The sequence below is a fragment of the Acipenser ruthenus genome, chromosome 12 (genome assembly GCF_902713425.1).
Source record: "Acipenser ruthenus chromosome 12, fAciRut3.2 maternal haplotype, whole genome shotgun sequence".
In the NCBI taxonomy this organism is placed as follows: domain Eukaryota; kingdom Metazoa; phylum Chordata; class Actinopteri; order Acipenseriformes; family Acipenseridae; genus Acipenser; species Acipenser ruthenus.
Genome location: NC_081200.1, coordinates 39,055,473 through 39,177,368, shown reverse-complemented (window position 1 = coordinate 39,177,368; position 121,896 = coordinate 39,055,473). Strand labels below are relative to the sequence as shown.

Sequence of the window (121,896 nt, the reverse complement as noted above, 5' to 3'; positions counted from 1 at the left end):
ATATATATATCATCTTGGAATGAGTCACACAATGGCCATTTCTGGTTTAAGTAATGAGACCACTCAAATTGTTTATCCCATTTTCAAGGCTGCTTGGGGGAAGCACATTGCCAACCATCAGGCTTTGAAGTTTGAAATGGAAGTCTGGGAGGGCCCAACATTCAGTGCAATTCCTGGAAGAGGCAAGACTGCTGCAGATTCAAACCTTTGAGACACTAGAAACTGAATGGCAGCTTCTTTAGGTTATTCCACAGCATATACAGTGATTCATTCATACAGCATATACAGCATATACAGTGATTCATTCATACAGCATATACAGCATATACAGTGATTCTATCATACAGCATATACAGCAATTCTATTATACAGTATATACAGTAATGCTATCATACTGTATATACAGTAATTCTATCATACTGTATATACAGTAATTCTATCATACTGTATATACAGTAATGCTATCATATATTATTTACATTAATGCTATCATTTTGCTGTGCAATAGAATTACTGTGCTTTCATGCTTTCCTGCAATAAACCAGCAAAAACTGTTATTTATAGGATTTTAAATAGGTTTCTATAGATAGATTTATAACTACTGGTATTTTTAGCTATGATGGTAAAACACCCATTTCAGCGTCAAAATGTCTATGCCTTTGTTCTATTATTACTTATTTATTTAATAACGCAGCACCCAATCAATAATGATGGCAGATGATCAAAGGTTCTCTTGACCATTTTTCCAAAACCTAGTTAGGAAAGGCTCAACTTTGGTTTGCAGAAGTACCTCCCCATCGTTCTCATTTTTAACTGCATTAAAACCATTTGCTCAAACACAAAGCGCAACCCTATTATATAATACTCTCACTCTATGGACCCTTAAGCACAAAAAAAACCCCAAAGCTAAACACAGTAATTTAACAAGAGACAGCGGAGACATTAATCACCGCTTCAACAATAAAGGATGTAGCAGCCCATACTGTTTCTATGACTACAGGTTTTATTTCAGGGTATCTGACCTATATTTTACAAGACAGACACATCCATTGTAAAATGCACAGCTCTATTAAATTCTGGTACACCGAGTACATTTCTTCGATAGTAACTGGTGATACTGTGGAGTGCCATGGTAAAAGGATTGCCAGGTGTAGTCAATCAATGTAAAAGCAGGCATGCAGGATAATTACTACGGGTAGAAGCATGTGAACAAGCATAGTAACAGAAGAATTTACTGTGGTAAACATGCACTAGAAATATCAATAGCTGTATATGAAACAAACAGTAACAGAATGCAGCCCTATCAACAGCAGTTAATACAACATGTCCTCTCAACCAGTCAACAGAACCCAGTGTGACACGATCTCCCTGCCATAAACCAGATCATACCAAGTTAACAATACAAACTCATACAAATCACGCTGCTTATCGCACCAAATCTTTGAAGATCATCTTAATGTTTTTCAATACCCCCACCCCCACCCAAACTAAGTGCAACTCCCTGGATAGCTTTCAAGAAATTGATGTTTGTTATAACTTGTCAAACAAATGCTTCCCTTAAGATTTATCTGATAAATATCACTGTCTGCATCAGAGTGCATACGTGCATGTTGGAGTGTTATTTATTGTCTAGATTGTTTTATTACTCTAGCAAAATAAGATGCTGTTGTTTTTAAAGTAATTACAAACTGGGAGCATGATGATCGGGGGAATTCACTCGGTTCTGGGCTTCCTGTTGAAAAGGACAGTACCAGGGTGGAGTGTTCTCAAAACACAGTACTTGTTGAAACTTGCCCTGAATTTGGCTTGTAAATAAACTCTGATCTCAAAGAGGCTTTCACAAAGGAAAACAGTTCTCGTTCTTTGTTAAGAAAGAAAAGCAGAAATAAAGGTCTTTCACATTTGTGACAGACATTCTTTGCAATGTCCCAAGTGTACATGGAAAAGAACACTGGCTGCTGGCTCTCAATAGCGTCACAGCTTTTTACAAAAGGCCTTATTTCCTGGTACTTTTTATGTAGATGAACATTGTGTATATCAACCACTTAGTATGTGCAGAATAACTTATGGCAATGAACATTGCATAGTGGTATTTAAGACCTAGATTTCAGAAGGTAAGGCAGGTTAGACATGGTAATGTATACTGAAATGACTGATTTACAGTATGTAGTGTGACATGCAGTACAGATGGAAAAAAATATGGATAGACAAAGCCACATATTCTGTAGTCAGAATCGAATACTCTTACTGACTTCTGCTAAATAATATTAATACCAAGTTGCATTACAGTTGTATAGGCGTTTTTCCAGATTCAGGACAGGACACACAGCTGCCTCCACTGTATACCTGAATCACTTCCTTAAACGCTCAAGTATTAGACTGTGGGTTTCCTTAGTTCAAACGAACAGCGAGAGTCACGATTCAGAACGTTCAGGAGCATGAACAGTCCTGCTGAAGAATCTCTCTTCTCTTTGAGACGTAATACTGCAGCGCCACGCCCCTTGCTCATTCGGCTGGCTAATAGGAGACCACAAATATAATGAATCGAAAGCTTTGACAAAGTTGTTCAAGCAGCAGGTGAGCCATATTCATTTTTTTTTTTTTTTTTTTTTTTTTTAGAAACAGAGGACAGCAGCAATACACTGGGGAATAATGCACAAAACACCTACAGTGAGACTAACCGGGTCAGAAAAGACTTAACTATAACACATGTTCCAATGCGTCTTACTCCTTTAATATCCTCTGTTGTGTTTTGCATGATTTTCAATGGGTTGCTTCTGACAAGACTCCTCTATTGCTGAAAGTGAGAAATGTTTGTTGACTTTTTTTTTTTTTTTTTTTTATCTACTGTATTGTACGTCATGTTGCTGTTTGACGGGGGGCATAACTAAGGCTTTAAAAATGAATTATCTTAATGAGCCTCAGTACTTGCTTTCACTGGCATCCTCGTCATTGTTAAACAGTAACTTTAACGTGGGAGCTGCTCTACATAAGAGAGGTGGTTTCTTCCCTACCCGTGAGATGCGATGGCTTGAATATGAAGGGATGTTTTTTTATATCCAGATCTGGATTAGTCAGGGGCGTGCTTCCGTTTCAGGTAGGCGCGTTGCAACACGTAGGACATCAAAAACCACACAGAAAAACAGTTCAACCCACAGTTTCGTCATCGTATTCCCAAGAAAAAACGCTGCAGCTAATCTTACATTGGTTTTAATCCGAGTAGCACCTAAGAATATTGAAAATCTAAACAGGTTAAGATAACAGAGTACAATAAATCCACTAATTGTCTGATCCCAAATTTATTAAAGTACTATAATTATATACATTGTGGGAAAAATGTTGAGTGCCATATATATATATATATATATATATATATATATATATATATATATATATATATATATATATATATATATATGCTTCAAACTGAATGACTATTACTGTATTCTGTAAGCACCACATTGCCCCCTGCTGGATTAAAGTGTAACTACTAGCCCTTGTTTACAGCCGTAGAAAGTGATCTTGCAAAATACTGTAACCTTTTAAAACCACTGGGGGGCTCCCTAACCTTTCAAATGGCTAAGATACACAGCTACTTTTTTTTGAAAACCATACGTTTTTTGTATAAAACATTTTCTATATAAGTTTAAGGGTAATTATTATTATTATTATTATTATTATTATTATTATTATTATTATTATTATTATTATTATTATTATTAGGGTTATGGGATAGGTGTCACTATATAGACCTGGTTTCAGGAGCAGCTCTTCTTGAGAGTTGCACATTGAAAAGAGTCTCTTGTATAATAAGACTCACACAGTGATGTTGGAACCTGGGGACCATGCACCCTGCAAGTGAGCTTCTTATCCACTACACAAATAAAAAGATCCAGGAATGGTTAGAGAGCTTTTAACCTGATCTCACCAAGAAGGGTCACATTCCGTAAAAACAGTAGATCACACAACACTGCTCCCAGCACACGGAATCAGATTTAATGTACCTCTAGAGCCATTGCATGGAAATGGTTAAGCAAACACAGGCTGCATTCAGTCTACTGGCTGCACAGGCAGCACTCTGCTGCTTTGTGGGGAGGGAGGTCTGTCAGAGGCGTGACAGCAATACTTGGAAGATGGGAAAGCAGGGGTGGGTGTGGCAGCTGATCTCAGTCTTTATTTAAACTTCTCTTCCTCTCCCTTCTCTTTGAACAGGAGAGCTCATCTAGAGAATAAAGTGATCAAGTGATTCTGAGCTTCCATAAAAGGAGAAATGTATACACCCTCAGGAAACGCAAGCATCTCACATCCCCAGAACAAAGACATCACATCCCCAGAACAAAGCGTGTCACTTTTAATTACATTCTGATAGGAAATCAGCAGACTGAAGAAGCAGTAGGAAAGTACTCAATCTGGGATATATTCATTAATTCACAAATTAATTTTGCCAATGCTTTGCTCAAACTGGCAAAATGGTACAGTATGTGTTCTTCCAGTTGCATTGTAAACTGAATGACAGTCTTAGACCTCCACATCACTGTCTGTGGTGAATTAGAATGTGGTCTCAGCTGTCTAATAAATTATTCATGAGACAGGACAGGCGGGGTTCACAGGAAGCCATAAAGCCGTAAACACACACACACACACACACACACACACACACACACACACACACAAGAACATAAGAACATAAGAAAGTTTACAAACGAGAGGAGGCCATTCAGCCCATTTTGCTCGTTTGGTTGTTAGTAGCTTATTGATCCCAGAATCTCATCAAGCAGCTTCTTGAAGGATCCCAGGGTGTCAGCTTCAACAACATTACTGGGGAGTTGGTTCCAGACCCTCACAATTCTCTGTGTAAAAAAGTGGCTCTTATTTTCTGTTCTGAATGGCCCTTTATCTAATCTCCATTTGTGACCCCTGGTCCTTGTTTCTTTTTTCATGTCAAAAAAGTCCCCTGGGTCGACATTGTCTATACCTTTTAGAATTTTGAATGCTTGAATCAGGTAACCACGTAGTCTTCTTTGTTCAAGACTGAATAGATTCAATTATTTTAGCCTGTCTGCATATGACATGCCTTTTAAACCCAGGATAATTCTGGTCGCTCTTTTTTGCACTCTTTTTAAGCAACAATATCCTTTTTGTAACGATGTGACCAGAACTGAACACAGTATTCTAGGTGAGGTCTTACTAACGCATTGTAAAGTTTTAACATTACTTCCCTTGATTTAAATTCAACACTTCTAACAATATATCCGAGCATCTTGTTGGCCTTTTTTATAGCTTCCCCACATTGTCTAGATGAAGACATTTCTGAGTCAACACACACACACCTACACTAAGTGTGAAAAAAGAATTGTCAAAAACATAAAAATACAATTTTAGTGAAGGTGCAGAGGCACCACGTCTGTTGCATGAAATTTCCTATTAACTTCTCCAAATATAGTTAAACAAGTACAATACGTACTGCTTTAGTCACAGCCCATCACAAGTACCAGTGTGCTTTTCTTGTAATCAATTTGGTAGCAGACAGACCTTTAAGAGTGGTTGGCTCCTGTTGGCTTGCTGCAAGAAACAAAGGGTTATCTTAATGTCCCATTTGCCTGATCAGCTTTGCCCCAGGAGACAGGCGTCCTACTCCTTGTTGTTTCCATTGGGTCAGTCGCAGGGAAGGGGGTAGAGTCACCTTCAGAGGCACTGCTTTGCACATTCCCCTGATTGTCGCTTCTTTCAGGCTTTGCTATCTGGCTGTACACCACAAAGGGAAGCAGAGAGCTGCATTGCATCCCAGGGTTTCAGGGTTTTTTTTTTTTGTTTGTTTTTGTAGGTTTGCAGTAGTTTTTCTGAATGTGGTATTCCCAGTTTCTTTGTGTCTGTTTGTATTTGCACAAGCTTCAGCCTCTGAAATGCTCCCGGAATCAATGGATGTTATTGTAAATGGCTGAACAACTGTGCACTGGTTGGCTACACATCGTTGCAGGTAAGGGAAGACTTTCGTTTTCTCATGCATTTAATTCTTTTTTTTTTTTTAAACCAGCATTGGCAGTACTGAAGAAAGAAACTGGGCTGAGGCACTAAAACGAGTACTCTGTATAGGAGGGGTCACATTACAATATAAGCCTACTTAAAAGGACAGCTGTGTTTTTAAAGTACACTTTAGTGAAAGGCTTACTCTAGAACTGTAATAGCCTTTGCTTTCAGGTATTATTGTGTTTGTATTTTTATCAAGAGATCTATGCTGCATCAGTTCCCTTTGTTAATTGAGGCCTACAATAGTTTTTATAAAGCATCATATTTGTAAGGGTGCCCTGCACCTTGTTCTGTAGGAGTTTTGGTGAATGCTGTATTGTGGGTGAGGAATAATTGAGGCCTGCCACCACCTGCCTCTCTGTCCTTAAATACTATTATCACACAATAGGAAGTCTTGAATTGGGTTGGAGCAGTAATGCACGAGTCGCGCAGCATCAAGTGTGTGTGTGTGTGTGTGTGTGTGTGTGTGTGTTTGTGAGTGTGTGCGTGTGTGTGGGTGAGCGTGTGAGTGTGTGCGTGTGCGTGTGTGTGCGTGTGTGACTGTGCGTGTGCGTATATATATTTATATAAAATCTTCTAATGGGTAAAAAAAGGTCATGTTCTTCTCATGTGAGTCGGCTGTTTTTCAGCCAGTTGTACTGTCCCCTGAGAAACACCCACTCAATTCACATCAGTTGCAATTGAAAATCCAATGAAACAATATCTACAGTAAGACGTGGCAAATGCACAAAATGTGTTTTGTTTGATTATCTATGGAGTCAGAATATATTCAAAATGAAAACAAAACTGACCCAAAGCAAATACACACTTTTTAATACGGCACCACCAGCAGTTACTGATTCAAACTGAATGTCCTACAGTGTTTATTTTAGTTTTGAGGAGTAAACCACTGCATGCACACCCAATCACATAATATTCCCATTGCACTTAAAAGTAATCAGTAACACCTCCAGAGGAGGGCAGTGTACTGTATATGCAGGATCAAGGCAAAGGACTGCTTTTCCTGGTGCACCCCTGGGTTTCAGATCAGCACTGTGATATACTGTATTACCAAGTCATCTTTTGATTCATTCCTCGAGTATAAATAACTTTGCATGCTCCATCAGAGTTCAGATGACTTAGCTTTCATCTTGGCATGCGCTATAGCAACAGGAAACTAGAATCCGGTAAGGGATTTTGTAATTAGGAGTTTGAAACCGTTGCTGCTTTAGCAAAGGTTTACTGAACAACAATCTGAGTGAGCCACAAACAAAGGAATGTATACATTGTCTGCCATGATAAAATGTAGACATGCACCAAATGGACATTTGAGTTCATTTCTAAGCATGTCAAAGGTCCCAGGAACCTACAGCATTTGGCCTTTGAAACCTAATGCCGTATGCAACTGACACCACTGTGGTTCAGCATTGCAGAGTAAACAAGGGAGCAGCTGAGCCAACATGGTGAAAGCAGGGATATGGTTTCATAACCTTCTCCAGTATAGAAACTTCATGTCCCACTGCTCAGCAGCAGGTATCAGGAGCTTGTTTGAGACGGTTACAACACAGACATGTCAAAGGCTGTATTAACAAGGAGAGAATAGCGCCCTCTAGGATTTGCAGGTACAATACTATTGGAATCAAAATATGTTCATACCAATAGCCACCAGATGGTGCTATATACAGTGTAACAGTCACTTATTTCTACATACACTTATTTCTAGGATCTACTGCAGTGTAAAGCAGCTGCAAGTTAACTGTTATTATACACACAAACTGCTTTACCACACATGACTGTTTAGACGTATCACTAAAAGTGGTATACACCATTTAAACCAGAATCATAGAGGTTATTAAAAAACAATGAACATAACAAGGAGGAGCACAGGTAGTGGCACCTGCAAACCTCTTGTACCAAAAACTGAAACCAAGGAGGTTTCATAACCACTTGCTACTTATTAAAACTGCTCAAAAACAAATACCTGTGATGGAGGGACACTCCGATTGTAACGATCCTGCTGGCAGGACTGTGTACATTTAAGAGTACATGCCCCAGCCCTCAAACTATAACCACTGGTACAGCACCCACAATTCCAAAGCTGGGTACAGGCATCAAAGCATAGTAAAACAATGTTCATTTGTACTTTGAAGTATTCTGACACATAGAAAAATACCCCCGTTTTCAGAATAGTGTCTCTTAGTGTGACAGATGATCAGTAAATACCTGACACAACAGCATCTGAGGCTCTAAACAAGAGGCAGGCAGGGAGCCCTAAAACAAGTCAGAATGACATCCAATGAGCACGCAGACTTATTCAATTTAAGTGCTTCTCCTTCAGTCTCAATCTTACCTCACCTGGCTGTATTTCAACAGAAAGCAAGATACATAAAGAATCAAGAAATCAACTTCCCTGCTATGCAAACTTCTCCTTCATTGTAGTCCAAGAGAAACAGCTCCTTAACTCCCACGGGTTTGAAAAGCAGTCCTTCACAAACACCCTTCCACGTGACACAAGGCTGGCAACCTTGGTATACTTTTCTTTCTTGTTCAGCCATGTAACCGAGTAGTGCACCTGATAATCGATGAATTAGTTCAGGTGCAACACAGCAGGACTTGTGTTCAATTAAAGGGACAGGTGCCTATTGCAATGTGTGCAGCAGTTTTCTGATGCAGATATTTCACTCCTCCAGCTGATCTGATCCTTGTGTTATCAGTCTCGTCAATGCGGTCTGGGAGCTGAATGTTTTGCTATATTGTATTACCAAGTCATCTTACCATGTTAGGGCAGCAGTGTGTAGTGGTTAGGGCTCTGGACTCTTGACCAGAGGGTCATGGGTTCAATCCCAGGTGGGGGACACTGCCGCTGTACCCTTGAGCAAGGTACTTTATCTAGATTGCTCCAGTAAAAACCCAACTGTATAAATGGGTAATTGTATGTAAAAAAATTATGTGACATCTGTATAATGTGATATCTTGTAACAATTGTAAGTTGCCCTGGATAAGGGCGTCTACTAAGAAATAAATAATAATAATATATTTAAAGTGTCAGGGTGCTGAACCAAACACCTGGGTCCTTGTCTGTGTGCTTAGCCACAAGCAAAACAGAACCCAGATCCACATTGCAGCAGGGCGGTCCAATCCCAGCCCTGGAGGGCCATTGCACTCCAGGTTTAACAGGTAAAATGAGAAAAATACTTCAGGGTCTGGATGGAGGGTTAATTGGTTCAATTACACAATTTAGAACAGGGTTGGAACAAAGGCCAGCTCTGGTAGGGCCAACTTTGGCAAACCCTGATTTGCAGAGTACGTCACTTCACATATCTTTGGTTGTTTTTTTTAAATTTTTGTAAATTGTATTTACTATTTTAATGTGTTTTGGGATTTTGTTTCAATATTCAGTCATCATAATTTGTACTAGCTAAAGACAGTTGTAGCAGTATACAGAGCTGAATAAAGGTTATGGTTTTGTGAACAGTGCCCATAGGTAAAAAGGTATTGCATTTGGACTTCAAAACATTGAAATAACTTTATTTAATTTTACTCAGTTGTTTAGACAACATAGAAATGGCATGCATACAGTTTATTTGTAGGTTATCACAAACGTATTTGTTTCATTTTTAAATACTAAGTAAAGTGCTAAGTCATGTTTCGTGTCTGTGGCACTGCATTTAGAACTGATCAGATAAGAGACCACGTGCTCCAACGTTACATAACAATTGAAGTTTTCCCAACCGGATGAATCCCTGGACAAAGGCTGTATCATTTCTGTCTTTCTCAGTGAATGGTCTTTATTTATGTTTGTTGAACCATGTTTCTTTTTTTGGAAACACTCTCCACCTCTGCGCCTGCCCTGTTAGTGCTGCGATTGTATCCGCAGCACATCCTAACTGATGGAGGATTAGGGAATTAGGCTTTATTTAGCAAATCCTCCCCATTCTGTTTTCGAAATCTCCCTACACTGGATAGCCGCACTCCAGAAGGCAGCTTGTCTGTACAGCTCTTACAGGCAAAGCATGCTGGGAACTGGCAATGGGCAGAAGGGAGGAGAGGGGCTGGGGGGGAGGAGCCAGCGACAACATCTGCTACAGAAGGGCTTTTCACATGGCTCGGAAGCATGACTGTTAAGACTGGCTCTTCGAGTCATATGCATGTGTATGGGAAGAGTGATCATCAGCAGTATATAGGGGCTGTGTAGATGTCAGCTTTTCAGAATTTGAAATAAGGGCTGCCTTTGAATTGCAGTGAATTATAGTGCCATCTTATTATTCTGGTATAATATTGAGAACGCATGTTTGTATCTCATTTTTCCACGCCTGTATTTCACTGTAAACAGTCTTCTCACATCCAGCACCTTCATTTACTTTCTATTTTTCTTCCAGCAAGAACCTCACTTTGATTGTCATCAAGATATAATAGCTATACATGCCTATTTTGTACCATGTTTGCTATGGTAATGAGTTTTATTGCTCTGATATCGAGTTTATGGATTTTTCCATAGTATCTCCTTTGCTAGATTAATGTTGAGTACCTAGGAATTATTATCCACCTTACTGTTGGCTTCACCTGCCCTGTAATATTGGTTAGTTGCAAGGTTGTGACATCACAAGACTTTATTATTATTTTATTATTTGTTTATTTAGCAGACTCCTTTATCCAAGGCGACTTACAGAGACTAGGGTGTGTGAACTATGCATCAGCTGCAGAGTCACTTACAACAACGTCTCACCCGAAAGACAGAGCACAAGGAGGTTAAGTGACTTGCTCAGGGACACACAATGAGTCAGTGGCTGAGGTGGGATTTGAACCGGGGACCTCCTGGTTACAAGCCCGTGTCTTTAACCACTGGACCACACAGCCTCCTATGAGTGTTTCTAAGTGTAGTGATGATTTCAAACGACTGTCAGTTCTTCCATTAATAATTACTTCTACAGATGTCTGTAGAAAAGCAGTGTCTTATTCCCATGTGCTGTTAGCAGTATTTGTGGTTCGTAGTTTTTAGTTGTTATTCACCCATGCTTGGGTACGATCTGTTTTCCAGCTGCATCCTTGCTTGTTCACAGCTCTGTAAGAACATAAGAAAGTTTACAAACGAGAGGAGGCCAATTGGCCCATGTTGCTTGTTTGATTGTTAGTAGCTTATTGATCCCAGAATCTCATCAAGCAGCTTCTTGAAGGATCCCAGTGTGTCAGCCTCAACAACATTACTTGGGAGTTGGTTCCAGACCCTCACTATTCTCTGTAAAAAAAATGCTTCCTATTTTCTGTTCTGAATGCCCCGTTATCTAATCTCCATTTGTGCCCCCTGGTCCTTGTTTCTTTTTTCAGGTTGAAAAAGTCCCTTGGGTCGACATTGTCGACATTTGTTCAAGACTGATTGTGTGGGAGTAGTGAGTTGCAATTAAATTACTTGCCTGTTACTATTGTACGAATATACTAGGGCTACCATATGACTCTATGTACACTGGGACAGTTTGGGACAGCTCACTCACATTGCAATGCATTCTGGTAAGTGTAGTCCTGCTGTGTAAGTACCTGGGGCAGGTTAAATGTACCAGAATGCATTGCGATGCGAGTTGAAAAGCCTGCACTGTCCCAAACTGTCCTAGTGCATGGAGTCACATGACAACCCTTACTAATACGCAGGTTGATGATTTGTCTGGTAAAAATGTTCTAGGCTCCAGGAGAATCTGCACAAACTTTACATCACTGAGGGTGCGGGCTCATACGTTTAATGTTTAGGTTGGTCTTCCATTGTTGCTGTAAGCCTTTGAATGGCGCAAGGGGTAGCATCCTGGGCTTTCACTGTCTAGTTTGGGAATATGAAGTTCAATTGCTGGTGTGATTGGCTTGTGTGCAGAAGTTGAAGGATCAGTGAATGTTCCCAGAGTTTTTCTCAACTAACACATGTTTTAAAATTATAGCTTCTTTTTTGACAGAGGTGTTTTTTCATCCAGGTTTCCAGTTTTTATACTGGAACGAGACTGAGTTTTACAGGCTGCTTTCATGATCCAGATAGACAGGTTATTAGTTGCCTCTGTTCTTATCACTTTGTTTGATTCATTGGACAGACTCACTACGGGCATTCAGAGTTTATTATGACCAGGCTGTTAGTGCTGTAAAAGACCTAGAACTGAAGATCTTTCAGAGACAATTCTCCCAGTAAAAGCATTAAGACGGGCTAAGGTGTCCTGACACAAAAGAAAAAAAAGAATTTTGTAGGGAAGAAAAAGTCACTTATAATTATTTAAAACAAAGGACTGACAATTAGAACAGTTACATCAAAAATTCAGTATCCTAGAAGTGTTTTATTCATACAGTATGTAATTACTGTTATTTATAAGAATCTGAGTTCTTTCAAAATAAAAAAACAGTAATTTGCTATTTACAGTTATCTAAATCACTTATATGAACCATCGTGACATAATACCATTTCCGAAAACAAAACCTTTTAATCAAAAAGATTTTTTACCGTGTTCCTAAAAAAGACCCCAATATTAAGAGTTAAAAAGGGGAGCCATAGCCAGCCTACCATCCTATATCTTGAATCCTAGCACACAAGTATTTTATGGGTTTTCATGCCAGATTATTATTGTCATAATCTGGTGTTATTATTTGCTGCCTCTTCTATGTGACTCCACCCTCAGCCACTCATTTCTGTTTGTTTCTCTCCTATTCGTGGTCATCCCTTGCCCTCTGGCTTTGGTGCAAAATGAATCTTTTCTATTTGTTTTTTTGCAAGGCACGCTGCATGGGCACAACAGCAGCGTCTCCACCAGCATCATCCTTGCTCTGGCACTAATTGTTTCTAATGTGATGTCACCCCGTATTGATTTGATCCCAAGTGGCTGGGGAAGGGTGTTGACTGGAGCATGCGCAGCCGCAGCAGCAGAAAGCAGCTGAGCTCCTGAAAAGCTCTCATCGGGGGAACAGGAGAGAAACACAGTCAGTGCCAGAGAGGCAGCCTGTCATTCAGAGATTAAGATTTTGAATTAGAAAGAAACAGATGTAGCACAGGCTACACACACTCACAAAGTCACACACACACACACACTCACACTCACACACATATTCACACATGCTCATAAAAAAGCACTATAGAGCTTGTGTGAGCATAACAGTTCCGAAATGACCATCTCTTACTAATCTGACACTGCCTGGTAATTCATCTTTTTCATCTCTGTGCTCCAATAGGATTGCAGAGCAGGGAAGTGCGTCACAAGGTATGAAAAGGGTTACATGTTCAGTGAAATCAGGGATAGGTTGGTTGCAAGGGGAGGCTTCTCTGATATTCTCAAGGGGTATAGTTTCAGGAGGTGCAGGCTGGAAAACCATGTGACGAGGTAAAGAGCTGGAGGGATTGGCTAGAGAACTAGCTAGTGTGAGAGCTCAGCAAGCCTCTCTCTCTCTCTCTCTCTCTCTCTCTCTCTCTCTCTCTCTCTCTCTCTCTCCCCCTCCCTTTCTCTCTCTCTTTTTGCTTGCTTTTTTTTCTCTCAGCATCCTTCTGTGATCCTGTAGATACAACTGCAGCAGAATCCATGGCCTAAACCACAGCTCCAGCCATTTCAGGCTACAGCAGCACCATTTTGCTCGTACTGCTGTATATACAGTACAGTAGTGTATCTGGATCTTAGGGGGGTGGTGGGGGGGTGGTACCAGTGGATCGGCTCGGTTCATTCTTCCTCAGCACCTGGTAACTAGGGTTCTCTTTTTCCCTGCTATCTTTTCAGGCTCCTTGGAGATTGAGGAATGCACTTCTGCCATCATGATGGAAGGTAGGCTATTTTTTTTCTCTTCCTCTCTTGCTGCGGTTTGCTTAGCTGTTATTAATACCATAAGCCTTCTAGCTATTTTTGTATTCCTGTGACTTGGATATCAAGAAAGGGCAGGCAGTTGTTCTTGTCTAATGCACAAATACAGCTGAGGTGCTAATGATTTTATTTAATGTTTTTAAAGGATTTCCTGTGTTGTGGGGTTAGCTGTGGTTCTGCTCCACTGTGTGCGTTCTCCTTGTAGAAATGTCCTACAGTTCAATAAGCATTGCATTTTGAAGGCACATGATCTGCTTTCATTTGCAAATGTTTAGCTGATGTATTTGACAAGCTGTATAGGGCAGGAATTGATGGCATCAGGTGATGTCAAACTGTGACCCTGGGAGACTACTGAAAGATGAAAATGAAATGGCCCCTTTGTGGATGTCCAGGGTAGAATCTAGTACTATATTTTCATGTCAAGCAAGTATTCCAGTAGTCTCATATTTCTCATGGCTTTTTCTTTTGTTTGTGCTTAATTATAATCTTCACTTTGTTAACAATTATGGCTGTCGCAAATGCTTTGCAACCTTTTTGCTATTCATCTGGATCGCTTGTGGAGTAACAGGATTATTCATAGCTAGTTATTTTATGCACAGTGAAGTAGTAGATTGGAAAGAAGAGAAAATGTCCTCGTGAAAGTTTGTTATTTTCCCCATTGCTTTTGTACTATTTTGACACACAGCCCTAGTCATGTGGATAGCAGCAGAATGGGTTGTCACCATCATTTACATCTACACATACCTGTGTTTACACATTCAATATTAATGCAGATCTCTATCTGTGTGTGCGTGTTTGTTTTGTAAAGGTCGATTGTCCTCTTTCCTTTAGTTGGGGGCTGTTATGTCAGCAAATAAGTTATTAAAATAACAATATAAAATAATAATACATATGAATTTGGATGATTTAACAGTAGCTTTGTTAAGTGCTTTTTTATTTCTTTATCCAAATGAGTTTTACATGACAATCCCCTGTGGGGATCTGCATGCAGAGTAGAGGAAACAAGCACAATATAGTTAATAAACTTACTGAAGTATCCCTTTTAACAGTGGTTTTATGAGAAAACAACAGTAAGATAATGTTTATGTTTTCTGATATATCATTGAATTTGTTAAGCTTTTGAAACAATGAGGGCATATTTGGAGAACATGCTCAAGTTTTTTTTTTTTTTTTTTTTTTTAATAAAATGGAGGCTTTTTAATTAAGAAAGCATTTGACAATAATGACACTCAGAGCTTGTTATATATTGCATCGATCCCAAATGAAACCCTGCAGCTTGGAGAGAATACAGTATTGAGTTTTGTGTTGTGACGAACAATGAAATGCATAACGTTTAAAACCTTCATTACACAAATGTGTATAAGACGGTACAGAGCAGGTACAGAAAATAATGAATTCTGTTTTTCCCAATTCTGATTGCCAGTGTCTCCATAGCTTCTTCCCCTTTAAATTATGGTTTACTGTGTTGAGTCTTTGTACTAATTATAAATAAAAATACTATTATTCCAGTCTCCTATTTAAAAGATATGAATGTACTTTTCAGTAAATGTATATGGGGATATAAGAAAGCAATGCTTAAAATCAGTAATCTATATAACAGTCATAATAGAGAAGGTGTGAATATCCCCAGTTCCTACTGGCATTATTTATCTTATCAATTTAGACCTCTTAGAGATTGGTTTGTAAACTCAAGCAATCCCCCAACTTGAGATATGCTGAAAATATTGCCTACCCCAATAGTTTAAAAGACTTATTGTTACATGACCCCCCCACCCGCTCAGAAGAATAACTTTATCTTTACATTTGCACTCAACATTTTCAAAAGATCAGCCCTTCTTTCATTTCAGTTTAGGACTCTGAACCAAAAAACATTTTGAATAATAAGAAACCTTTATTTAACCGCACTTGGATTAATGCCCAGATCAATAAGGTGGGAGATTTGTTTGAAGGAAATGTATTCCCTTCTTTGAGATCTCTAAAGGATAGTTGCCATATTCCAATTGTAGAAACTAGAATTTACAATCATATCAAAAAAACTTTAGCCAACCTAATCCCTCAACTTTGCTGTCCTAATCTGACTAAACTGGAGATGTCTGTATTAAATCCATTGAATTCCCATGGTTTTGTATCCAAGTTATACAAATTATTTAAAGAGAATTTGTCATACAGTAATATTAGTTGAAAGTCAAAAGTTGAAAGTCGCATCATCCTGGAATAATATCAACAACAATATTACATTTTCTTCACCCAATGCCAAATTAAGATCCATTCAGTATAAAATTGTAAATATAATTCATTATACTCCTGTTAGATTATTAAAATGCGGTTTGAAACAGGATGCTGGAGCTGGGACTCTGGTGAAGGATGTCTTTTCCATGTGTTATGTAGTTGTAGTAAGCTACATGATTACTGGACCACAATATTTCTAATGGCTTTCAAATACATATTACCTGCAGCCCTTTAGTTGCAATCTTAGGAGACATACCTACTCTCCAAGTTAGAAAACCACAGTCGAAATTACTGCTTACTCTATTCCTCATAGCTAAAAAAATGATACCTACTTCCTGGAAGGATACTGAACCCCCAGTCTGAGCACTTTGGAAGAACTCTGTACTGGATGTTATTAACTTGGAAAGAGTAATCTGCTTTTTCAGATAAGGACTTAATTTACTGAATAATGAAATAGAGCGTCCTCTTATTTTATGGATATGGATTGTAACTAAATGATATCTATATACTGTACCTATATGTATTTATATATGAGCTACCCAAAGCTATCGTATCCTTTTACTTATTTAATCATTATTTAATACCAGGAACATATTAGAGTTAAATATGTATCACTTTATTGTGACATTTGTGAAACATTGTGATATACTTTAATATGTATTGATGAACTGAAAAATGTATTGTTATTAGATTGTATATTAAAAAGCAATAAAATATGAATTATATAAATAAAATAAAAATACTATTTAACATGGCTGAAATTCAATTGCCAACACAATGTATATAGTAGCACATCATAATGTTTTTATAAGCCTGAGCCAGTAATTGTTGTTTCTACATGAAGCACTTTGACTTATGAGGCCGACAATCTAATGGGACCAAATGTTATACTGTACTGCATGCCCATTCTTCTTCCTTACCACTTGGGGTCCAAGTGAAATAGCTTCTGGTGTACACAGCCCAGACTCTTCAGAGATGAGAGTTATTTTATTCCAGACCACATTTGTCAATGTTGGCAACCTCTTTAGGCTTTCATCTCAGATCACTAAATGCTCTAAGAAAAAATAAACTAAAATTCAAGGTTGGAATGAGGATGTTAAACACTCAGGCTTCAGGCTGGGCTCTCATCGTACACCTAATTCAACACATTTTTATTCATTTTTTCCCAAAAGAAATACCCTGGAAGTTGCATGACATTCAAAAAATGACAGAATCAAAAACTATTGTCCTAATCATTTTTTTTTCCCCCTGGTTATCTTTGCAATTTGAGACAATACTTACCGAAAGCCATTGACATTTTTTTTGTCACATTTTGTGCTGTGCAAACCAGTTTACTGGATGTCTATCTTCATTCTTGGGTGTTACTATCATTATGCAAACCATACATGTTTTATTTTGCATCAGAATAAGTGAAGGAAGAGCGGTAACACAAGATTGAGAACATGTATCACTGTGTGTTCCGCACATGCTCATGACTGATTAAGAGCCACATTAGTCTTGTGAATATAGTTTTTCGATATGTACTGTACTGCACAGTGGAATTAGCAGTGTGCTGTACACAATCAAAAAAGGACTGAGCGAGTTTTCACTTCCCAGAAAAACTGCAAGCGGGGCAAAAAAAAAAAAAAAAGAAAATGGACTGTGTGAAATATTGGCTCAGAATTTCACCTGCCTGGCCTTGACTGAAACCGCGGCAGCTCGTTTTTGTAAGGGCTTCTTATTCAAACATCAGTGCCGGGTCACTCACCACTGAGCTTGATTGAGCGGCTGTAATTATATCTATAAAAACCAAAGATTTCTGACATGTTGCTGGAGTTTACCACAGCAATCACACTTCAGTTCAATTAACTATTAGAAAGATCTGCCCCATTTTAAAACAGCAGTTTACAGTTACAGTAAACAATGAACAAGAGAATGTCTCCTTTACAGAATGCATTGTTAATATCTACCCACAGCCATACCTGTGGGTAGATATGTAAGTCCAGGGCATTGCTACTGCTGTTTTGCTATGAGGAGACTGTGAAGACAACATCAGAGGAATATCTTGACCTGCAATGGTATAATATTGTGCCTCCTGTGTAAGATACCACTGCTCTTCGTACACCATCACGGAGTAGCCAGCAGGGTTCAAAGGGGGAACTACCTTGTAAAGAAAATGGCATAAAGTAAAAGGCACAACTAAAGTAAGATCCAGAATAGAGAAACCAAGGATCTACATGTTGGTGACAGAAAAGGATGAAAGCTGGAACAGTAAAAGGTGGGCAAATGGAGTTTAAAAAGCTGCAAGTGCACCTTTAATATTAAGCTTTAAACTATGACTAGTTCAACTGTTAAATTATGTCGCATTATTCTCGGTATCTAATGACAAATTTAGCATAATTAAATAACCAGAACTATAACCGGATCATTCGTGGGATACTTCTCCATTCAGGACACAACCTCTATGAAGTCTTGACTGGTGAATTAATCCATAGCAGTCATCAAAGTACATGTCACTAAACTTAAAATGCTGAAGGACATCACAATGTTGTGTTTGGAAGCAACAGCTAATCTTTCATTTCAGTAATGCCTGCGGTTTCCAGCATAGCCAATCAGCGAAGCAGCCTGGTGTTCAGATATCCATTTTTATTGCAGATACAGAAGGCTTGCAAGAACAGATGTCAACCATTAACCTGGAACAGCTTGTATGCGAGTGTTCCCTTATTCAGGGTTGGTCTGTCACAGAAGATTTCTTTATATATTGTGGCAGAGTAGGGGAAGAAAGGAGAACATTTGTAGTCCAAGGAGGGAGCTGCAGGACTACAACCCCCAGAATGCCATGGGACTACAGGGCTGCTGAGGAAGAGACAGTTATGTGTGCCAGGCTGACAGAGTAAAAGCCCAGCACAGAAGAGACCTGTGTGGTCTGATTTAAAAGGTACTGTGTGAACCTTCTGTTTGTGACAAAGTGTTTTGTTTTGCTGATAAACGGCTTAGCCGTCCAGCACGTAGTTAGGGACAAAGAAGAAAGGTCCAGTTTGTACTCTGAGAAGGAGTTGGGCTTTTGTTTTGATTTTTTCTCGTTTTGTTATTGTAAATAATAAAAGTGCAAATGTGTATTAAAAATACAGTTCTGTGTCAGTGTTTGGTGTGTAAAAAGGCCGAAAACAAACCTGAGCCGTAAGGCTCCGTTACAGTATTTCTGTATGTATTTATTTACCTGGAAGGCTTATTAACAATGAACAGTACTTTTTAAATCTTTTCTGTTAAAGCTGAGCTTCCTTATGGAATGGATCCTCACTCGGGACCGGAGTTGTCCACACCTACTTTATATCACCCTTATTTTTGTCTTCCCTGTTTACTGTGCATTGGTGGGTGGCCTGCACTACCTCCTGTAGGTTTTTTTCTGCTTAGATCATTAACTGTTATACATACTAAGTATTCCAGCAAAAATTGCTTCTGGGAAGATTCACGTGGAAGTGAGGTGTGGAGGCTGACTAGGGTTGCATTGTTCGATGAAGCCAGTTTTTGCTGGAATAGTTGGTAAGCATGGCAAATACTTATCTAAGGAGAAACACCTATAGAGAATCATACAGATCAGACATAATAATACCACAAGAGCAGGGACACTTGTTGGGAGAAATGTCCCTTGACATCTTGACATAATATATTCATAGAGTATTTTGTCAGGTAGATTCCAAGCCCTACTGTTGCTGACCCTTAAGCCTAAGTACAATATTAATTAACCCCCATATGACTAAGAGTTGGGGCCAATTTTCATAGCGTTTCCACCATCGTTTAATTAACTCCTATTTTTTAAAAGGAGAAAAAAAATCAAGTTAATGTTACCAAATGTAATACGAAACATATTGCGAATACTCACTTAATGTTGTTTGGTTTCAGTTTTGAAAAATGAACAGGTGTTTTACCTCTTTAAAAAAATAGGAGTGAATTAAAGACTGGATTAAATGCTTTGAAAATATGGCCCTTATAGTGCAAAAAAAAACAAAACGTGTCTGTAAAAATTAAGAAAGTATCTTTTTAAGTTCCAAATCCTCACAAAAACTGCAAACGGTCTTAAAATGTATGCTTTTTTTATGAGAACTATTGCAGTTATTTTTAATACTTTATATGGAGGGCTGACTCATGTCCATATGAGCTTTATTAGCCCACTTTGCTGATGATAGATTAGACATAAAAGGATGCAAATGGTAGATTCCGCTGAGGTAATTCTACAGGATTTCTAATTGGGAATTTAATTCAGTGTTATCTGACTCGGCTCATTTTTCTCAGAACTCAGAAACAAATCAGAAAGGCTACAACTGGGTGCTGGCATCCAAACCGGGAGAAATTATTGACTATTGAGGAGCACAATACTCCAAGCCTGTGTCATCTGTACCTGGTGCTGCAATAGGGAAAGGTGAAGGATAAATAAAGGTGATGCGTAACATTTATCAAAATATGATTATTATTATTATTATTATTATTATTATTATTATTATTATTATTATTATTATTATTATCATCATGGTTTACAGTGGATGCGCTCCAGCTTTGACTGGCAGTGAGTGACTCAGACTTCGTCTTCACTGTGAGCTGTGATTGAAGATCCAAGAGGGGATGCCAGTCATTCAGTCCAGGGGATTTAGGCATTAAAGCATGTTTGAGGATGTTGCACTTATGAAAATAGGCTTTGATTAATAACAACTGTGGACAGATGCTGTTCTCTTGCATTGGTGCTTACTGAAACGTAATGTATTGTCATATATTGCCATGTATTCAGTAATATATTGTAATGCATTTTAGATTAATTTAATTTAATTTCATAATATATATATTTTCATAATAGATGTAATTTTTTTTTCATAATGACATCTTCCTGTTATCTAACACAATGCCTTATCTTATCTTATGAGGCTTATCTTGATCCTTATCTTGATCTTGATCCTCAGGTTTCTCAGTACGTTGCTGTGTCTATCTATCACATTTAGACCTATCTATGTTAATAGGTGTTTAGGAGGCTTATGAATACTAGTAGTTTTCTGTTATTTTCATTGCAATTCACAACACATGTGTGTAACTCTTAGCCACAAAAGGCTCGTATTTGTAAAAACGTATCCTGTTTCCCCGCAAGGATTGGCATGATCTGTGGAACAGTGATGCAAAACAAATCTGATGCTGTCAAGTCAAAATCAGCAGTCCATAATATATGTGTGAAATGTATTCAGCCTCACACTTAAGACATCTCTTATTTATACGAGATTATATTAAAAGAGAGAAACTGAGGTATAAGGATATTCTTGAGATAGGGCCTGTAAGTGTACATTCATGACTGTAATAATCATCACGGCTTGCTCACTCCATTACTTTGGAATTTGCAATCCTTGTCTCTGAACTCACATTGAGGATTTTCCTTTCCAGTTCAGTTTAATTAACTGCTGCATGAAGACAATCCTAATATGTCTCAGGAATGTATAATACCTGAATCGGGACTCGTCTTCTTAACAAGCGATCACGACCAGTGTGACCCTGCTACACTGTGCCCATAACGCTCAGAGAGGCAGCAGTCCCCTCAACAGGGGGGTCCAGCCTTTGTAATGTTAATCACACACGTGCATGTCCTTGCTCTCTGAAATAGAAAGCTCTACTGTAGTGTCAGACAGCCCCGCTAAAGATACCATCTGCTGCTTCCCTTTTCAAGGGTGCGTTTAATGAAATGCAATTAAAATAACTCTGAAAATGAATTGTGCTGAGCTCTCTTTAAGCACCAAAATTCAACAACTGGTTTGCATCGTGTCCTGATGTGAGTTTGAGCAGATGAGAAACACATTTATTTTCTCTTAATCTTAAACATTAGGGGATAGTAACCCTCCCCCAGTATGGGCATGCTGTATACAAACACAGGGTTTTATTGAAGGGGTTTTATATGAATACTGCAATACACACATGTAGAGGTTTAAACATTACCTAAATATTTTCTACAAAATAAAGACATTACACTCATATAGTCAAATACTATAGATTAGATTATAGATGTTTAAGAATAAGACAGTGCCTATTCTCAAAGCTAGACGTGGTTAGAACGCATGTTTCTGTGTAGAACCATTTTTATGACATGCGCTCTGGTCTCATTGATATATGAAGGCATGGCAATGCTTTTATGTTCAATGCTGTAAAAACACTTGTGAGGATGGTTTTTCTTTTGCTTTTTGCTGATAGATTATTCTGTCATGCAGTGCGGTTTGTAATATGTCTCTTTAAAGCACTGTTCTCATGTGTTCTGACAGTATATATGTGCTGAGAGCAGAACTATAATGCAGGGCTTTGGCCTTAATGGATGACAGTGAACCATAAATGCTGCCCATTTTGAGCCATCTGTTCACCTTGAATTCTCTTTATTCAATGCTTGTATATTCTATCGTGTGATGTTTTTCTTTTCCTTCTTTCTGTGAATACTGGTTTTGAATTCATGAGTTTAATTTTTTTCTGATTTCAATTTACAATAACATGGATTATTGGGCTAGAAGCATTTGTTTAGTGTTAAAATATATATTTGTTTGATCATACATAACATTTGAATAATACAATCACTTTTACTTTAGTATAACAGTGTAAATCACTTGGGAGACTCAAAGTTATTTTCTGGAATAGTCTTGGTTGCACTTGTACTTAATTACTTAATTCAGTTTGAGGATAATTCACTTGCTGTAGATTTACTGTCTGTGTGGAAAAAATTAGGATCCTAGCTGACATCATTTAAAGTCCTACAACATCAAAAGTGAACAACATTTGAAAATCTACACAATCTCATTTTATAAGGAGACTTATTTTACTACCTGTAAAGAAAATGCTTTTTATAGCCCTGGTTATTCTAACGCATTTAAAACTACAGTCATCTAACCATGTATTCCCAATTGAATGCACTATGACTGATGGTTGCAGTTGGTTTTGAATATTGGCAATAAAGATGTTGCTTCTGCTCCCATTGCAGATCACATGGAAGGCTGTAGCAGGGACGTTTTCACTGCTAGCCATCGTTGCTTTCTGATTCAAGGATCGTTACCTGTGATCTCTTTTTAATTCTCTTCGACAGCGTGGCACTTGGTGTTTATCCTCTTTTTTCCTGCTGCGTGACATTAGCTACCAGTCTTGTCAGTGGATGTTGTTAAATATTAATGGTTCCACCGCGCATGTTTCATTAAAACACCTCTTTGAAACTGTTGATCGAAAATTCCTTGATTGAGGCCAGCAGAAAGAAGGTCGGTCACAGACTTTACCTGCCTCATGCCAAGAAACATCAGTAAAGTGCTGAGTCGATTTCCAATCATTTTCAACGGCAAGTTAACAAATGACCTAAACAAATAGAAGAGATATCCTGAACAGAATAAAAGCCAATTACAAAAGACATGAAATGAATATAAAAATGTATAACCTTTTTTCTCAATAATAACTTAAAAGGTATTTAATTTTAATTGCTCATTATTATCTGAAAGCGATGTGTCGCTCACTACAATGCACTGACAAGCTATCCTTGTGTATCCACTGGATAGACCTAATACAAACTTCTTAAATGTGTGACAGCAATCCTATTTACTGTTGAGGAAAGTGATCAGGCATCACACGTGTCACTTGTTCAATTCACAAGAGTCAATTAACAAGACTCCTGTTGCAGCATTGCGTTTTAACCCTGGGCTCGGTTGGGGCTGAGCTTCAATTCCAAGTCTTGTCAACTTGTATTCGCCCAGCTCGGGTCATTAGAAGAAGGATTAGCAGACTTGATGAGAGTGTATCTGAGCTTCTATAGCCCTGTAGTTCTGTTTTTTCCTGCCCACCCCCAAGGTCTATTTAGCAGAGTAGTGAATAATTTCTAGCTAATATCTTTCATTAAATGTGTCATTACAACATAAAACTATCAGTCTGTATTGGGTGTATATCGTGCACTATCCTGGGATGTAAATTAGGCTCAAACTGGACACTTCTTATCTTTGCCCTCTAAATAGAGAATGTGTCATTCATATTAAAACATGTCTGTTGTGAAGGTCCTACAGTGCTCCTTTTTGCAACTGCACCCTTTATAGTGAAGAACTGGTAGAAAAGGCCACTTGCGTAAGTCATTCTAAGTAAGAATTGGAACACATATTGTGGTGTCTTAACCATGGCTCCTGACTGCAGGTTTCAGCGTATTCCCAGCTTGGATGCCTGTGAAGTCTGTTTGTTTTGGATGGGAGGTGCTACCAGGCCCCCAACAAGGAGCTGCCATCTCCTCCTTGCCTCAAGGATCTACGGCTTGGTTCATTAGAGAGATGGAGAACGACTTTGTCGTTTTTGCCTGAAATGAATGCTTCGAGAGCAGTGATATCATAAAATGTGCTACAGACAGATTTCTCTTGTTGTCTGAGTCATCCTGCTATAATTACATGCTAATACGCAATGTGAATTTGGAAGGTTTCAACCTCAATTTTACAAACTGTTTTTTTTTTTTACGATGTTAATGGATTCAGCTTTTGAGTTAACTACCGTATCTCATATTTTTAATAGCATTTTATTTTTACTTACTGGGTACATTTTTATTTGAGTGAAACCTGCAAACCCACTCCCTCTTAGAAACCAGCATAGTAATTTAGACTGGCTAATGAACATGCATTGTTGATCTAACTACTTCTTTGCCTTATGACAAAGCAGTCAGGCCCTATTTTAGCAGCATGTTTAAAGTCAATGTTCTGAGAGGAAGAAATGTAACCTTCTTTTCATTGTCATGCTGTGACTTGTGTGAAGTGTAGACTGTACATGCATAGTGTATGTTTCTGTTTTGATACATCTCACATTCTTTTTGGGTTGTTTTTTGTTAGGACTATCATAGACTCCTTGCTTCTCCTGCTTGTGTGACTCGCAGCTGCATTGCTGAATAATTTATAAGCACAAGCACTTTAATCTTGTGCACGCTGTCTATTGCTTTAGCATACCATTGATGTCATTTTCAAACATGAATGCATTTGGGAACAAGCAGACTAGGAAACAGCACAAAACATGGTAAAGTCCTGGTATGAAATTATAATCCAATGTGTTGACAGTCACACATATTTTAACATCATTATTACTATCGTAAAGCTTTTGGATTCCTAAACTGTGATGTTATAAAAAAAAAAAAAAATGGCCAAGCAGTTTGCCACGCAGGTTACCATCCTTATAATATGCATTTATAATGCTTCACCAGGTTAACTGTGCTTTTAAATAACTGGTCTGGATCCCTGGCACGGATTAAAAAACGCTCTATTAAGCAATTAGCCTAGAGCAACTGGGCAGGAGCGGCCCGGCTGTCCCTAAACAATAAGAGCCTGGGCGTCTACACTGCTGCCCCTGCAGCACTTGTTGTTTTTGCTGTTTGCACACAAACTAACCCTCCCCGGCCTCTCCACCACTGTTATGATTCCCTGTCCTAACCTACACTGATGTACTGGAACCCAACCCTGGCCTATTTGCTGCTGAGCTGTCCAGTTCCTAAGTGGCAGTAAAACAACCCGAAAATCACAAAAACAGTCCAGCCATGGAATGCAGCCTAATGAATAGAAACAAGGCCCCAGCCAGTCGTGAACTCATACTGCACCCTGATGAGGGTGCCGGCTGGAGTCTGCGAAAGCTACAGCCTACACTGTATACTCAGATACCATTTTGGCAGTACCATCGCTGTTGGTAAAACTAGTGTAATAAAACCATTTGTATTAATCTGAAAGGATATTTGGTAAGCATGCTGTCTGAGTTGGGTAAAACAGGCAACACAAAGTTTCCATTGCAATATTAATGTGCACTAATGGAGACAGATGCTATTGGCAGCTGAACTCCTGCAGAGTTTGTGTACCATACCACATGGGCTTTATAAAACTTACATTGCTAATAAACCAACACGCAGAGCAGAATGCATGTTTGTTTTTAAGTTCTCAAGATGTGACACAGTAGCTAGGTATGGTTGTGAGAAGGATGTTTCTTGTGTTTTTTGTGACCTGTAGGACTACCCAAGCTATGAAATAACAGACATCTGTGGTTCCTTCCCATATTAGAGGCGGTAGATTCTCCTTCAGTGACCTGATTTCATCAACGCTACATGTAAACATGTTTTCTTCAATCTAATGAATCCACTTTCTGTTTTCAATTTGCGGGGAACCCCACTGTGTTTGGCTTGTGAGTGTCCTCTCTAATCATGTTTGTAGAAAGTGTTTCAATTGCAGCTGTCAATGCTGTTGAGAAAAGCTGCTGGTTTTTTTTTCTATTTAGAAAACTATATAGCACAACCAAAGCCACATCATCTTTCCATCTCCTGACTCCAGTTCATGTCAGTTTGTATCAGGTCGGCTCCTTTCCCCACCAGTTCTTTTCTCTTCACTTGTGGTTCATACCTGCAATGCTGAACATGTTGTGATTTAATTAAACTATCTTCTTTCTTAATTGTAGGTTTACAGAATCATTAAAAGTAATTTATTGATATGACCATTGCTTATTGTATCATTATGTCTGCAAAACCACAATTAGGAGCATCCTGATCTTGTTTATAAAATGCTTTTACGACAGTCTGTAGTCATTTTATTTCAGCCTTGATTCATATTCATAGTTCTGACCGATTAGCTGTGCTGTCTCAACATGCGCAGCGAGCAAAGGATTGATAGAATTGCATCTTATGTAATATCACACACAGAGGCTGTGTGGTCCCGTGGTTAAAGAAAAGGGCTTGTAACCAGGAGGTACCCGGTTCAAATCCCGGCTCACTCACTGCCTCACTGTGTGACCCTGAGCAAGTCACTTAACCTCCTTGTGCTCCGTCTTTCGGGTGAGACATGGTTGTAAGTGACTCTGTAGCTGATGCATAGTTCACACACCCTAGTCTCTGTAAGTCGCCTTGGATAAAGGCGTCTGCTAAATAAACAAATAATAATAATAATAATAATAATAATTTCAGCAATCCTCTTAATCTTGTTTAATTTGAATGTTATCCACTTTCAGTTATTCCCAAGGAGTACACATCAAAGGGGTATTTTTGTATTCCTGATATTAAGGATAAATTCAGATTTTATGAGGAAGGAGAACTGAGGAGAAAGTAATACATTTTGACATGCAGCCCATGGTTCTCTGGGCTGCAGTTAAACAGACATACTTCAGAGGCTGGGTGTAGAATGGCTCAGACTCTCCAATGTCTTTCTAAAGCACCCGATATTCCATTAGCACTAGCGGTACTCACAGCATGTGTGTGTTGTACAGTTTTGCTGACAGATTTGAAAAATGTTACTGAGATGAGCAACACCTTTTGTCCCAAAGCAAAATAACGACAAAGGAGTACAACTGAAATACAGGCATACTGAATCCTGACATGCCCGACCATGAAAACAGCTATGCGTATTGGCTTTGTGTCCCAGTGTATGAAGTTATTTCCAGATGTACTCTGATGTATACAGTATGTGTGATCCTAAAGTACGTGCCACTGTGCTCATTTTATTTAAATATATTTCTTTACCCAACTCTTCCCTTTTTAAGATGTTTGCAATCCTACTGAATCTAACTTGCTGCAATCTTTATTGCAGGGCTGTGTAACTTCCTGTGTGACTTGAGAAATAATGTGATAGTGTGACCTTTCAACTTTGTTGATTCATGGAAAAATATACAGTAAAAGCAGGTTGAGACAACAGAGTTGAAAGGTCACAGTATCACATTGTTTCTCATTTCCAGGAAGCAAAGAAACATAGCTGCCAGATGGTTCTAGACAGAAAGACAAATACAGTCCTTCTGTCAGTTTGTTTAAATGGTATTTTGTGTAATATTTAGGTAATAATATAGGTGCTGTATACTATATACGTGACGAAAGCAGATTCAGTTCAGCTGTCTCTTGTACATTTCTTAGGCCAGTGCAGGCAGTCTGTAGTTAAGGCATGAGGGTGATGATGTGCTAACAATACCTCAGTATCAGGCTCACTCTTGATAACCTCAGGGAAATCAATAGAATTTATCAGTCCTCCTCATTTAAATAAGGTAGAAGCAGTACTGTCAAAAGCAGAGCCTCCTGAGAAAAGCATGCCTCAGATAATGCCTTAAAATCTGCTGTGTGCAGTAAATATGAAGCTGAAGCTGTTCATTGTTTGCCATGAAAACATATCAAAACACTAGAATCCTCATCGCTGCCTCTCTTGTGTTGTAAGCAGTCTACCACGTTGCAAGCCTTGCTAGCAAGGGACTGCTCTTGAGGACTCTGCCTCCATATTTCACAGGCAGCATAGCAGCTCTGTTGTCAAGGGGGGCTTTTTCATCTACCTAAGGTAACAGGAGTCATACCAGTCTCTTCTAGAGCCATTTGAAAGCCTTGGAGCTGCACTACTACCAAGTTATGTTGAGTGTGATCATAAATCGGATTGTGTAGTTCTTATTAGCGACTAACTGTTTAATATAGTAGCTGTCCGTGCAGTCATGTTTTGACAAAATAATATGCGAATATCAATGATCTCTATCAGATAGAATGTGTCATTTTGTAACAAGGAGAAGAATGATCATTAGGGGGGAGGTCACTTGAGGGAGCATCCAGCCTATGACACCACTGGCATCTATAACATGATTGGCTCTTCTAGCTGCCACTCAGCAGACTGTTCACCATTCTTAGCTCCATGTTGTTTGCCTTCCAGTTTTTCTCTGGATAGAGTTGTTCTAGGATAGTGACTGTTTGCAGCTCCTGTTGCAGATTCCTAATGGAATTACTCTGGAGTCAAGAATAACTCCAAATTGTGTTAGCCTTTCTGCAGTCATTTCTGCAAACCAAACAAATTATTTCATTAGAAATGCAGTTTTGGTTGAGGAATAGCAGAGCCTATAATTTCATTTACACAAATTAGTCTTAAACAAATGGAGAAAAATGTCAAGTAAGTAAAATTACTTGAGAACAGCCTGTGGTGAGGCTAGAACATGCCTATTAACAAATACACATAGTTTGTTTTTATATTATTCATATAATATGATATTGTACAGAAGAACAGCCTGATCATTAGAAGTGCACTAAATCTTATTAAATCTTATTAACTAAACCAGCTCATTCTTAAAATCCATATTGCTTTAAAATTGAACAGCAAAATGAAACTCGTCATTGTCTAGGCTTGCAGTATACTTTGAGAGAATTGGTATCCAATGTCAAGGTCTGTTTCTGAGTTTATACCGTTTTGTATCAGGACCACCGTGCAATTGTTGCCGGCAATCCTGCAATGTAAATGGTTCCACTAAGGTTTCTTAAGGGTAGTAGTTTAGTATTATAAAGCTATCCCCATTTAGTTTCAAATGGGCCACAGTCTAATGATCTTCTACAGAAATACCTAAAAGGCACTGCAAGGAATGAGTTGTGTTTCACCACGAAAAGAACAATTACATGATGAGACTAAACCAGGACTGCAGCCCCTTGGGAGTGCCATGTAAAACAGCAGGCTTGAAAATGTATGCATGGGTTCAAAAACAAGCTTGTATCCCTGGGAGTGCAGTTTACTGCATTTGTAAATGTGTGTGCAGGGGGGTTGTGTTGGTGACACTTGGGGTTCATTTTTAAACCAAAAAGATACCAGATCTCATAATTATGGAAAAAGGATAGCATTTTTGTTTATAGACCAATGCACTGACCTTGATTTACAGTAGCTCCTGTGTATATTATTATTTGTTTATTTAACAGATGCCTTTATCCAAGGCGACTTACAGAGACTAGGGTCTGTGAACTATGCATCAGCTGCAGAGTCACTTACAATTACGTCTCACCCAAAAGACGGAGCACAAGGAGGTTAAGTGATTTGCTCAGGGTCACACAGTGAGTCAGTGGCTGAGGGGGGATTTGAACCGGGGACTTCCTGGTTATAAGCCCTTTTCTTAACCACTGGACCACACAGTGCTCCCTGTTCTCCTCTGCTTGTAGATCGGGGGGGGTTTCGTGTCTTATTGTTGGTGTCGGTAGCTGCATGCTGACCTTTGCCTAGCCGTGCTTTAACATAATCTTCAGGTTTGAACAATACCAGTGGAGACACTGTTGTTAAGAGCGCTAGTTTTTTTGATATTTCACCGTTTGCAGTTTAAAAAACTAGTAATGATGCAAACTGAATAATTCTCGCCTGTCAGACAAAAAAGTACCGGATCTGGCATCTGGTGCGTTCCAGCAAAAATGAACCCCTGGGTGGCACAAGGTGGTGGTGTCAACTTGATAAACACAGCTAATCTGCATTGTTTGAACGGCAGTACACAGTAAATGATTAATCTCTTACTGTACAGTATGTTTGTCACTATCTACATATACCTTCCTTTAGAGTTCCTTTAGAGTAGGGGTCTCTACCCCTGGTCCTGGAGAGCACCTCTCCAGCAGGTTTTATAGGTGTCTTTACATCATCAGTGGCTGAAGATCTGAAACACCTGTTCATCTTGACTAATTAAGCCAATAATTGGTTCAATTAAGTAACCGAGAGATTGGTTGAAACAAAAACCAGCAGCCACAGTAGCTCTCCAGGACCAGGGTTGGAGACACCTGCTTTAGAGCTAAACCTGCTACTGCTGCAGTTAGTAACAGGTGCATGCCTATTTGAGGGCAGCAGTGACAAGCAGATTTCAAGGGGGGGAGGAAGCTTGTGTCCCTGCAGACTACTTATAGCACACAGAGTACACAGAAGGCTGGAAAAATGAGTAAATACATTGCAAGAAATTCCAGTGTAAAAGTTAACATTATTGTTGAAGGTTTAAATTGATGAAATGATAAAACAGCATTTTAAAAAACAGAGTTTTCTGTTATCACTGAGTTGACCCGTAAGTTAGATAATGAAACTGAACACCAGTTCTAATTATAATTGTTCCTCAGTCTACCCTGGCCAGAAGGGTTCATTTATATTGAAGGTTTTAATTGTTTTAAATCTCTAAAACTCTATTTATAGCAATGCTTTCCAGTAAATAATGAATGATTCTTCTTTGGTGTCCTGGTGATACAGCTCATCTAGCTCTTTGACAAAGACTCCTCTTTACAATCACCGCTGTTGTTTTAATGTAGAAAACCCAGTAAGTGTGGTTGGTGCCTTTTATATCTATTTTTAAACTGATTCAAATTTAAATGGGTTTCTTTTTTTCCCAATAGGATTGAAAAAACGTACAAGAAAGGCCTTTGGCATACGCAAGAAAGAAAAGGACACCGACTCCACGTGAGTTTGTGGGCCATATTTACAGTGGTTTGGTTTTCATACTGGAAGCTTAGATACTGAAAGTTCAGCTGTAAAGGTAAAATCCCTTCACAGAAGCAGCAGATCACTGCAAAAAAAAATAAGCAAAAGAAGCTAAATGTTTATTAAAGAAGCCTTTGTTATTTTTCCCTGAATTTCAGTGTTTTAGTGTATGCTTGGTAGAACGGTACACTTCAAGAATATTCATTAACCTGTTTGTGACTGATACAATTTGCTCATTTTGAATGAAGTTCCTTAGACATAATAAAGAATTATTATTATTATTATTATTATTGTTGTTGTGATGGTTATGTTCTGTTTTCTTACAGGGGGTCACCAGACAGAGATGGTAATGTAAGTATTCCTCTTATAAATACCATCATTTATATTTAGTAGAGTTACTGTACTATCAATGTACCACTCACTGATATTTCCATCTACTCATTTTGATCTTTCTTTCTAAAGAAAAAGACAAATGGCGCTGCAAATGGATTTTATGCAGAGATTGACTGGGAGCGATATGTAAGTACTCCTATGTAGGCAGTGTGACCCGTCGTATGGGTCACACCATTGCATTAGTTGAATCAGTAAATGGGGTTTCACTTTTGAAAATAATCTTTGTTATCTGTAACTGCAGCCAGCACCTAGAGGATGTGATAACTGAAGTTACACAAACCATAAATGTGTCACCTCAGGTGATTCTAACTAACCTTACAGTAAAGCTGGAATGGATCCTAGCAGGCAATGGAAGTCGTATCTCCATCCCTGGAAATTTATAAATCAGTCTCCTGCAGTACTTATATTATATCATTTTAAACAGAAGCTGATAAGGCACAGTTGATAATGCATGCTATTTTTGTATTTTGTGCATTCCATCACTTATTCAAACACCAATGATACATCATGAAATGCTGCACGCTTCATTGCTTCATTGACTCATGTTTCCTTTCGCATTGCAAGTATACAAAAACCAGGAATATAGTCTGCATCAAAAAAACAACTACAACACTCAATACATCTCTGTGATTGTACAAGAACACTCTCGAGCAATATACTTTAATGTGTATGCCTTTTTTGTTCTTCTAGAATTCTCCAGAGATTGATGACGAAGGCTACAGCGTCAGGCCGGAGGATTCAACCTATATCCTTACTGTATGAACGTACACACTTTAGAACAGTTTTCAAACATAGCTTTTAAAATTGAGGCTTGTAGAACATATTGAAAGGAATGAAAAACACAAGAGTCAAAATTGTATTTTCTATATAATAAATCACATTTATACAACATATTTTGAAACTGTGAGAAGTTTTAACAGGAATAAAAAGCTTGTTGTAATATATAAGGGAGCTCTTCTTTACGTGTAGAAAGAACGTTGTCTTCTCTAACTAAGATCCACCCTCCCCCAAAGCAAAGCACTTTTTTTCATCCAGCGAATCAGAAGAGGAGGAAGACCACCGGAAAAAGTTTAAAATTAAGATTAAACCTTTACAAGCTAAAGACACCTTAAACTGTACAGCAGCGTCTGTAGATATACTAAAAGCATCCATAGGCAACATCGCCCTGTCTCCATCCCCTGTGGTGAGTTTTGCTTAGAATTTGCATTTTTTGTGCTAATTATAAAATAGCAATGTGATATGTTCTACCTGAAGATTGTGTAAGAGCTCTGGATCATTTACATGAGCATGTCCCAGGGAGTATTTATCGGTTCTTGTCATTTGAAAAGACATACATTTCCAAGATGGAGCTACCCTTATAAAACTTTATCATAGTAAAAGCGTGGTCAAAGATAACAAGGCATGCTGTAATAAAGTATATTAATAAACATGGTAAACTGCGATAAATGCATAGTATAACCAAGGTAAGTGGATGGGAAAACAGCAGAGATTCTGTGCAAAAAATACTGTGGTGTAACTTTTATAATGTAATGGTACAAGAAAAACCATGCAGGCACCATTCATTGTGTCGAGCTGTTGAAAGATAATGGCCTTTAAAAATGCAAGATTCAATAAAGTGTTCCTGTAAAACAGACCAGGTTTATTTCAAAGTCTCCTTGCTACCCGTTATCGACATGCCCCTGATATAACACAGGAAGTGGTGGTGTGGTTACAGGAGGTTCTTGTCCTGGATTGTTTCTGCAGTTCAAATCCAAGCCTTTGTCTTATTAAGCCTTTGCCTTGTTCAAGGTCTTGCATTGGTTAGGAAGGTATAAAGGTGGCATGCTACCACATTATAGCTGGTAGAACTACTCCCCTTAAACACACACACATTGGAACACCACTCCTTTGCAAGGGACAGTATAACTACACAGCCAGACTGGTGTACACACATTCCTTAAAGTGACTACATTCCCACAGGAAAACATGCATCAGTACGTCCTTGTTATTATTATTTTATCTATGTTTTGAATAATGATGCATGCATTGTTTAACAGCTGTTGGGATGGCGTACAAAAGTAATTTTTTTGTTTTGAAGTGGCAAGGTAATCATTTTCATTGAGTTTGAAATGTAGACGATTAACTTGCTTTATTAATTTCTCTCACTCTAAAGCAAAGTCATTAACCTGGCCTTTTAGTGTCTTTAGAAATGAAGTTTTCATGGTTCCTGAATTTTGAGCGGATAGTGTTAAAATGTGGCTACATTGCTGGTTCTTTTAGTTTTTATTTAACAGGTTATTGATTCAATATGTGCCCATATCATATTAGGATATACGGTATATTGAGTTTCTGGTGACTTTAAAGCACTGGTATTGTGATTTTATCAATCACTCTTTGACAAGTATATGAATTGGCTATAATTTATAATTCATAGATACATACACCTAACAGTGAAGCCAAATGGGTACTACTGTATAGTCTACCCAGACATTAAAACATTTTAGTTTCCATTAACTTAATAACAAACCTTATGGAATTACCTGTATGAATTATACATGAGAACATGTCATACCACTATGGAACATTGCTACGGCAACCTGTGTCTGCCAAGAGGTAACCATGGTTACAGATTGGCCATGAAATCTATTTGGAAAAATGGAAGGCAAAGCAAAGGTTAACCGGGTTCTCAACAACACGAGAATAGGGCTGAAGGATGCATTTGAAAGACACAAGAGAATTACAACATGGAAGTTACATATCATTAAATATGTTATGTAATTGGAATAAAGTGTTTACTTGAATAAGTATTTAAAAGTAAATACTATTCATAGTTATGAATATTAAGACACATCCTACCATTTTCTGAATATGCATTTTACGAGAATGTAATCTTTATTCTAAATATTGAGCATTCCAAATAGTAATGGAGTGTTGGCCTGTATGTGAATGTAGCTACTCATGCAGTCTATAGTGACTTTTACTTTGGTGGTACGGTAGCTAACTACTAAAAGTGTTTTTTGAAAATCTCTTGGTCTTTTGAATAGGCTCTACCTTTTGGACCCCCAAATTTTGAGTAAATCATAACCAAATCACAATTGAAAAAAGCAAAACAAACATTGATGATTTTCAAGACTACATTAGGACAGCCCCCTGACCGTCTGGACAATCTGCTAGCTAACTGGAATCCCAGAATTCCCATGTGCCTGGCCAATGGCTGAGCTCAGTTCCAACATGTTGTGCAATAGCGTTGTTTTATTTCATGTGATGCGTTGTTTCTGACTTGGTCATAAATAACGACTCAATTAATACCTCATTTTCACTAAGCCCATTGTGCCCTTTATCCTTCCTAACGCAGTATTTCCTCTCTTTCAAACTGGCTTCATTCTATAGAAGAGAAGTCCGGTAAGATTCTGTTCCTTGCCAGGTTTCACACAGCTCTGCATGTGTGCATGCTTTTGTCATTCAAAAATATATGTATCTATATATAAAAAAAACAACAACAAAAATAACAATGGTGTAATAAAGCCCTTTGGAATTAAAAGGGATGATAGATGTAAATCACACTAACAGTCCTGGGTGTTTAAAATTGACTTTTAAACATTTAAAAATGTAAAATGGTTGTCTTATAAACATTTTATTGACACACAATACATAGAAGAACTGAAAAGCATGGTACTTCATAATACCTTTAATACAGTCAAAACTGTGCCCAGGCATTTATAGCACTTTTAGCAGTGCTGTTGGATGATTCAATACAGTATATGGGCTCACATCTAAATGAGCAGTTAATATTGAGCAGTAAATAATAATAGGCTTGATAAATCATTTGAAAGCACATAACTACTTCTTTGTTTACCCTGTAAAACTGTTCAGATCGATGCCTCTAGTAACATGACTTGTTCTGAAAGTGTATTTTTTTTATTTATTTGTGATTCAAATGTCAAGCTGCATTTTCAGGTTGTCATGGTCTCATGGTCTTTAGTTAGAATGCCTCAGAGGCCCAATAAGAAGACTATCTCAAGGTCACATGGTGTATACACCAACTGGATGCCAATCCTTAGATGACCTAAGCTTCTAGTCAAAATCAGACTGCAGTTGTCTGATCGTTTTCAAACTTTTGCATCTTGTCGTCCCAGAAACTCCGACAATGGCTTACTGCGTGATTAAGTGGAAGGGGTTCAATAGAAATTGTTAGAATCTGTAACTCTTGCTTTTTTTAATGTAATCATTTGTTTAGATTTTGCTTCAAAACCATTAAGTGTGAATACGTTTTTGTTGGATTAAGTACATTTATTTGTTTTCACCAGTGTCATCTCAGCATGCTGCTATTCTCCCTCATTTATATTACAGCTCAAAGGATTATTTGTTTAATGGCATGTAAGGTTTTTTTAGGTGGGGGGTTGTACTGTAACTAGATTTGTGCTATCTTGTTTTAATTAAATCAGTCTGAACTTGAAATACTGTTCTGTTTCATGATGAATAGTTGGAAAAGCATTCCTTACTACTGAGCAATGCACTTACTCTTCCTTTCTGTGCCCTTTGTAAATTCAAAGTACAGAGTATTACATTAACTCAGGCAGTCTGGACTAAAAAAACCGGGGCATGCTTGGAAATGACATCAATAAAAAACTCAGGTGGGGCCAGATACAGTCAGAGATGATACAAGCCACTTACTACTGAGCAATATGTATGTATGTATGGAATACATGGTGAATTTGTAAAATGATCCACTGTTTTTCATTGACAAATTATGAAATTCCCTTGATTTTCACCACTTCTTAAGCCATGTTAGTATTGAAAAGGTATTGACTTTCAGATAAGAGAAGGATCATTGGCTACTGTAGGTTCTTTGATGACTCCTCAGTGTTCTTTCACAAATATATAGATTTACTATTTTAAAAAAAAACAAATGACAATGAGAGCTTTATGAGTAGCTTTTAAACAAAATGAATTTTGTTCAGCATGAATGGTGTGATAATCCACAAAAGATAAGTACTGTTAAATAACATTCTACTTTAATGAGGCTATGGCTAATGAAACAGCTCCACACACACACCATGCATTTCAATTTGCTGTGCATTATTTCAAACATCTGTCTGCATTGTACAAAATGATATCTGGGACCATTCTAGGTTAAAGAATGCTCTCAGTCTGCCACTTTCACCCCAGAGAAACAGCTCAGGTGAAAAGATACAGGAAGTGCAATTCTAACATGCCACCTGATAGTAAGGCAATTAAACAGAGAGCTTTCTTTAACAAACGTGTTTAAGTGAAAATACATGTCTGCTGTAACATGTGTCTTTTAGTACAGTCTGATTTTAGTTTTTGTTTAGTAATTAAATGGCCTGTATTTACCCCGGGACCCTCCATTGTTGCAGTTGTTTTTTATTTAAAGTGATGCTTTACTGACTTGTCACTTTCTGATCAGGTGTCTCTTCTCTCTTCCTTTTTGCCGGTCACAGAAGCGTAGCCCGGTAAGTTGTCAAGATTTTGATCATAAAAGACAATTCAGTGCTTCCAGTGCCATTACGTAATTTACAGTGAAACCTTGATTATACAAAGTTCAGTTCTACGAACGCCTCTGTTCATCAAACTGCCCCCTCTTATTAACCTGTTGAGTGTAATGCTTATCTGTTTTCACAGAGACAGCGTACTAATCAGCCCGCCATCTTGAGTGATTAAAGTAGGCTAGAGTATATTGTATACTTTAATATATTGGGTTGTATTGTAATTTATTCAAATCGGCCCCAGTTAGATTGGAAAATAGTGGTTTCACTGTGTAGCAATATACTGCTGTAAACTGCACTGGGTTATTGTATGAACTGCAGTTTCATCATTTCACTCATGAAGTTTATAAGTTGACACAATTATCATGGTACAATAAATGAAGTAAAAGGAACTTGGATTAAAAAAGAGCTTCCCAAGTCATTCGTTTTATTAAGAAATTGAGACATTTCTTCAAAACCTTTGTCTAATTTTTTAAACGCACAATTGCTATAATATTTTGCCTTATACCAACCAGCAAGCAGATCAAAGCTGATTTTTAGTTTGTTACATTTTTGGAAGCTGTCCTAGGAAGGATGCTATATAGATTTAATTGGTACAGTATGGTATGGTAGACCCACATTTCTTTGTGGTACAACTATTGTTGATATACTGTATATTTTACTTCAGGAAAATCCATTGTTTCTTTCAAGAAACTGATTCTAAAGAAATGATTTAGCAGCCACGACACTAACTAATAAACATCATTTTGCGTAAGGTCACTATTTGGTTCATAGCTAAGCCAGTGGTGCTGGATAAAGTAATTCCTAATGAATGCCAAGCTGAACACCCAGCTATGTGTCATTCACTGCCTGCACTGTGGGTGGAATGCCTCAGATACACAGATTGTTTCTACCTCAATATTTTAAAGTATATTGAAATTCCTTCTTGATTTGTAGCACTGCATTGACAGCTGTGATAAAATGATATGCTATTGGCTGGACCTGAATGATGATGGGACAGATTTATTAAGCTTTTGCTTTAATGAAAGAAAATTTATTTATTTATTTTTTTAAGATGCCTTTTTTTAATTACAGGGCCTGATAAAAAGACACTTGTCAAGTAAGTATTGTGGTCTGATATACAGCAGTAGAAGTTGATATTGACTTTGTAATATGTAATATATGGTTATTTACCAAACTTATACATTCATTGACTGTATTCAATCTATCTATGTAGCTATCACTTTACTAATACATATCTATGTAGCGATCACATTACTATAACAAGGGTTGTGAATAATATATTACCCCTTGTGGGCAATACATATCCCAAGAAAAAGTACCTGTCACACTTAATGCACCAAGGTTCATTTAGCATGCACCTGTTACCATATATAGTTACCCTTTAAGATGATTCTATCTAGATGTAAAAGGTGTATTAAACATGCTAGGAAGCCCATAGCAGTTTATTGAGATTGTATTATATCTTCTGAACTAACTTCAGGATTTAGCTATGAGTTTGTATCATGTTAAGTTTTAAGTCAGTGTGAGATAGCAGTAAGACTGGTCAGTATGCAGTACCAGCACTATTGCATTGATTCATCTTCTCCTAGGGGAAGAAATAGCAAGACCCAGGCGTTCCACAGCAACACCCACCCCCATTGCGGAGCCTGTCAGGTGAGTCTCTGTGCACTGTTCACAGCTACACTGCACCTTTTTATAATACCTCGGTGTAAATTAGCATTGCAGCAACACTGTAACCACTTTAGACTAAACGTGTTGCTATGGGCACTGTTCACAAAGCTTTACTTTGAAAGATGTTTTGTTGAATAGCCTAATAAAATTAAATATTCATAAAACCGTTCTAAGCTGTTGTTAAAGAAGACAGTCTAGAACAGTTTCATGAAAACACAACTTTATTTTATATATAGATACATATAAAAACAACAGACCCTAACTAATAAGTTACAGAGTTGTGAATAGGGCCGATATAGAATCTAAGTATGGTAGGACCTCTTGCGCGTGTTTTTGTTTTTTCCTGTTTGAATGTTTTCTGTTATGTTGGCCTCGCGGCTCATTCTGCCTCATTCCTTCCTCTTTCCAGTAAGAAAGCACTAGAGGATCCTACAGCTCTCTTCGGCCCACCTCTGGAAACAGCCTTTGAGGCACAGAAAACTGAAGGTACTTCATTTAATAAACTTAAGATACTAAAACTGCATGCGGAAATCTTACTAGTGTTGAATTGGAGGAGCCATTAATATTGCTATAGATATGTATTATCTTCCTTTTCAATGTAGTTGTAATAGACGAGTCAGAAGTGTGGGGTGTCCCTCGACCCAGTGGTCCAAATCAGGAGGCCCCATTACCAAGACCATTTCCAACTGGAAGTAAGTCTTATTTTTTCGAATGCGCATTCCCAAAGCTGGGAAACTGTCAACTGTTTCATCTCATTAATCATCAGCCATGAGTAATGTGATCACTCAAACCTCTAAATTAAACTAACAGATCTGAATATTCATTATCTCTGTGCAGTGATTAAGAAGTCTGGACTGATAAAATGTTAAAGGCCTCACTTGCAGCTGAAGAGCTTAAAACCTGGCTATTTACTGCGGCGAAATGGATTTGCATTGCAGTGTAATGCTTGCATCATGCTAACATGCAAGAAACGCATAAGAAACTGAAGAAAAAGCATCCACATCAGAACATTTTAGGACCCCAATTGTTAAAATAAAGCCGTATCACAGCCATATCCCTGGCTCATTTTAAAACCACTGGGGTTGGTTAGTACCTTCATTTACAGACACTCACTCGCCACCATCCATCATTATTGGGGCATGCTATTCCTTTTCACCTCCTCCAGTCTAATGTTCATCTCATCTGTAAGAAAGAAATGTCCAATTTTTTCATTTTAGCTCCGCCTCCACTTCCACCTAAGAATGTTCCAGCAACACTGCCTCAGACCGGTTCACCTTCAACAGATGTCGCGAGTAAGAACAATTTACATTCGTTCAGGTTCATTATCTTTAACCTTGACCCTGTTGGTAGCTACAATTGACCAATGCATTGTATGGTACAGTACATTGATGTTTATTTGTTATTATAATTGTGTGAAATTCTCTTTTCTTGAATTACATTGTGATCGATCTCTATAACACTTTTTTGTCTTGTAATCATCTGTAACATAAAGATGGAGCTGTTTCAAAAAGTCCCAAGCCTGAGTCTGACACTGACGTCGCTACGTGGCAGCCGACTTCAAATTCACTCGAGGATCCTTCGGTGAAAGCAGGCAGGGATCGCAAACTGCCATCTATCAGTGACTTGGACAACATCTTTGGACCAGTAGAATGCCCAAAACCCCAGGCAGAGAGCACAGAGAGCCAGTGGGTCCGTTTTTCAGATGAGTCCCCAGAACACATTGATGATGATGCTGCTGCTGCTGCTTCTGCCACTGCTCCTCCTACAACCCCTGCTTCTACCCCTGCCCCTGCTCCTGCCCCAGCCCCTGCTTCTGCCCCTGCCCCAGCCCCAGCCCCAGCCCCTGTCCCTGCTCTTGCCCCGGCTCCTCCAGTGGTGTACCCCAAAGACAAACCTGTGTCCCCCCCACCTGTCCCCCTGATCCCACCCATGCCATCTGAGACCAAAGCAGCTTCCCCCCCCGCTGAGCCCACGCGCAATATCCCCCCTCCCCTGAACTTAAACGGGAAGAGGAGTTCCGACCTGCATCCAGGAAAAGACCATGCCGTCGAATCAACAGCGTCTCCCAAAGAGTTTGGGCAGGGTCCGAGAGCCACGCCCCCTCCGCCTCCGCCCCCCACCTACAGGACGGTGGTGTCCTCCCCGGGACCCTGCCCGGGGGCAGGCACTGGCAGTGGTATGTGTGCCGTACAGTTTACTTTAATAGAGGGCTGCCACAGCATATTCTACTGTGTGCCATTTCACATTTAAACGTGTGTTTGTTTCCCCTGAAGTGTGATGGATTGACAGTAATGGAGACTAAAAGAAGTCTTTAGTTTCACGTTCACAAATATTTGGGACTGAAAATGCAGAACTAAAAAGCAGGGAAATGTTTTTTTGTTTATTTTTTAAAGTTAGCAAATACAATTTATTTTAGTTTATACCCCAGAGGCAGCCATCACAGCGGCCAGGCACTCAGGTTTTTCAGTTATAATTATGCTGTGCACTGTCAAGGTGTAGATCCTGTCTGACAGCATTGCTTCTGAAGCTTAGACGGTTCATTCTCAGACTTATCTCTATATAACAGATGTATATTAATGTACTGATGGCATCCGTTTAAAAGGATGCAACCCATACTGATTTACCGAAGCCCACTCCCTCACCAATGAACTTGGTTTTACATGCAGGACTATGGGGTCCCAAGTGCAGGTGGACTAACATTTTCAGTTTGGATTGGGCTTTCAGTTCTAAGGCAGGGTTGATGTAAATGTAAAAAGGGTGTGTGTGAATCCTTCTGTGTGGTTGAAGAGTAATCTCTGCAGAGAATAGACTTCGCTCGTATGTCCCATTGCTCCTACCAGAGAGAGAACAATGGATGATGATAGCAGCAGGAGCACTTAGACCTTTCACATGTTTCACCTACAGATTGATTAGAAGCTATATTGAAGATGGCACAGGTTAAAATGAAATGTCATTTAATGAACATTTAAATGGCGTAAACAGTCTCTTTAACTACACTGTATTTAGTCATGTAGTCGTGATGTTAGTAATTACAGCCCAGGCAGTTGATGGAATGAATATACAGCTTAAAGCAAAGCTTTTTGTGTAATAATTAGTGTCATAATAATATAAATAATCATAATCCCATGGACGCTGACAGTCAAATTCAGGTTTTCTCCTGCTGATCTCCCGCTGTTTGTTTATAGGTTCTTCTTCCCCGGCTCGTCCTGCCACCCCATTGGCTAGCAGCAGCCCAACCCCGCCCCCTCCTCCTCCGCGGCCGCCCTCCCGACCCAAACTGCCTCCTGGGAAGCCTGGTGCCGGAGACGTGGTACGTGTTGCCCCATTCATATAATTCAAATAGAAAGAATACTTCATTAACATCCCAGGAAAAAAGTCATTTGACATTAAAAGTGAGACTGCTGAGCAAAAGACAATCATGGTGGCTTTGCACAGGTTTAATAAGCTGAACAGTTAATGGAAGAACTATAAACAGTGCCGCCTTGTGACCACATATGAAATGCACATAAAGCTGATATGCAGCTGGTATTAAGCCAACAGAACGACAGATCTCAGTAAGAAAGGCCACTGACTGCATAATTATCGGCATAGATTTTATAATTGCCAGAAAGCTGAAACATCTAATTAGATTTGAATGTTGTTATAGGTGCTGCATCTTTTAAAAAGGATCTTGCAGTGCAGAGATGGCTGTTATGATACTGCAGTTGACTGTGCTGAGCGTTGTCATGCTCTTTTGATGGTTAATGTCTAGTGCCATGACAACAAAATGCAGCTGCTGTTATCGAAAAGGAGAAAACACGTGGGATAAAAAGGATTCTTTTGCATTTATATTATTACATTGCTGTTTGGTTTTTTCAACCAGGGATAAAGTGTATTACTTTATTGCTGAATTATTCTATGCAATATGATTTGGGCTCAGACTGTTTGATAAACACGCCGGTCTCACTACGATGACTCATTGAGGGCAACGGTTTTTTTTTTGGTTTTTTTTTTTAATTGTTGTGTCTAGATCTCAACATCTTTCTGAATCATTTTCTAGGCACACTTACCTCAATATCTCCACACAGATTGAAAATGCTGCATTAAAAGGCTACCCTTAAACAGCAGAAGTTTGTTCCTGGTGAATTTTAGGCTTGCCACCTTTCTCTGTTTTCCCTGGATCGTCCCAGTTTTGAGGAAGGTGTCCCGGAAATCCAATATGCCTTCGCAGGACACTAAATGCCACCAGTACCATAGATTGAACACAAGTTAGATAAATCAGGATACAATATTACTGCGATAGACGCACAATATGAATAGGATTTCTAACACTTTTAACCCCCCCCCCTTCTGTCCGGAGTTGCTGTGTATTGTACCTGAGTGGAGGTAACCCTACTGGTGATGTAAAGGGTTCATCGTACAGTAAGTGGGAACTGGGAGAAGTTGAGCCGCGTGCTCATTGTGTGTTTCTTGTTTTTTTCCTTCAGCCCCGGCCATTCAGCCCTCCCGCCCACTCGTCCAGCCCACCCACAGTGGCACCTCTGGCTCGCGCTGAAAGCACGTCCTCCATATCATCGACCAATTCCCTGAGTGCGGCCACTACGCCCACTGTCGGTAAAGACCTCTCCGTTTCCGTTTCAGGTCTGAATTATTTCACAGTCAACTGGAAAAGCCAGATGTTTTCTCAGCCTGACATTTTATCAGTAATATTTTTCTGTACATCAACTGACCTGATGATATAACAAAACAACAACAACAACAACCACATCAACAACAAAAATATACATACAATTGCAAACAGGAGTTGCTCTATATAAAATACCCCTTTGGTAATTACTTTGTCATCGTAGTGTCAAGCCTTCACTAACACGTTCATCATATTTGTATTTGTTGTAATAATATGCACTTCACATGTATTTGGCTGGGCTGAGAATCTATCTGGCCATTTCTAATTTAAAGTGTATACCACAGCTTATCTAAAAATCAGTAAAGTGTTTGAAATGACATCGATGGGTTTTTTAAACTTTCTAAACTGCTTGTTTAAATGTATACCATTTTAATTAATCTTTTATTCCATTCATAATTCCTTTCTTTACATTTGCCCCTTTGTATATGTTTTTTTAATATAAATGTGAATCTGTAAAGATGTGTCATTGTTTGTTTTGTTCCTGCTATCATTTATTCTTGATTTACTTTTTATTATGCTTGCTTCCTTTTCTTTTTGTCAATGATGTCAGAAGAGGATGCTTTTGTTGACAAACTGCCCACGTTTGACAGGCATTGTGATACACCTGCAGGTTCAAAGGCATATTGAAATGTCACAGTACAAGCAATTATGCCTGCAGAGTTATAGATCTGTGACATCTGTAATGTGCATATACCATTCATAATATATATATATATATATATATATATATATATATATATATATATATATATATATATACGCATCAAAATGTCAGTGATGAGAGTGGCAGGTGTCACTTTGCATGGCAATTCCCATTTTATAAAGCAGATTATTTTTTGCTTTTTTTAACATAAAAAAACAAGAGGATTATATTAATACGCATGTTTTTGTTTTTGTTTTTTTTTAAACGTACTGTACTAAAGAGTCAAAGAAGACCAATCCCAAATCTAAAATTGCATTAATAATGCCCTATTTTCACACCAGTCAAGCCTAACACTAAAGCTAAATTGATACTCTATGTAATTATAATACAAAAACATCACCATTTCATATTCATGTTTCAGACGCGCACACACTTTCATTTCAATTTTTACTCTTCAGAATTATTGTGATAATGTATTAGGGTACTGACTAAATGATATATTTCACAGCGTAGTAAGAGTGAAACAGAATACACTAGTTAGCTTTGAAGTTGAGCCTTCAAAATGATATATCATTGCATAACTTATTAACTTTCCTTGAAGACACACAAGAACAATTTGCCAAAACAACGAAGGTCTGGTAGGCGCCTCCCATACAATTAAACCCCACACCACCTGTATTTGATCAGGAAACTCATTCTCCAGCCCAGCCTTCGTGTTTCTCTCTATTCTCTTTTGAGTTCTCGGTTTATCCTGCTGCTACTCCACCTCTTTCCTTTCCTCTTTGGGGTTTGTTTCTTTTTTTTGCCTCGCTCTCTACTCCCTTCCCTCCCATCATCATCCCCTCCTCACTCCTCCCTCTCCTATTTCTCCTGTCCCTTTTCAAACAGTGAGTCAGTCCTATCTGTCTGCTGCTTTCCTGTCGGCCCCTAACTCTCTCTCACAGACACCCTTGCCATTGTTACACATTCGAGAAAAATCTAGTGCAAGACAACTGCATTGCTAATGAGCTCGGTGGCAACAGTTTATTTTAAGATGGATGAATTGCACATGTATTTGGGGAATTGCAAAGCAGCTACTGTATAATTACATGCTGTTATTTTGTATTTTCTTTTGTAAATATATAACATAAAGCCATATATTTACAGTATATGGTCTGGCTTGTAGTTGCACAGTATCTACTTTACATTTATAATTTTGAAGTAATTAAAGGAACTGTTCCAGGTAGAGCTTATGGTAAAAGTTTGCATTTAGTGTATCTGACTTCATTGTAATAACAATGTATTTACACATGGTTGTGTAGCTACAATGCAACGACATGCTTAATTACAAAATGAAACGTTGGCAGTTGTTGACGTGTTTTGTAATCGCACTGTAGAATGCAATACACATGTAACCTCTCTTGCAATTGCAATGTCATTACAGTGCAATAAGACACGTGTAATGTAAAGTGTTACCAAGGTACCTGAAAATCAGTGTTTGTTTCATGCAAAAGCATTTTTAAACTTACATTTTCATCTAATTAGTGATCAATAAACAATCACTCCCCCCCTCCCCCCCCCATGTACATGGTCTTTTGTCAGCTATGCAGTGGTGCAGAAGTCTATATTTAATCATGAAGACTCTGGATATGAGGCAAAACTACTTCCAATCAATAATTCTAACAATACTTATGAAACAAATATGAATATGCTGAACTTCACGCAAGGTCACAATCGATTTCAGGTTCTCTTAAGCACTGCTACTAGGAACAAATGCTTTAATTCAACTTAAAAGAAAGCGTTACCCACAGAAAACCGAACCCTTATTCTCACTCTAGTACTGCATGCATGTTTCAATTATTCTACCATTGATAAAAGAAGAGAAAAAGCCAATTTGAGTTGTATTGAAATCAGCATTTATAACACTCCTAGATTAACATGAAACATTTGAATGCGTACAATACTTTTAAATAAATGCAACAGCCATGGTCTTAATCTTCAGCACCCTTGAGTTCCTGCTTCAAGACAAATGCTTTTTATGCGGTCATGGCCTCACTTTTTGTATATCTGCACAACAGGGCCCTTTTTCACAATGATATTTGCGAACACCTTGTCAAGGTTTGGAATAATAAAAAGAGAACCCCCCCCCCCCCCCCCCCCCGCCTCCCTTTCACATTAGTGGCTTGCAGTGCCTTGTGTTCCCACCCACTGTGACGTTTGCTAGACCTGCCGTGTGACTCACACTATTGTCCTTCTCTCTCCCTACCCTCCCCGCCCCACTTCAATTCCCATCCACACAGAGAATGACCAGCCTTCCTTGGTATGGTTTGACAGAGGAAAGTTTTATTTAACCTTTGAAGGTAAGTTGTGTACAGTGTGTAGCACACCTTGAGTTTCATTTCTTCAGCTTCTGCCCTAACCCCTTCATGTTCCCTCCTATCTTCCTCCCATCCTTGAGAACCACTCTCCTCCATGCAGTGACAATCTGCCATTTTTTTTCGTCATCACACTGCATATTTCTGTATGATTTCTATACATTAATTGCATGTGTAGATTCTGCATGACTTTTTTCTCCCCCGGTTTGGACAGCTTCTAGTTAACCTTTATTAGTAAACTAACAACACACTCTTTAGTCCACTGCCCTTTGAGTTCTCATGTTTTCAAGTCAATATTTATGGAGGAATAAAACCAGACCCAAATGGGGAATATCGGTTAAAATGGTTTAGTGAGTATGTGGTCCAAATCTACATCAAGATTCTTAAACTGACATAATTGTTGTGTTACTATTGCTGCGGTTATTTTTAGTTAACAGCTCCCTGTCGTATAATAAAAATACAGTCGTCTCCACGTATAGGAACACCTACTAAGAGAACACTTCACCAAAGGGAACACCTTTGTGATGAAACAGATTTTTCCCATTGTAAATGCTCCGGCTAAAGGAACAGGAACTTCGCTTAACTTGGCACCGACAGCAAGTCGTTCACAACGGATACAGTACTGTTGTGTAACCTGATAACTCATCATCATCAAACTAAAATTCAAATAGTTTATTCAGTCTTCTCATAACTAACTTGTCATTGCGAGAGTGTCTTGATGAACACTGATTGGTTTATTCAATCTTTCCAGAACCAACGTCATATCATTGCCTCGTTTTGTATTCTGATTTCCACGAGTGCACCTCATCGCTACAAACTTACATGTAAACAAACGGTGAAATGCACCACTGTGTCTGGAAATTGTTAGAGCTCTTGAAAACAAACCTTGAATCAGACACAAGCCACCAAGCAATTTGGTGTTTCCCGTTCTGGTGAGTTGCTTCACCATTCTGCTACATAATGTGCATGTCTTGTATATTGCTCCAGCGTTTTTTAACATGCGTAGGGATGCTGTGTTAATTTAGTTTGACAGTCAGTTTATTAACGTTTGCTTTTTTTTTACTTATTCAGTTCATTTCATATGTTGATTCACGTGCGTCATGACAAGTGATACATATTTATTTATTTATTGATTCATGTTGTGTCTGGTGGCTCACTCCATCTTAGAGAACACTTCGGCTATTAGAACACTTTGCTTGGTTCCTGAGGGGTGTTCTCTTAGCCGGAGACTACTGTAGTATAAAAAAAACTTATTCCTAAAATAATAGTAATTTCCACTACCTAATTTTCCTCCCAGATCTTGAGAGGTTTTGCCGAAGCCGCTCTCATTGTTGAGAATTGTAATCCATGCCTTTTAAAGCCATATGTCACGGAATCTCAAGCCTGCTGTTGAGAATATCCGTTTCTGCAAAGGCATCTGAATGCCATCAAGAAGCATCCCCATTGCACCCTATGTTTTCTTGAGTTCTCCATTTACATTTTTAAGGAAATACATGGAATGAGTAAGTGGGTTAAAAAATAAAAACAGTATAATTAAATGCATACAAAATATGATCTCTAATAAATCTTAAAAGCAAAAGAGTTGAAGCAAAGCAGAGCTGTTGAGTGGCCCCTGAGTTGTTCTGTGTTGTGGTTTGCCTGGTTAATAGTGGGTATGCTACAGGTTGTGCAGCTCCAGGCCCCTGTCATGTAGATGACTTTGTGATGTGTTGCAGGCTCTTCCAGAGGGCCCAGTCCTCTGACCATGGGGGCACAGGACACTCTTCCAGTGGCTGCAGCTTTCACAGAAACTGTAAACGCATACTTCAAAGGAGCTGATCCCAGCAAGTAAGCACTGCATGCATCCTTTACATGGCATGACTGGAATAGCCATGCCTTTTCATGTTTGTTGTACTGTAGGGGTTAACAAAGGTTAAACAAATATTGTGAGCACACTTGAGAACACTGCTCAAAATCAGCTGTAAGGTGGGAGGATGTTTTCCAACTTAGCCAACTCGGGACAAGGTATTGTGTGCTCTCATTTACAGACATCAAATTATTTTCCTTACAATATCACATGTATTGGTGGACTTCAGTACTAATTGACGAATAACTCTTCTCCAGATAAGGATAATAGGAAAATGCAGAAGCATTTTCTTTTTTTATTACAGGTCAGATTTTTGCCTGCTGTAAACCTTTTTTAGAATTCATTTATAATGTAACTCTTTAAGATCTCTCTTAAAGAGTTATAATACAATATACACCAATATGAATGCCTGGAATCAAATTAAACATATTTAAATTCCCCATACTGTATATTTTTCGTGCCGTAGTGTTTGCAGTAAAGGTTCCTTTTTTTCTTTTTTCCTTTTTTTTTATTCCAGACTGATGACATGTTTTTCAAAAACTAGGTTGCTGTTTTTTAAAACCGGATTTAGACCATGGAATAGTCAAAAGGGATCCATGAATTTTTCCATTGTTGATAAAAGAGAGCAATTTACTGACCCAGTTTCCATATCAATCACCGCGTCCCATTGTTTTTACTTCCCTAAAGTGCCATAAAGATGCAGGGACAGACCCGTCCCCCCCCCGCCCCACCGGTCCTCTTCAGTGACACTGGATGCCATGTCCCTTGTGTTTTAACCACTGTTTGCCTTTTGTTTTCAAGGTGTGTTGTGAAGATTACAGGAGAGATGGTGCTTTCGTTTCCAGCAGGAATCACCAGGCACTTTGCCAATAATACCTCCCCGGCTGTTCTAACATTCAGTATAACAAACTACAGCAGGCTGGAGCACGTCCTGCCTAACCCCCAGCTTCTCTGCTGGTAAATAGCATGTCCTTTATCATCGCAGAATAGCTGAATGCATCGACGCACACTAACACAGATGAGTTGTGTGTTTGTGACTCTGCTAATCCACATGAATATGTTCCGGTGTAAGAAGGAAATTGACTGCAGATCTGCTTGAAGGCATTCGTGCAGCCAGACTTGTTTGTACTTTCAGGAGTGGCTTGTACCCCCATAGAAGAAGGAAAGAAGTATCTTGTGGGAATTTGATGAGGCCACCGTACACCCTGCTCTAGTTTGGAAAGGGTTAAAAAGGGCAACTAATGTTAGCGTAAGAAAAAATGAATAGGTTCAGTGCTTCCACACAAGCTGGGGGATAGGAAGTGATAGATGCCCAGGTTATCTCCACATTGAACTATTTATAGTAATAGTGCTTAGCTGTAGGGATGCTTTCTTTACCCTTGCACCTGCTTGCATGTAAGTATATGAGCCAAACATGAATGGCACTGCTAGTACTTGTAGAAGTAGGGCACCAACACATTCCAGCCCTAGGTATATGCTGGTGATTCTGGAGTCGGAATACTGACACATTCCAGCTCTGGGTTTATGCTGGTGATTCTGGAATCAGAATACTGACACATTCCGTCTCAAAGACGCAAAAGTAATCTAATTACTAACCCGACCCTTTCAGCTTTTCCTAACAATATTCAATATCACAACTGAAGCAGAGCTCTTTGTTTTTGCCGATGCCATTGTTCTGCTTGTTACAGTATGTTTAGTAAAATCTAAACTACAGTATAATGTGGAAGCAAAGCTCTACCTGGCTCAGTGATCCATGTCTTGTTTGTTCTCTGCACAGCGATGCCACACAATCAGATGCCAACTCAAAGGAATTCTGGGTTAACATGCCAAGCCTGATGACACATTTAAAGAAAGTGGCCGAGCAGAAACCGCAAGCAACATATTACAATGTGGATATGTTAAAATATCAGGTATGGATACTTCAACCAAAACCAGCTGGATCACCGGACTGTACCTTCCAGGACAACTTTAGAAAAGAGAGATATTTAAAATAAAAATAGCTGAATATTTGTTATGTTAGCTTTTAGTACCGTGTATACTTCTATCCCTTATAAAGGTTTACCACAGGCATGTTGCGCTGTATTGTTGTAGTCCCATGCTTTTCCCATGATTATACTGTACATTTACCATAGTTTACTATGGTTTGCCATGTTTTCAATATGCTTTACCATAGACCCCTGGGCTTTGCAATGCTCACCTGTGTTTTCCTATTCTTTTAGTGTGCTTTATTACACCTCTCTATGCTTTTACAATGGTAAACTTGTATAAGGGATATCATAGTAATGCAGTGTATGAAGGCGTATTCCTCATGGCTTCATTGTCTCCCAGGTATCTGCACAGAGTATTCAGTCCACCCCCCTGAATCTGGCAGTGAATTGGCGATGTGAGCCTGCCAGCACTGACCTCCGAATAGACTACAAGTACAACGCGGACGCCATGACAACACCGGTCGCTCTGAACAATGTCCAGTTTCTAGTCCCGGTAGATGGAGGGGTCACCAAACTACAGGCCGTGCTGCCCCCTGCTGCCTGGTAAGAAAACTACAGATAATCCCAGAGTTGGAAGAACCATGTACATTTTAACCAAGGAGGCATTGTAAGAATGGAAAGGGGTTACTGCATGGCAGTCCGGTACGAACAGTCTTCCAGGCAATCTTCTAGATACTTGTGGTCAACGTTGTTATTCAAGTGAGACCATTTAAGATTGATCTCCTCAGGCAGGGGATATTTCATCGATGGATCTCTTTTTTGTATAGAAGTAAACCCTCAAGTTTGAGTAATATGTGCACATTAAACGTCTACCTCGTTAATCACAATACAAAGGCACAGCTGTGAACCTACCTCTTTGATAAAAGTCTAAGGGCATCCATGCATTTTCTTGCTGTGAACCTGTGGTTTGGAATCTCTTTACAGAGGCAGTATTTGAGTGAGTTTACTGCGTGGAATTCATAATGGTTGAGCCTGGTATATTCTCGTAACGAACAATATAAAGGAAGTTTCCATTCTCTTTTTAATTTTATTATATTCTTTATGATTTTACATTACAGAGACTGGAACACGTTTTCTTAATTCCTTTAAAAAATGGTTTAGAATAGTTATAGAAAAGATAGAGACTTATAGCAGAGCAGCACAAGTGTACGACAGTGTCATCTGGTGGTGATTATGTGGAATTACTAGAATACTGAAAAAGGTTGCACCATTTTATATGACTGGTTAATATTGGAAAAACTAGAACCAGACAACCAAGGTGGTTAATAAAAGTCGTTACTTGATTCACAATATTAACAGTTTTATCTTTACAGAAAAGGTTGTAAATGGGGTGGTAAAGAAAACATGCCCCAGTAGGCTAATGTATTTGTCTGCTGACTTTTTAAGGAACTCTGAACAACAGAGGATTCTGTGGAAGATCCCTGATATCTCTCAGAAGTCTGAAAATGGAGGTAAGCTTCAACTGAGCACCAAATAATTCATTTCTAATTCTAGACGTTTTTCAAATTTTTGTTAGAGGGAAGCAAAAGCACAAAACAAACCCACATAAGCCACGCCAGCTGCTTCATATCACGTTTAATTCTTCACTACTTTCAGTCATAGGAGGTCATTAAAGACTGGAGTAAACGCTTTGAAGATCTGGCCCAGGGTGTTCCCTAAGATGGTAAGCCTCTTGAGTTTGCTGAAATGTCCGCTCTCTCCATTCTCTTTTAGGAGTCGGGTCTCTGCTCGCAAGGTTCCAGTTATCCGAGGGCCCCAGTAAGCCATCTCCTTTGGCGGTGCAGTTCACAAGCGAAGGAAGTACATTGTCAGGCTGCGATATTGAGCTGGTCGGTCCCGGCTACAGATTTTCGCTAATTAAAAAGAGATTCGCTGCAGGTATGTCATACCGACAGTCAAACCTTAAATAAAGACCTGTGTTAAAGGGCCATGGTAACCACGCTGGTGAACCCCTGAATATTTGTTTAATCAGCTGTACATAAAGACTTACTGTCTGCTAAAGTAAAAAGGAAACCCACAATCCAAGTAATTAATTGTAAATCAAATTTTTGGGGTTACTGTAAAAGTTGCTAAGTAATTGCACTGTGACTCCTGTACTTTTTAAAATGCAATGCCAGTAGTGTGGTGTGGATTCATGAAGTAGAGGGCTAGTTCTTTGTCAGCGGGGTGGAAGAGCATTGCAGGTTATCAGGGGGCTGTTCGGGGGATTGGAACAACCAAAGTTGGAATAATTGCAATTCTACTTCTGAAATAATTGGAATTCCTTAATTCTTTTTTTACAGGAAAGTACCTGGCTGATAACTAAACAATGGCTAACTGCGATGCAGAGAAAATCTACTCATTGGATTGGATGAAATAATAAAGGACTTTAATCATTAAAGTAAAAAAATAAAAATAAGAAAACAACAAAACTTTTAACACTTTATATTCTACAAGTAATCCAAGGTGACCAATCCAGCAGTATTATAACTTCTATATAGAATTGTCAACAGTTTTAAAGTGTAATTATTGTATTTGTAAAATGGATTCACTTCACATCTATATTGCCATCTAGGTTAGCCACTCTTTCCTTTAAACATGTAGGACCCAAATCTGATTATAGGGCAAGGCACTAACGTTGAGGCAAAGGGCATTAGTGCCTGATTATGGGGCGCTAGTGGGGTGCCAATGAGCGCAATCATACTTTGCCCTGTGAAATGATTTTGGTACCATGTTTTGCCCTGAATTTTAATGCCTGTGATACCGACAGGTGTCGCCAAAGCAGACTTGGTGTGTATATATATATAGAAACAGAAATTAAAGAGATCAGAATGATACCAAAATAATATACCCTAATACTTATTCTTCTGCATGATTAGAACCAATGAATCACCATGGACAATCTACATGGTGCTTACACAGTCCGCCATCCAAACGTAGTTGGATGTGCAAAACGGTTTTGCTGTACACTATTATTAATTTGAGACCCACTTTCCAGACACCATCCCAATACAAACATGTATGTTAACATATACTTTACTGTAAGGTGAGTCGTGTATTTTCTCTCTGTTAGCAAGAGCATTGCCATTGCAGTCCGTGTTACATAACAGAGGGCTGTTTGGAGGTCAATCAGAGTTCAGATAACGTTATTTTTCTGCACCTGCAATTCCGATTGTTTTGAGAACTTGAGGTCTGTTCACCAGTATACCTTGTGGTGAAGCAGCAAACTCACTGAAACCAGTTGGGTCGTCTCTACTTGAGAATTGGTTAAACAGGCCTACTTTTAGGACATTGTTACTTATTTATGATGAAACACATCATGACATGGTCTCTTTTAAAGTCATTTAGCATTTTAATTTGATAATGTGAATAGTACAGTACAAAGGCAGCTTCAATGATAACTCTATATTTTGTAGTTGCAATGTTTCAAATGTTTTCCCATAAGAATGTAAAAAAAATGTCATTTAAAATCAGTACTATATATCCTAAAGGGCCTTCTTGTATTGTTGTAACACAGACAGCAGTGTTAGAGTTCACAGTATGTTCCAGCACTATATTTATATTTATTGACAATACTGATTTGTTGTAAAAAATATATATACATATATATATATATATATATATATATATATATATATATATATATATATATATATATATATATGATTCTGTTTATGATTATAATTTGAATAGTACCACTATTTAGAAGCCCTAGAATTATAAATATTTTGTTATCTGTGTATGTAGATGGGTATCCTGTGTACAGTATAATGCTATGGTATCATTTTTGTTTTATTTATTTCAGATATAATTTTCATGTGCAACAAATAATTTAAGGTATATATGGAATAAAAAGATGAAATCTCTAACTGGGTGCATCATGTTAAACAATGAGAGTGTAATATAAAACAGTTACTGTTGGTGGCAGTTTCAAACACAGTTTCTTTTTTATTGGCATTGATGTGTTTTTTTTTTTTTTTTGCCGAATTACTTTCTGGCTGATAATATTTAACATGTGTAGCATAAACTTAATCAGAGTAAAATCAGTGCTAGCATTCATGACTTTTATTTTGCAATCTAAACTGGGCTCTTTTAACGCTTTTTAAAACAAATAGTTTTGAAAGGGTACGAATAGAATAGAAAATGGCATCTTTTAGATCGAGTCTACAGAACTTGTTTAAAAAGTACTGTGCTATTTTAATCCAAAAAATACTCTCTTTCATTGGCTGAGAGCAAGAACGTTGGCAACAAATGGCAACATCGTAGCTTTGAGACAGGAGCTTTCAAAGCTTTCAAATTAACAAGGCATACTCATAGCCAATCGTATATCATTGTTTGGATTTTGTAATTACAGTACAATGTACTTGCACCCAGCCACTGATTTGTACTGCAAAAAGTATTGTCTGGAAAGTTTGGATCAGTGTGTCCATGATTTAAGGGTCAAAGGAGAAAAAGGATGCTTTGACTTGTATTGTGAGTATTAGGGTTAGGGTTAGGGTCTTAACTTGTACTGTGAGTATTAGTTTGCTTCTTGTTATTTTGTAGACATCCTTCTAAATAACCTGAGGTAAAAAATGCCCTATATTGTACCTGCTTATGGAGTAGTTACAGTACTTGAATGCTTTTTGCACTGGATTTTTTTTTTTTAATGCTTAGAAACTTTCCTCCTTGTCAAAGGTGCTGTTTACATAATGCAATTTGGCATTGAAACAAAATGAAGTGAAACTGTTTGACATTTATACATCATAGCATTTTGTTTAGGTCAACGTTAAACAGCGAGCACACACGGTAGTGTGATGAATGGCTAAATTGGTGCCAGTTCTTCGGGAATAGGCCTGTGAAGTTACAGCACATCTCTACGGAGCACCTCCTGACGGGTGTATCATTCCATCATTGTATTTTTATAATAACATCCCACCTGTCTTCTTTTGGGAGCCAAATATTTTGCATGTTAAAAAACAAAACAAAGTAGGTAAATCTGTCTGGGTCTGTTGTAGCTGGGAGTTGTACAGTAATTTAATCTTCGTCCTCTTCTGTGCCGGTATGTTTTGGGTTCTCTCTCCCTATGTCTATATGAAATATTCAGTATGTTATCAATGTACAGTTAGTTTTCCTCTACAAAGGGCATTGTAAAGGGGTAAATGCAAGATTTTATTGAATTTCCGCATTTGTAAGCTAATGTCACAGAGAACACTGTTATTACAGAGCCACATGCTTTATGTGTACAATTTACATATCTTTAGCTTTAATACTGAGCAGTACAGGCCATGCAAGGTGGTCTTATGGTAACATTTGAATGGAGATTTCCTTTTTGTTTTGCAGCAAAGGCTACCTGCATGGCAGCCGGGTTTCAATTCACAATGTCAAAGGAAAGAAAGAAAATGTCTCTAACCGGGAACAGGTTCCTTAGCAACAACAGCATATTTTACCAGTAGTTGAAAAACAGAGAAATAACCCTCAACATGAACACAAACCAAGCAGATAAACGACATAGACTATATGACCAGAGTGCATTTAGCATTCGGTTCATGAAATCCTGACGGCCGTATGAATAGTTTCGCTTGGGGAGCTGTCTCTAGAGGCTCACTTTAGGGTTTTCTTCTTTTATTTTGCTGTTCTTTTGAACTGCTCATCTGAAAGGAGTGGCTTTCCTAGAAGGGGCTCTGCTTTTCGGAGTCATAGAGACGTTTTTGGTAAAGCTTTTGAAATGGTATCAAGGATGAAATAGTTTCTTTCACTCGAGCCCCATCTACCCTCTATGTCCAGATATATATGTTGAGTTGTTGGGTCAGCAGAGTTGAAAGTTCACTTTGTCACATGACAAACCGTTCAGTGCCGACCAATAGGATTCTCAGGCCAGCTCAAAGCCAGCTAAAGACAGTTAATGGAGAAAAACAATAAATTTAGTATTTGGACAACAGAACCTCAAGCTACTCAGAAAGATTGCAGGTAAACACCAGACACCACATCAGAAGAAGGATTTTGCTTTCAAAATAAAAAGAAACAATGGGGGGGTATTTAATTGATCTAAATGGTGTCAGGTCTCCACGCTGACTACTTTAACATCATTAAGATAGGGCTCTCCCTGGCGCTTTACATGTTGTACAGAAGCACTGCCTTCACTGGTAAGAGATTTCAAATCATTAAGATAAGGCTCTCCCTGGCGCTTTACAGATGCACTGCCTTCACTGGTAAGAGATTTCAAATCATTAAGATAAGGCTCTCCCTGGCGCTTTACAGATGCACTGCCTTCACTGGTAAGAGATTTCAAATCATTAAGATAGGGCTCTCCCTGGCGCTTTACATGTTGTACAGAAGCACTGCCTTCACTGGTAAGAGATTTCAAATCATTAAGATAAGGCTCTCCCTGGCGCTTTACAGATGCACTGCCTTCACTGGTAAGAGATTTCAAATCATTTAGATAAGGCTCTCCCTGGCGCTTTACAGATGCACTGCCTTCACTGGTAAGAGATTTCAAATCATTTAGATAAGGCTCTCCCTGGCGCTTTACAGATGCACTGCCTTCACTGGTAAGAGATTTCAAATCATTAAGATAGGGCTCTCCCTGGCGCTTTACAGATGCACTGCCTTCACTGGTAAGAGATTTCAAATCATTAAGATAAGGCTCTCCCTGGCGCTTTACAGATGCACTTCCTTCACTGGTAAGAGATTTCAAATCATTAAGATAAGGCTCTCCCTGCCGCTTTTCATGCTGCTTTCACTGTTAAGAGATTTCCATAACACAGGTCCACAAAGGAAGTATTTTAAGTTTCAATTAATGAAATAGGTCCCAGTAAGTGTTGATTTCAGCAGCCTGCTGCTGCGATTGCAGTTTGTGTTAAGCTTACATTTGCTGACACTTCTCTGTCTCCTTGTAAAGCCGGCTGTGCTTCTGCTTGGTTTCAAAGCCTTACTGGTAAACTACTGTATTATGAAGGAAGTTACAATTTACTTGTTTCTGAAGTGCATTGGCCGCTGGTAATGTGAATGTGTGATTTAAAGATCCATGAGAAACTGTCATCTGTGTAACGTTATTTGCCTTATAGATTAGTTTAACATGAATGGATATCAAACCCTCTCTGTATATAATTACTTTAAAAAAAAAAAAAAAATGTTATTTAATTTAGCTCTGTCTCCATGTTATCCATTGCACAGAATACTGAATATGCAATTATGTTTTATTGTAAATTAACTTAAAAATGGATTTCCCATTTAAGAACAAAGTTTTGAAACTATAAACAGAATGACCATAATGTAATAACTGTTTAAGATGTCAATCAATGTCAGTTTTCTTGGAAATAAAGTGAAAAAAAATGAAACTATGCTTTTTTCTGCACTCAAGATCAATTTGTGCTTTATTTATGCTTTGGGTATGTTTTCGATTTCACTTGGAGGAAGTAGTTCTCAAGGAGTCATTTGTTCTTTACGGTAGTGCAGAGGGATATTACTCCACTATACTGGAGACAAGTTCTCAGTCTTGCAATCCCATAATATCCTTTTTTGATTCCCAGCCATTTGTTATTATTTGAAGTCGGTATTGATGGAGTGAAACAAAACTGTATTCATGAAAGTGTTTAAAGAAGCCACCAACAAATTGGAAAAACAGCATTTAAACAGCTTTTATTAACTCATGAGTTACGAGTTAAACATTGTCAGGAGTATAGGCCTAAAGTTGTTTAGGATATTGTGCAAGTAATAGGGTGTTGAGCAACTTACAAATGTTGTGTAATTAATTCAACAATACAACTTCAGACCTGTCACTATAAGAAGCGATTCCGTTGATATGGAAACGTTTGTTTTTTAAATAGATGGATTCTTTTTTTTTTCTGGAGCATTGCTGATGGCCGGATGACAACAAACTTCCTGCTACATCTGTCCAAATAATAGGTCCCCAGACATCCATGCTGCATGTTCTGTTTTCACAAGTTTAATCTCACATGACTGAATTAATGGGGGATGAAAGTGTCCTCACTGATGTGCTTTCTTTCTGTAATGTATAAGTTGCATCTCCCTGTTGCAAGTACTGTATTAAGAAAAAGTATGGCACTTACTCAATATTCCTGATTTGAATCTATATATTTCTTGTATGCAAAGTTGTTTGTTCAGACATGTGCATGATAGGTTTGTGAATACTGCCCATTCTGCAGTCAGCAAGCACCCTGTTTCAGGGGACAGAAATAAAGTCAGATATTATGGGCCAGCAACTTCTAATATAAGTTCTCTCTTGCTCTGCTGTTAAGACGTGGTTGGCCTGTCTGCCCGCGTCCTGCTATACAACTGCAAAACGTTTATTGGCTGAAGCTCAGAAGCTCCTACCATTGACTGGTGAGTAGCAAGTGTTGTCAGGACAACCCGTTCCTGTTTGCTGCTGGATTAGGTAAGAGTTCCAATCTGAAATCATTAATTATTTAATTAATATTAGGGCTATTTTGTTAACGTTTTTGTATTGAAATAAAATAAAATAGCAATGGTTGGATGCAGCGTGATTTAAGGGCAACATTTAGTTTGTTTTGCTCTCTGGCAACAATTATAGCGTTTTTTTTGTTGGGAGTAACATTACAAAATGTTGCGTGGTTGTTTTATGAGAGCAGCATTTTGTATTTGTTCTGTACTAGTAGTGTACTGGAATAACTTTAGTTGATAGTTTGTGGTCGTTGTTGTACAACCGTTTCTGTATATGTCCAGTCTAAAATGCTCAATGCTGTACTTGTGTCAGTGTGACGTTAAATTGCACTATAGCAATAGGAACGTGAGTTTGGGTGTATCAGATTTTACATTTTTAATACTTATGTTCATTAATTAGAACCATGGGGAAAAATAACTTTACATTTTGTTTTAGTTTTTTTTAAACATTTGAATGACGTAACCCCTCGTTAATTCAATCTTAACGCACGGTATATTAATTACGATGAAAAGGAAATAAACATTTCTACATGTCTTATTAGTGGTAACAATAAAATAAAAGTAACAATGGTTTTACTGGTTTCAATTCAGTGTGTTCAAACCCATGACCACCCTTACAGACCACTGGCCCTCAGCCAATGAAAGACCCTTTGGGCACAGCTTGTTTTTCAAAGCATCAGCCATATATATATATATATATATATATATATATATATATATATATATATATATATATATATATATGTCTTGCATAAGGAAACACCTGCCAGCCTGGTTATCTAATCTACTGTCGTGTCCATCATGACTGAAACTGACTAGCAACAGGGAGCTGTATATCCAATGTATTACAGAATGCTGTACATGTTACGCAGTTTGCATGTAAAATGAATCTGTTCTGTGTTAGCGGCAGACCACTGCACAACAACATATGCTGAAAATGGCAGGAGTTCTAATTTTCTTGTCCAGCCCCTATAGACAAACGATTTCTCTTTATTTTGATGAAACAGATTCAACAATGTCTGACGTGGCCAAGGACAAGGCAGCTCGCCTGCTGAAGAAGAGAGGCAGCGTCTCCTCACTCAGCAGCCATGAAGTCAAAGCAAAGGAAACAACTGAGAAAACTAAAGAGTACATTTGTCAGGGTTTAATCTGAAAGAACAAGCAAAGAAGATACAGTGTGTGTGTGGTGTACGCTCTGCATCACCATTCATTGTAATGCACTAGCTAAACACTGAAAGTATATATGGGTATATCGCATTATGTCTGCTCTGTGCTGGTTTAGTTTGCATGAGAACACACAACTGCTTTATTATCTCACTATCTCACTGCTTAACACGTCCATTTAATTGAAGTTGAACAATATGGCCACAGGACCTAATGGGTTATCTATCTCAGGATGGAGGCAGGCAGTAATTGCTGCGCTATCTTGTTTGATCCTGTGCAACTGAATATTAACTTAATCATTAATAATAGGGGAGGTGAAGGCTGAAACAACATAGCTAAGTGGCGCTTAATTTCAGGAAGTAGTTACTGACTGTGGGAAACCACAACAAAACCTTAATCTACACAGCATGTTATATGTTGCAAGTGATCATGCTTTATGTAGCTAATGCTTTTCTAAACAGCAAGGTTCGTATTGTCAAATACTGTGTGGAGATACTTAAATAGATTCAATTATAGATTATTTTGTTCATGTTTACCAGTAATTTCATCTTCAGCACTATATTGTAATTGTTGCCCTGTAAGTTAGAAAAAAATTGTGTTTTGCTAATATTAAAATATTAGATTTGTAACCCATATTCAAGCAAGATAAAATCATGTGTGTCACACCACCACTAGTTATTACTAATCTTACTGCCTTGTAAATGACAAAGGAGATCCCCTGTTAGAAATAACAGGTATTTCCAGTTGCATTAACACAGAACAGTTGGAAGCTGCCTAAAGAGAGCTGTAGCATGCTGTCCAGATGCCCTGCACATTGCTGTGGCTAGATTGCAAGCACTGGTATCTCAAACCACTTCGGCTTTGGAACGTCCACTTGACTCGTAAGGACATGTGACACGTCTACATTCTATAGAGCAGAGCCACACCCACATCGTTGCTGTGTATGCTCGTTTAAGCACATTATGTTCACAGCAATGATCGATGCATTGATTGATTGATTGATTATTATTTCATTATGGGTAACCCTGTTACAGAATAAAGACTGAATCAACAAGCTTACTCTGCCTGCCCTTTTCAGTGTTTATGCTAGTTGCAGTATATGTGTTGCCTAGCTTCTTTCCACTGGATGGCAACACATTGGATATGCAGTTCTGTATGCAGTACTCCATTGTGTACCAAATGTACCTTAATTATACTTCATGCTAAATAATATCATTTGAATTGAAGTTTAAAACCCTAAATTGGGTATATGGGCAGCAGTGTGGAATAGTGGTTAGGGCTCTGGACTCTTGACCGGAGGGTCGTGGGTTCAGTCCCTAGTGGAGGACATTGCTGCTGTACCCTTGAGCAAGGTACTTTACCTAGATTTCTCCAGTAAAAGCCCAACTGTATAAATGGGTAATTGTATGTAAAAATAATGTGATATCTTGTAACAATTGTAAGTCGCCCTGGAAAGGGCGTCTGCTAAGAAATAATAAATGAAAATGTTTGCATGTTTTGTATTCTTCAGCCTACCCCTTTTTGTTACCACTTTGTCTTCTGTCATCACATGGATAAATAACTGGAATACGGAACATTCTAGTAATACTTTACCTATGGAATTTCAGATTCATAGGGTTTGACCATGGGCAAAAATCTTTATTTTTATTTTTATTTTTTTATTACAAATGACAAATCTTTTATTTTCTAACAATGTAATCTCAAGATAGTGTTAATGCCTTATAAATAACCCATTAAGTACCAAATTCATTTATCTTTAAAAAAAAGAAATACATTACATTTAGACTTCAGTTAACAAAATCAGAGTAAGTTATCATAACAATAGAGTTAAAAATACTCCCAAACAATGACAAAGTAGCCTGTTCTAAAATGAGGACAATGGCACTGAATGGGTTGGACGGCAGGCCTGGAACTGAAGTTACATGCGTCAGAAGTTTGGCAGTGTGGTAGAGAGAATCTGTCCACTTTTATTACTGCATATCTGTCCACTCTTATTACTGCATATCTGTCCACACTTATTACTGCATATCTGTCCACTCTTATTACTGCATATCTGTCCACTCTTATTACTGCATTCACTACGGAGGGATGCTCATGCTGACTTTTCTGATCATTTACAAAGATTCCCTCGGTGTTCAAATTTGAAATGTTTGCAATCATTAAGAAATTAAACAGAACGTAACATCCCTTTGGTGCCCTTCTCACTTCACTATCCTGTGTTTTCAGTTCCATGAGTACAGTATCTTATACTGATGAGCCTATTGATGAGCCTGGCCAGCAAGATGACAATCCTCAACCTGCTGTTCAAATGGAGAACACATACCAACTAGGTATGTAACACTGATATTACTGGAAGTGGAAAATATAAGGTTACCAGACCTGGCTGGCATGCATATATTATTAAAACAAGGCAACAGTAGAACCTAGCATCTTAATTATTGTGCATACTGTTATGTTCTGTTGCATTCAGAGCAGTTGACATCAGCAGCTGCAGCTGTCATGTAAGGTTATAGGGAATTAGAGCCATCTAGTGCATCCAGATTCCGCTAAATTGATAAAACTACTACATGCAACAAAGGTTATGGATAATGCATAGCATTACATTTCCCAGGACCCTATTTCTTTAAAAAAATATAGTAACACTGTCTCTCACTACACTGTAATTGCACTGTGATTTATTGAGTAACTGCACAGTAATTACATCGTAAATACATAGCACACATATCAAGGTCTTTTTTCCTGTATTCAAACAGGTCCTGCAAAGCGTTTCCCTGTGGCCACAGTGAGCAACATTTTAAAAGACGTGCTGACCAGTTATCTGCAAGAGGAGAAGTATGAAGCAAAACTGTGTAGGCAGATGACAAAAACCACATCTGAGGTAGGCTTTTCTTTACCAGATCAAATACATTTCACATTAAAAAATAAACACAGTAAACCAAAACTAAAGTAGCATGGCCAGTAATACATGTGTGCATTTACATGCTACTCCTCCCCATGATTCCCATGGTTCATATCCCTGCATCCCTACTTTGCCTTGGGTCCCATCTACAGCACGCTATCAACAATTATTCACAAGTTCATTAAAACTAGCGCAAGCCTTTTGAGATGTATGGGTAACACAATGCGGAAGAAAAAAGTACTGAACTCATGCATTTATTAGCTGTGAAATCTGTGGTAAATGGATTAGTATTCTATTTTTAAGGGCATGCATTTAAAAATGGTGGTGGGCCATCCATGCCATATAATTTAACAAACTAGGAGTTATCTGTCTTATCTGTATGCTTTTTTGGATAGTGTAAAATCTCTCGCACCTTAACTACAGGGTTCTAGATGTAAGACCAGATCATTTTCATATATACTACTTGAAACGTGATCCTGTCACCAAATGCAATTACACTTTAGTTGTTTGCATACAGTTATAATCATGTAATAGATCATCGTTCACGTATTTATTAGTCAGCAATGCTGAGGAATCATGTCGTTAACATTTCCATAGAAAAATAACCTTATTATTGTTTTATGTAAAGGGCTAACAGCAATGTCTTGCTAGTTCAGCATTTATTCTAACCTTTGTAATTAAGCATTCATAAAAAAAAATCAAGACGACATAAGGGGCCCCATTTTCCACTGTGAGGTAATTGCCCATCTACTACATTTAATATGGAGCGGGCACTTTGCCTGGGGTTTTCCCCGATGGGAACATACAGGGCAAAACCTGAGAGTGCAGCAATTTCAAAACTTTGGATATGTGTGTTGTGTTTTGTCTGTTTAATCTTGAAAGGCAGCCACGGTCTGTGGCTAAACTTTGGATGTGGTTCTCAATCATACAGCAGGATACAACAACTGAAATAAATCTATTGCAGGTTTTTTTTTTTTTTCACTGCCAAGTATAAAACGCATACAACAAACATTTCAGGTATGTTTGAAAAACTGCCATTTGTAAGTCACCTGTTCAAACAGTGCTGGGAAGATTTCATGTTTCGCTGTCATATATTTCACTGCATTTTTTACTTGAATTTTGTAATGGCTTCTTTTTTTCGAGATGTTAAATGCAATGTGTTCTTTTTCTGGATCATTTATTTTATGGACCAGTCCTCTCGGGGTGCTGATTGGCATGTATGTGCTAACATGCACTCAAGACATCGTCTAAAGGTTAAAGACAAGGGCAACAACATATTTATTGGTTTATGTTGTTGTTTTCTACAGTATATGCAACACCAGACCGTTTCCTTTTATGTGCAATTTTCAATAGTTGTTTGTTAACAAATATTGAGACATTGCTATTACTGAATAGCAGTGCTTGTGAACTACCTTACCTAAACTAAGGTGACATAGTTAGTCCCAAATTAGAAACCCTTAGTACATCAGTTTATTTCTGTAGGAGTTCATGTAATGTAGAGCCTTCACATCATGGCATATGCCTACATATAACCTTAGAAACAGAGATACAGAGATCTAAAGAGAACTGCAGCCATTGTCTGGTGTCAGTCTGTGAGAGGAACTAGCAACAATATATCATTTGGTAAGAATAATGTATTCTAAGATGCACAAATGAAGGATATGCAATCATCTTTATTAGTCATTCACAATAGAAATACATTTTTTTGTAGCAGGTTTGATAGCTCTGTTTACAACAACCATGAGAATTTCACTTTTTTTTTTTTATACATCTTAGGTCACACATCTATGATACGTTAAGATTGTTTAAGATTGGGAGGCAGATGCAGAAATTAAATTAGAAATGTTTTTTTTTTGTCCTGTGCAGATGTCAGGATTTCTTTAGTATTACTCTACTACACACATTAGCCAACTATGATGCCAAAGGAAACACAGTAAAACTAGAGTTCTCTTAATAACAGAGATCTTGCATTGATTAGTCATACACCAATGAAGACTCAAGTGGAGGGAAGCATGTCTTAGTTTTCCCTTTGCTATGAGTGTGAAATTATAGATGAAAGATATACAGTGTTGTTTATGTATTCATCAAAGTGAAAATGTACCAGAGAAGATGACATTGAGGTCTATTTTGATTAACTAAAAGGTGGCAAATGTTAATACTGCCACCTTAAAATGTATAATTCAGAATTTTCACTGACATCATTTCACTGTATTTTTATGGTATGAAGTGGGTCAATCACCCCAGGTGTATTTACATCCACCACTCTTAGATCATTACAATAGACCCCCAGTATGATTAGTACACTGTATTAATTAGGAATTTAGTATCATATAGTGATCAGATAAAATACTCTGCTTTAGGCATTACAGTACTGGGTTTAAACTTGAAATACTGTAGCTGGGGTTGCTGTGAATACAGAAATCCTGGCTTAGCAGAGAGAGCTCAAGTCTTTCTTGTTGCAGCCCCATTGGCAACAGGCTGTGGTGAGAAGCTGGTTCAGGTCCCTCCTGGCTCTGGGGGAAAGCTCCCCCTCAGCCCGTGTTCTGTAGTTCAGGGGTTCCTCGCTGTCTGTTCCCTGCCTCTGGGAGTTGTAAGCCTGGGGGTCACTGCACTCCGGAATTCCATTGCCAGATGGAAACAGAGCCTCACTACCCACACCTGGACAATTAAAAAAAGAACAAAGAATTTCTCCCCCCTTGTTTTTTGTTGTTGTTCATAAGGCTGCGGCAAATTAATTAATGGTTATCATTTTTGGGGATCATCTTAATTGATTATAAATAGTTTGTTTCAAGCTAAATAAACACAGAAGGACTATGTACTGTAAGGTAGGTTTATTCATTTTATATTTCATTTTATTAAGCAAGTTCACTTTTATGTTTCTAATGTATTTGAACTGTCTGATTTCCTATACATTTATATCAGTACAGTTGTAAACCTTATTGCAACATCTTCATTTTGAACACACAAAGCTATTGATTCGATAAAGCAGGTTTTTTCTATTCTATATTTTACTGGGTGAAAAAAGAACAATCTATTCATCTGCTAATAAAAAGTTCTCCAATTTAGCATCGTGGACACAGTGGCAGACTGAAGCAGGCAAAAGCATAGAATGACAACTTTAACTAAAATGATGGAATAAATAGAAATATAGCTCGAAGACTCACCAGACATCCAACATGGATGGGTAGTTGGAATACAGCAAATGTAAAGTCTGAAAAAATAAGCCTTACCTGTCAACTCTTGTTCATCCAGAAGTCTTCTCCACCTAGAGCCTCCACAGGTGTAGATAACAGCCCTGATAAACTCCCTACCGCACAGCTTCACCACCTTCATATCACCTTGGACTTCAGTGCTTGCAGACAGCACTGCCAGCAGCAGCACACACAGGATTACGGCTCTCATTGTAAGTGAAGGTGCTCTTCGCAATAGTGGACAAGGTGAATGGTTCTTGAGGAGCTGCTCTTCCAAGCTGCTGACTGTGAACACACCTCTGCTCAGCTTCAATATATGTAGCCTGCTCCCTAGCTGCTATTGGCTGCCATATCCACTAATTCCTGTTTTTGCTCTACACAGAGGCTACTCACAGGGATAATTCATTTTTGGTTTCCCCTGATGTTTTATGGTGCCATTTGCGACTCACTTTGTGTAAAGTGATTCCCGTCCAGCAATTATCACTTTACAAGCATAATGATGGTTAGAATTACATCCTTTGTGGTCATCCCATTCCATTTTAAAACCCCAAGGTTTAATTACTATAGTGCTCTGGCCTTAAAGGTACTGCAGTGCTAATGAATTCAAATGCACAACAACTGAAGTTATAAAAAACAGATAACATATTTTATAAAATATCTATTTGATCTATCTATTTTTCTTCGAAAAGGAACAATTAAAAGCTGTTGTTTGAAAACTAGAAGTGGACAATTCAGATATAAGGATCTGTGTATATATATATATATATATATATATATATATATATATATATATGTGTGTGTGTGTGTGTGTGTGTGTGTGTCTTTTACTAGTGTTGTAATATTAACATTTTGTACAGTAAATCATATGTTCCACAGATTTTCTGAGATTCCATATAATGTATTTCTCCATATTGTAATGCTAGAAGTTGCGCAGAATGTTTCCCAGTACGGTTTCCCAGTACACGGTTTCCCAGTACACCTTTGGTGAGCCATAGGCTAGTTTATTCTGTCCATGGGGTTTATAGCTATAATCTGTAAAACATATCTATAATGACAAGCCATTTAGAAATGCTCAATTACCTTTTATTATAAATAGCTTACAAATAAGCATGGCTGACTAATTTTAAACACAGATAGTAGAACTGTGGTTAAAAAAAGTTAAGTGCTTGATTGCCACTTTGCTCTCACTGTAATGGGCCTATTAGGCTGTTGTGAGCACATTAACGTACTGTGTTGAAAGTGTTCTGTTTTAACACATATCGCAAGAAAAGATTTTGAAATACTTGTGTGCTGTTAAGTAAACTCGTGATGGTCCGCTCTCTGCATTTGTTTCAGTCCTAATCCCTGCCTTTGTGTTTTCAGTATCTGGCATACTGTTTGCTAATCCTGAAATAAGGTCACATTTTCCTAGTTAAATTAAAAGCTTTTCAAAATATGCTTGTAGTGTAATATACCCTTGCATTTATTATGGTAAAAGCCTCACAAAATGCAGTGAAATACAGTCAAGCATTCTAAAGCACTAACAGGTTTTTAAAAAACATTGTACAAACCATGTTAAATTATAGTAAATGTACAGTATAAGCATGGGGAAAATTCTAAATTACTCAATCAATAAGACATAGATTTTGTCCCTGATGTATTGATAAAAAATGTGCCTGAATTTTCCCACAACTTGAATTATAAAGCTGGTGTACAAAGTGAAGTTTGAAGTTTTTTGTGAAACAAAAAGACAATCTGGGTCAGAATTGTGAAGTTCGATATAATATTGCGCATGCAGTAGTTACACCCTTTGTCAGATTCAATTGTTTGTTCATGGCAGTGATACATATGTCACCACGGTTTACATTTTTAAAAAGGAATCATACGAGTATCAAGGTTCTTTCACAGAATGTATACCCATTTACAATGGAGACTTGTTCTAACAGTAGGGAATTACAGTGGTATTTAAAAAATGAAACGTATGTTTCGTATTGTGTATGTTTCTGTAGGTATGCCTTTGCCTGTAAGTGTAATTGTGGATTGTTTTCTTTTGATCTCGTAAACCCATTTCATTATTTTTCATACACAGCCCTGTTTATCAAGATAATTGGAATGTTCTTGAAACCCAGAGATAATAATCTCTTAATACCAACTATGCTGCAATGGAGGCTAATTCGTTTTACTCATGACAAGGGACATCTTTTACAAATGACACTTTTGGCTAATTACACCCCAGCTTACCATACAAATGAAATCTGTGACTAGCTCAGGATCTAACTACCTTATTCCTCAATGCTCTGGGTGACATTGTAATGGAGGACCTTGATTAACTGTGGGCCCCAGTAATCCTATTTCAGTTAAATAATAGTAAATTAGGCTCTCATCAGGATGTATGATTCAAATCTTCATATTTTTCTATTAAATACAATTTTCTCTTTAAGTTATAAATATAAATGCCTAAAGCAACTTGCTTAATAAATGTTACTACCCTTAATTTGATTTAATATCATAGACACGACACAGTAAAACAAATACACATAGATAAACTTTAGTAGTCAAACATTTTGTCAAGCGTCTTTTAACCGTTCCTGACACTTGTCAAAATGTTTTAGTTACTCAAATTTTATGAAACTGTTTTTATTTTGTTTGTTTTTCAATCATTTTTGTTTTGAACTCCAACACCAACCCAAAATATTTTGCACTTTGTAACTTTTTCCCCAGTTTATCGGACGTGTTTCACTATATCTTTTTCTCATTTAATCATTGTTCTTATTTTGGTAAAGCCATATTTCAATACATGTTTCTCAGTCTGCATCTACAACATTAAACCAGTAGGATATATTGGTAAGTACATTTAGAACAAGACGGTTTGAATTAGATTTTGATCTGATTATTCTTCTTTGGGAGAGACTGTCTGTCTCCCACTATACTTTTATGACTAACCATTATATAAAAGCAACTAACACAGAAAATAGAAATGTTACATTTAGTTACATTTTCTTTTATTATAAATACACACTATATGAATAATATGCATCCCAAAAAAACAGCTGTGTACATTTATTTTGGTACTTAAAATTGTGATGTTAATTACAGTTGACTGGCCAGAGTTGTCCCAATTATGTCATATAGTGCATTCGCCTGTGAACAAAGAAGGTTTAAAGTGTAAAATTACTTTGCTATTTACCCAAGCCATGAATTGGGTTTACTTGCATCAAGACTGAACGTAATTGCCAGGATTATATGTTTAATGGCTAACTAACAACAACATGCTAAAATGGCTTTACAATACATAATACATTAGCTTTTACACATTTCTGTCAGCATTTCTTGAGGATTATAAAGGGCAGAATGAAGTACTACTTTGATCGTTTTAGTTTACGTGGCAAAGGGAAAGGGAAAGTTAAAACCTGTCACTGACAATCTAATCTCACCATCTTGTAATAAAGGTGTGTAAATCTTAACTATAACCTAATTTCTTACTAGATTTCTGCATAGGACTGGTGGCTAATTGTTGTAATTATGGTTTCCTTGGATAGGATTTTATCAACAGCATACCAAACGTGGCAACCACAGCAAATATCCCGAAGGATGTCAAATCTGAATTTTCAACACAGGTTTTTTAAAGATTATCTACCAATACCAATCAATAAATAGCCCACCTAAGATGTACCAGCTAAGATGCAGTAACTTGCTCAAGGTCCCTAAACTTCACCAAATCTTTAGGCTGTATTGTGTTACTGGCAGTGTATTTATAAAGAGCACTATGACTAATCATTGTAACCTACCTGGCTATCTTCTCCAGTTTGTAGGTTCTTTAGTTCATAAACACTGACTTGTCCATCACTGTCACCAATTAGGATACAGTCTGTTTTTGTAGCAAACAGCAGTGCGGTCAGATTCACTCCAGGGCTGGCTGGACTCACAACAGTAGGATCCAAGCTGCAATACAACAATAAGGTAACCCTTTACAAACATCAGTTGTTGCTGTTGTTGTATATGTTAAATCAGAAACTTATATTAACCATTTAGTAGAGATACTATCAGCAATCAGTTTTCTTGTTGAATATCCGACATGTAATACACTTTATTATTCAAAAGCAAGGAGCTAAAACAATGTACAATATAAACGCATCATGAATGTACAACTGAAAACATGCATGTGCTAGTAATATAATATGTACTGGACTCCAAAGAGAGCACTAGGGCTATTAATGTTTACTTGAGGCTCTCATAATAAAAAGGTCAAGGCAATCAATTACTGTATTACATATACACTATTAAACTACTTATTTTTTTAACATGTATACCATACGATGCCGTGCCTGCTGTGTTATGTGATGCATAACTGGAATAGTAAGAAGAAATGGGGAAAAGAAAAGACACATACATGCTGGCAGCTAGGTCCCAGATCTCCACGCTCCCTTCATTGACCGCCCCAAATACTGTGGATGATTTTGGGGACCACATGATGTCATATACAGCTCTGTTGGTGGAAGTGAAGCTAAGAACTGGTTTTAGCAGATCTTGTCTCCACAACTGCATGGTCCAGTCAGCTGAGCAACTCAGGAACACGTCCGGGGAAAATGGAGACCACGCTATTTTGTAAACAGGACCCTGAAAGAGATTTTTAGTTTAATCTTTTATTCTGATTTTTTTTGTATCTATTATATATTGTTACACATTTCATATTGGTTACTGAAGTCACTTCGATTCACTTGAAATAGAAAATCACTTTACGTTTTTGCCGGGGAGGGTAATAGTAGCTGAGAATCTGTTTACTTCTTACTTTAAGGTACAGTAGTTCTTGATATGCATTTAAATAAAAAAAGTATATATATATATATATACAGTATATACATTGAGCATAATTGAGGACTATAATGAAATGCACTAATTAGTGTTTCTAAACCATGTGATGTGCCACATGATTGGCAGGGTAGTGTCTGACTAGTGAGAACATCTGTATCCCAGACTTGAACTGGAACTGTAAAATCAACAGCCTCATGCAACCACTGAAAGGAGAATGCAATGGCAGATTGCGAGCGGGCTGCATAGACCAGAACAATGCACAGGACTGATTTTCATCATCAAAACTTGCTTTGTGGGCTCTGTAAGTATCCAGGTATTGTTCGTTATATGAACATGAACACTTATGAATGTGTCCTTCCTCTGTACCAGCCAGGTAAATGTTTGTATCCTGAAACACATAAAGAAAATGATTAGCATAAGAACATTTTTCAATCTCACAAACAAACATGAAATACAAAAAAATAATGTATTTCTGCTGCAACAAGAATCAAGGTGACGGTGATTGAGTTACAATATAACACACTTTTTGAAAAAAAAAAAAAATTAATCTAATTTAAATTTCGTCTTACATTTTTATTCAAAAAATGATAATATGAAGTAAAAAGTCTTAATTTATAAGTGAATGCAATTACTACCCCCATGAGATGTCCTATAAAATATGTTTTTATGATACTTTATTTGCACCATTATTCTGAAACACAAAACTAAATTAACATTGAACTGACATTTCCAAGTTACCTTTGTGTTAAAGTCGAAACACATTCCAGGTGCTTGTCGAGAAATGAGTGCTTCACCCTTTCGGTCCTTCTCCCCTGGCTGTTTCTTAGATTTTTCACTTCTAGTTCGCTTCAGCTTCATAAGATCTGTGAATAAAACAAGAAAGTAACAACACAAATATATATGTGTGTTAAATATATATATATATATATATATATATATATATATATATATATATATATATGTGAGTACAGAACACACATTTCTGAGAGAGTAAAGTTGAAACACAATCCTGTTAAGATCTTTAAAAGATTGTATGTTTGGTGTTTTTTTGTTTTTGTTTTTACAAAGCTGGTCCTGTGTTAAAGTGCTGGTACAGAACTTACCAGCACAATCTAGTCCTTTCCGTAGATACCACTTGGTAATTCTGCCATCTGCAGATATTGCAATGAGTGTCTCCCCTTTGTCATCCCCAGATGGTCCCCTCTCCTGTTCTATCCACTTAACTTGCCAAACTGGGCTTGTGTGCTTATTTGGACAGTCACTGCAAATAATAATAATAATAATAATAATAATAATAATAATAATAATAATAATAATAATAATAATAATAATAATAATAAATAAAAATACATGGATGAAGGCTATATTTGCAAACTGAGCCATTCTAAAAAAAAAAAAAAAGGGCATAATACCACAGTAATGATGTCAAAAAGTGATAATTCCTCGAGAGGAAAATATGCTTGAACTTTGACCCATTAGACTCCACTCCAAGACCGTAACTTTCAATTCAAACACAAAATGTCTTGTTTTCAATCACTCAACAACACCCACAGTACAGAAATGTTCATTAATGATCAACAAAATGAGAATACATAAAAAAAAAAAAATTACAGCTAGTACGTTTGTATATATATGGCTACAATGGTTGCAAACATTTCTACTCATTGACACCTGAATACAATTCAATGTGATTAATAAGCACCATTGTCCCCACTGCACTTACAAACAGCACAAGTAAATAAGTATTGCATCCGAAGCTTTGACACGTATGCATGTGTGTGAGCGTCCCCAGTATGTTCCTATCAACAAGGGAAATGCCTTCTCAAAGGGAGATAATAAAGCACAGTATATGACTGGACCATTATGGAGCCATTCAGAGTAGTGTTACGTAACAGAAGCGTGTCTACTGCTGTTTAAAGAAAAGAAAAAAAGATTCTAACGTCTCATAAAGCTCAAAACGTTTCCTGTAGATTAACTTTAATTTCCTGGGCTACTCCCTTTGCAGAAATCTAGAATTGTAAAAAGATTTCTTTTTTTATAAAATCAGTAAAACTTTAGCTTCATGTATAAGTACATTGTTGTTTTAAACACAGTCCCACCTGCTATCAATAACTGGTGTATCCTCTTTACTCTGGGTGTTGTAGATTGCTATAGTTCCATCATGCATTCCAACTGCCAGCAGATTGGCATTTGCAGTAGACAAGTCCAAGGTTGTCACACCACTGCTGCAATGATAGATCCGTTCTGGCCACTAAATAAGAACATTAGAATACAATTCAATTTCACTAATAAGCACCATTCTCCCCACTGCACTTACAAACAGCACAAGTAATAATACTTTCTTCATTATTACTCTTTACATTTAAACTTCAAATTCTACAATAATATTTTAATGAACATGCTTGAAGTCATATTAAATTATTATTATCTTTGATGAATCCTTAATCTAGAAAAGGCATATTGCAGTGTGTGTGGAATAGGATTTTGTTTAATGAATGAGACCTTAATATGTTAAAATGTTATTCATCATACCATAGGATTTTTTAAGGACCAACAACAGACAAGTCCTTCTTTCTGTTCCTGAAAATCAAACTTTCCATAGCCAACTGCCAAGAGATCCTTGGATGAAAGAAAAGAAAATACAGAAGTTACATACAGCATACCGCACACCTTTGGTATTGATAATATGTAGAAGTCCTGCTTTGTGGATGTTAAATACCCTGTGCGTTTTGTTAAAAGACGATAAGTATTTATTGCCAAATTCCCCCAGGAAAGTTTATTTTAAAAAGGTCCAAATCTACACATGATAACTAACCACATGTTTCTTGTTCCATGCCATGCTGCTCACGTTGCGTCCCGTTGTCAGCTCGCATGTAAAAGCCCACAGTCGATGTAAAGTGGGTGCTATTGTTTCCACGTCGGCATTCCCTTTTTTAACCACACCTTCCTCTCCAGGATAGCAATCAGACTCTACAAAGTTCAAACAAGTGTTTAATAACTGGTTAAGGACACAGCAGTGAAGCATGCAAAACCTCTGATTGTGACGTGAGCTTTCTCTTATGCTTCTCATGGTTTTTCAAAAAGGATGATGCACACAATAAAGACGCCAAACCACAAACAATAATAGACATTTGATTTAGGGGATTGCAAGTTGTTCACTATTTGTTTTAGAAGTTATTTGGCGTGAAAAGCTTTGAGAATCTGGCCCAATGTTTCTCTAGTGGCTGTTTGGGACAGTTTTAGGGAAAATTATTAAAACTCAGTATTGGAGCAAAATAACTCAGAACACTTACTGAACACATCGTGAAACAGTAACAATGCTGACCCATTCACTAAGAAGAGTCAAAATAACCCAGAACAACACTTACTGCACACATCATGAAACAGTAACAATGCTGACACATTCTCTAAGAAGAATGAAAATGTACCTGTTAGGATAGGGAGTTGCCGATAGGCAGCTAATTTGGGCTGGAAGATGTTTTCCAATATGATCCTTTCCATGACAAACAAATCCTGCTGGAAGTTTTCAGACCTGAGGATTCGTTCTGGGTCTATTTCCTCTGCTTTAGGTATCTTGGATATGATAACACTATCGAAATCCACAGCTGAACTGGACTGACTGGCTGAAAAGGGAACATTGATTGACATAGGCCGATTAGCTGCATGCTACAAACTTAACTAACTTAACTAACTTAATTTTGCATCAAATCACAAATACAGTAATTCTCTTACTCATGCTTGCTGAACTCATTCTAGACATTGTTCTTTCAGGTCCACTGCTTATGAAACTTGCAGATTGACTTGCTTTCTCTGCCATGTGAAAGTCCATGGGCTCCACTTCAGCAGAATGGAAGGTGTCATACATGTCCCACGTGGTTGCCATCACACCTGCAATATTTAAAAATATATATTAAAAAACATGGCTAGGATTGGGGATTTGTGGGACAACTGGAACAGTGAAAATGTTGCTTTGCCTTTATACTTTAGTCAACATACCTGCGTCAGCAACGTCGATTTTTTCACACTGGACTTCTTTGGTTTTTGGTGCTCCATTAAAAGTCTGCATCATCCTCTCAATGTATTGATCATTTCCAGCTCTGTTTTTACACAGTCCCACATAGGCGTTGTTTTTTTGCCTTTAAAAAAAAAAAAGAAAGAAAAACAAAACAAAACAAAAAGTTTCTTCATGTTTCTTCTGTTCTTTAAGTTCAGTTTGACTCGAACAATAAAGCCAAAAGTATATTAACTTAGAAATTAACTTTTAGATGACCTGGTGTGCATATGGATAGTGACAAAGAAAATACCTACTTGATTGTGTTTGCTTCTTCAGAATCGACAGATATCATGACAGTTGGCATGTCCAATAACCAAATGGTTTCAGTTTCTGTTAAATACCCATCGACTGTCTTGTCCAGCAGTTCTTCAGTAATCTGTTCTCTCGCCTCCTCTCGTCTGACCTGTACATCTAAAAGATTTCAGATATGCTGGTAAGGTGATATTAGACAATTACATGGGCCTGTAATGTACAAGTATAATAATACCTGAAAGGTATACAGAAATGTCACGCCTAGATCCGGGTTCCTCAATTTCTTCACTCATTGATTCCATAGTAGATCTGCTGGATTTAGAAACACTACTGCTTCCAAAAACAGATCTGGAAAACAAACACTTGATTTAACAACAGAAATGCACAAAACAAATACAGTATTTTATTAACCAGAATGTGCATTGGACAGCATGTTGCTGTAACTGCAACGTTACCTTGTGAATGGCCCAGCAAAGCTAGCACTGGCTCCAGTTTGGTACAAAGACATAGTGGACAACAAGTCAGATGCGTTTACCCCCGAGGTATCCTGAGATGTAAAAATTTTACTTTGTTTTGGCTGTACTGCACTGGGGTCAGATTGAAATAGTGGTTGAGGTGTAACATTCTTTCCTTGTTCATCAAAAACCTGTTGAGAAAACCAAAACGATCTCCTCTTAATCCTATATATATATATATATATATATATATATATATATATATATATATATATATATATATATATATATATATATATATATATATTTGAAAATCTAAAATTTCTTGAAAGAAAAAAGTTTGTCTGGTATACATTTCATAATCTTTGCAGTTTTATACATTCATATAAACCGGAGTTTCAGAAATACTGGTATTAACGGTTCAGTGATATTTATTACATTGCATACTAAATAATAACGAATCATTCATAAAATGATATTACAACAACAACAATAATAATTCGTTTTTACTTATTCTATATTACCTGCACAGCATGCTTAACAATCTGAAGAGAGCCTTTATCCAATATTTTGCTGTCTGCGTGTAAACCCATACTTCTTCGGCTCGTTGATCCTGTGATGCTGCGACTTGCAGTCTGGCTAAATTTGTTCATTGTCGCTGAACCAGATGCATTCAGCTTCTTTGATGTTGCAGCATTTCTAGATGATCTGAAAATACATCAAAATAAATATTGTTGTCATGTTTCTCAAGTATTCGTGTGACCTGCTTTTTTGATAATCATAGGGTCAAGACAAAAAACTTACGCTGTAACTTTAACAGCAGGCCTCCTCGTTTTAGAAGTGCTGGTAGACATTATGTCGATGGGTTTGGGTTACTTAATTAACACGAATAATTTTAATCACTTCGCTTCTGTACGTTTCCAGACGGCAAACTATTTCATTTGTTTGAAGTTGCCATGGAAATAGACCCCGCCCTGCTGTGGGACAAATCCAAGTGATTGGTTACAAACTTCTTCATTGTCCCTTAACTTTATTTAACACAACAAAGATACAAAATGTAAATACCGTTGTAGTGTCACGTCGTGATATTTGTTTATATTTTGTGCACAGTATATGTTTTGTTCATTTATAATGTTAGCATTCATTTTTACTGTGGGTCATTTCATAAGCGACTTAATTGTCAGGCATTTTTTCAATAGCTCGACCGCAACAGTACATTTTACTTGTTTGTATGCACAAAATATAAAGTTCTATACACTACAGATATAAACTGGCGCTGAGACTGACTAAACTAGTATGACATAACAAAATAAAAACTGTGGGCTCCCAATACAGTAGAACAACAATATGAACAGTATAGTGCAAACTAATACTTGGAGGGAAATTCCTTTAAAATATGTGCATGAGGAGAAGGTCTTGCAGCTAAAACAGCTGCTGTTGCTTTTAGCTACATTAAACAAAAAGCGAACATGAGAACCCGCTGTTTTATTAGCTCATTGTATGATGTTAACGAATAATAGGTCATAGCTACAGTTCCAATAACTTGTGCAGCGCCCCCTACATTCACGTGACTCCTTGAGATCTCCATCCGGGTCTCAGCGATGACCCGCAATGTGACCCTACAGCACAGCAAACATGGCGGAGGTAAGAGGAAACTCATATAAATATTCGTAAAAATATAATTTGATTCAAAATTGTAGAGGTGTTTAAAAAAAAAAATGGATCAAACTACAAGCTCAATACGCTTTTTTTACAACTATACTTTAACATTTTAAAAAGCATATTAACTTGTTGATTTAAAAAAAAAAACGTATACCGTATATATTTTTTAAACTTCTGTAATTTAAAATTAATTTACGTCAACAATGAAAATAATACACATGTTCGTAAACAGGCAGTACGCTTTTTAAAAATATATATATATTTTAATTGGTGATTGTAAGTAATACGAATGTAGTGTGACTATCGAATGTATGCTGTGTAGTTGAGGCGCGCTTTTCCAGCCTTTAACTTAAGTTCTGGTTTTATCCACTAGGTTTGCTTTGAAAGTAAAACTGTTACACCATTTATAGATTAATTATATTTTTGTGGAAATACGTTACTTGTCTGGTATCTAATAATATTTTAAGAAAACGTAGCGTTTTTTTTGGACGAAAAGCCAGAGGGCTGAGTAAAGTTCAACTACCGGTAACAAAAAAAAAAAAAAAAAGCGCGTACTGTAGACTGCTAGTACGCCACATACTGTGACAATCGGTTCTTTGAATTGGCAGTGTTTTGTTTTTTTTGGTATATTCTGAAAAGAACGATTTCAGTTAGGATTTAAGTAGCGGTTATTGTGTGTTCAGTTAGTTGGAATGTGTATTTTCAGTGTGTAGTGTTACTGTAGCTTAATGGGCAGAGTTAGATCGATATTTGTGCATAGCAAGTCTATTGACGGCTTTTAACTGGTAGTCGTCAGAAATTGTCTGGTGGTGGTGCTAAATAGAATCATTGATAAATATTACAACCAACCGCTTGTTGTAATAAAAATTTGCGATCCCATTGTTCAACCGAGTAAAATCAAGCTCCTTGTGTGATCAAAATGAGGTGAAACGGGGTAACATGAAGAGTTTTTTCAATTGGTTATTATTTGAATTTGAACAGTTATGAATGCCCATAATTTTTAATGGATTGTCTCAATGGGGAACCTTCTTTATTTTTAAAGTAGCCATGTTTTCTAAGCATTTAGTTGGTTGCTACTCATAGTAATGACACCCAACTGGAGTAGTGGTTAGGGCTCTGGACTCTTGACCAGAGGGTCGTGGGTTCAATCCCCAGTGGGGGACACTGCTGCTGTACCCTTGAGCAAGGTACTTTACCTAGATTGCTCCAGTAAAAACACAACTGTATAAATGGGTAATTGTATGTAAAAATAATGTGATATCTTGTAACTTGTAAATAAATAATAATATTAATAAAAAAGTGCTTTACTTGTACATTTTACTTTCTTTTACAGCCCTCCTTTGGGAGTTCGAGCCCAGGTAAACAATCTCATCTTACGTCTATGATTTTATAGTAAAACGTTTAAAGATTATATAACATAAACGTGCTAAAAGCACTAAACCTACTTATTGGAGATTTTTGGAAGATGTTTTTCCTTCCTTTAGAGTACGTGATTTATTTTACATTAGACGCTTTAATTTCTTTCTGTCTTAATTCTGTTTCTACATTCAAAGTTTATATTTTATTTATTTTTTTTATTTCTGTTTTTTTAAGCATGTTGTAGTTTGTTGCTTTATGAAGTCTTGCAGTATGTGTTAAAATAATCCCATCGGAAGACATCAGTAATTGCATCAATAACTTCAGAGTAATGTTTTCTCAGCCTTTTTAACCTGTTTATATTTGATCAGAATAAACCTGTACTTTATCTCTAGTTTGTCATTGTTTTCTGAATTTCTGTAATTTCTTAAATAGGAGGTTCAGCTGGCTCAGATGACCATGAATTCGATCCTTCTGTGGAGATGCTGATACATGACTATGATGATGAGCGGACGCTGGAGGAAGAGGAACTGATGGAAGGGGAAACCAATTTTAGTACTGAGATTGAAGATCTTGCTCGGGTAAGTGGTTCATCTCAGGATAGCGGTTCTGGTTCTTGGAGGGAGGATGTCTACAAATAGGTCTTAACTTTTAAAGGCTCAATCACAGGTAAAACTTATATGAAACTAAGTCAAGTAGACAGTTCATCAGTGACTTCATCAGTTTATAGATGGGAATTGGCTGCCAGTTTATTTGATCATTTACTTACCTTTATTTAATTACAAAAAGTCTATTTTACTGTTCTGTTCAAACAATGTTAAGGGTTTTAATCAATTAAAGACAAGTTGGCTGTAATCCGTTAAAGTGTATGTTAATCAATTAATTGAATTTACCTAAACTATAGAATATAATAAAGAAAACACTACATTAAAAACCAGCACATCTGTAAACACCTTGTAGAGAAATATATCTATTAGAAAGCAAGAATGTTTGTTTTTACTTGCAGGAAGGTGATATGCCGATTCAGGAGCTTCTTAGTTTGTATGGCTATAGGACTGGAGGATCTCCCGAGGAAGAGGAGGATGGAGAGGTAGAAGAGGAGGAGGAAGAGGAAGATGAGGAGGAGTTGGAGGATGTGGATAATGACGAGAATAGTGGTAGCAGTGGGGACATGCAGGGGACTAAGGTATGTTACAGGTCATGCTGTTTTTCACGATTCACCCAGTGCTGGCTAATACAGACAGCTAGTTGGCATACTGTATGTGTTTTAAATGGCACAATCTTATCACCAGATGTCAATGTTTGAGGCTCTAAAGGACCATACTCAAATTATTCTAGCTTTTGTTTGCAGCTTTTTTAGTTTTTCTTGCTTCCTAGGAGGAGAGAGTTAAAGATTCTTCAGAGCAAGAGGATGAGACTCAGTCCTCCAACGATGACCAAGCACAATCTTTCACTTCCCATGATACATCTGAGTTAATCCGCCCACGAAGATGTAAATACTTTGAAAGTATGTGTTTTTTATAGTGTCTTACAAATAATTAGTGACGTCATTTTTAAGTTGTGTGTGGATTAATGAAACTAATCATTTAGCTGCTTAATCCTCCTTGTTTTGGTTCAATAAGGTAATGATGCTGAAGAAGAATCGGAAGAGGACGAAGATTATATTCCATCTGAAGATTGGAAAAAAGTAGGTATTGTCTTGAAAATTGGTTGCTTTTATAAAAATCTGTAATCCAGTACTAAAGTAAATGCATTATGAGTACCTGTGAAGTACATAAACATTTTATATGTTGGTCTAGTCTAAGAATTAAGAATGGTGTATGATAATGGGCTACATTTTTTTTCAGGAGATCATGGTTGGCTCCATGTACCAGGCTGAAACTCCATCTGGCCTTTGCAAATATAAAGAGAATCAGAAAGGTAAGTAAGAGCACTGGCATACACATCCCTAAATGTGGGAATACAGTACATGGTTATCCACAAATGCCTAAAAAGGTTAAATAGTGGGGAAAATGTAATTGAGAGAGAAACTGACATCAGTGTGTGTGTGTTTTAATAAACCATAATTTGAATCCACTATTGTTTATAAATGCAGTGTATGAAAACGATGACCAATTACTGTGGAATCCAGAATTTGTGCCTGAAGATAAAGTAGTAGAGTTCTTGACTGAAGCTTCAAAACGCTCTGGTGAAGAAAAGGGAGTTGAAGCTGTTCCTGAAGGATGTCATATCAAGGACAATGAACAGGTACAGCCAAGAGGGAGAGTTGTGTTTTGGCACAGTGTGTTTCCAAATGATGATCTTGTTCTTCCTGGTCTTTACATTACAGATTGGACATTTTCAGCATGGGCTTAAGAGACAGCTAACCAAACTATATCATTATATTTATATTTTCCAGGCACTGTATGAGTTGGTAAAGTGTAATTTTGATACTGAAGAAGCACTACGAAGACTAAGATTTAATGTAAAAGCTGCCAGAGGTAAGATTTGTGTGTGTGTGTGTGTGTATATAAAAAAAAAAAAAAACAAGGACTGAGTTCATTGTGGTTATTTATGTTTTTGACAATTTTATAATAATATTGCATGACTGCACTTATATTTCTTTTTGTTTTTCCGTACTACTTTAAAGCTGGATAGGGGTGGCATAATTAAAAGGTAATCCCAGATGTGCATCTAATAACTAATAGGTGCTTCTGGTTTTATTTTGATGGCGTAAAAGTAGCCTAATTTCAGATACTGATGATTAGTTTGGTTTTGTTTGACCATATTTGTATGTGGATAGCCAATGTCTTGCATAAGATAAATACACAGCAAATGACAATTAAAATTATAACATTATAGTGAGAAGTAGACGCTAAAACCATATTAATTCAATAGACCAGAACACTTTGACGATTTATGGATCAGTTTATTTAAAAAATATTTTTTCTTTAAAGATTCCTTAATTTTCTATTTCCATATTTTAGAAGAACTGTCAGTATGGACAGAGGAAGAATGTAGGAATTTTGAACAAGGACTAAAGGCATACGGAAAAGATTTTCACCTGATCCAAGGGAACAAGGTATTTTAATAGAGCTACACTTTTTAACTGCCTGTATCTTTTTATTTTAAATAAGAGCACAGCATGTATCTAAAAATGAAACGTATTTGTACTTTGCATAGCTATATCTTTCAAGATTCCTAAAACAGAAGGACTGTTGCAGTCTACATTGTTCTGTAGCTTTGTCTTTCATACACACACTGATGAAGCCACTTGCTCATCTTGATTTGAGTTTAGTTTTACCTCATTTATTAGGATGCATCCAAATATAGTTAATCAGTCAACTAAATACAATTTTAAAAAAGGCAGAATTTACCTGAAAACATGTAAGCTGCTATCTAGCTGTGTGATACATGAGTATTAATATAGTTATTTGATTTGTAATAAATTAAATTTTACAGGTGAGAACTAGATCAGTAGGAGAATGTGTGGCCTTTTATTACATGTGGAAGAAATCTGAGCGTTATGATTTCTTTGCACAGCAAACCAGACTTGGAAAAAGGAAATACAATCTTCATCCTGGTGTCACGTAAGTTATTACTTTTGTTCATTCCTTATGAATAAGACAGGCAGCAGGGTGACCCTTTCTCTACCTTGGTTCAACACTGTGGAGTTGTCTTATTTCTTATTGCCTAACCTCTGTGTTGTGGTAAATTAAGTTCTACCTAAAGTATGGATCTACGACTGTAAAATACTATGCCCATGTACTGTAATGCAGAGGCCTCAAGTAGTTATTGTAGATTTTCTAGTATATTGTAACATTTTAAAGTAGGGATGTATTTACTGGGTGTTTTAACTGGGCACTGATTTTTAGGTGTGACGGTGTGTCTCTCACTCTGACTTCTTTTTTTTTATTTCTTCATAAAATCGTTGGTTAGTGTCTTGTGTTCAAGATCAGTTCAGTGGTCTGCAACAGTTGACCATTGGTATTTTTTGGTCATTTCTCAGGGATTACATGGACCGTCTCCTCGATGAAACTGAAAGTGCTGCATCAAGTCGTGCAGCTTCTCCTCCCCCTACTACCTCCAACAGCAGTGCGAGCCATTCAGAGAGGGACGACAGCAGTAATCAGAACGGTGAGCAATATATATATATATATATATATATATATATATATATAGGATAGACGCTGTGAGCTGTAAGAGTTTGTTTTTACAGAAGTGATGATAAATGTATAGCACATGTTTAATTGTCACTTACACTATTACTTTTTTTTTATTAGAATCTGACCAACGTTGTTTGCCTTTCACAATGTAATATACCTTACCTACATTGTTCTATTTACTAAATATAGTTGTAGGTTTGATAAGGGGTCAATATTTCACTATTTAACAGATTTTTTAAAGCAAGAGACGATGAATTATTTGCTGTCATGTACAAGCATTCTTGATTTCATTTCTAGGAATAGCTGCTCATGACCCAGCTGAAGCATTGTCCTGTTTGAATGAAGTTAAAACTGAAGGTTTATTGGCAAATGGACCAGCCAGTCACACCCAAGAACCACCTCCTATAGAAAAGGACACAAACGGCTGTAGCAAACAGGACTCCCTGAGTGATAGAGAATGTGCTATTGTGACTGATGGTAATGACAACAGTAAGCATGAGGAAAACTATGATAAACCTACTAAGAGAAGGAGGCTTGACCATGATGTCTCCAGTGAGACGGATAACCCTGGTACCTCTGCACAAGAGACAAGTTCTGGTCTAAAACCTGAAGAATCTAACACAAAAGGACTGAATTCATAGAATGGCTTTTGAAGAGCATAACCAAATCCTTGGCAGAAATAAAGCTGGGTTTCTGGGACCTTCAGGGTTTACCAGTGAACAGCCAAGAATAAGTTTGATTGTAATGTGCGTGTACCTGCCACATGCAATCCGATTGTCTTACAACTTCAGACAAAATAACGTTGCTATTAAATCTTAAAAGCTACATTATACCCTTTCACAGACCTATTGACATTTTCAATCTGTATTTCCTGTTTCCATCAGAAATTCTTACTAATATTTTTGTACTTTAAAAGATATTTATATTTTTACTAAGTGTATGATGAGGGGGAAAATTGCTCTTAAGCCATCTGATGTAAGAGGTCACTGTTTGGCAAACCAGAAGTCTCTTACAATGAAAAAAAAAAGGGATACAGTAGCTCTATTGGCACACAATCTTGCACTTTTTTTGTACAAGTGTAGTTAATTGACTACACATCATTGAAGCAAATAAGAAAATATTCTAAATTCTGGAAGCCTTACATGTACAGTACTTGCTTGTTTTTTATAGGAAACAAATGAGCCTATGGGTGTCCATGTGGCTTGTTTATCTAAATGTCTTGACATCAGTGATGTCTTGTATATTAGTGATTTATTCTGGCAGATAAAATACATCCAGTATTTTTGCAGATTCTTTGTAGACTTTTCAAAGAGACTTTTTTTTTTTTTTTTTTTTTAAGTACTTAAAATGGTGTCCTTTCTGTAAAGCTTGTATATTAGTTTTCGTATCTTGTACAATTCTTACACTTTTATCATGAGAAACAAAAAAATATATAATACTAAGAATGGAAGTGAGCCTCTGTATTGGCAAAAGCTTTATCTTTTTGACGGGCTGTTTTGGTGTAGTTTCCTTTTAAAAATGTACTGGTGAGATTTGACATTCCTTATTTCTGAAACTAGTCTTGCACATGTTGTTTGTCAAACCAAATTGTAAGTGGCACATGACAAGCAGCATCGTTGAATTCGTATTTACTGCATTGAATAATAATCATAATTTTTTAAAAAGCAGTCTAAATTATGAACTAGCTGACTCGGAGTGCAAAACTCTTCTGTGTTTTCAACTTGTGATTAGAAAATGTTTTAATACCAACAACTGCAACAATGTTTCAGTTCTTTGCTATGTGCAATGAAAATGTAGTTATTGTCAGGCTAGGATATGTATTTCTAAGTTGCGCTCAATCAAACACCACTTATTTCATGGCCTGAAAGATGCACTGTGGCCATGCAAACTCACATGTATGCTAAAATTGCCTAAATGTTAAGTCCTTAGTTTATGTTCTGGTTATTGCAAAATAAAGTGTACATATTTTGTTCTTTTTGTTTTCTTCTTTTAGTACCCAAACATGAATGGCCCATTAGAAAATCTGCATTTTTGAATCTTTTTTTTTTCTTTTAAGTTGTTTTCAACATATTTTTTGACCTCATTTAATACATTAACCTCTCAAAACACTTGTGATGCGTAGTGGAATGAGTTAATGAGCAGTAGCAGTTAAGTACTGAGAATATAGTAAAATAGGAGCTATCTGAATTTCCAAGCAGATTGCAACTGTCTGTAAATCAAACTGCATCCTATGGGTTCCTTGACAGCAGTAAAACCTGGTTTTGGGCTCCAAATTTATCCTAACAGTTTGAGTGCTTTATTATGCGTGCACTTTTGTGACAAAGTACTGGCCTGTTTCCTTGGCCACACAAAACTAAGTGTGTCCAGTAGTACTCATACGAGAAATGAACCTTTGTGTGTAGCCGCAATTTAATTGTGAATTAAAATTCGCACCATAACCGTCATGGGCCGCATGCTACCAGTGTAAATCTATTAAGTCAATAAGCAGGAGATAAGATTTTAAACAAGGTTCTAGCTCTTTTTTTTTTAACTTTTGTCCCAGTTTTCTTCCTTAACAAGTAATAAAATTTATATATACTATACCAAAGTGTAATCACATTACCAGTTCATATTGTACATTTCACTTTTAATGATGTATCTTTCACATTATTGTATGTCCTTGTTGAAATTACATGTTTCCACTTCCAGTAGAAAAAGTATTAAAATGTATTAACTGGGCAGTGTTCGCTGCCTTTCGTGTTAAAACGGAGTGGAAGTGGGAGTTTTTATAACAAGAGAAAAGCACCTCCAGGGGCATAATCGAAGAGGGGAATGGTATATCAGATGCAATGGTATGCCCGTATGAAGCAAGGTGTAAAAAATATATATATATATATATATATATATATATATATATATATATATATATATATATATATATAACACCTGCTGTATAATGGAAGAGAATCACTGAGAGAACCATAGAATGCCAGCCTATACAGAGCAAATCTATATTCCATACAATTAAAAAAAAAACTATTACAGCCTACAAAAGAAAGAATACCACAACTTCCAACACATTGAAACCATGAATATTCTCAATTGCAGAAGAGCCATGCATCTTTGATACCAAGAAAAACACACACAGCAAGGATGTGGCTAGCTGTGATCCCCAATCTTAAAAAGGAAGGGGAAAAAAAAAAAAAAAAAAACACATTTCAAACTGTTACCATTTTTTTATTTGTTTCTTGCACGGTACGTACAAAGATATCTGGCACTTTGTGTGACGAGGCTTCCGATTTATACACATCCTCTACAAAAAACACAAGCCGTTATTTGTAATACCCAGAATCTTTAGTGTACAGTGTTAAAATAAATACTTTAACTGCATATGAAAAGCTTCACTGTGTACATACATACATACATACATACATAATGTGGCATGTATAAAAATGCTACTGTTTTCCCATTTCAAAGTTACCTTTTTAAACTTGTGCCTCAGACTATACATCCCTCAACCAGCATAATCTGGTATAAAAGCAGTAGGGTTTGGAATTAAACATTTAAAAATGCAATTTATGAAAAATAAACCATTCTTTCCTCCCCAGATAATATTCCCTGCAGTCCTCACAAGTAGATTCTACTTGAGGGCAGCTCCACAATTTCACACACTAAAGATGTGGGGAACCACTAGTTTAATCATGAAGTGGCTTGTAGGCGTGGCATGTCAACTAATTAGTACTGTAATTCAGACAGAAATAACGTGTCCACCTTCAGAAGTAGAAATGATCAAAGTACGATGTTGTCAGACATACTGGCTTCATCATCCACGCTGTGATGGTATCAAAATAGCTAAATGTTTTGAGGACTTATGTACACATTTTTTCTATATGTACTTGTAGCAGACCCTTATCAATAAAACAGAAGCAATCTTCCCCCTTGATTGTATGTAACTCAGGGAAAATAATGCTATTTGTATGTTGCCAATTATGATAGGGTTGCATTCAGTTTCATGTTTGTCAAACCGTCGACTTATTCCATAAATGGCATATTTCTAAAAACTAGAGAATTGCCTTCAAAATTACACCCCATATGTAATGGGGTGATTTTGAAATTGACTGAGGATGCCTAATTTGTGGAACTGCCCTTGTGTAAAAACACATCAGATTTATCCAGAACTTCAAAAACACACAATCACAATTCTAAAGGTAAAACAAGCAGACAAGGTTTTGTCTAATGTCATCCCCTTAAAATACCCATCATAATAAAAGGTACATGGCGTGTGCATTAGCCATTGTGACACAACCACACATCTGTGGACTAACGTACTGTCGGGGATGTGCAGAAAGGAGGAATCTTGATTCAACAATGGATTAAACTACAATCTTTCTGCCGTTAGTCCAGTAACCTCACTGTTTTATACCTGGGATGTATAGAGGAAGTACATTACAGGTTCAAATACATTTATAAAATGAGCACAAATACAATCATTTGTAGACAGGCAGCCTTTGCTGATTTCATATGTAAACTCAAACACATTGTTCTTTTAAAAGGTCTAACTCTAACACATTCCCAAAATCGACACAGCTATTAAAAAAAAAAAAAAAAAGAAAAAAAAAGAAAAAGTCAATAAAAAGTATAAATGTGAGCAACTTGGTATCCTTTAAAAGAAAGGGTTGTCAACACAGAAACAAGAATTGTATTTGTTTGCATAAAGCAGGCACTTCAGTATCTATACATATCTGATCTTCTCCTAGATCAAAAATGTGACCCGACAATCCATTTAAAAGCATGGCAGCATTTGTCAGGTTTCATTGCATAATGTGACAAGAATTAAAAGCTTATACACCAAACACAATCAGAATGGAACCAGACCAGGAAAGATGAACCTGTGACAGAAATAGCCTAGACAAGCCCCCAGCTCCATTAAACCTTCCTTCTTCACCAATGATATAGGAAAAGGTGAGCACACCTTCAAAATGAATTGAACCCATTAAGCTTTAAGCCTGGTCTAAAATGACACCCATTAAACTGGGACAGGAATGGCCGGGGTGGGGGCTGAAGCTAAACAAACAAACAAACAAACAAACAAAACAAACAAAGTCTACTGGAGTAACTAGACACACACACACGTACAAAGAATCTGAATGAATTTTAAAATTGACCCATTGTTTTTGCACCTCTTTTAAAAACTGACAGACCAAGCAGAACAAGAAAAATGAAACCTGATCAGAAATAGGGATTCTTTAAAAAGCAATTACATTTACTAAAAATGGGTAGTCAAGTTTTTAAAACCCTTTACAACAGACATGTTAAGCTTTACCATTGATCACTTGGCACTTAAAGGTGCTTTATCTACAAGCATTTGCCTTTTAAAAATAAATGTAGAATGACGTGAACTGATTAGGGGTTTACATAGTATTGAGATTTCAAAATTCTAGAAGACATTGAAATTTCCATTAAAAATAGTAGTGTATTAACAGTTTCATCCACAAGGTGACACTGTCAACTCCTACTGAAGGTTATTTATACTCCATTTTAATTAAATGTTATTTTGTTAACATTTTGACCAGGCCAATCAATTAAAAGGCATTCAAAACTGAATTAGATAAAAGTGCATTTATATTTAACACTGTTTTTCTAGAATTAAGTCAAGGGAAATGGTCACCATAAAACTAGTGTTCAAAGTTCTTTTTTGCATCCAACTACACACTATTCTTAAGTGTTGTGCATCTTTTACTATTTAAAATTGGACCTCTAAGAGAAATACCATGAACTTCAAACTCCTAAATGTGCTCCGTGACCCGGAGAAGAGTCAAGTTACCATTTCCCCAACGCTTCAGGAAAAGTCCTCAAGCACTTGATAAGTGTGGATTTGTTGTTGCTAGTTTTCACATGGTTACAGCTCAGTCAGTTGGTTTAAAGTCATACAGCTATCTTCCCTTTGATTTCCACTTTGCTGGTCCCTTCGCTTGTTTTGCTCGATTGCTCCTCTGTAAAAGTGATGTACGAGTATACCAGACTGCCAGCAATGCTAAATAAAATACAAAAAAAAAAATAGTTTCATTTTTTAAACTTGAATTGAATTCTGATTAAAAACTGGGATTATGTATATATCTAAAATGATTGTGTTGTGCTGTTATAAAAATGTAAATATTGTTAAACCAATATAGTCTGGTGCTCAAAACATTAAAGCTTTGAATGCAATTATAACAGAACACTACGCTCCACCCTCTACAAGTACCAACAAGACCATAACAATACACAGGCTTTTCCAGTACTTCCTGTTCCTTATCTGAAAGCGTGGTGACGAGAGTAATAAAGCAAACTGAAAGTTGCATTGCAGAGTAGCACATCTCCAGTCACCAGGTAATATTCCTTTACAGTACATAGAATCTAATTGTACGATCTGAGGGGAGTCGATGTGGCTCCCAATAGGCCTGGTCCAGTACAATTTATAGGGGGGGTACTGGGAGACAGGTTTGCTGTCACTAAACTTGACCCTGACAAATTTAACAGCATCTGGTACCAATTTTCTGATAGATTTAAATTTGAAGGTAATCCAAAACACATGTATTTCAAAAAGCTAGAGAAGTCAGCTAATGAAGGTTATCCTCATATCTGAGAGGAAGAAATGCAGGTGATGTTACAAGAGCTCAGCCATCACTGTCCCTGTGAACACAGGTCAGGGTTTTCTTTGAATTTAAAGCTTTGTTGTTAGTTTACCTTTACTCCAAGCTCAGATGGTCTTTTAAGAGGTTAAATACCTGATATTTAAGCCAATGAAGTTAGTCCAGCTGAAAATGTAGTCCCCTCCAAACACCATGCCAATGTAAGTAACTAATATATTCTGAAAAATAAACAGCATTAATAATTCTTCCGATGAGTTTTAACCCTATATTTAGCTTTAAACCAATATTTCCAAAGTATAACAAAAACATATTTTGTTAACCAACCGAAGGGTGAAAAAAAGGAATGATACTGCCCATAGCTAACAGAGTAGGTTATATTCATGCAGTACTTAACAATTTATATTGCATATTTAAAACATCTAGCAATTAATGGTCATGGTTTACTCATGAAACATCAGCAAGCTAAAGGAACGTACCTTTATACAACCAACTATTGTGGTTGTAAGTGCTGAATTGTACTGTGTGCAAACGAATGTAGAATACATAAGAACAAACCTAAAAAAAAAACAATTAAAGTTAGCCTTCAACTGTACATTTGTTCCTTATAATACACTCGTACACTAGGACTCCACTTTGTAGTCATGTTAATGGTTTTGCACATTGAGAAAGCACAGGTTACGTTCCTCAATATGGCTTTCACTGTACAACAGCCATCAGTTATTGGTATAACCGTACAAATCTCAGAACACCAAAGCCTCAAATGTATAAAGAAGAAAAAAGAAAAAAAAACACTGTTGAGAAAGTTATTAAAACCCTTTATTTTCAGACACTCACCCCATTACGCAAGACAGAACAAACTGGAAGACAAACACCGTGTCTGCCCAGCCGTCATACTCCATAGCCTAGAAAGAGAAAAGCAAAGAGAAGGGATCAGTTCTTCTAGTAAACTTGATACTGTACTGCCTCACACAAGTGGTGTCAAGAAATGCAAAGTTTGGAGTAAAGTTCACTTGGAGTTAGCTGGATGGGGGTATTTAAAGTAACAATGCAACATCTGTCCCATCGAGGGAGCTGGCAGTAGAGATACCCATATTAATATCAAGGCTAGCTGCTCCTATGGCAATTAGTTCTATGTAGTAATATCCTGTATTAAATCCAACTATTTGACTCCTGGTACTTTGCTCATTGTCAACAGCCTCAGTATGGATTGTCTGTAGCAGTTAAAGGCTTCTTGTGGAAAATAATGGCCATGACACTGCCTACATTAGATATCTCAGTTCAAAGTGCAGTTATTACAGCCAGCCTTTCAGGGGTTAAAGATTTAAAGAACACAGCCAGCCTTGCTCTTTCTGTGGTAGCAATTCAAATAAAGTGCATAGTGGTTTGCTCACAAACACTGTAACTCCATCACCTATACTGCACATTCATACTTAATGAAACACACAAGGCAGGTTTTGCATGCCCCGATTAGCACTAATCACACTTCCTTACACAAGGTACAATTCTGAGAGCACCTCATCTGTGAAACCAGCACAGAATATTACAGCAAATCTGACATTTTGCATTAAAAAACAGACCAGTTTCTAAATTGTGATACAGCAGCTCCAGTGTTGTCAATGTAAACAGGAGTCATTTGTGCACTGTTGGTTTTATATTGCGTTCTCCAGGTATTCATATAATAGCTGCTTTGTACTTGGTGGGTTCTGGCAGCTCCTTCTCACAGAGTACATGTTTCTGGAGGCAAACCCAGCCAGTCTCCCCCGGGTACTGTACCTGTAACATTCCACTTGTATAAAGCCTTGTTCTCCACACTGCATGCAGCTCAAGCTCTAGGATTACTTTCCAATGACTATTTGCAGTATTCAAAAGTATGTGCATACAGCTCAAGTGTTTCACTTCTTACTAAGAAATAGAGAACTAACCTCCCCTATGTGGTGTAGCCTTAGTATGAATTGTCCTTAAACAGCAATCTAAAAGGAGCACTACGTTCAAGCTGGGACATATTTATCCGTTTAATATATTTAACAGTACAATGTTAATACATTGCAGAATGCATCTAAAAAAATAGGACATATACACTCCTGTTACAGGGAGCAGACCAAATCTACTGGGAGGACACCCAAGGGAAACCCTCTTAAATTCAGGACAATCTCAGGTAATCCTTGGTAAATCACTTAAAATACAAGGCATGTGTTTAGACTGGAGCGAGGCTGTGATTCTGCCAGATTAAACACTGTACACAGCTGTCATTATACCAACTAAAAGACCTTCAGTGAACGTCATAGGCTAGCCTGGTGTCAAAGCTTCCATTAGGTTTGTGTTTAGAACCATATTCAATGCCCATCTGCACAGTATAAACTGAAAGTCAGAAAGTCAGATCAGGTCTTTGGAAAAAAATACTGGTGCAATTTAAGACATCAAAAGCTTACATCATGGACTAGAAGGTTAATAATGGCCCCCAGAGGCAAGTGGTAATACCTACAGTACACTTTCCATAGTAGTACAGCCAAAGACTTTCTACTAAAACTAGAACAGAGTTGCATCATTTTAATATAACAAAACTGTGCAAAAGCAGCATATCCTTCTGGAATGTGAGGACTTGTACAAGTGGGCTGTATTTTGTTGAATCAGTACCTACCTTCTGTACATCCCCAGTTAAATGAGCAAGTACCAGTGTTGGAACAATCATAAACAGGGCATTGTAATACAGAAGCCCGTACTTCCCCAGCTCCTGTTAAAGAAAATGCATTGTCAGTTTCAAGACAAGATGTCAAAGTTTTTCAAATCAATATTCGTCATTAAAATATATATTGGTCTGGATCTCGGCACCCCTTTCTCCAAATCGTTAATCTCACAGGCGTGTGTAGTTACAATGCAACAACATGTTTAATTACAAATTAAGTGTTGGCAGTTGCCAGCATCTTGTGTAATAAAACAGCAATTACACAAGCGGCTGTGTATTCTGCAGTGCAATTATTATGCAACTGACTAAACATGCAATTGCAGTTTGTGTAGTTAAGAGACACTTCATTGGAATTTGTGTTGCTCAGAAATATTGTGCCACAAACAATCTGGAGTAAAAAGCTTTGAGAATCCGACCCATGCAGCTTATAATAATAATAATAATAAACTTTATTTTGTATAGAGCCCTTAAAAGCAATAATCTCAGAGCGCTTCACAATTAATAGTACAGAAATAAAATTAAAAGATTATACATAAAAAAGCACAAGGAAATAAAACAATCATAAAAATCATAAAAACGCCTTTCTAAAAAAGTAAGTCTTTAAATTAGCTTTAAAAACACTCAAAGAAGCTGAGTCCCTGATCTCTAGTGGAATTGAGCTCAATAATTTGGGGGCAACAGAAGGCCCTGTCGCCCATAGAGTGCAGGCGAACAGGCGGGACACACAGTAGTCTCAGATCAGCAGAGCGGAGGTTGCGAGTGGGAGCTTTAGTGTTATAATCCAGCATCAGTTCGAAATTAAAGAGAACGCCCCATTGTTCCTTGACCAAATAACAAAAAAAGTTATTCACACACCTGCAAATTGCTCATGGGGGTTTCTTTCTTCCAGCTAACTGAAAACCATTTGGTGTGCAAGAAAAACACATTTCTTAAACATTCCAGCTAATCACGTTCCACCTTAGTCAGTCAGCACTCCTGAATTTCTGGTTTGTGTCAACTAGATATTTTACTTTCATCATTTACATTACGCAAATTACAGTAATAACCCAATGCCTCGCAGGCAAATAGAACATCCTCTTAAACAAGTAGAAGGGCTAGAGTGGAGACCCACAGGGTTAAAGATTATAAAGCGCTTAGAACTCATTTTACCATTACTTGTGAGAACACTTACAGTTTGCATCATTAGTCAATCCATTTTTAAAGCCTCTGAGTTCAAATCAGAGTTACACCCCAGACAGAGTACACACTAGGTTTCGTACCCACTTGTCAAATATTTTTAAAGTCCCCTTTCACTGCTGCAAGCAATACACAGGGTGTGTTTAATATACCTGGCTTTCAACTGCCACCTAGCCACATTCCACGCTTTTCAAACAATTCAATATAAAATAAAAATCACTACATAATGAATAATGGGGATGGTTTCTTTGGTAATACAATTCACAATGTAAAACAATAACAGAAATTAAAAAGCACACACTTGGTTCCTAGCGCTACAGTGTGTCTGTGTGTGTGTGTGTGTGTGTGTGCGTGTGTGTGTGTGCGTGTGCGTACGCACTTACCTTGGAGTCTAGCTTTTGCTTCACATATGCTCCGTTTGCTGCCGTCAGAACATCATTCAAAAGGATAAACACATATCCTTCGAGATCAAAGGCAAGATCAGTGCTAGAGAAAAGGGTTTTCCAATTCATGATTAAAAAAACAAATACTACATAAATAATAAAAAGTTCATGTAATTTGTTTATACATACAACTTTTTATTATTATTTAAGTGAAAAAATAAATTCTCTAAAAGGATATGACACTATTTAAAAAGCTGCATTTTATGAAGAACAGTGCAAAGAAAAACTATATATTTTTAAAACAAACATATGGAGCAAATCAAGTATTTGCAAGCCAATCAAATGAAGCCATCAGCAAGTAATTGCATAGCCTTTCACTTGCTAATTGACAAAGCTTTACAGGTCCCCATGTTCTAGATAGATAATGCCCATCTTCAAAAGCCACTCCTTAGCATCAAAAAGGCTTTAGGGAACAAATTCCATTCTGAAGACAAGCCAAGAAAACTCCTATACTGATACTCTGTGGCATTCACAGTGTGTGTCCATATATATGAAGTCAAGACATTGCTGCTGCTACACCACATTCATGGATACTAGTCTTACCTGGCAGCTACAAACGCTCCAAATATCATTGCAATTACTGTCAGCTGGACTGGGCGGGAGAACTTCTTTCTGAAGAGAAGAAAAATCATTCAAATCTCAATAGCTTTCATCCTGTGCTGTTTGTCTAGAGATGATCCCCAGCTCTCCTGGTTAATTATAATCATCGTTTTAACACCGATCACTGGCATGCAGTGGTTTAATTGTATACAAATAAAAGGTGCAGTCACTCTACTAGATTTGGCTGCACTGTGGAGAAATACAGGATATAAAAATCAATGACCTAAAGTAATGACTTACTTTAATAACATGACCTCAGCAAACATTGTAAAAAGGATGGAGAATCTTCTTAGGACTGTGAACATGGGCAAGCTGAAGACAGAAAGTGTGTTAGGCACAGGTAAGTGATTGAATTTACTTTATTAAATAATTAAGGAACTGGTTAAAAAAAGGTCCCAAGAAGGAATAGCCATTGAAGACCAAGCGACATTATATTTACCCTTCTTAATACCAATTCAATTAGTCAAGTCTGTGCTAGGAATTACCTATTCTGTGTCTAGACAAATGGCATAAATGGAAACAGTAATAACATTGGAATCAATAAAGGCTTCTTAATTTAAAAAAAAACTCATACTTCAGCCTTTTTGTGCCAAACAGTCCTGTGATTTGGTTCCCGACATAAAGAAGAGGTAGAGGAAAGGTCTGGAATGAAATGGGAGGGGGAAACAAAAGGTCCATATCATATGATGTGATCTACAACATCACTTTGCTTTGCCAAAAGACGCACATGCAGTACCAATTTCTTGCATTGTTGTGAACCATATTAAAGTCAATATTCCATATTCTCATGAAAAAGCTGAACCTGTTAACCCATTTATGAAATAAATTTGCATTTAATAGATCTAATCAAATCCTTTGAACAGAGACCAGTTGCTGTCTTCCCTATCCAAGGTCTTAACATCGGTAACTGCATGTGTACCACAGAAACTGGTAACATAAGTAAATTAAGGCTCAAACACTCAACCATGATCTGATGCGTCAGTCTTCAAAAGCGTTCACGATAAAGTAGAAAAATAGATTTGCAGAACAGCATCGGTAATAACACAAGGTTAGTGGTGACTTGCGCATAATAACACGGATAATAATAATAATAATAATAATAATAATAATAATAATAATAGATAGATAGATAGTGATTATGTATGCTTAACAACAACAATGCAACAACAACAATAATAATAATAATAATAATAAACAAAAACAAATGAATGGCTACATAAATAATAAGGGGTGGGCGCCCAGTCACACAGTAATTAGTAAAACAGGCTTGATTTCAAACCACATGACATGATGAAGCTGTTCTCCGATTGCTCAGTTGTGTAGATGTCGCGCGACGAATTCGCAAGAATAGGACCAGGTTCTATTTTTAATGTCATCGCTCGCGTTGGAATTCGTGTCGCGGCGACGTCGCTTCTGTCGCATTTGGTGTGAAGGGCGCTATTGAAAATTGCCTCCGATTAACACGAGCTGGTGGGGAGGGACGGACGGCGCTCAGTTTTTTTAGTGTTCGCGTATATTTTGTATGTTTCAAACATACTCTACCATAGCACTTCTTACACTGTCTTGAACACTATGTATTCAGTACATGTTTTACTTAAGCACTACAACCGCAATAGGTACCCTACCCGCCAGTGCTTTGGCATAATATAGGCTACCCAGATTCATACATGACAGCGGCGCCATATATTAATACATATAACGATTTGGTAGTGGATTTTAATACAACTTTTGTTTAAGTAATATGCATTATAGAAAATCAAAAGATCTCATCACGACTTCTGTTAACAGAATAGTTGGTACACATCACTCTTCTTCAACAATTTAAAATGACAATGCAACAGTGTACTTTACCAATGACGCTGCAGAACCGAGTTGCAACGTACAAGGCGGATTGAATGCATCGATTTATTTCTTTTTTGTGGCACCGCCTGCTCTTTAACCATCAATTTTACGAGGAGCTTTTCAAATGTCGTTTATATCAACGTTGTAAATATCAACCTAGTGTCTTTGACCTTAGTACCGTCTCACTGTAAACTACTTCCAAAAATGTCCTTACCTTTCGAGGTATATTTATGTCAAAATCTGGAAAGTGGATCACCCCGAGTGCCTTTCCCACCCACAGCACGACCACTGTGGCCACCATCTGCAGAGAAGACAGCGGGAGGGTAACTATGCAGTGCGCGGATTATACGAGAATGGACATGTGTTAAAGTAGCGAAGTATCGCACTTACTTGACCCAGGCCCACACATATTGAGGATGGAAACCTACAAGACAACAAACAAACGGCTTTAGAAACCTCTGTACAATCACAAAACTGCATATGAAATAATTAATACCACTTTGAGAACTACAAATACTTATTCTCTGGAGTATGAACTAGTCGGGATTTACAGGAATGATTCCAGAAATATTTGGCACACAGCAAACTCAAGATATTATTATCAGTGATATTATCACCTACACTCACCTTCAACTACAGTATCTTTACACGGGGTGTTGTATCAGTGACAGGTCTTCAAACTATATTACTGAAGCAATTCTACTTGTACAGTACATTGTAGTTATTTGCCTACAGTTGTTGAAACGTTGTATTTAGCCATACATAAAGCTCTATATAAATGTTTGACCTACGGCACAAATCATCATTCGTCTACGTGCAAAATCTTCCTAAACTGTCAAATTACTGCACTAAAACTACACAATTCTTTCTTTGTCAAGCAGCTCATAGGTTTTGTTTCTTTTTTGTTGTACTCACATTCATGCAATTTAGGAAACATTTTGCTATATACAGTGTGCGGGGGAAACAGTAATATTAATATGGAATATAGGCTACAAATAGTTGAAATGCAGCAACATCATCCCCATTCATTAATACATAGTGGTTCACACTACCCACACATGCACGACCACTTCTGTCCCTTTTACACAGAAGTTAATAAGTAACAAAGTAACAGAGCCAAGCCTTTAATCCAAAGTCCAGGAGCTCCCCGGCTCTGGGCTGCCTCCTCTCCTACCTGTAGTTCGTCAGGACGCTTTTATTCACTACCACGATAATGAACGAGCTCAGCCCATAAAATCCAGCAGCTACAAGCTTTAAAAACACAGTTAACGATTGCTCCGCCATCCCCGAGCCCTCATCACTGTTTGGTAGAGGTTTACCGTGATCTTTTCCTTTAACCCGCACATGCTGACGTTTCTGAACTTCCGCCATAGTTGCAAAGCACCCGTATATGAAGTTACGTAAGATGCTCAACAGCGCCATCTCCTGGTAAGTATTTTTCATGCATGCAGCAGAAAAAAACATTTACTTTGAGGAGGTACAAATAATAATAATAATAATAATAATAATAATAATAATAATAATAATAATAATATCTTTATTTTTATATAGCACCTTTCATAGTGGACCACCATCACAAAGCGCTTAAATGGGTTTCTGAATGGCACAGTAATTCAGTTTTGAACTCTTTATATACACTTTGCACCTAGTATATTCTCCCTTATGTTTTGACAATGAATGATATGTTTTTCTGTAAGTGTTACCATGGTTTTAATTTCGTGCAATTCCTTCCACCCACCCCATATGGCCAAACAGTATTGCATGCATTTTCTAGCGAATGTCTGAAAAATGTACACATTTACAAGAGTCTTTAAAAACTTACCAAACTGGTATTGTAGTGACTGGGGAGGGAAAATGTAGTGAAGAGACACAACAAAGAATTATATTTAAGTGCTGGGACAAACATATGTTTTTTATATATATATATATATATATATATATATATATATATATATATATATATATATATATATATATATATATATATATATATTCAAATATAGTACTTGTTAGTTTAACATGTTAGTTTAATGTTAGTTAAAAACTTTCTAGAAGAGAATATACCCATTAAGGTTTAAAGTGTATAATATTGCTATCAAAATCTAATTGATATTGTCTGCCAATTAAAAATGCTGAAATATTGACAGCCAGTATTGCAGAAATATTGGCCTGGATTTTTTACTTCCCCTTTATTTAAATGAAATATAATCATACAAGGGGATTGCAATATGGAAATAAAACATGTTTGTGAAGATATATAAACAGAGCAATTATAACATAATATTGTGATGATGCTAAGTTAAATAAGTTATGCATTTTCATTGCACCACAATGTAAAATAGGATCCTGTGTATAGTGGGTTATCTAAATCAGGGAGCAAAGGGAGCATTGTGATGATTGTGAACTGAGCTCCAATTGACTAGATCTGCATAACGTTTGGAGGGATGGAAATAAAAGTCCCATTGCATAGCAGTTTGATCCATTCCTGGTTTTACTGTGAGACACACACAAGCTTGTTACCTATACACTGTGGCTAATGAATGGGTGAAACTGCTATGCAATAGGAGTCTTATTTCCATGCCTGTTTTGTTTGTGCAAAACACGACTGAGGAGAGCATAGTTCACACTGAAATGAGGAGAGCATAGATCACACTGAAAATGCAAGCCGGAGTGATATTAAGTTATGTAGCAGGCAAATGGGCCACATTTGTGTCTAATATTGATTTTATTAAACTCTGTTTTTCTACATTTTTTAACAAGGAAGTAGCTTAATAGTAGCTTTCTGTTTTCTGTGAGTCACTGATATTGCCACAGTAATCAAAACATCCTAGGACTGGTAGTGCTGCAGTACAACAATGCCTTGCTCTTCAACCATCGGTATATCCCCTCCTTCAGAATTCCACGCGGTCGTTCTGTTTATAACTCATAGCAGTTGGAATGCTAATAACTGGGTGCTGGCCAAAGGGAGAAGGTGTCCTCACTGAAGCCACAGTTTCTTCTTTAGATGGTTAATCTGGCACCTCTGACGATGTGCCAGGTCTCACAGCGGGAGACCTGCTAGTCTCTGTAGGACCAGAACCCTTCTGGTTTGTCTCTGTGTTCTCCTCAGCTGAATGAGACCTGCTAGTCTTCGAGGGCCCAGAACCCGTTTGTTTACTTGGGGAAAGAAAATAAATTGATTAAATGAAAAGCTCGCTCCCTGCTTTTACAGTCTATTTGTATTACAGCAGAGCCTTAACAAGCAAAAACACTTGTCAATTTAAATATTATGTTTCTTATTAGATCAAAATACTTAAAACATATTTCTCTTCAGATAGTTTTGTCACTCTATTATTAGATCAGAATACTTTATTTAAAACCTCTATGCGTATTAACAACACAATCAAATAAAATCAAATAGGTTTTTTTAGTTTCAAATATCATTCTGTCTAAAAAGGGTTACCCTTTTGTTTTTGCTAATTTGCAATACCTAGCCTCCGTGTTTAGTTCCCCCCAGATGCCTGCTTCTTTCAAGGTTACAGGCTTCCACGAGTGTAAGTGCACTAATAACAAAGGCACATAGACAAGCTTTTTTTCTAACATTATCACTTGTTCAGTTTTCTTAGTTCAAATCATTGTAACCTGTTCATAAGTTGCTGCAATATTATTTATGCTGGCTTTATATTCTTTAAAACACAGTACAATTATTACAATATTCTGACAGTGTCAGTTAGTACTGAACTTCTTTTGTTTTTAACTGTAATATGTTCTTTCAACAATAATAATGTTATTAGTATAACAGTTTAACTTTAAATGACTTTATAAAAATATATTACTAATTCAGTTACTTCAGTATAACAGTTGCTCCTAGAAATGGTAATATTATTTTACTGAATTATGTCTGACCCCTTTCTCTGTTCATACAAAATCCATTTGAAGCAGGTTTTAAGACACCCTAGCCTTTTGCCAATGTTGTGGTGTTGATTAATTTGAGACATGAAGTAATGAAAGAAAAGTAATGAAAGAAGCTACTTTTTCTCATAAAACTGGAATATGTTAACAAGGCCTTATGATAAGAGCCTGCCAGGTTTGACTCCTCCCAGCAGGTGCATTCATAGACTATCCATTGTTTTCTACTGAGTATACAGATCTTTTTGAAAGGAACATATACAGCATTACAGTATATCATATTAATTCAATCAATACAGGCTAGTTTAAATCATCCAATCCATGTCTAATAACTCAGCACGTTCCCAACAGGATTCGAACTCTGTGCCAGGCTCAGCTCGGACTGGTTCTGCAAACACCACGACAGGCCTGTGCAGCCAGCGTTTTACATCAGAGGTGTGGGCAGCCAGGGCCTTTACCTGATACCTGCAAACACTTCAATATTGTTAGCTGGGCTCCCATCTCTACATTCCCATTCCCATCATTAGTGGGCAAAAACATTTTAACTGAATCTGGGTCCATCAAAGAACCGCACACCCTTGCAACCAAGGCCTTCATTGCAAAAGGATCTAATGACTTATAGCACAAAAGTGACGCGCCAGAACCGTCTGTGACACAACTAACCGATGTGTGTGCATGTTTTTGTTCAGCTTATTTAAAGCTTTAAAACCACTACATAGTCTCTGATGACTGCAAAGGTAGCACACATATTTATAAACTTTCACAAAGCGCATATATCACAATTATGGGAACATTGTTATAAGAAACAGCAGGCAATGTTCTACCTTTCTGGTGTGAATTCCTACCAGATCGATTTTCAGAGTTGCTGAATGGCTGGATGTTAAGAATGCCACTGTATTGTTCACGGGATATTGTCACTGGAGCGAAAGCATGTTTGTGCTGATGCTGAGATGATTAGGGAGGTTTATAAACCAGAGCGTTTTTAAACCAGAAAAAGTTAAAGGTACCTTATTTTTTATGAACCATTTTTTACTCCTCGTTTATAATCTGCTTGGCAGTTTTAGGTTTGGATAGTTCAGTTCTTCTAGTACTAGGTAAGTCAAAATCCCAGTCATAGGCATTCGTTAATTGGGAGCATATTTCACAAGTCACATCAGGGCACTTTCCTTGCACCACTCCTAGTTGACGACCCTGAAAAACAAGATTGTGAATATCTTGGACTTGCAACATTATGAACATGTTATTTATCAGCAGTAGTGAAACCTGTATTTCTTAGATGTTTGTGTAAGTTCAAGTATGCAAGGAAGGCAACAGAAATGTAACACCAGGTAGCTCTAGGCAAAACACCAAGATAACAATATCTATTTCTATGTAGCAACAAGCTTAAAGAATAAAAAAAAACAGAATAAATATTGCTTAAATAAATAGCTATTAAACAGGCCAGCACATACATTCACAATAATTAGTGCTACAATATAAAGCAACTTGTTGAAATAATTCTGTTATGACTTTAGATGTTTATGATAACAGTGCAGTGACATCAAGCAGGAACTGCTGATAACACACAATGAAGATATCTCGGTATATCTCACACCACTTATTTTCTTCAGCTGCTCTTGTCTTATCCTGTACACTAGTATCTTGTGTGCTGCAAACAGAAATGTAAGATACTCACCCTGGAATGTTTACTCAAGACCTTTCGAGAATAGCTGTCCAAGACACTAAATGAGGTTAACAACCTGTCTGTCATTTTTCAGTAAATTCTGCTTGATAAAAATATAAATATGGAATAAACTGAAAAATAATAATAAAAAAACATTTAAATCCTCCAAAACTATTACTTTCTTCTATAAAAACAAATAATGCAATAAATGCTGGAAACATCATCATTAATATATATTAATTTTCAGGTAACAAAGGATGCCTGCAGGTGTGCTTACAAATGTTTATATATTTCCATGGAGACTGTTTCACATTCAGTAACTCTTACCCACTTTACATTACTACAGTTCTGGACAGATTGCATTCTACAGTAAGGATAATGCTTATTATCACAAGAATAACATGTATTCTTTATTTATTTCTTTATTTCTTTATTTAAAATAACCTAGCACACGTTGTTTTGTTTTTTTAAATACCGGCTGCGTATCGCAGTAATAAAAACTCCCTATCTAAAACAGATTTCTATATTTCTGTGAGTACGTAAAATCACACCATCTCATGACATTAGCAATGTTAAGAACCTTAATTTGCTTTACTACCGTATTTAGTTTTTGAGGTTTTATTAACATAATTCAGGTTTTAGCTATGAACCCTTCCTGACCTCTGTTTTTGTAAAATGTCCGCAGTTTAAATACGCCACTTTCAATAGCAATTTTACTTGTATCTATAAACTAATAAAGCATAACTTAATAACTAAGCCAATGGACATACCTTCACACAGGCTCTGTATTGACCTGAACACACGCACAGGGTGACGCGTCGTTCATTGCCATGGAAACATTAGGTGCAAACCATTAGTTTGTTTGTGTACCGTTGTGCTAATACAAAACTGAATTACATACTTTACATTTTTATACATTAATTTCTATTCCATAAACAAAAATAATAATAATGATTATTAATTCTAATGTTTATTTTCAAATGTATATAGTCATATCCTTCATAAATACCCCCTGCATGGAATAAAACGCGTTTTGTCCTATACAGGTATCAGTGTATCAATCAGTTCATGGGTAAGCTAAGTTGCAGTTAAATCAACTGCAAGAAGCAGGTTTGTTTTAATTATAATACAGCCGGTAACCGTGTTTTGAGCACAGTCCATACAATCTAGCAATTAAAATCTTCAAAAAATATTTGTCGGCCATTATTTCTATTCTTTTATTTGAAGACTCGTTATGTTCTCTTGGTCGAGAGCTTTGGCTAAACGCTTTATATTGACATGTTTTATGATACACCATCGGAAAAGGAATACAAGGAAAATGAGATTATACCATGTTTATTTTCAGCGAAACACATTTTTGCGTATTTTTTTTTTATTTGTGCAAAACAACTTCGTGTGCTTTCTGAAAGGTGGTTTCTGATTGATCAAAATGTATTTGTAAACAGTCATTGCATACTTGTCTGCATTTTCAGTGTTGCTTTGAAAGTGAGATTGCACTACATGTTTTTGATTCGTTAATCTTCTTTTCCACTTACAGCATCATTAACATGCTACATGTAAAAAGAAGGTCAACTGACCACATAACGTTTAACATTCGCACCTACAATGCATTTTGTGGTAAATAACTCTTCACTTGGGGTTAACACATACGACACCATAAATACCATACAGTTAACAAAGAATAAGGCAAACTTCAGATAACCTACTTTAAAACAAATGACAGTAAAGCACATTTTTGACGTGGCCAGCTGTTTCTATATTAGGTACAATATATTAAGGGCGTAAAATGTCAACCTTTGCTTGACAAAACACGTATTTCTCTTTCAACATGGTTTTGAAGAGGCAATTCAAGAACTAGGTCACAAAATGTTTTTTTTTTTTTATTTAAAGAACTAGGTCACACTTTAAACCAGCTAATTAATTACATAGAACGTCTGTTATTCTACACAGCTACATGTGTAATTACAATGCTAATACTGTGTAATTAAGATTGCTTCATACCAAGTTTGACCAAAATATAGGTACAAAGACAGAAGAAAATATGTATTGGATCAAAACGTAGTTGGATCAAATAGATAGTTTGAAAACAGCTTTCTGTGTTAAACGTGGGAGCCTGCCCAGGTGCATCAAACGCTTTTAAAGTCATGAAAGTCTTGTGATGTGTAACTACAAGAATGTGCTCAGCGAGCTCAGCCACATCAAATTATAATCTTATATCCTCCAGTCTTTTGATTCACAATCTTTTTCCGAGCACAGGATGTTCTGTGTCACAAGAGAGATAACACATTTTCTCACCTGAAAACTCACTTCTCACATACACAAACACATTCAGCCAATCTTAAGTAACTAAATTACTTTTCTATTTGTTTTGCTAAACAGGACTCTCATATCCAAATGGACAGTACAATAATAGTAAACTACAAGCAGTCTATCCATATTTAATATACCGGCATTTACCAGCTATATACGCACCAATACAAGAAAAGGGGGTAGTGATCATGCTGCTAATGCTAATAGGATGTGAAAACATTTTATAAACCCTTTTCTTAAACTGTTTGAATTAAATACTGGTTTAGCAGGTATAACTGCAGAGTGCACCTCAACCTGTTTTTTTCATTCTCTTGGTTCTTGGGGTTTCCCCTTTACTTGTGATGTATGAAGTGGAAAATGACTGTAACTCTATCAGAAATGTAGGGCAAGCCTTAAGCAGCAGCTTCCCGTTGTAGATTAGTATACAGACATGTGTTCTTTATGGAGAGACAAAGACAGGAAAGGCAAAGCACATTGTAAGGTAGTCAGAGGCTGGGTTGAAAAAGAAGTGCGTCTTTGCCTTAATCCAAGGTAACGTTTTCTCATCAGCCTCTTCATATTCATTATTTTATGTTGTAGCAGTGTATGATTTAAGTAAATGATCTTTTAGTTGTAAACTTAAGGGTAACCTAACCTACATCATTTGTAATTTATTTTGTATTTGTTTTTAGAATCTGCTGGATATCTGCATGACACTCCGATTCCTAACAACAATGCTGGGTTTGGAATTCCTGTATTAAGTAAGTGAGGCAGTGAGATTAACTGCGTTATTAAAGATACATTAAGACCTAACTTCATTCATTAATTCGTGTTTTTAAACAATGCGACACAGTATTTAAAACTCTCTAACTGTCTTTGTTTCTATTAAGTAACATGTCTATCAGCTCCCCCAGCATACTAAAGGTCTGATGGTGTTAGATCATACCTTTATATCTGCTCTTTCGTTGCTCTCACACTTCCACGGTTATGCTGCGGTTCCTTTTTCTTGAACCATTTCTTTTTTGTATATGATTACATTTTTCTAATTGTGATTTCTTATGATTTCTTATGATTTGCTTCCCTGGACTGCATCAGTATCAATGGATCTGGAAACCTCAAGTCTTGCCAGTGTCATGTGCCGTGCCAGGGTATGTAATGCCCTCCTGTTATTTTATACTATAACGGAGCATGTGTTTACTAATAACTGGAACAGATATATTTTTAAGTGTGATGTGTAACAAGACACAACTGTTGATATCACTGCTTTAACTTAAAAACAATGAATAAAGGTACACGTTTTCTTCCGTAAAAAGCAAATGTGTCCTCATGAAGCAACTTATTTTGTGTAACTTTCTAGGTTGAAAAAAAATAATACCAGGTTCTTTTCATTTTGTAATTGCATGCGCATTACACTGTAGTTACAATGTAATGAATGGCATCTATAACCAAATTATTGTATTACTGTACTTGAATTGCACCACAATAGGGGTGAATAAATTACCATTGAGGGAAAACACCAACTCGATTAATGTTGAGTAATAAAATGTACATGAATTCCAAGACAGTTTTGATCTACTGACCGTCAGAAAAGGAAATTCAGTAGTTTAGATCAGTGAAAATTTTGCAAAGAGAAAAACCTGTTATAAAAAAAAGTCTTTGAAAATCCTGCTATATTGGACTCAACTCAAGACTGTAATGGCTATTTACAGCCAAAGCTTTTTGTTCCCTTTATTGAGTTTCAGTTTTACATTTTTTAATAGGTCCATATCTTAGTGAACACAGGGAATGTTGAAAATTTGCAGAGTTAACCACATATCGCCATTGACTGTAAGAATCATATCACAGAAAAGGAAATTCAGTAGTTTAGTTCTGGAAATTTGTAATAAGTATGTGAAATCTCAAACTATGGTAAGTCATGTGCACCTGCCATGTTAGACTGTTTAGTTTATGTCTATTTCAATTAAAAGATGACAACACAAGATCACAGAATGACAGCTTCTTTCAAATGTTTTTACTTATTAATCCCTGAAGGTGGGTGTGTCCTGAAACATCAGCAGTTTTTCCAGTAATAAAAAAAGCAACTGAAATGAGTGCTTGCTTTCTTTCTCAGCATGGAAAAACCCAATTTAGATGTGTCTCAGTCTACAGTGTGATCTACAGTACATTTTGTTCTGCTTAGAATGAAAAAACTTGAACCAGAAACATCGTTAGAAAACCACACTTCGATGTGGTAAAGCAGGAGGTGTGTGAAAATGTAGGACACAGAATTAGACGGGGCTGTACAAATGTACCATTGCTTTCAAAATGCACTGGAGCCACAAATCTAGGTCAAGAGTCTCTTATGCTAAGAAAACTTTATGCCAAGAATAATAAAAAGCAATGGTGCTTGATCAACTATAAATAATGTAGCTTTATTATATGACAGAAACTAGTACAGTAACTACTTTACCCACAACAGAATAAAACCAGCTACACAAACATAATAATAATAATTAATATTTTTGTATATATATATATATATATATATATATATATATATATATATATATATATATATATATAAACTCAAAGAGCCAGTACACATTCCATATCATCCTCACCATAAGGCTTTAATTAAATAGGAAATACTAAATCAGTCTGTTATCTCTGGTTAGCCACCTTATTCAAGCGTGTTCAAAGTGGTTTCAACCAAGATAATTAGTATAAAGTACTATGAAGGCATGTCAGTTTCTGTCCCTAATTAGTCATGGATTAATTTGTAAAGGAGGAACGCATGCTTTTCTGAACTGCCCATAAAAGTGGGCTTCATCCTAATCTCCCAATGCCACAATATTGTAGACAGAAATTCACATTTCCTTTGGGGGGGGGGGGGGGGGGGGAGACGAGTTTGAGTTTCAATTTAACCTCAGTTGTACGAAGAAAAGCCTAACCATAACTTAAGTTTTGAATTGTTAAGTTGTGCTTTAATTCAGAACAAAATCCTTATCAAAGATGCTAAGGGCGATTAGTTGTACTGGTACATTTGTTTTTGAAAACCTTTTCTAATCTGATAATGGAAAGATTGCTAAAACAGCTGAGTTCAAAGTTACACAATTTACAATATTCACAGCAGTATATTTTGACTAATACTTACATTATGCTAGACACACGGTATATATTAATACTTTATAGAATGGTACAGCCCTGTAAGAGCCTAGGCTTATCAATTACACTGTGCTGTGAGGCTTGTTGCAGTGCATCATATCTGTGGTTGTAACGTTTTTTTTGATATTGATCAGTAACGTACAGCCTCAGATATAAGCCTCTTGTCTGCAAGGCAGAGATGTGGCGCATGTAACTCAAGTCTGCATTAAGAAGTACCTCTAACAGTAACTGTGCAGAGGGACTGAGGTAGTTTGTACATTGTTTCTGTAGTTTTATATTACCTTAGTGCATGGGTAGGCAACCTGGGCTTCTCCAGCCAATCCATTTCAGGCTTGGTTACAGTTCACACAGGGCATTGTCTTTACTCACCGCTTTCCTTTTCACCCTTTTCTCAAGGCATGTCCAAGTGCTCTTAATGACCTCTGGAAATAATCGAGTGATTGAGAGGAACACAGAATGGAGACGTTCAGCCGCAGGTTAGCAGTGGTGATAGTCGTGACAGTGCTGCTTTTCTGGAAGAGCGGAGGTGAGTGCACTGTCACAAAACTGAACTTCATGTCTAACAAAGCAGTGATTGAGACCAACGAAACAGCGGCTACATTGTACATGAATAAATATTCTAATATATATATATATAATATATAGTTTTTGTTTTATTAAATAGCTTAAATTCTCTAACTGAGGGGTAACTCCAGTTTAAGCATTACTTTTTTTAATGTCTACATATAATTGTGTGAATCCTATTTCAGTCCAATATGTGAAGTCTTTTGCATTCCTTTTCTCCTACTTTGTTGTGGTTCTGTGCCTTTCCATTTCCATTAGGCATTTTGAAACAGAACAGGCAAGTCAATTCAGTGTGCGGTGATCCCCCACCAAAGACATTTGCAATGCAACTCATCATGTCTCTGTTTTAACTTCATAAGCAAGCATATTCTAAAATATTTGAACTGTCATAGTTCGAGGTGTATGAGGTGTGAGGTCCCCTTCATAAGCAGTGTGGTTTTGTTCTTGAAATGTATTTTTGTTTACGACTGTAACTCGCTCTGGATAAGGGCGTCTGCTAAGAAATAAATAATAAATAATAATAATAATAATAATCATAATGTTTGCAGGATGTTCTGGGTTGGTGTGTCGTGGAATCCTCTGGGTAGAGCCCACGCCAGTCTTTAGCATGGGCTCCAGTGTTTCAGTCATCTGCACTTCATCCATTGAGAACTGTCACCCTGAAAAGTTTTCAGTGTATCTCAATAACAATCCACAGCCCTCTCTTCACCACCTGAACCATTCTGCTGTGGAGCTTCAGCTTCACCACGTCACCATACCCCACTCATCCATTCGCTGTCACGTCAAATGCAAAGGACAACGGGGGCAGCAGATGGTTTGTGGAAAGGATATTAAAGGAGGATGTACGTATTTAGCTTCATTTCATATTTCTACCTTTGTTGAGAGAGTGAATTAACTCTGTAATAAGAATATATATATATATATATATATATATAATTCGGTGAGGATCTGAATCCTAATATTCTATTAAATGATCCTTTAGGACATGTTTTAAATGATTGAATGCGTTCTGAGTTATATAGTTATTTGAATCTTGAATGTTATCTGCTGTGTACCTATTCCATTCACTAAGTAGAACATGTGCTTCTATCAAAACTGCAATTTGCATAACCAACAGAAGGATTTTTTTTCTCACAAGATCCTCCAGATAAACCTACAAATCTTACATGTGTTAGTAAATGGAAGTCAAATAAGATCAATTGCACCTGGAAGAAAGGAATAGACACCTATATAAATACCAGCTACATTGTGGAATTCCAAAGGTAAGCACATAGAATTTAATAATGCATTCCAAGAAAAACTTATAAGAAACTGGAGTACTGTCGACAACTGACATTTAGTTTAAACCAACAAAGGCGTTTCTTATAAATGAATACATTCCACATAGGCGGTCACCAAGGTAGGGATTTGTGAAGATCAATACATAATAATTTAATTTTTTCTGATTCGGTAATAAAGGTTGAAGTGTTCATGTAAATCTTAATAACCACAGACCACAGCGTGCAGACCTGAGTCACTGTACCCAGTAAACAGCAGTGGTGAAAGTAGATAACTGAGCTGACATACCTTTGGAGAAGCTCACAGTTTGATTCAACCCCTTCCTGTCTGAGAGGATCTGGTGTGGTCAGGGTGAGAAGGGACACTTCTGTCAGCAAACACAACATGTACCACGAATTGGTAAAACTGGTTTACCTTTAATTCAAATTGGTTGTAGGTTTTCCAGCATTTCGGTGTTCCAGGTTTTAATGTGGTTAACCACAAAACCATGAATTAAAGGCTGTGAGCAGCGTGCAATTTCAACTAGTTTCACCAAGGTAAAATTAAGCAATTGCCGATTATCTTTCAACGATATTCAATATACTCACTTTTACCAAGAATATGTTTTTACTTATAAATTAGTGCACTATATATCTAAACAGCTATAAATAAATTTAAATAATTCTATTCAGGAAAAAAGGTGTTAAACAGCACAGCCTAGTGGTCAACCGATGGACTACACTGGTATTTCTTTCAGGCATTGATATGTGTGATGAGCTCCCTCTTGTGGCTAAGGATATACAAAGCATTTTCTTACCTCTCATTTGCATATCAGCATTCTCGCAAGTCACTTATTGTTTTGCTCTTGGTATTTTTGTTTTACAGTCTTTATTTGTTTTACTCTGCCACAACGCTTTATATAGCTTACTGGAGTAATGCAATTGTAAAACGGGGTCATATTACCTCAGAATGTCTACGTGTTACAGCTACAGCAAGGGAGGGTACGTGCACAGTGTTGTGCCGTGCAGCGTATTGTTCGCATCCTCAAAGTTTTCTTGTAAAAGTCCTGAAGAGCATCTAATAAAAGCTATTGTTTGTTTTGCAGTAGTGGGAGAATTCAGATGTTTTCTCCTCAAAGGGAGGGATATGTTCCGATCCCTCTCTCTCACTTTGAGATGGACGCGGAGTACAATGTCTCTGTACATGCCAAAAATCACCTGGGACAATCGCAGTCGGCTATAATACAACTAACAATTAATGACGTAGGTAATGCATGACTGTCATTTTATTATTATTGTTCCAAGATGAACAAGCTGGAAGCTGAAGCCAAGATAAACAGCAGTGTGGAGTAGTGGTTAGGGCTTTGGATTCTTGACCGGAGGGTTGTGGGTTCAATCCCAGGTAGTGGACACTGCTGCTGTACCCTTGAGCAAGGTACTTTACCTAGATTGTAAAAATAATATGTAAGTCGCTCTGGATAAGGGCGTCTGCTAAGAAATAAATAATAATAAACAGTAATCCCAAAGAATGTATGCAAAAATCTGCTTCAAGCTGAGCTGTAGTTTCTTTCTTTTTTCTTTTTCTCCAGTAATACCCGACACCCCCACAATCACCAATATTACTTTTGTCAATAGCTCCCACAAAAAGGCTGTCCTTCAATGGAACAAATCAGAGCAGCTTTGTGCTGAGGTTAGATACAGAGCAACTGTCACTGACTGGAATATGGTAAGAGCGATGCATATAATGCAGTGTCACTTAAATAAGCAACTGCATTATCAATGATCTCTATGAAAGGTGCAGTAAGCGTGTGGGTACTTTATTATTTTAACAAGTACTGTGCATGTGTTTTAGGTTGAAGAAAAAGAGACTTCTTGTGAAAACAGCACATTTGAACTACGTGGCTTGAAGCCCTTCACTCAGTATGAGTTTCAGATCCGCGGCTGCAAACCAAATAAGAAACTGAGGTGCAGTGACTGGAGCCCGTCTTTCCTGGAGAGGACGCCAGAAGCAGGTAACCAGGTCTTTTTATATGTAGGTCGGATTGGATAGGAACAGTACAGGGCAGGATATATGATCATTTTAAGGTGATGACATTAGGTGTTTTTTTAAATCGTTTTTTTCAGCTCACAAGGACGTGCATAATTTGACTGCTGAAAAAAACTTTGCACAGTAAGACTGAGACTGTCATTGAAAGCGATGCATGTTTTGTAACGATAACTTTTTTTTTTGTCAGTATTGCCAGGTTTTCCGATGCTAGAAGCGTAAATCTTTCGGTGATTTCTTTTCGCAGAGCCTTGTAGAAGAGTGGACGTGTGGAGAATAATGGGCCCGACTCATGGCAATGGAAGCCAGACTGTAACCATACTCTGGAAGGTACTGCACTAAACCCTTTCTACAGGTTTCTTCGATTTCCTCTTGCGTTGTACTCAACACTGAACAATCAGGAATGCTTTGGAAGTGCTGTCACTGCTCTCATATCTTAGTATATTGCTCATTCAACACATTAGTAATGTGACTAGTCTTCGGGGGCCCTCCAGCAGAATGATTCTGTTGGACTGACTTTTTTGTGCAACAAAGGGCTTAACACGTTCCTGTTCTACTTTGCACTCCTTGCTAATGTTTTGTGTGTGTGGCCTGGCCTCAGATCATAATAAAATACTATATACCAACAGAAGAAATGTGTGCATGCCAAAAATATATTTCAATTGGATTTTGGTTCATTTTCTAGTTAGACCTCAAAATCCTAACCACACTGAAGCTCATTTAGGTAAGGCAATCCCTGCTGGTTCAGTGGTGATAAGCAATGGTTAGTATTTTGAATGCGGTACATGTGTACTGGTTACTTATTGCCCATCTTGGCTGTTTAAATAAATCTCAAATCGTTATTTCACTGTGAAAAATATACGTAGGGATTTTCTCCCTAAACCAACTAATAACTTTCTGCACACCTAATGAACTATCTTGTGTCTTGATGTTTTTCAGCCTCTTGCTCCCAAATATTCCAGAGGGATTATTTTGGGATACAAGGTATTTTACAGAGAGTATGGAAAGCAACTCCATAGCCACGTGTGTCAACCGAAAGACACCCAGTACCAGATTACACTACCGAAACACACAAAGACACTTTATATCACCGCGCTCAACTCAAAGGGCAGTTCGGAGGCTGCTCAGGTTAGCATTGGCCAGAAAGGTACAATTACATTATTTCAGTTTTTGTTTTATTTTATTTTATTTTATTTTTTTGCTGAATGAGCTGGACAAAAAAGATAATACCCAGAACAGTATTGCAACCTGGAATTTGGATTAGTTTGTTTCTTGTTTTATAATAAGAAAGCTTTTATTAATACTTTTATTAATTATGTCCCTAGTTTTCCTTTAATGATGAAATCATATAGCCCAATACATTGTAATAATTAATGAAAAGGTGAACATTTAGTTGTATGTAACTATTGATTAACAAACCAAAAAAAGAAGCTATTTTAATTTATTTCATGAACATGCATGCTGTCACTTTTTTTTTTTTTTTACAGAATTTCCACCACCCATTATTACTAAATTGACATCAGCAGATAGTTTGGGAATTTTGTTGGCATGGAAACCACCCAGCCAGACAAAGGGATCAATCCTCTGGTACATAGCAGAGTGGCACAGGCATGATGGAAACATGTGGTGGAAAAAAGTTACTTGCTTGCAGAACTCCACACACATTGAAGGTGGGTATAAAAAGATAATAATGTTACCATTGTTTACCATATACTGTACAGTAAAGATTTCTCACAGAACATTGACAAATCCAGGAATATTTCTGTGAAGCTGAAAGTGAACACATTGGTGGAACCTCAGTCTTTTCTGAGAGATTTGAAAACACTGTGTATTACGATTACTCGTTATGTCACAGCGACATGCAGATACTAACATTGAGAGAGCACACAGAGGTTTGATTCCAGCATGCAGATACTAACATTGAGAGAGCACACAGAGGTTTGATTCCAGCATGCAGATACTAACATTGAGAGAGCACACAGAGGTTTGATTCCAGCATGCAGATACTAACATTGAGAGAGCACACAGAGGTTTGATTCCAGCATGCAGATACTAACATTGAGAGAGCACACAGAGGTTTGATTCCAGCATGCAGATACTAACATTGAGAGAGCACACAGAGGTTTGATTCCAGCATGCAGATACTAACATTGAGAGAGCACACAGAGGTTTGAGTCCAGCATGCAGATACTAACATTGAGAGAGCACACAGAGGTTTGATTCCAGCATGCAGATACTAACATTGAGAGAGCACACAGAGGTTTGATTCCAGCATGCAGATACTAACATTGAGAGAGCACACAGAGGTTTGATTCCAGCATGCAGATACTAACATTGAGAGAGCACACAGAGGTTTGATTCCAGCATGCAGATACTAACATTGAGAGAGCACACAGAGGTTTGATTCCAGCATGCAGATACTAACATTGAGAGAGCACACAGAGGTTTGATTCCAGCATGCAGATACTAACATTGAGAGAGCACACAGAGGTTTGATTCCAGCATGCAGATACTAACATTGAGAGAGCACACAGAGGTTTGATTCCAGCATGCAGATACTAACATTGAGAGAGCACACAGAGGTTTGATTCCAGCATGCAGATACTAACATTGAGAGAGCACACAGAGGTTTGATTCCAGCATGCAGATACTAACATTGAGAGAGCACACAGAGGTTTGATTCCAGCATGCATATACTAACATTGAGAGAGCACACAGAGGTTTGATTCCAGCATGCAGATACTAACATTGAGAGAGCACACAGAGGTTTGATTCCAGCATGCAGATACTAACATTGAGAGAGCACACAGAGGTTTGATTCCAGCATGCAGATACTAACATTGAGAGAGCACACAGAGGTTTGATTCCAGCATGCAGATACTAACATTGAGAGAGCACACAGAGGTTTGATTCCAGCATGCAGATACTAACATTGAGAGAGCACACAGAGGTTTGATTCCAGCATGCAGATACTAACATTGAGAGAGCACACAGAGGTTTGATTCCAGCATGCAGATACTAACATTGAGAGAGCACACAGAGGTTTGATTCCAGCATGCAGATACTAACATTGAGAGAGCACACAGAGGTTTGAGTCCAGCATGCAGATACTAACATTGAGAGAGCACACAGAGGTTTGAGTCCAGCATGCAGATACTAACATTGAGAGAGCACACAGAGGTTTGAGTCCAGCATGCAGATACTAACATTGAGAGAGCACACAGAGGTTTGATTCCAGCATGCAGATACTAACATTGAGAGAGCACACAGAGGTTTGATTCCAGCATGCAGATACTAACATTGAGAGAGCACACAGAGGTTTGAGTCCAGCATGCAGATACTAACATTGAGAGAGCACACAGAGGTTTGAGTCCAGCATGCAGATACTAACATTGAGAGAGCACACAGAGGTTTGATTCCAGCATGCAGATACTAACATTGAGAGAGCACACAGAGGTTTGATTCCAGCATGCAGATACTAACATTGAGAGAGCACACAGAGGTTTGATTCCAGCATGCAGATACTAACATTGAGAGAGCACACAGAGGTTTGATTCCAGCATGCAGATACTAACATTGAGAGAGCACACAGAGGTTTGATTCCAGCATGCAGATACTAACATTGAGAGAGCACACAGAGGTTTGATTCCAGCATGCAGATACTAACATTGAGAGCACACAGAGGTTTGATTCCAGCATGCAGATACTAACATTGAGAGAGCACACAGAGGTTTGATTCCAGCATGCAGATACTAACATTGAGAGAGCACACAGAGGTTTGATTCCAGCATGCAGATACTAACATTGAGAGAGCACACAGAGGTTTGATTCCAGCATGCAGATACTAACATTGAGAGAGCACACAGAGGTTTGATTCCAGCATGCAGATACTAACATTGAGAGAGCACACAGAGGTTTGATTCCAGCATGCAGATACTAACATTGAGAGAGCACACAGAGGTTTGATTCCAGCATGCAGATACTAACATTGAGAGAGCACACAGAGGTTTGATTCCAGCATGCAGATACTAACATTGAGAGAGCACACAGAGGTTTGATTCCAGCATGCAGATACTAACATTGAGAGAGCACACAGAGGTTTGATTCCAGCATGCAGATACTAACATTGAGAGAGCACACAGAGGTTTGATTCCAGCATGCAGATACTAACATTGAGAGAGCACACAGAGGTTTGATTCCAGCATGCAGATACTAACATTGAGAGAGCACACAGAGGTTTGATTCCAGCATGCAGATACTAACATTGAGAGAGCACACAGAGGTTTGATTCCAGCATGCAGATACTAACATTGAGAGAGCACACAGAGGTTTGATTCCAGCATGCAGATACTAACATTGAGAGAGCACACAGAGGTTTGATTCCAGCATGCAGATACTAACATTGAGAGAGCACACAGAGGTTTGATTCCAGCATGCAGATACTAACATTGAGAGAGCACACAGAGGTTTGATTCCAGCATGCAGATACTAACATTGAGAGAGCACACAGAGGTTTGATTCCAGCATGCAGATACTAACATTGAGAGAGCACACAGAGGTTTGATTCCAGCATGCAGATACTAACATTGAGAGAGCACACAGAGGTTTGATTCCAGCATGCAGATACTAACATTGAGAGAGCACACAGAGGTTTGATTCCAGCATGCAGATACTAACATTGAGAGAGCACACAGAGGTTTGATTCCAGCATGCAGATACTAACATTGAGAGAGCACACAGAGGTTTGATTCCAGCATGCAGATACTAACATTGAGAGAGCACACAGAGGTTTGATTCCAGCATGCAGATACTAACATTGAGAGAGCACACAGAGGTTTGATTCCAGCATGCAGATACTAACATTGAGAGAGCACACAGAGGTTTGATTCCAGCATGCAGATACTAACATTGAGAGAGCACACAGAGGTTTGATTCCAGCATGCAGATACTAACATTGAGAGAGCACACAGAGGTTTGATTCCAGCATGCAGATACTAACATTGAGAGAGCACACAGAGGTTTGATTCCAGCATGCAGATACTAACATTGAGAGAGCACACAGAGGTTTGATTCCAGCATGCAGATACTAACATTGAGAGAGCACACAGAGGTTTGATTCCAGCATGCAGATACTAACATTGAGAGAGCACACAGAGGTTTGATTCCAGCATGCAGATACTAACATTGAGAGAGCACACAGAGGTTTGATTCCAGCATGCAGATACTAACATTGAGAGAGCACACAGAGGTTTGATTCCAGCATGCAGATACTAACATTGAGAGAGCACACAGAGGTTTGATTCCAGCATGCAGATACTAACATTGAGAGAGCACACAGAGGTTTGATTCCAGCATGCAGATACTAACATTGAGAGAGCACACAGAGGTTTGATTCCAGCATGCAGATACTAACATTGAGAGAGCACACAGAGGTTTGATTCCAGCATGCAGATACTAACATTGAGAGAGCACACAGAGGTTTGATTCCAGCATGCAGATACTAACATTGAGAGAGCACACAGAGGTTTGATTCCAGCATGCAGATACTAACATTGAGAGAGCACACAGAGGTTTGATTCCAGCATGCAGATACTAACATTGAGAGAGCACACAGAGGTTTGATTCCAGCATGCAGATACTAACATTGAGAGAGCACACAGAGGTTTGATTCCAGCATGCAGATACTAACATTGAGAGAGCACACAGAGGTTTGATTCCAGCATGCATATACTAACATTGAGAGAGCACACAGAGGTTTGATTCCAGCATGCAGATACTAACATTGAGAGAGCACACAGAGGTTTGATTCCAGCATGCAGATACTAACATTGAGAGAGCACACAGAGGTTTGATTCCAGCATGCAGATACTAACATTGAGAGAGCACACAGAGGTTTGATTCCAGCATGCAGATACTAACATTGAGAGAGCACACAGAGGTTTGATTCCAGCATGCAGATACTAACATTGAGAGAGCACACAGAGGTTTGATTCCAGCATGCAGATACTAACATTGAGAGAGCACACAGAGGTTTGATTCCAGCATGCAGATACTAACATTGAGAGAGCACACAGAGGTTTGATTCCAGCATGCAGATACTAACATTGAGAGAGCACACAGAGGTTTGATTCCAGCATGCAGATACTAACATTGAGAGAGCACACAGAGGTTTGATTCCAGCATGCAGATACTAACATTGAGAGAGCACACAGAGGTTTGATTCCAGCATGCAGATACTAACATTGAGAGCACACAGAGGTTTGATTCCAGCATGCAGATACTAACATTGAGAGAGCACACAGAGGTTTGATTCCAGCATGCAGATACTAACATTGAGAGAGCACACAGAGGTTTGATTCCAGCATGCAGATACTAACATTGAGAGAGCACACAGAGGTTTGATTCCAGCATGCAGATACTAACATTGAGAGAGCACACAGAGGTTTGATTCCAGCATGCAGATACTAACATTGAGAGAGCACACAGAGGTTTGATTCCAGCATGCAGATACTAACATTGAGAGAGCACACAGAGGTTTGATTCCAGCATGCAGATACTAACATTGAGAGAGCACACAGAGGTTTGATTCCAGCATGCAGATACTAACATTGAGAGAGCACACAGAGGTTTGATTCCAGCATGCAGATACTAACATTGAGAGAGCACACAGAGGTTTGATTCCAGCATGCAGATACTAACATTGAGAGAGCACACAGAGGTTTGATTCCAGCATGCAGATACTAACATTGAGAGAGCACACAGAGGTTTGATTCCAGCATGCAGATACTAACATTGAGAGAGCACACAGAGGTTTGATTCCAGCATGCAGATACTAACATTGAGAGAGCACACAGAGGTTTGATTCCAGCATGCAGATACTAACATTGAGAGAGCACACAGAGGTTTGATTCCAGCATGCAGATACTAACATTGAGAGAGCACACAGAGGTTTGATTCCAGCATGCAGATACTAACATTGAGAGAGCACACAGAGGTTTGATTCCAGCATGCAGATACTAACATTGAGAGAGCACACAGAGGTTTGATTCCAGCATGCAGATACTAACATTGAGAGAGCACACAGAGGTTTGATTCCAGCATGCAGATACTAACATTGAGAGAGCACACAGAGGTTTGATTCCAGCATGCAGATACTAACATTGAGAGAGCACACAGAGGTTTGATTCCAGCATGCAGATACTAACATTGAGAGAGCACACAGAGGTTTGATTCCAGCATGCAGATACTAACATTGAGAGAGCACACAGAGGTTTGATTCCAGCATGCAGATACTAACATTGAGAGAGCACACAGAGGTTTGATTCCAGCATGCAGATACTAACATTGAGAGAGCACACAGAGGTTTGATTCCAGCATGCAGATACTAACATTGAGAGAGCACACAGAGGTTTGATTCCAGCATGCAGATACTAACATTGAGAGAGCACACAGAGGTTTGATTCCAGCATGCAGATACTAACATTGAGAGAGCACACAGAGGTTTGATTCCAGCATGCAGATACTAACATTGAGAGAGCACACAGAGGTTTGATTCCAGCATGCAGATACTAACATTGAGAGAGCACACAGAGGTTTGATTCCAGCATGCAGATACTAACATTGAGAGAGCACACAGAGGTTTGATTCCAGCATGCAGATACTAACATTGAGAGAGCACACAGAGGTTTGATTCCAGCATGCAGATACTAACATTGAGAGAGCACACAGAGGTTTGATTCCAGCATGCAGATACTAACATTGAGAGAGCACACAGAGGTTTGATTCCAGCATGCAGATACTAACATTGAGAGAGCACACAGAGGTTTGATTCCAGCATGCAGATACTAACATTGAGAGAGCACACAGAGGTTTGATTCCAGCATGCAGATACTAACATTGAGAGAGCACACAGAGGTTTGATTCCAGCATGCAGATACTAACATTGAGAGAGCACACAGAGGTTTGATTCCAGCATGCAGATACTAACATTGAGAGAGCACACAGAGGTTTGATTCCAGCATGCAGATACTAACATTGAGAGAGCACACAGAGGTTTGATTCCAGCATGCAGATACTAACATTGAGAGAGCACACAGAGGTTTGATTCCAGCATGCAGATACTAACATTGAGAGAGCACACAGAGGTTTGATTCCAGCATGCAGATACTAACATTGAGAGAGCACACAGAGGTTTGATTCCAGCATGCAGATACTAACATTGAGAGAGCACACAGAGGTTTGATTCCAGCATGCAGATACTAACATTGAGAGAGCACACAGAGGTTTGATTCCAGCATGCAGATACTAACATTGAGAGAGCACACAGAGGTTTGATTCCAGCATGCAGATACTAACATTGAGAGAGCACACAGAGGTTTGATTCCAGCATGCAGATACTAACATTGAGAGAGCACACAGAGGTTTGATTCCAGCATGCAGATACTAACATTGAGAGAGCACACAGAGGTTTGATTCCAGCATGCAGATACTAACATTGAGAGAGCACACAGAGGTTTGATTCCAGCATGCAGATACTAACATTGAGAGAGCACACAGAGGTTTGATTCCAGCATGCAGATACTAACATTGAGAGAGCACACAGAGGTTTGATTCCAGCATGCAGATACTAACATTGAGAGAGCACACAGAGGTTTGATTCCAGCATGCAGATACTAACATTGAGAGAGCACACAGAGGTTTGATTCCAGCATGCAGATACTAACATTGAGAGAGCACACAGAGGTTTGATTCCAGCATGCAGATACTAACATTGAGAGAGCACACAGAGGTTTGATTCCAGCATGCAGATACTAACATTGAGAGAGCACACAGAGGTTTGATTCCAGCATGCAGATACTAACATTGAGAGAGCACACAGAGGTTTGATTCCAGCATGCAGATACTAACATTGAGAGAGCACACAGAGGTTTGATTCCAGCATGCAGATACTAACATTGAGAGAGCACACAGAGGTTTGATTCCAGCATGCAGATACTAACATTGAGAGAGCACACAGAGGTTTGATTCCAGCATGCAGATACTAACATTGAGAGAGCACACAGAGGTTTGATTCCAGCATGCAGATACTAACATTGAGAGAGCACACAGAGGTTTGATTCCAGCATGCAGATACTAACATTGAGAGAGCACACAGAGGTTTGATTCCAGCATGCAGATACTAACATTGAGAGAGCACACAGAGGTTTGATTCCAGCATGCAGATACTAACATTGAGAGAGCACACAGAGGTTTGATTCCAGCATGCAGATACTAACATTGAGAGAGCACACAGAGGTTTGATTCCAGCATGCAGATACTAACATTGAGAGAGCACACAGAGGTTTGATTCCAGCATGCAGATACTAACATTGAGAGAGCACACAGAGGTTTGATTCCAGCATGCAGATACTAACATTGAGAGAGCACACAGAGGTTTGATTCCAGCATGCAGATACTAACATTGAGAGAGCACACAGAGGTTTGATTCCAGCATGCAGATACTAACATTGAGAGAGCACACAGAGGTTTGATTCCAGCATGCAGATACTAACATTGAGAGAGCACACAGAGGTTTGATTCCAGCATGCAGATACTAACATTGAGAGAGCACACAGAGGTTTGATTCCAGCATGCAGATACTAACATTGAGAGAGCACACAGAGGTTTGATTCCAGCATGCAGATACTAACATTGAGAGAGCACACAGAGGTTTGATTCCAGCATGCAGATACTAACATTGAGAGAGCACACAGAGGTTTGATTCCAGCATGCAGATACTAACATTGAGAGAGCACACAGAGGTTTGATTCCAGCATGCAGATACTAACATTGAGAGAGCACACAGAGGTTTGATTCCAGCATGCAGATACTAACATTGAGAGAGCACACAGAGGTTTGATTCCAGCATGCAGATACTAACATTGAGAGAGCACACAGAGGTTTGATTCCAGCATGCAGATACTAACATTGAGAGAGCACACAGAGGTTTGATTCCAGCATGCAGATACTAACATTGAGAGAGCACACAGAGGTTTGATTCCAGCATGCAGATACTAACATTGAGAGAGCACACAGAGGTTTGATTCCAGCATGCAGATACTAACATTGAGAGAGCACACAGAGGTTTGATTCCAGCATGCAGATACTAACATTGAGAGAGCACACAGAGGTTTGATTCCAGCATGCAGATACTAACATTGAGAGAGCACACAGAGGTTTGATTCCAGCATGCAGATACTAACATTGAGAGAGCACACAGAGGTTTGATTCCAGCATGCAGATACTAACATTGAGAGAGCACACAGAGGTTTGATTCCAGCATGCAGATACTAACATTGAGAGAGCACACAGAGGTTTGATTCCAGCATGCAGATACTAACATTGAGAGAGCACACAGAGGTTTGATTCCAGCATGCAGATACTAACATTGAGAGAGCACACAGAGGTTTGATTCCAGCATGCAGATACTAACATTGAGAGAGCACACAGAGGTTTGATTCCAGCATGCAGATACTAACATTGAGAGAGCACACAGAGGTTTGATTCCAGCATGCAGATACTAACATTGAGAGAGCACACAGAGGTTTGATTCCAGCATGCAGATACTAACATTGAGAGAGCACACAGAGGTTTGATTCCAGCATGCAGATACTAACATTGAGAGAGCACACAGAGGTTTGATTCCAGCATGCAGATACTAACATTGAGAGAGCACACAGAGGTTTGATTCCAGCATGCAGATACTAACATTGAGAGAGCACACAGAGGTTTGATTCCAGCATGCAGATACTAACATTGAGAGAGCACACAGAGGTTTGATTCCAGCATGCAGATACTAACATTGAGAGAGCACACAGAGGTTTGATTCCAGCATGCAGATACTAACATTGAGAGAGCACACAGAGGTTTGATTCCAGCATGCAGATACTAACATTGAGAGAGCACACAGAGGTTTGATTCCAGCATGCAGATACTAACATTGAGAGAGCACACAGAGGTTTGATTCCAGCATGCAGATACTAACATTGAGAGAGCACACAGAGGTTTGATTCCAGCATGCAGATACTAACA

At 37.7% G+C, this 121,896-nt stretch overlaps 7 protein-coding genes across 11 annotated transcripts in view; 4 read left to right on the top strand and 3 right to left on the bottom strand.

Annotated features, from left to right (window-relative positions):
• The first annotated feature begins 5,557 nt into the window (after positions 1 to 5,557).
• Positions 5,558 to 57,587, top strand: sgip1a (SH3GL interacting endocytic adaptor 1a). Of its 3 annotated transcripts, XM_034029318.3 has the most exons (25): positions 5,560 to 5,977; positions 13,734 to 13,778; positions 31,138 to 31,201; positions 31,549 to 31,573; positions 31,685 to 31,741; positions 32,306 to 32,360; positions 32,617 to 32,798; positions 34,985 to 34,996; positions 37,057 to 37,068; positions 38,176 to 38,200; positions 38,694 to 38,757; positions 39,185 to 39,261; positions 39,378 to 39,467; positions 39,993 to 40,067; positions 40,268 to 40,951; positions 41,961 to 42,085; positions 43,242 to 43,368; positions 46,364 to 46,423; positions 48,154 to 48,265; positions 49,086 to 49,241; positions 50,062 to 50,194; positions 50,613 to 50,815; positions 51,659 to 51,723; positions 51,986 to 52,150; positions 52,555 to 57,587. In XM_034029318.3, the coding sequence occupies exons 1-25, from the start codon at positions 5,935 to 5,937 to the stop codon at positions 52,575 to 52,577; spliced, it is 2,679 nt and encodes an 892-aa protein (XP_033885209.2). In that variant the 5' UTR covers positions 5,560 to 5,934; the 3' UTR covers positions 52,578 to 57,587. The 3 variants fall into 3 exon arrangements, with proteins under 3 accessions (XP_058891074.1, XP_033885209.2, XP_058891073.1); XM_059035090.1 differs by lacking the exon at positions 34,985 to 34,996 and having other exon boundaries at positions 43,242 to 43,395; XM_059035091.1 differs by lacking the exons at positions 31,685 to 31,741; positions 34,985 to 34,996 and having other exon boundaries at positions 5,558 to 5,977; positions 43,242 to 43,395.
• A 457-nt stretch (positions 57,588 to 58,044) lies between these two features.
• LOC131739973 (dynein light chain Tctex-type 5-A-like) lies at positions 58,045 to 62,768 on the top strand. Its single transcript, XM_059034161.1, has 4 exons — positions 58,045 to 58,628; positions 59,662 to 59,782; positions 62,045 to 62,148; positions 62,572 to 62,768. Exons 2-4 carry the CDS (start codon positions 59,670 to 59,672, stop codon positions 62,766 to 62,768), a joined length of 414 nt encoding a protein of 137 aa, XP_058890144.1. The 5' UTR covers positions 58,045 to 58,628; positions 59,662 to 59,669.
• A 1,602-nt stretch (positions 62,769 to 64,370) lies between these two features.
• insl5a (insulin-like 5a) lies at positions 64,371 to 66,551 on the bottom strand. Its single transcript, XM_034029613.2, has 2 exons — positions 65,948 to 66,551; positions 64,371 to 65,375 (listed from the first exon to the last, which is right to left on the bottom strand). Exons 1-2 carry the CDS (start codon positions 66,117 to 66,119, stop codon positions 65,146 to 65,148), a joined length of 402 nt encoding a protein of 133 aa, XP_033885504.1. The 5' UTR covers positions 66,120 to 66,551; the 3' UTR covers positions 64,371 to 65,145.
• An 845-nt stretch (positions 66,552 to 67,396) lies between these two features.
• Positions 67,397 to 76,949, bottom strand: dnai4 (dynein axonemal intermediate chain 4). The gene is made up of 17 exons (XM_034029574.3): positions 76,265 to 76,949; positions 75,985 to 76,168; positions 75,461 to 75,651; positions 75,241 to 75,353; positions 75,008 to 75,164; positions 74,696 to 74,835; positions 74,432 to 74,587; positions 74,128 to 74,322; positions 73,515 to 73,669; positions 73,232 to 73,318; positions 72,799 to 72,950; positions 71,803 to 71,960; positions 71,438 to 71,562; positions 70,989 to 71,087; positions 70,278 to 70,504; positions 69,676 to 69,829; positions 67,397 to 69,028 (listed from the first exon to the last, which is right to left on the bottom strand). The coding sequence occupies exons 1-17, from the start codon at positions 76,312 to 76,314 to the stop codon at positions 68,978 to 68,980; spliced, it is 2,394 nt and encodes a 797-aa protein (XP_033885465.3). The 5' UTR covers positions 76,315 to 76,949; the 3' UTR covers positions 67,397 to 68,977.
• A 71-nt stretch (positions 76,950 to 77,020) lies between these two features.
• Positions 77,021 to 84,596, top strand: LOC117416651 (mesoderm induction early response protein 1-like). Of its 2 annotated transcripts, none has more exons than XM_034027952.3 (13): positions 77,021 to 77,104; positions 78,456 to 78,480; positions 78,914 to 79,059; positions 79,485 to 79,664; positions 79,856 to 79,985; positions 80,101 to 80,165; positions 80,326 to 80,398; positions 80,574 to 80,725; positions 80,877 to 80,958; positions 81,445 to 81,539; positions 82,001 to 82,047; positions 82,467 to 82,594; positions 82,921 to 84,596. In XM_034027952.3, exons 1-13 carry the CDS (start codon positions 77,096 to 77,098, stop codon positions 83,262 to 83,264), a joined length of 1,476 nt encoding a protein of 491 aa, XP_033883843.3. In that variant the 5' UTR covers positions 77,021 to 77,095; the 3' UTR covers positions 83,265 to 84,596. The 2 variants fall into 2 exon arrangements, with proteins under 2 accessions (XP_033883843.3, XP_033883842.3); XM_034027951.3 differs by having other exon boundaries at positions 81,920 to 82,047.
• Positions 84,597 to 85,818: 1,222 nt separating this feature from the next.
• On the bottom strand, positions 85,819 to 97,364 carry LOC117417242 (UDP-N-acetylglucosamine/UDP-glucose/GDP-mannose transporter-like). 2 transcript variants are annotated; one of them, XM_034029225.3, is made up of 12 exons: positions 97,153 to 97,364; positions 96,369 to 96,402; positions 96,193 to 96,279; positions 94,711 to 94,778; positions 94,377 to 94,448; positions 94,080 to 94,148; positions 93,477 to 93,579; positions 91,873 to 91,965; positions 90,069 to 90,136; positions 89,711 to 89,789; positions 89,370 to 89,452; positions 85,819 to 88,636 (listed from the first exon to the last, which is right to left on the bottom strand). In XM_034029225.3, the coding sequence occupies exons 1-12, from the start codon at positions 97,347 to 97,349 to the stop codon at positions 88,528 to 88,530; spliced, it is 1,062 nt and encodes a 353-aa protein (XP_033885116.2). In that variant the 5' UTR covers positions 97,350 to 97,364; the 3' UTR covers positions 85,819 to 88,527. The 2 variants fall into 2 exon arrangements, with proteins under 2 accessions (XP_033885116.2, XP_033885117.2); XM_034029226.3 differs by lacking the exon at positions 89,370 to 89,452 and having other exon boundaries at positions 97,153 to 97,291.
• Positions 97,365 to 104,212: 6,848 nt separating this feature from the next.
• The window catches only part of LOC117417195 (interleukin-23 receptor-like), a 27,424-nt gene continuing 9,740 nt past the window's right edge, over positions 104,213 to 121,896 (top strand). Inside the window, exons 1-12 of the mRNA XM_034924816.2 lie at positions 104,213 to 104,370; positions 104,511 to 104,579; positions 104,914 to 104,966; positions 107,359 to 107,488; positions 108,075 to 108,368; positions 108,665 to 108,788; positions 109,889 to 110,049; positions 110,372 to 110,508; positions 110,635 to 110,794; positions 111,074 to 111,156; positions 111,766 to 111,973; positions 112,314 to 112,496. Coding sequence (XP_034780707.2) covers positions 107,419 to 107,488; positions 108,075 to 108,368; positions 108,665 to 108,788; positions 109,889 to 110,049; positions 110,372 to 110,508; positions 110,635 to 110,794; positions 111,074 to 111,156; positions 111,766 to 111,973; positions 112,314 to 112,496 — 1,420 coding nt within the window. The 5' untranslated portion in view covers positions 104,213 to 104,370; positions 104,511 to 104,579; positions 104,914 to 104,966; positions 107,359 to 107,418. The remainder of the gene's footprint in view (positions 104,371 to 104,510; positions 104,580 to 104,913; positions 104,967 to 107,358; positions 107,489 to 108,074; positions 108,369 to 108,664; positions 108,789 to 109,888; positions 110,050 to 110,371; positions 110,509 to 110,634; positions 110,795 to 111,073; positions 111,157 to 111,765; positions 111,974 to 112,313; positions 112,497 to 121,896) is intronic.

Coding starts and splice junctions, on each gene's coding strand:
- sgip1a (XM_059035090.1), top strand. CDS start 5,935: ATGGCTGAACAACTGTGCACTGGTTGGCTACACATCGTTGCAG. Junction 13,779..31,137: donor TTCTGCCATCATGATGGAAG/GTAGGCTATTTT, acceptor TTTTCCCAATAG/GATTGAAAAAACGTACAAGA. Junction 39,468..39,992: donor AAGACCATTTCCAACTGGAA/GTAAGTCTTATT, acceptor TTTTCATTTTAG/CTCCGCCTCCACTTCCACCT.
- LOC131739973 (XM_059034161.1), top strand. CDS start 59,670: ATGTCTGACGTGGCCAAGGACAAGGCAGCTCGCCTGCTGAAGAAGAGA. Junction 59,783..62,044: donor ACAACTGAGAAAACTAAAGA/GTACATTTGTCA, acceptor CTGTGTTTTCAG/TTCCATGAGTACAGTATCTT. Junction 62,149..62,571: donor GGAGAACACATACCAACTAG/GTATGTAACACT, acceptor GTATTCAAACAG/GTCCTGCAAAGCGTTTCCCT.
- insl5a (XM_034029613.2), bottom strand. CDS start 66,119: ATGAGAGCCGTAATCCTGTGTGTGCTGCTGCTGGCAGTGCTGTCTGCA. Junction 65,376..65,947: donor GGATGAACAAGAGTTGACAG/GTAAGGCTTATT, acceptor TTAATTGTCCAG/GTGTGGGTAGTGAGGCTCTG.
- dnai4 (XM_034029574.3), bottom strand. CDS start 76,314: ATGTCTACCAGCACTTCTAAAACGAGGAGGCCTGCTGTTAAAGTTACA. Junction 71,563..71,802: donor GAAAGGACTAGATTGTGCTG/GTAAGTTCTGTA, acceptor TTTTATTCACAG/ATCTTATGAAGCTGAAGCGA. Junction 69,830..70,277: donor TGGGACCTAGCTGCCAGCAT/GTATGTGTCTTT, acceptor GTTGTATTGCAG/CTTGGATCCTACTGTTGTGA.
- LOC117416651 (XM_034027951.3), top strand. Junction 80,399..80,573: donor ATATAAAGAGAATCAGAAAG/GTAAGTAAGAGC, acceptor TTATAAATGCAG/TGTATGAAAACGATGACCAA. Junction 82,595..82,920: donor CGACAGCAGTAATCAGAACG/GTGAGCAATATA, acceptor TTTCATTTCTAG/GAATAGCTGCTCATGACCCA.
- LOC117417242 (XM_034029225.3), bottom strand. CDS start 97,349: ATGGCGGAAGTTCAGAAACGTCAGCATGTGCGGGTTAAAGGAAAAGAT. Junction 94,779..96,192: donor ACATAAATATACCTCGAAAG/GTAAGGACATTT, acceptor ATTTCATTCCAG/ACCTTTCCTCTACCTCTTCT. Junction 88,637..89,369: donor TTCATTGGCTTAAATATCAG/GTATTTAACCTC, acceptor TATTTTATTTAG/CATTGCTGGCAGTCTGGTAT.